A 130,576-nucleotide genomic window follows, 5' to 3' on the forward strand; every position below is an offset into this window, starting at 1 on the left:
TTGAAGATGTCGTTGAAGATGATGTACTGCTTGTTGTGGAGCTAGTTGTTGACGATGTAGTAGGTGAGGACGTGCTGCTAGTTGTTGAGCTTGTTGTTGAAGATGTCGTTGGAGATGATGTACTGCTTGTTGTTGACGATGTAGTAGGTGACGACGTGCTGCTAGTTGTTGAGCTTGTTGTTGAAGATGTCGATGGAGATGATGTACTGCTTGTTATGGAGCTAGTAGTTGACGATGTAGTAGGTGAGGACGTGCTGCTAGTTGTTGAGCTTGTTGTTGAAGATGTCGTTGGAGATGATGTACTGCTTGTTGTGGAGCTAGTTGTTGGCGAATTTGGATGGGATGACCTTATAAACAAAAATTTTCATTTTTTTCCCTGAAAGGGTTCTTTTTTGAATTTTATGGAAGACAAAAACTAACGACTCTGATGATGTCATTGTTTTTGTAGCAGTGGAATGTATTCGAATATTTGGCGAGTTTGTGGAGCTAGTTGTTGACGATGTAGTAGGTGACGACGTGCTGCTAGTTGTTGAGCTTGTTGGTGAAGATGTCGTTGGAGATGATGTACTGCTTGTTGTGGAGCTAGTTGTTGACGATGTAGTAGGTGAGGACGTGCTGCTAGTTGTTGAGCTTGTTGTTGAAGATGTCGTTGGAGATGATGTACTGCTTGTTGTGGAGCTAGTTGTTGACGATGTAGTAGGTGACGACGTGCTGCTAGTTGTTGAGCTTGTTGTTGAAGATGTCGTTGGAGATGATGTACTGCTTGTTGTTGACGATGTAGTAGGTGACGACGTGCTGCTAGTTGTTGAGCTTGTTGTTGAAGATGTCGTTGGAGATGATGTACTGCTTGTTGTGGAGCTAGTAGTTGACGATGTAGTAGGTGAGGACGTGCTGCTAGTTGTTGAGCTTGTTGTTGAAGATGTCGTTGGAGATGATGTACTGCTTGTTGTGGAGCTAGTTGTTGACGATGTAGTAGGTGAGGACGTGCTGCTAGTTGTTGAGCCTGTTGTTGAAGATGTCGTTGAAGATGATGTACTGCTTGTTGTGGAGCTAGTAGTTGACGATGTAGTAGGTGAGGACGTGCTGCTAGTTGTTGAGCTTGTTGTTGAAGATGTCGTTGGAGATGATGTACTGCTTGTTGTTGACGATGTAGTAGGTGACGACGTGCTGCTAGTTGTTGAGCTTGTTGTTGAAGATGTCGATGGAGATGATGTACTGCTTGTTGTGGAGCTAGTAGTTGACGATGTAGTAGGTGAGGACGTGCTGCTAGTTGTTGAGCTTGTTGTTGAAGATGTCGTTGGAGATGATGTACTGCTTGTTGTGGAGCTAGTTGTTGACGATGTAGTAGGTGACGACGTGCTGCTAGTTGTTGAGCTTGTTGTTGAAGATGTCGTTGGAGATGATGTACTGCTTGTTGTTGACGATGTAGTAGGTGACGACGTGCTGCTAGTTGTTGAGCTTGTTGTTGAAGATGTCGTTGAAGATGATGTACTGCTTGTTGTGGAGCTAGTTGTTGACGATGTAGTAGGTGACGACGTGCAGCTAGTTGTTGAGCTTGTTGTTGAAGATGTCGTTGGAGATGATGTACTGCTTGTTGTGGAGCTAGTAGTTGACGATGTAGTAGGAGAGGACGTGCTGCTAGTTGTTGAGCTTGTTGTTGAAGATGTCGTTGGAGATGATGTACTGCTTGTTGTGGAGCTAGTTGTTGACGATGTAGTAGGTGAGGACGTGCTGCTAGTTGTTGAGCTTGTTGTTGAAGATGTCGTTGAAGATGATGTACAGCTTGTTGTGGAGCTAGTTGTTGACGATGTAGAAGGTGAGGACGTGCTGCTAGTTGTTGAGCTTGTTGTTGAAGATGTCGTTGGAGATGATGTACTGCTTGTTGACGATGTAGTAGGTGACGACGTGCTGCTAGTTGTTGAGCTTGTTGTTGAAGATGTCGATGGAGATGATGTACTGCTTGTTGTGGAGCTAGTAGTTGACGATGTAGTAGGTGAGGAGGTGCTGCTAGTTGTTGAGCTTGTTGTTGAAGATGTCGTTGGAGATGATGTACTGCTTGTTGTGGAGCTAGTTGTTGACGATGTAGTAGGTGACGACGTGCTGCTAGTTGTTGAGCTTGTTGTTGAAGATGTCGTTGGAGATGATGTACTGCTTGTTGTTGACGATGTAGTAGGTGACGACGTGCTGCTAGTTGTTGAGCTTGTTGTTGAAGATGTCGTTGAAGATGATGTACTGCTTCTTGTGGAGCTAGTTGTTGACGATGTAGTAGGTGACGACGTGCTGCTAGTTGTTGAGCTTGTTGTTGAAGATGTCGTTGGAGATGATGTACTGCTTGTTGTGGAGCTAGTAGTTGACGATGTAGTAGGTGAGGACGTGCTGCTAGTTGTTGAGCTTGTTGTTGAAGATGTCGTTGGAGATGATGTACTGCTTGTTGTGGAGCTAGTTGTTGACGATGTAGTAGGTGAGGACGTGCTGCTAGTTGTTGAGCTTGTTGTTGAAGATGTCGTTGAAGATGATGTACTGCTTGTTGTGGAGCTAGTTGTTGACGATGTAGTAGGTGAGGACGTGCTGCTAGTTGTTGAGCTTGTTGTTGAAGATGTCGTTGGAGATGATGTACTGCTTGTTGTTGACGATGTAGTAGGTGACGACGTGCTGCTAGTTGTTGAGCTTGTTGTTGAAGATGTCGATGGAGATGATGTACTGCTTGTTGTGGAGCTAGTAGTTGACGATGTAGTAGGTGAGGACGTGCTGCTAGTTGTTGAGCTTGTTGTTGAAGATGTCGTTGGAGATGATGTACTGCTTGTTGTGGAGCTAGTTGTTGACGATGTAGTAGGTGAAGACGTGCTGCTAGTTGTTGAGCTTGATGTTGAAGATGTCGTTGGAGATGATGTACTGCTTGTTGTTGACGATGTAGTAGGTGAGGACGTGCTGCTAGTTGTTGAGCTTGTTGTTGAAGATGTCGTTGGAGATGATGTACTGCTTGTTGTGGAGCTAGTTGTTAACGATGTAGTAGGTGAGGAAGTGCTGCTAGTTGTTGAGCTTGTTGTTGAAGATGTCGTTGAAGATGATGTACTGCTTGTTGTGGAGCTAGTTGTTGACGATGTAGTAGGTGAGGAAGTGCTGCTAGTTGTTGAGCTTGTTGTTGAAGATGTCGTTGGAGATGATGTACTGCTTGTTGTTGACGATGTAGTAGGTGACGACGTGCTGCTAGTTGTTGAGCTTGTTGTTGAAGATGTCGATGGAGATGATGTACTGCTTGTTGTGGAGCTAGTTGTTGACGATGTAGTAGGTGAGGACGTGCTGCTAGTTGTTGAGCTTGTTGTTGAATATGTCGTTGGAGATGATGTACTGCTTGTTGTTGACGATGTAGTAGGTGATGACGTGCTGCTAGTTGTTGAGCTTGTTGTTGAAGATGTCGTTGGAGATGATGTACTGCTTGTTGTGGAGCTAGTTGTTGACGATGTAGTAGGTGAGGAAGTGCTGCTAGTTGTTGAGCTTGTTGTTGAAGATGTCGTTGGAGATGATGTACTGCTTGTTGTTGACGATGTAGTAGGTGACGACGTGCTGCTAGTTGTTGAGCTTGTTGTTGAAGATGTCGATGGAGATGATGTACTGCTTGTTGTGGAGCTAGTTGTTGACGATGTAGTAGGCGAGGACGTGCTGCTAGTTGTTGAGCTTGTTGTTGAATATGTCGTTGGAGATGATGTACTGCTTGTTGTTGACGATGTAGTAGGTGATGACGTGCTGCTAGTTGTTGAGCTTGTTGTTGAAGATGTCGTTGGAGATGATGTACTGCTTGTTGTGGAGCTAGTTGTTGACGATGTAGTAGGTGAAGACGTGCTGCTAGTTGTTGAGCTTGATGTTGAAGATGTCGTTGGAGATGATGTACTGCTTGTTGTTGACGATGTAGTAGGTGAGGACGTGCTGCTAGTTGTTGAGCTTGTTGTTGAAGATGTCGTTGGAGATGATGTACTGCTTGTTGTGGAGCTAGTTGTTAACGATGTAGTAGGTGAGGAAGTGCTGCTAGTTGTTGAGCTTGTTGTTGAAGATGTCGTTGAAGATGATGTACTGCTTGTTGTGGAGCTAGTTGTTGACGATGTAGTAGGTGAGGACGTGCTGCTAGTTGTTGAGCTTGTTGTTGAAGATGTCGTTGGAGATGATGTACTGCTTGTTGTTGACGATGTAGTAGGTGACGACGTGCTGCTAGTTGTTGAGCTTGTTGTTGAAGATGTCGATGGAGATGATGTACTGCTTGTTGTGGAGCTAGTTGTTGACGATGTAGTAGGTGAGGACGTGCTGCTAGTTGTTGAGCTTGTTGTTGAAGATGTCGTTGGAGATGATGTACTGCTTGTTGTTGACGATGTAGTAGGTGAGGACGTGCTGCTAGTTGTTGAGCTTGTTGTTGAAGATGTCGTTGGAGATGATGTACTGCTTGTTGTGGAGCTAGTTGTTAACGATGTAGTAGGTGAGGAAGTGCTGCTAGTTGTTGAGCTTGTTGTTGAAGATGTCGTTGAAGATGATGTACTGCTTGTTGTGGAGCTAGTTGTTGACGATGTAGTAGGTGAGGACGTGCTGCTAGTTGTTGAGCTTGTTGTTGAAGATGTCGTTGGAGATGATGTACTGCTTGTTGTTGACGATGTAGTAGGTGAGGGCGTGCTGCTAGTTGTTGAGCTTGTTGTTGAAGATGTCGTTGAAGATGATGTACTGCTTGTTGTGGAGCTAGTTGTTGACGATGTAGTAGGTGAGGACGTGCTGCTAGTTGTTGAGCTTGTTGTTGAATATGTCGTTGGAGATGATGTACTGCTTGTTGTTGACGATGTAGTAGGTGATGACGTGCTGCTAGTTGTTGAGCTTGTTGTTGAAGATGTCGTTGGAGATGATGTACTGCTTGTTGTGGAGCTAGTTGTTGACGATGTAGTAGGTGACGACGTGCTGCTAGTTGTTGAGCTTGTTGTTGAAGATGTCGTTGGAGATGATGTACTGCTTGTTGTTGACGATGTAGTAGGTGACGACGTGCTGCTAGTTGTTGAGCTTGTTGTTGAAGATGTCGTTGGAGATGATGTACTGCTTGTTGTGGAGCTAGTAGTTGACGATGTAGATGGTGAGGACGTGCTGCTAGTTGTTGAGCCTGTTGTTGAAGATGTCGTTGGAGATGATGTACTGCTTGTTGTTGACGATGTAGTAGGTGAGGACGTGCTGCTAGTTGTTGAGCTTGTTGTTGAAGATGTCGTTGGAGATGATGTACTGCTTGCTGTCGAGCTAGTTGTTGACGATGTAGTAGGTGAGGACGTGCTGCTAGTTGTTGAGATTGTTGTTGAAGATGTCGTTGAAGATGATGTACTGCTTTTTTTGGAGCTAGTTGTTGACGATGTAGTAGGTGACGACGTGCTGCTAGTTGTTGAGCTTGTTGTTGAAGATGTCGTTGGAGATGATGTACTGCTTGTTGTGGAGCTAGTAGTTGACGATGTAGTAGGTGAGGACGTGCTGCTAGTTGTTGAGCTTGTTGTTGAAGATGTCGTTGGAGATGATGTACTGCTTGTTGTTGACGATGTAGTAGGTGAGGACGTGCTGCTAGTTGTTGAGCTTGTTGTTGAAGATGTCGTTGGAGATGATGTACTGCTTGTTGTGGAGCTAGTTGTTGACGATGTAGTAGGTGAGGACGTGCTGCTAGTTGTTGAGCTTGTTGTTGAAGATGTCGTTGGAGATGATGTACTGCTTGTTGTGGAGCTAGTTGATGACGATGTAGTAGGTGACGACGTGCTGCTAGTTGTTGAGCTTGTTGTTGAAGATGTCGTTGGAGATGATGTACTGCTTGTTGTGGAGCTAGTTGTTGACGATGTAGTAGGTGAAGACGTGCTGCTAGTAGTTGAGCTTGTTGTTGAAGATGTCGTTGGAGATGATGTACTGCTTGTTGTGGAGCTAGTTGTTGATGATGTAGTAGGTGACGACGTGCTGCTAGTTGTTGAGCTTGTTGTTGAAGATGTCGTTGAAGATGATGCACTGCTTGTTGTGGAGCTAGTTATTGACGATGTTGTAGGTGAGGACGTGCTGCTAGTTGTTGAGCTTGTTGTTGAAGATGTCGTTGGAGATGATGTACTGCTTGTTGTTGACGATGTAGTAGGTGACGACGTGCTGCTAGTTGTTGAGCTTGTTGTTGAAGATGTCGATGGAGATGATGTACTGCTTGTTGTGGAGCTAGTAGTTGACGATGTAGTAGGTGAGGACGTGCTGCTAGTTTTTGAGCTTGTTGTTGAAGATGTCGTTGGAGATGATGTACTGCTTGTTGTGGAGCTAGTTGTTGATGATGTAGTAGGTGAAGACGTGCTGCTAGTTGTTGAGCTTGATGTTGAAGATGTCGTTGGAGATGATGTACTGCTTGTTGTTGACGATGTAGTAGGTGACAACGTGCTGCTAGTTGTTGAGCTTGTTGTTGAAGTTGTCGATGGAGATGATGTACTGCTTGTTGTGGAGCTAGTAGTTGACGATGTAGTAGGTGAGGACGTGCTGCTAGTTGTTGAGCTTGTTGTTGAAGATGTCGTTGAAGATGAAGTACTGCTTGTTGTGGAGCTAGTTGTTGACGATGTAGTAGGTGAGGACGTGCTGCTAGTTGTTGAGCTTGTTGTTGAAGATGTCGTTGGAGATGATGTACTGCTTGTTGTAGAGCTAGTAGTTGACGATGTAGTAGGTGAGGACGTGCTGCTAGTTGTTGAGCTTGTTGTTGAAGATGTCGTTGGAGATGATGTACTGCTTGTTGTTGACGATGTAGTAGGTGAGGACGTGCTGCTAGTTGTTGAGCTTGTTGTTGAAGATGTCGATGGAGATGATGTACTGCTTGTTGTGGAGCTAGTTGTTGACGATGTAGTAGGTGACGACGTGCTGCTAGTTGTTGAGCTTGTTGTTGAAGATGTCGTTGGAGATGATGTACTGCTTGTTGTGGAGCTAGTTGTTGACGATGTAGTAGGTGACGACGTGCTGCTAGTTGTTGAGCTTGTTGTTGAAGATGTCGTTGGAGATGATGTACTGCTTGTTGTGGAGCTAGTTGTTGACGATGTAGTAGGTGACGACGTGCTGCTAGTTGTTGAGCTTGTTGTTGAAGATGTCGTTGGAGATGATGTACTGCTTGTTGTGGAGCTAGTTGTTGACGATGTAATAGGTGACGACGTGCTGCTAGTTGTTGAGCTTGTCGTTGAAGATGTCGTTGGAGATGATGTACTGCTTGTTGTGGAGCTAGTTGTTGACGATGTAGTAGGTGACGACGTGCTGCTAGTTGTTGAGCTTGTTGTTGAAGATGTCGTTTGAGATGATGTACTGCTTGTTGTGGAGCTAGTTGTTGGCGAATTTGGAAGGGATGACCTTATAAACAAAAGTTTTCATTTTTTTTCCCTGAAAGGGTTCTTTTTTGAGTTTTATGAAAGACAAAAACTAACGACTCTGATGATGTCATTGTTTTTGTAGCAGTGGAATGTATTCGAATATTTGGCGAGTTTGTGGAGCTAGTTGTTGACGATGTAGTAGGTGACGACGTGCTGCTAGTTGTTGAGCTTGTTGGTGAAGAAGTCGTTGGAGATGATGTACTGCTTGTTGTGGAGCTAGTTGTTGACGATGTAGTAGGTGAGGACGTGCTGCTAGTTGTGGAGCTTGTTGTTGAAGATGTCGTTGAAGATGATGTACTGCTTGTTGTGGAGCTAGTTGTTGACGATGTAGTAGGTGACGACGTGCTGCTAGTTGTTGAGCTTGTTGTTGAAGATGTCGTTGGAGATGATGTACTGCTTGTTGTGGAGCTAGTAGTTGACGATGTAGTAGGTGAGGACGTGCTGCTAGTTCTTGAGCTTGTTGTTGAAGATGTCGTTGAAGATGAAGTACTGCTTGTTGTGGAGCTAGTTGTTGACGATGTAGTAGATGAGGACGTGCTGCTAGTTGTTGAGCTTGTTGTTGAAGATGTCTTTGGAGATGATGTACTGCTTGTTGTAGAGCTAGTAGTTGACGATGTAGTAGGTGAGGACGTGCTGCTAGTTGTTGAGCTTGTTGTTGAAGATGTCGTTGAAGATGATGTACTGCTTGTTGTTGACGATGTAGTAGGTGAGGACGTGCTGCTAGTTGTTGAGCTTGTTGTTGAAGATGTCGATGGAGATGATGTACTGCTTGTTGTGGAGCTAGTTGTTGACGATGTAGTAGGTGACGACGTGCTGCTAGTTGTTGAGCTTGTTGTTGAAGATGTCGTTGGAGATGATGTACTGCTTGTTGTGGAGCTAGTTGTTGACGATGTAGTAGGTGACGACGTGCTGCTAGTTGTTGAGCTTGTTGTTGAAGATGTCGTTGGAGATGATGTACTGCTTGTTGTGGAGCTAGTTGTTGACGATGTAGTAGGTGACGACGTGCTGCTAGTTGTTGAGCTTGTTGTTGAAGATGTCGTTGGAGATGATGTACTGCTTGTTGTGGAGCTAGTTGTTGACGATGTAGTAGGTGACGACGTGCTGCTAGTTGTTGAGCTTGTCGTTGAAGATGTCGTTGGAGATGATGTACTGCTTGTCGTGGAGCTAGTTGTTGACGATGTAGTAGGTGACGACGTGCTGCTAGTTGTTGAGCTTGTTGTTGAAGATGTCGTTTGAGATGATGTACTGCTTGTTGTGGAGCTAGTTGTTGGCGAATTTGGAAGGGATGACCTTATAAACAAAAATTTTCATTTTTTTTCCCTGAAAGGGTTCTTTTTTGAGTTTTATGAAAGACAAAAACTAACGACTCTGATGATGTCATTGTTTTTGTAGCAGTGGAATGTATTCGAATATTTGGCGAGTTTGTGGAGCTAGTTGTTGACGATGTAGTAGGTGACGACGTGCTGCTAGTTGTTGAGCTTGTTGGTGAAGAAGTCGTTGGAGATGATGTACTGCTTGTTGTGGAGCTAGTTGTTGACGATGTAGTAGGTGAGGACGTGCTGCTAGTTGTGGAGCTTGTTGTTGAAGATGTCGTTGGAGATGATGTACTGCTTGTTGTGGAGCTAGTAGTTGACGATGTAGTAGGTGAGGACGTGCTGCTAGTTGTTGAGCTTGTTGTTGAAGATGTCGTTGGAGATGATGTACTGCTTGTTGTTGACGATGTAGTAGGTGACGACGTGCTGCTGATTGTTGAGCTTGTTGTTGAAGATGTCGATGGAGATGATGTACTGCTTGTTGTGGAGCTAGTAGTTGACGATGTAGTAGGTGAGGACGTGCTGCTAGTTGTTGAGCTTGTTGTTGAAGATGTCGTTGAAGATGAAGTACTGCTTGTTGTGGAGCTAGTTGTTGACGATGTAGTAGGTGAGGACGTGCTGCTAGTTGTTGAGCTTGTTGTTGAAGATGTCGTTGGAGATGATGTACTGCTTGTTGTAGAGCTAGTAGTTGACGATGTAGTAGGTGAGGACGTGCTGCTAGTTGTTGAGCTTGTTGTTGAAGATGTCGTTGGAGATGATGTACTGCTTGTTGTTGACGATGTAGTAGGTGAGGACGTGCTGCTAGTTGTTGAGCTTGTTGTTGAAGATGTCGATGGAGATGATGTACTGCTTGTTGTGGAGCTAGTTGTTGACGATGTAGTAGGTGACGACGTGCTGCTAGTTGTTGAGCTTGTTGTTGAAGATGTCGTTGGAGATGATGTACTGCTTGTTGTGGAGCTAGTTGTTGACGATGTAGTAGGTGACGACGTGCTGCTAGTTGTTGAGCTTGTTGTTGAAGATGTCGTTGGAGATGATGTACTGCTTGTTGTGGAGCTAGTTGTTGACGATGTAGTAGGTGACGACGTGCTGCTAGTTGTTGAGCTTGTTGTTGAAGATGTCGTTGGAGATGATGTACTGCTTGTTGTGGAGCTAGTTGTTGACGATGTAGTAGGTGACGACGTGCTGCTAGTTGTTGAGCTTGTCGTTGAAGATGTCGTTGGAGATGATGTACTGCTTGTTGTGGAGCTAGTTGTTGACGATGTAGTAGGTGACGACGTGCTGCTAGTTGTTGAGCTTGTTGTTGAAGATGTCGTTTGAGATGATGTACTGCTTGTTGTGGAGCTAGTTGTTGGCGAATTTGGAAGGGATGACCTTATAAACAAAAATTTTCATTTTTTTTCCCTGAAAGGGTTCTTTTTTGAGTTTTATGAAAGACAAAAACTAACGACTCTGATGATGTCATTGTTTTTGTAGCAGTGGAATGTATTCGAATATTTGGCGAGTTTGTGGAGCTAGTTGTTGACGATGTATAAGGTGACGACGTGCTGCTAGTTGTTGAGCTTGTTGGTGAAGATGTCGTTGGAGATGATGTACTGCTTGTTGTGGAGCTAGTTGTTGACGATGTAGTAGGTGAGGACGTGCTGCTAGTTGTGGAGCTTGTTGTGGAAGATGTCGTTGGAGATGATGTACTGCTTGTTGTGGAGCTAGTAGTTGACGATGTAGTAGGTGAGGACGTGCTGCTTGTTGTTGAGCTTGTTGTTGAAGATGTCGTTGGCGATGATGTACTGCTTGTTGTTGACGATGTAGTAGGTGACGACGTGCTGCTAGTTGTTGAGCGTGTTGTTGAAGATGTCGTTGGAGATGATGTACTGCTTGTTGTGGAGCTAGTTGTTGACGATGTAGTAGGTGACGACGTGCTGCTAGTTGTTGAGCTTGTTGTTGAAGATGTCGTTGGAGATGATGTACTGCTTGTTGTGGAGCTAGTAGTTGACGATGTAGTAGGTGAGGACGTGCTGCTAGTTGTTGAGCTTGTTGTTGAAGATGTCGTTGGAGATGATGTACTGCTTGTTGTTGACGATGTAGTAGGTGAGGACGTGCTGCTAGTTGTTGAGCTTGTTGTTGAAGATGTCGTTGGAGATGATGTAATGCTTGTTGTGGAGCTAGTTGTTGACGATGTAGTAGGTGAGGACGTGCTGCTAGTTGTTGAGCTTGTTGTTGAAGATGTCGTTGGAGATGATGTACTGCTTCTTGTGGAGCTAGTTGTTGGCGATGTAGTAGGTGAAGACGTGCTGCTAGTTGTTGAGCTTGTTGTTGAAGATGTCGTTGGAGATGATGTACTGCTTGTTGTTGACGATGTAGTAGGTGACGACGTGCTGCTAGTTGTTGAGCTTGTTGTTGAAGATGTCGTTGGAGATGATGTACTGCTTGTTGTGGAGCTAGTTGTTGACGATGTAGTAGGTGACGACGTGCTGCTAGTTGTTGAGCTTGTTGTTGAAGATGTCGTTGGAGATGATGTACTGCTTGTTGTGGAGCTAGTTGTTGACGATGTAGTAGGTGACGACGTGCTGCTAGTTGTTGAGCTTGTTGTTGAAGATGTCGTTGGAGATGATGTACTGCTTGTTGTGGAGCTAGTTGTTGGCGATTTTAAAAGGGATGACCTTATAAACAAAATTTTTCATTTTTCTTCCCTGAAAGGGTTTTTTTTGAATTTTATGGAAGACAAATACTAACGACTCTGATGATGTCATTGTTTTTGTAGCAGTGGAATGTATTCGAATATTTGGCGAGTTTGTGGAGCTAGTTGTTGACGATGTAGTAGGTGACGACGTGCTGCTAGTTGTTGAGCTTGTTGTTGAAGATGTCGTTGGAGATGATGTACTGCTTGTTGTGGAGCTAGTTGTTGACGATGTAGTAGGTGACGACGTGCTGCTAGTTGTTGAGCTTGTCGTTGAAGATGTCGTTGGAGATGATGTACTGCTTGTTGTGGAGCTAGTTGTTGACGATGTAGTAGGTGACGACGTGCTGCTAGTTGTTGAGCTTGTTGTTGAAGATGTCGTTTGAGATGATGTACTGCTTGTTGTGGAGCTAGTTGTTGGCGAATTTGGAAGGGATGACCTTATAAACAAAAATTTTCATTTTTTTTCCCTGAAAGGGTTCTTTTTTGAGTTTTATGAAAGACAAAAACTAACGACTCTGATGATGTCATTGTTTTTGTAGCAGTGGAATGTATTCGAATATTTGGCGAGTTTGTGGAGCTAGTTGTTGACGATGTAGTAGGTGACGACGTGCTGCTAGTTGTTGAGCTTGTTGGTGAAGATGTCGTTGGAGATGATGTACTGCTTGTTGTGGAGCTAGTTGTTGACGATGTAGTAGGTGAGGACGTGCTGCTAGTTGTGGAGCTTGTTGTGGAAGATGTCGTTGGAGATGATGTACTGCTTGTTGTGGAGCTAGTAGTTGACGATGTAGTAGGTGAGGACGTGCTGCTTGTTGTTGAGCTTGTTGTTGAAGATGTCGTTGGAGATGATGTACTGCTTGTTGTTGACGATGTAGTAGGTGACGACGTGCTGCTAGTTGTTGAGCGTGTTGTTGAAGATGTCGTTGGAGATGATGTACTGCTTGTTGTGGAGCTAGTTGTTGACGATGTAGTAGGTGACGACGTGCTGCTAGTTGTTGAGCTTGTTGTTGAAGATGTCGTTGGAGATGATGTACTGCTTGTTGTCGAGCTAGTAGTTGACGATGTAGTAGGTGAGGACGTGCTGCTAGTTGTTGAGCTTGTTGTTGAAGATGTCGTTGGAGATGATGTACTGCTTGTTGTTGACGATGTAGTAGGTGAGGACGTGCTGCTAGTTGTTGAGCTTGTTGTTGAAGATGTCGTTGGAGATGATGTAATGCTTGTTGTGGAGCTAGTTGTTGACGATGTAGTAGGTGACGACGTGCTGCTAGTTGTTGAGCTTGTTGTTGAAGATGTCGTTTGAGATGATGTACTGCTTGTTGTGGAGCTAGTTGTTGGCGAATTTGGAAGGGATGACCTTATAAACAAAAATTTTCATTTTTTTTCCCTGAAAGGGTTCTTTTTTGAGTTTTATGAAAGACAAAAACTAACGACTCTGATGATGTCATTGTTTTTGTAGCAGTGGAATGTATTCGAATATTTGGCGAGTTTGTGGAGCTAGTTGTTGACGATGTAGTAGGTGACGACGTGCTGCTAGTTGTTGAGCTTGTTGGTGAAGATGTCGTTGGAGATGATGTACTGCTTGTTGTGGAGCTAGTTGTTGACGATGTAGTAGGTGAGGACGTGCTGCTAGTTGTGGAGCTTGTTGTGGAAGATGTCGTTGGAGATGATGTACTGCTTGTTGTGGAGCTAGTAGTTGACGATGTAGTAGGTGAGGACGTGCTGCTTGTTGTTGAGCTTGTTGTTGAAGATGTCGTTGGAGATGATGTACTGCTTGTTGTTGACGATGTAGTAGGTGACGACGTGCTGCTAGTTGTTGAGCGTGTTGTTGAAGATGTCGTTGGAGATGATGTACTGCTTGTTGTGGAGCTAGTTGTTGACGATGTAGTAGGTGACGACGTGCTGCTAGTTGTTGAGCTTGTTGTTGAAGATGTCGTTGGAGATGATGTACTGCTTGTTGTCGAGCTAGTAGTTGACGATGTAGTAGGTGAGGACGTGCTGCTAGTTGTTGAGCTTGTTGTTGAAGATGTCGTTGGAGATGATGTACTGCTTGTTGTTGACGATGTAGTAGGTGAGGACGTGCTGCTAGTTGTTGAGCTTGTTGTTGAAGATGTCGTTGGAGATGATGTAATGCTTGTTGTGGAGCTAGTTGTTGACGATGTAGTAGGTGAGGACGTGCTGCTAGTTGTTGAGCTTGTTGTTGAAGATGTCGTTGGAGATGATGTACTGCTTCTTGTGGAGCTAGTTGTTGGCGATGTAGTAGGTGAAGACGTGCTGCTAGTTGTTGAGCTTGTTGTTGAAGATGTCGTTGGAGATGATGTACTGCTTGTTGTTGACGATGTAGTAGGTGACGACGTGCTGCTAGTTGTTGAGCTTGTTGTTGAAGATGTCGTTGGAGATGATGTACTGCTTGTTGTGGAGCTAGTTGTTGACGATGTAGTAGGTGACGACGTGCTGCTAGTTGTTGAGCTTGTTGTTGAAGATGTCGTTGGAGATGATGTACTGCTTGTTGTGGAGCTAGTTGTTGACGATGTAGTAGGTGACGACGTGCTGCTAGTTGTTGAGCTTGTTGTTGAAGATGTCGTTGGAGATGATGTACTGCTTGTTGTGGAGCTAGTTGTTGGCGATTTTAAAAGGGATGACCTTATAAACAAAATTTTTCATTTTTCTTCCCTGAAAGGTTTTTTTTTTGAATTTTATGGAAGACAAATACTAACGACTCTGATGATGTCATTGTTTTTGTAGCAGTGGAATGTATTCGAATATTTGGCGAGTTTGTGGAGCTAGTTGTTGACGATGTAGTAGGTGACGACGTGCTGCTAGTTGTTGAGCTTGTTGTTGGAGATGTCGTTGGAGATGATGTACTGCTTGTTGTGGAGCTAGTTGTTGACGATGTAGTAGGTGACGACATGCTGCTAGTTGTTGAGCTTGTTGTTGAAGATGTCGTTGGAGATGATTTACTGCTTGTTGTGGAGCTAGTTGTTGACGATGTAGTAGGTGAAGACGTGCTGTTAGTTGTTGAGCTTGTTGTTGAAGATGTCGTTGGAGATGATGTACTGCTTGCTGTGGAGCTAGTTGTTAATGATGTAGTAGGTGACGACGTGCTGCTAGTTGTTGAGCTTTTTGTTGAAGATGTCGTTGGAGATGATGTACTGCTTGTTGTGGAGGCAGTAATTGACGATGTAGTAGGTGAGGACGTGCTGCTAGATGTTGAGCTTGTTGTTGAAGATGTCGTTGGAGATGATGTGCTGCTTGTTGTTGACGATGTAATAGGTGACGACGTGCTGCTAGTTGTTGAGCTTGTTGTTGAAGATGTCGATGGAGATGATGTACTGCTTGTTGTGGAGCTAGTAGTTGACGATGTAGTAGGTGAGGACGTGCTGCTAGTTGTTGAGCTTGTTGTTGAAGATATCGTTGAAGATGATGTACTGCTTGTTGTGGAGCTAATTGTTGACGATGTAGTAGGTGAGGACGTGCTGCTAGTTGTTGAGCTTGTTGTTGAAGATGTCGTTGGAGATGATGTACTGCTTGTTGTGGAGCTAGTTGTTGACGATGTAGTAGGTGACGACGTGCTGCTAGTTGTTGAGCTTGTTGTTGAAGATGTCGTTGGAGATGATGTACTGCTTGTTTTGGAGCTAGTTGTAGGCGATTTGGGAAGGGATGACCTTATAAAAAAATTTCATTTTTCCCTGAAAGGGTTGTTTTTTGAATTTTATGGAAGACAAAAACTAACGACTCTGATGATGTCATTGTTTTTGTAGCAGTGGAATGTATTCGAATATTTGGCGAGTTTGTGGAGCTAGATGTTGACGATGTAGTAGGTGGCGACGTGCTGCTAGTTGTTGAGCTTGTTGTTGAAGATGTCGTTGGAGATGATGTACTGCTTGTTGTGGAGCTAGTTGTTGACGATGTAGTAGGTGAGGACGTGCTGCTAGTTGTTGAGCTTGTTGTTGAAGATTTCGTTGGAGATGATGTACTGCTTGTTGTGGAGCTAGTTGTTGACGATGTAGTAGGTGACGACGTGCTGCTAGTTGTTGAGCTTGTTGTTGAAGATGTCGTTGGAGATGATGTACTGCTTGTTGTGGAGCTAGTTGTTGACGATGTAGTAGGTGACGACGTGCTGCTAGTTGTTGAGCTTGTTGTTGAAGATTTCGTTGGAGATGATGTACTGCTTGTTGTGGAGCTAGTAGTTGACGATGTAGTAGGTGAGGACGTGCTGCTAGTTGTTGAGCTTGTTGTTGAAGATGTCGTTGAAGATGATGTACTGCTTGTTGTTGACGATGTAGTAGGTGACGACGTGCTGCTAGTTGTTGAGCTTGTTGTTGAAGATGTCGATGGAGATGATGTACTGCTTGTTGTGGAGCTAGTAGTTGACGATGTAGTAGGTGAGGACGTGCTGCTAGTTGTTGAGCTTGTTGTTGAAGATATCGTTGAAGATGATGTACTGCTTGTTGTGGAGCTAATTGTTGACGATGTAGTAGGCGAGGACGTGCTGCTAGTTGTTGAGCTTGTTGTTGAAGATGTCGTTGGAGATGATGTACTGCTTGTTGTGGAGCTAGTTGTTGACGATGTAGTAGGTGACGACGTGCTGCTAGTTGTTGAGCTTGTTGTTGAAGATGTCGTTGGAGATGATGTACTGCTTGTTGTGGAGCTAGTTGTTGACGATGTAGTAGGTGACGACGTGCTGCTAATTGTTGAGCTTGTTGTTGAAGATTTCGTTGGAGATGATGTACTGCTTGTTGTGGAGCTAGTAGTTGACGATGTAGTAGGTGAGGACGTGCTGCTAGTTGTTGAGCTTGTTGTTGAAGATGTCGTTGAAGATGATGTACTGCTTGTTGTTGACGATGTAGTAGGTGACGACGTGCTGCTAGTTGTTGAGCTTGTTGTTGAAGATGTCGATGGAGATGATGTACTGCTTGTTGTGGAGCTAGTAGTTGACGATGTAGTAGGTGACGACGTGCTGCTAGTTGTTGAGCTTGTTGTTGAAGATGTCGTTGGAGATGATGTACTGCTTGTTGTGGAGTTAGTTGTTGATGATGTAGTAGGTGACGACGTGCTGCTAGTTGTTGAGCTTGTTGTTGAAGATGTCGTTGGAGATGATGTACTGCTTGACAACATCACCATGATTAGAATGTAATTATGCAGTAAAAACTGACCTTGATAATGCACAATTAAAAAATTTACATTATTTTGCACTATGTCTAGATTGCCAAAATGATCATTACGAAGAAGACTTGTTAGGAAACTCTACATTCAAACCGATACCATATCCATCTTGGATCAAGAACAATACACAAGAAAAACCACTTAAACAAAAAGTGTACAGCACAGACCTATTTCCATTAGAAGAAAAGAAAACATAACTGATAAAATAAATTTATCAGGACCTCCAGATTTACACTCAATATACACAATAAATCAAGTTTTTAATCTACGTGACCCTCTAGATAATACACCTCTTTCAAAAAAAGAAATTGAAAATATTTTTCTACCAGCCACAGAAAAAATGACACTGGAACTACTACAGAAATATCAAAACTTTGACTCAGTCATCAGACAACTTAAGTACTGGCTTAAATTCAAAACAAAACCCGTAAATGCAGATATCTTAGATACTTCAGAAAATTTGATAACACATCCATAAATGAGAACACCCATATTAGAACACCAAAGATCTGAATCAAAAGTATCCTAAATTTTATCCAAATTTTTCAATTTCCAATTGCACCAATTTGGATTAAAGTATTATCTAACGATTCCATAACATGTCAATTAAATAAACCGTATCCACATCATAAACAAATAGCACAAAAACAAGACTTTAGAGGACAAAACTTATTTTTCAACCACAGAATTTCCTTTGATACAAAAGGACCGATATAACCCTCCTCAGAAGGAAACTCATATATAATGGCTATTGTTGATGCATTTACACACTATGTAGCACTCAACGCTGTACCTCCTTGTAATGCCCATTATGCATATAGAACACTCTGCAAACACTGGATAGCAAAATTTTGTTTAACCAGAAAGCCTTGTCACAGATAATGGCACTGAATTCATAAACAATGAAATCATCACATTATGCCATCTTTATAACATTAAACATAAAGCCCGAGCGTCTCACGCGCCCCGAACGTCTTACCCCTTGGACTAATGACTAGGTCAAAAGGTATGAACCGTTCACTTCAAGATTACATCAGATGTATCATAAATGGAAACGATACAAAATATACCAAATGGTCAACAGACGTGAAATTATTCCCCTTAGCTTATAACTCCCAGATAACAACAACTCTAGGATTATCTCCTTAATAAATGTTATTCAAACAAAACCACGGAAACCAATAATGTTCACAGCAAATTGCTCAAAAAACGCACAAGGTCATTGCCAACCTACTAAAAAATCATCTTGTTAAAACTTACCGTGACACACGCACGATGAAGATCATTTTCATCACACGCAAACCTTAATTTTAGCATTCGGCACACATACGGAACGTATTCTAAATAAAGATAAAAAACACCATGAAATAAAGATAAAAAACTATTACAAAGACAAAATTTTCAATCCCAATTTAATTCACGATTCTCAACATTTACAAACTTAAAACTCAAAACATATGTCTTAATGCAGAGTTGTGTAACATAAAAAAGAATATCTAAAAAATTGCAACAAATCCGAAAAGGACCATCTTAGATTTTTGACAAACCCACTGATATAACATACAATCTTTTTGATTCAAATAAAAAACAGTAGTTCAACACCGAAACATTCTTTTACCTTATTCCCCAGAAGTACACGCTCTTCGCGAACTAACACAGTTTTACTCCTTTACTGGACTAAAGGGTGTCCGCGACAACTCAGATGATAATCATCAACAAAATCAAGATAGAAATTGTTCAACTCAATTAATAGAATCAAAAAAATAAAGAAACTAAAAATACCCAACCAAAATCTCAAGAAATCAGAAATAAACAAATACCTCAAAAACTAAGTAAAAATCAAAAATTAAGAAGAAAAATTTTACAACAAGAAACAAACGAAAAATCTCAACAACAACAAACATCACGACTCCAAATTCAACCACGGCATAATTACAAATTTTTCGTCCCACAATCTAAAATATAAAAGAAAGTTGAACTTCAGAAACACCTTTCCAATTATTTAATCATTTTAAACGTTTTACATATAGCAAAGTTTTCTTCTTTTTTTCATCTTTCATGCTAACACTCTAAAATAACTAGTTCAATTTCAGCCAATCAGAATCTATTTATACCTCAAGCCATTCTGACAAAAGTTCATTAGCCGACACATAGCTCACTTCAAACGCATATGAAACTATAACTTACAGACCTCCAGGTCAAAATTAAGCAAAACGCTTATATATGACAAGTGTAAAAAATCTAAATGTAACAACCCTCTTCTATCAACCAGTAAAAAAATTAAAAATATTGTCTCAACTTACACTCCACATTTCCCCCAAGGAAAAGTTTTTAAAAAGACTAATGAAAAATTACCACATGATCCTTTAGCCTAAAGAAGATATAACTCCTGAATACCTCCCTAGATTTCGGACCTAGTAACACAGCAATTATGGCAAATAAGCTTCCTTCAAACAATTTGAAACGATTTCTAAGACGGACTAAATCTACGTTTAATATATCGCGCGTTAATTGTCCAAAATGGCAATCTTTAAACCTCCATAACTTTCCGAAAAATGATCACAGGCAAAATTTTGTTTCAAATACTATTTGAATCATGAAAAAAAAAAATCCGTCAAAAAAGGCTAGGTAAAAAGTCGAAATTTGTCTGAAGAAAAAACCCACCCCGAGCACAAATACCCTGTTATTTTCGTTACGAAAGTCGCAACAAAAACTCAATTCATAAAAACGAAATATTTTGGTGATAGCGGTCAGCTGCTAAAAACAAGTCTCCTTAACAGTTACCCCCTTTCAAGAAAGTAGAATAAGTTAGTTGAATTATCCAGCAAAACTCGAAATATAAATAACGGGTGGCAATTATTTAAGCAGATACCAGAGGGTTTAGTAGATTTAAAAATAACCATTCCAACGATAACGAGTTTCATCCATTTAATCTCATTATTTGTTCGTTTGCGCAAACTATACTACGAAATAAATGATTAGGGACTGCGGATCAAGTTAACATACCCCCCCTACCCCCCCCCCCCCCCCCCCCCCCCCCCCCCCCCCCCCCCCCCAGATAGACCAAGTTAAGATCTTCGACTTCATCATTTAATTCACATTAAATTTGCTAAGCGCTGCTTGTAAAATGCTTGATTCTGATTGGCTGAAAAATCCTAATTTAGAACCAAATTAACATCCTCCCCCAGTCTTCCACCTTTGCTTCCAATGCGTGAGAAAAATAAAATCGTGCGCGAAATTTTTATGGCTCGAAGTAATTAGTAATGTACTGTAATTAGCTAGATCTTTTGAGCAAGAAAAGCTTAACAATAACTAAAAACAAAGTAATTTTGAGAAAACTATATGGTCCAAAAAATAAATTTGTTACCGGATGGCCGAAAAAAGAATTCGTTCCCGGATAGCCGAAAAATAAATTCGTTCCAGGATAGCCGAAAGTTTGGATCTATCTAACAATGGTGGCGTGTCACCAAGCCGAATACCCGGATAGCCGAAAAATAAATTCGTTCCCAGATAGCCGAAAAATAAATTCGTTCCCGCATAGCCGAATTTTTTATCCCCCGGATGGCCGTTGAGGATCAACCGTACAATTCTCCCCCAAAATCGATTCCCCCTACTTACGCCGCAATGAGTCCCATTCTTCTTCTGGATCTCTTTAACTATATCCCCCCTTTTGAAAAAAGAGGGGAGATTTGTTACTAGGTATAAAATTATCATATGCTTAACCGTCGATTTATTTCTTTTTAGGGGGATATTTGCTGCTAGGTACCCGAGGGAGGACACACTACCTCACTCCCCTCCTCCACCTCCTCACATACCTACAAGAGGTAATTTTGGAGGGGGTGGGGGATTGGGGGAGACTAAATGAAGGTGAGGCGGGGTAGTATGAGATCAGTTGCCTATGTAAAAAATTTGTTAAAAACAGCATTTCACTTTTTCATTACTGTAACCATTCGCTTTTTCTGCCGTTTGCTTTCACTATGAGGCGAAAGATTGGTATTCTTAATTGAATCATACCCCACATAGTAAAACATTCTGACCAAAAAGAAAAAACATTCCAAAACTCAACAAAACTCGTAAACAATTTTAGGATATCTTTAACAATACCCATATTAGAGAACCCCTACTCCTACAAAGAACACAAAAAACTAATTCTAGTAAAATTATTGTTCCGACTTCCGATACGATAGTAACGGAATATTTGTGCTCGGGTGGGTTTTTTTTCTTCAGACAAATTTCGACTTTTTAACTAGCCAATTTTGACGAATTTCTCTTAGATCATTCGAAAAGGTATTGTTGCCCTGAGTTTAAATTTGAAAAGATATTTCACCTGTGACTATTTTTGGTAAAGTTATGGGGGTTTAAAGATTGCCATTTTGGCCAATTTGGCCAAAAGTCATACGCGCGATATATTAGAAAGAAATCGTTTCAAATTGGTTGAAAGAAGCTTATTTGTCATAATTGATTTGTTACAAGGAGCGAAATATATCTTTTTGTACTTTATATGGCGTGTGGGGGGATGTTTTTTGTAAAAAAAAAGTTCAAATTTTAGAAGAAAAAAAATTTCATTTTAATTTATTACTTTAATTTTTTTGTTAATACTGCTCCATAAACCTCAAAAGGCAGTCGGAACATTAAGGGCTTCGCCCTGATACGAGCAGTCTTGTTCGAATTGTGCTCTTTTTAACGAAGTTGCCCCTCCCTTTTGCATCTTGATAAAAGTTAACAAGATCTAAAGTTCCTTGGAAAAATTTGACTCTTGAATGTAAAATATTTTCAGAATCCGAAGCCTAGTACTTTTGAATATTTAGATATACTGAGGCTAGAAAAAAAACTATTAGGACTTACATTCAACATTGAGCTAACAAAATTGTATGAACCTATTCCACAACGATAAAATGTTTGACTGTATAGAATTTAAAAAATACTCTAAGAGCGGCAAAACTGAGCGCGACGCATCTGATGCAGTCAAACTAAGCTCAGCTTAAGACTATAATTGAAACACAAGCTAATCAGCGCTTCTCAAACATCAGCGAGAAAACGGCAAAAATGCAGCTCTATGAAGTGAGATAAGAAAAAAAGAGGCGAAACTAAGCTTTAAGAATTGAAACATTTGCTACAACCAAAAAAACTCAGAAACCCATGTCCTCGCATCTGCAAGACAGGCCCTTGACAATATACTAGCATATGCTAACAAATCCTAAACTCGATTCAACAAAAGTGACACCAAATACAAACAGACACAAATTTGAATGTATTAATTTGGAATGTAAAAACTAAAGGCATCAACAAAAATTTTGAACGGAATGAAATGGAAAGCATAAATCTAATTTATGTCTGAACTTTGCATGCTTAAATTGAGTTTTAGAAATTGAGTTTTTTTATTGCACTGTTGTTTGAAACAAACAGCTTTTTTACATTCGTTTGATGAGTTAAATTTGCATCAACTTAATATTAACCTAGTTTCAAAGCACATGTTATCAAAAAGCGGTGAGCTTGTCACAGAAAATGGTACCAATATTTGCGTCTTAAATTGGAGGAAACAACAATCGTACTATTTTGCTCACAAACGAAATCAGGGGTATTTTTCTATATATCAAAACAAATGACCCATATCAAACAAAAACTGTTAAAACGTACTCAAACTTTGTAGGCATGGGTGTTAAATTGCGACTACAGCCCTTGTCAACTTGAAGTGATTTGCACGAAAGCAAAACGAAAACAAACTGATCACTATGTTTTTAAACAAAATCTGAAAACAACTATTTTGTAAAAGCTTTATGTTCATTCCATATTACAGCAGCAGATAGATAAGCTTTTAGCCGCAAAACTAGAAACTCTCGCAATTTGATGACCAAACTACTCAATACATTTTTTTAGCTGTGGACAGTTCTAACGAAAACGTTTGTGTATAACTCAAAGAATTACTAACGATTCAGTAGGGCTTCCAGTCTTTGATATGGTCTTACATCGTTTTTCAGGAGTGGTCATGCTAGTTGTTGAGCTTGTTGTTGAAGATGTCGTTGGATATGATGTACTGCTTGTTGTGGAGCTAGTTGTTGACGATGTAGTAGGTGACGACGTGCTGCTAGTTGTTGAGCTTGTTGTTGAAGATGTCGTTGGAGATGATGCACTGCTTGTCGTGGAGCTAGTTGTTGACGATGTAGTAGGTGAAGACGTACTGCTAGTTGTTGAGCTTGTTGATGAAGATGTCGTTGGAGATGATGTACTGCTTGTTGTGGAGCTAGTTGTTGACGATGGAGTAGGGGACGACGTGCTGCTAGTTGTGGAGCTAATTGTTGACGATGTAGTTGGTGACGACGTGCTGCTAGTTATTGAGCTTGTTGTTGAGGTTGCCGTTGGAGATGATGTACTGCTTGTTGTGGAGCTAGTTGCCGAAGAAGTTGTAGGTGACGATATGCTGCTAAATGTTGAGGTTGTCGTTGAATTTTCTAGTGATTTTGTCGACGATGAAGGTTTTCTTCGTCTTGTCTGCCCTTTGACTGTCTCAGCTGAAACGTTTTAATTCAATCGAGCCGCAAGCTTCTTTCACCAAAAGATAAATCAAAGAAAAAAGAAGAAGTATGCCCCAAACAAGACCCCCTGCAGAGTATCTAAAGTTATTTGTTTCGGGAGCTCTTCGTAAACCATTGATTGTTTCAAAAAAGTACGTTTAATATACAATGAAACACTTTAGACTAAAAAATTATATGTTTGAGATGTTTTCAGGGTGCATATAGTTTTTGGGCCCATTTCGAAACAACCCTGTCATCCGGCATGGATTGACAAACGTAGATATATAGTATTTAACTAACTATAATGAGTAAACCTTTTTGTTTGGTCGGTTGATCTTGTAAAGACGTTAAACCAGAGAACACCGTGAGCAAAAGATCAGACGTCAATAAATGGTTTAATCAATCAGTAGTTTTTATCTCGCTTATGTATGACACCTCGTTTATCAATCCGTTTAGATTCAGTAACAGACAGAATCATACACCGCGGTATGACCTGGCGCAGTCAGCAGTATATTCGAAAAACCCGATAATTATTAATTCATTTTGGGAGAAAGCGTCAGCTGAAACACCATTAAAGTGGTCTATATGGGCAGCAATACATGAAATAGCGGTGTTCGCGAAAGATATGAAGTCGAAATAACTGATGAAACGGAGGCACAGAAGAAAAATCTCAATGTAAGGAACCAAAAAAAAGCGAGTCGCTTGGGACTATCGCGTCCAAAAAACCAGAGAAAAGGGAGTCCTGTGTAACTCGTTTCCTTGGGACGAGGTTGATGCAAAACAGTGCCACGTTCAACAAAAGAGGCCAAGCCTCGACTTGCACAGCGTTTCTACAAAAGAGCTCATGAAAATCTTAGAGGGTATCATAGCGTTCGAACGATACATTTTTATGTGTAGAAAACTAAAAAAATGAAAGCCTAGAACAATTCCACGAGGAACTGGTCGAATTGGCGGAGCTTGTGTTTGAGACTTCGTTTATCAATCTGTTTGGATTCAGTAACAGACACGATCATACACCGCGGTATGCCAAACCCCATTTATAGAATGTATCTTCAAATATGCTTTAAAATGAACAAAAACAATCCGATACATTATGGGCACATTGTTTTTTCTTCTTGATTGCTCATTTATATTTAATTACCATCTATATCATCTTACATTTATCTATATTTAATTTGCTATAGCGTGTAATTTTTATGCCAAATTACACTATAGCAGTGTATATACACTATATACACTACTTTTTCAACACCATAGTGTAATAAAGTAAAACCAAACGAGGAGACCTAATGTGAAGAGCAACAGTTAATACTAACTTGCACTTGAACTCGAAGTAGGTCTGAAGGTTGTTTCGATTTTTTCGGATGTATAATTGCAATGCTCGTACAGGTCACTTCGGTTACCCACAAAGGGAGGTTCGTCTGACCCGTCCCCGCAATCATCATGGCCGTCGCAGATCTGCCCTACCTCGATACACACTCCGAATTTGCTGATCATGACGTTGTTCTCAAGGTCACCACACACAACACTGCCCTCGTCGCAGAACGTGCAATTGGCCTCATCTGAGTGGTCGTCATCGCCGCAGTCCATTTCACCGTCGCAAACCTGTGTATCGTAATTAATGAAATGATATAATTCTTGAGGATATCCACAAAGAGCACATGTTTAAGCTTAAGCAAGTAGCAAAGAGAGTTAAGTATATAATGGTTTAAGTGAATAATTTCAAATAGGGAGAAAATTTAAAAAGCGAAATGAAATTTTTTAAAAATGTTACATTTTGTTTCAAGGTTTGATGTTCTTTTTAGATTGAACCTGGTAAAAAACTTCAAAACGAGAGTTAATTAAAACTAAATTAAAGTAAAAGTGAAAGAAAGGACATCCGGTTACTGTGCAAGCAACACAGAATGTTCGGACCATAGTCTATAAAAACGTTTTCATTTTATGAGAGTCAGTTTTTTCTGCGTTCGGGGAGATCGTATCAAGATTTCTGATCGGTTGTAATGATCCAGCCGTGTTCGGGTGTATCATGAAGTTTGACTTTCGTGTGAAGTGCCTAGTGACTTGGATCTGTACGTATACTCAACATCGAGATGGCCATTGGTCTGTTTTAATGGGTTTTCTTTGCTGCGATATCAAGTCGTACTTTAAATCCTTTGAGTGTAGTGACTGTAGGCAGCAAATCGGGTGTATTTGACACTCCGTAGTTGGAGTGTGATTGGGTTGTCAACAGTGCTGCTCGTCTTTGAGCTGTATGAAATCTATATACTGCATTGTATTATATACATATACAGATCTTTGTTAATTTTGTTTATAGGAATGATCTTGTGTTAATAGATATCGCAAAAGCGTTTTTTGTTTTAGTTCGGTTACTTTTAAAAATTGCTCACCCTGGAGCCACTTTTATCAAAAATTGACGGAGTGCTGTAGTGCATGGTGTAGGCATGTACTTCGAGCGGTGTCGTTCTGGTGGGTTAGGCCTGAAGTGGGGTATAATTTCATGCTCTCTTTTTTGTAGGGTCCATTTTATGTTCAACCTTTTGTGCCTATTTTTTTACTGGTTTTTTCCTTTTTTAGTTTGGTTGTGTACTTTTCTCAAAAATCAAATCGTTTGGTTTGGGTTTGACTTTCGACTTTTTTGTAATTTATTTGTTTGTGGTTAGACTTGAAAGTAGTCTTCAAAAGAATAAATTATCCAGTTTCAAGCTGGTTTTAATCCCGTTTGGGTACCGTGGGTTTTATTTTCTTAGTCATGCTGTTGGGCTGTGGTTTGTGATGTTTAGTAAGCTGCGTTGGTTAATTTGGATTTTTATATAATTCCTTTCCAACCGGGTTAAAGGAAAGTTTGAAACGTAGTACAATATGTTAGAGTTGTTATCAGTGAAAGTTAAAATTTGAATTTATTAGTTTAAGCAATTTTCGTGGGCAAGCTGTGCAATTGTGGATAGAATTGTGGGCAAGTAAATGATTTTAAAATTATAAAGAAGCGTCTTTGAAATGGTTAGTACTGCTTTGACTTTTATTTGCAGCTTTTAGAAAATTACTACTATTAAAATATTAATTTTACGGCTTTTGGGGAGTTGAAATTATGAATTTATTCGCTTTGTAGGAATATTTACTGCGTATGTGAAAACACAACAATTTATATATCAATTTACTGCTGTTTGGGGGTTAATTTTTCAGCTTTATTTTTTGCAATTTGTTAATATAAAATTATGATTCCAGAAAAAAGTTTTCAGTTATTTATTTCGATTTTTTTTTTGCAGATGATTATGCTGTGAAGTCTAGAGAAAAAGGTAAAACATTTATTTGGAATGGTTATTGTTTGTTCGAATTCGTTGGTATAATTTATTGAATTCGTATTACCTTATTCATCTGGGAAAAATCCATGAGGAAAAACGTCGTGAATGATTTCTGATGATCTTAGTAGTTTAGCTATCAAGCGGATGATGTATTTAGTTTGGAGAAGTGGCCAAAGCAATTCAAGTGCTTTTATGATTTTGTGCTTTTCGGTGTTAGCTGAGAATTCATATGGTGTATTTTGGATGAGTTTGTAGTTATAAAGTTTGTGGTTATATCTGGTGTTATAGATCAATTCTAGGAGTGGGATTTCGACGGTCTGTAGAAATTCTTGTGAAACTATTAGAGGGCGGTATTCGTCTACGTTGAAGTTTTTGGTCAAGGGGCAGAATATATACATCTGGGTGATCAGATCATAATTTCGGAGGATGCCTTGGGCGGTTAGTATCTTTATTACCTTAAGTGAAGTTAACAAAGAATGGTGATGTATATTTGGAGTTAATGTATTGATATCTATGGAGAAGTTGTCGTGCTGGTGTGATATGAGTGTAATAATGTTGATTGATTTTATAATAAGTGTAAGTGTGCGTCTGTTTAGTGCGTAACATAACGTCGTGTGTACAGTGCAAATCACGTTCTTTGGGTGTGAGGAAAAGAAAGGTTAGTGAAAAATTGTTAAATTTGTTAAATTAGGAGTCATAAGCTTGGATGTTACGGAGTGCTGCTGAAATGACGTGGTCGTACTTTTTATCTAGGCTTTTGAGGGTGAAAACGTATGATGTTTTAATGAAAAATTTTTCTGTTAGTTGTGGGATAGCAAATTTATCATCATCTAAGAAGATGTCTTCGTTAGGTCTGATGATGCGATGATCGTAGTGATCGAGGAAAAAATCGTTAGCTTTAGATGCGGTGAATCTTGTAAGTGCCTATTGATATCCGATTTGAGTAAATTGTTTCAGAGTGAGAGCTGTTGTTAGATGGTAGAGTTAAGTGCTGCATTGTTCATTATCATATGGGGTGTTATTTAGTGGTAGTGACAGTGGGTTAGTTAAGTGATAAAATGATGTCCACGAAAGTGTTGGGTGTAATACGTGTTCATTTACATAATTAGGGTGCTCATCGTTAGGGTCTGAACGAAAGTAGGTTTATTGAGGGAAGAAGGGCAAACATACTTGAAGAAATTCGTTAGTGTTAGTGTGAAGTGGATGATTAACGAATGATTGGGCTGATTTTGGGTGAGATGGAAATGGGGTATTAGGAAATTTCCCTTTGAAAGTTCTATTGGCTCGGTTAGAAGTTGAGGGAGTTGAGTTTGACGAGGAAGTTGGGTTTGGCGAAGGAGTTGGGATTGATGGATTTGTTGATGTTATAGATAGTGAGAGTTGGTGAATTGTTAATGTTTGAGGGTGCTGGAATTGTTGCTGGAGTGTGATAAAGTTGTCAAGTTAGTTAGGTATTTGTGTATTTACAGAGCTGTTGTTGTCGGAAGGTTCGCTGGTCAAGGGGGAGTATGTGGGTGTTACATTAGTTATAGAAGAGTGAGTGGAAGGAGGTTCAATTTTTATTCGGGAGTGAAGAGGTTGAAAAGGGGGTTGATAAAATGTAGATGGGCTGGGTTCGGAGTTGGGAATTTTGTCAGGGGTTTCGAGATCTGAACTTTTAAATTGGGAAATGGTGTTATATACAGTGGTGTTTGAATAAGTATCTGAATCCATGCTGGATGAAGTGTTGGCATGTGGTGATTCAGGTGGGGGGGGGGAAGCAAAAAGTGGGATGACGGAAATGTTGCTTTGAAGGTTGGCTGGGTAAGAAATTATTGAGCGATGGAGTGATCAAACTTGGCGGCTCATCGTGTGCTAAAAAGATGGTCGTTCTGAGAAGAAAAATTTGTGGTGTGTGGTTGTTCTATGATTTGTTCATATGTGTCTTCTATATTAGGCGTTGTGGGTAATTAGATCTTAATCGGGCTTTGTGGGAAATAGATTTTGAAGAGATGTGTTCTGTCAGTGCTATATTTCTGAAATTTCGTGGTACTAAGGATAATGGATGCTTATGATTTAGGGTTTGTAATTGTGGTGCAGTAGGCATTGTATTCGTGTTGTTTTGTGAATTGTCATATGTGTTCGGTGTTGTTGATAGTTTGGTTTTGTATTCTTTTATTTGATCGTCTAAAAGTATTTTATTGATAGAGAGTCCGCTGTAGTCTTGTGTGTAGATATCCGAAAAGCCTGATGTCTGATCTATGGATAGACGTTGTATTGTGTCCATTTTTGTGAGGAGTTCATGAAATTGTTGTGTATGGATGTGGTGTTGAATTTCGGTTTTAGAGTATATGCCGATCGTTTGTAAATCGATGTTAGGGTTTCCGGCGTTAGCTCTAATACTTTCTGGTGAAATTTTTTTTAATAGTTGCATAAGTGTAGGATATGGTGTGAGCAGATAATATTTATCTTCGTCATGATTTAACGGTACAACATTGTGGCTGTTTTCTGATCCACATGGGACGGCTGTGTTCCAAAATAAGTTATTGGCGAGAGTGTCGACAAAGAGTACTTTATTTTTAGAGAAGATTGTGATTCTGGTATAGGATCTTTCATCTTCAAAAACATATAAGGGTGATACCTAATTGGTACAAGTGTAATTCCATAGTATGTTTCCTTCGTATTTTCCTATGAAATTTGATCTGTTTCTTGATAATAAACATCCTGCAGAAGGATTTTTTAGTACTACAAGTGCAAGTGATTGCAGAATTTGTGTTCTTTCAAGTTCGCATGAATGATGTACTGTTTCATGTTCTGATAAAAAAATTTCTTGAAAAATTCTACTTATTGTGTAGTCTAGTTTCATGTCTAGGTGAATATCATAGTAGATTGAGCCAAAATATGTGTTGTTCATAAGTGATAGTTCTTGTAAACGTGTACTGTCTTTGTCTTGTGGTTTCATTTTTCCACCAGTTTGTCCTGTGTTTTTTAGAAGATGTATTGGGATATACGAAATTTCGTCGTTAGTTGAGTGATGTGTTGCATGTTGTATGGTAATTAATCTACCTGTATTAATGTCGAAACCTTGTTCGTATTCGACAAGATTTTCTGAATATTGTGTTTTGTAAAGTGGTTTGTTGTATTTACATCCTCTTTCTGTTTCTGGGTAAATTTGAAAACGTGTCATTTTAGTTTCTATTTTGTGAAAATTTCGATTTTGATAATTATTTCGTCTGGTTTTGTTCGGGTTAACTTCTTCATATGGGATGGACTTATTAAAATCTTAAAAACTTATCATTTTAGCGTGTTTTTTTTGCCACTTGAAATGTGGTACATGTGTCTTCGGGGAACCAAAAAAAAGTTGCTTCTGTTCCTGTAGTAGGATCGCAATACCCTTGGTCATTTTTGCAAAGTAGTCAAATTTCTAGATAAATTATAGTGTCATCTTTAAATCTCGTGTTAATTGTACTTTTTCAAGTTGTATTTTCCATTCAAAAAACATTATTTCTTGGTATCCTTTTTTTGTGTCGGCTTTACAATTTGAAGGAATGTTCATTCCAATGGGTGGTATCCAATTTTTTTTTATGGAGATCGTAAGTTAATCTTCCATGTGCGCCGTGGAATTGAAACTTGTCGTCTAGTTTTATATGGCCTTGGTATCTTTCAAGTTCAACTTGATGTGCAGAGTCTAGAAAAATTTGAAAATTTACCAATTTTCAGTTTGTGCCTTTATTTGATGTAGTTTTTAATCGGCTAAGTTGGTTTTTACAATCGTCAGGGCAGAGGTGTAGAAATCTTTCGATTTTACTTTGGTAGAAAGATTCATGATCTAGTCTATTCTTAATTCAGTTTGAGACTTGAGAACAATGTACTTTCTTTTCGGAAAATGTAGCTGTGAATTTATATCCTGTTTATGCTGTAGCTCGGGCTTTTGAGTAAAGTGTAACTTTTATGTTCGTTGTTTTTATGGCTTATGATTCGGTTTTGCATTGAGTGACTTGATTTACTGCATATATGTGTTTTTTGTTCATTTTCTTCACAGTCATAGTATGTGACTAGTAAATCTTGGGGTCCTGTTCGGGTGAAAGGATTGTTATGATCGGGTTCTGCAAAACTAAAAGAGAGAAGGATTTGGAAAAATAGTATACTTAGAAGACACATGTGAATGAAAGTCCTGAATATGGATTATAGAAGGTTATACATCCAAGTGTTTTTTTTTGTATATCTATCGTATTTACAGATAATTTTTGTGGTTATAAATTGAGGGTGTAAATTGAGCTGTTATATTCGGGGGAGCTACGGGTAAGGGATGGTGAATTATATTATTTTCAAGTTTGAACTGTAATTAGAAATTGAGTGTTAAGTTAACTTGTGTAAGTATTTGTTTGTTATGTTCTTGTATATCTTTGTGGATATTGTGTCGATATTGTGATCAAATTAGTGCCCAGTTGTGTAATCTACTAAGATGGTGATGTTGACCAAATAATGGAGGGGTGTTTACAAATGCATTCCAATCTAATCGTAGGGGTATGTTACTGGTTGAATTCTCTCGATATCTAACGTCGAGATTTGTAGTAAAATTTGGAGGAAATGGTGATGTTGCAAGTTGACCTAATGATGGGGTTGAGGGAAGTGGAAGTGTTTCCGGTAGAGAAAAAGATGTGTCAGATGAGACGTCTATGTGATCATTCACTAAGTTTGGTTCCCCTTGAGTGAAGGCTTGTGTCAACCAATATGGGAGATTTTGTGTGGTATCTGGGGGATTAAAAGGATTTTCACGAATTTAATCGGATGTAGGGTTTGAACCTAAGTAATCCGATGGTATGTTTGAGATTTTTTGTTGTGATGCGTTTGGGGGAATAATTTGGATTGTGCTATTGGAAAGGTCTAGAGGATTACTCATTGGTGACTGAGGTATGTTGAATTGAACTATGGGGTTTTGCAAATTTCTATTTCGTCTTGGATGTATAATTTGTCTGTTTATTTCGAGCGTATTTTGATGTTGACTTGGATTTCTTGCTCTGTTAAGATCTTGTTGGAGAGGAGGGTATATAGTATATACTGGTTCGTTTTGTGGTTCGCTTAGAGCTGCTTGGCGAATCACTGGTTCTAGTGGTTCTGACAATTGTGCGTGTCTTTCTTTAAATGTATATGGGTTTCATGAAAAGAGATGTGTGTTGATGATTGGGATTATTTGTTTGACTATTTGTTGGTGTTGTTGGAGGTTCTTGGGATGTCGTTGGTGGGGACTGGTGTGGGGGTTGATGATTAGCAAATTTGAGAAAATTTTATAATCCTTATAATTTTCTTCGATGAAAAGTACTAAAAGTATTGTTGCTAATGCAAAACTTATTGTTGCCTTTTTTATACATTTGCATATTGTCATATTGAGGGAGGTTAAAATGGGAGAAATAGTATAAAAAGAAGAAAAACATCTTTGTTGCTGAATAGATTTCTTAACACTTAGATAATTTTTGAAATATCGTACCTGAGGAGTAGGTCAAAGATTTTTGCAAATAGGCTCGAGCTAGGGAATAAAAAATTATGAAAAAATTGCAAATAATAATTAGGAGAAGGATGAGGATATCTAAGGTAACGGCTGTGAGGATTATACAAAGTTTGAAAAAAATTGAATTTATTGAAAAAAAGTTTGAAAGAAATTTTTGAATATGGTTGACAGTTTGAGAAAGAAGCAATGAAGAAATGGTCCGATCCGTCGAATTGTTTTTCATTTTTTGAGGCTAATTTCGAGTTTGGTTGGATAAATTGTTGCTTTTTTGACAAGTGGGTTAGGTTTCAGCATCTTTTGGTGAATGGAAGTTTGGAGGGCTAATAAAGAGCTTCCTAATTTAGTTTTTTTTTATTGGATGATTCGTGGTTTCTGAGAGTTATTTGTATTTTAGGCTAAATGATCATGTCTACTTTGTTTCTTAGGTTAATTTAATATTTTTGCCTGAGCGAGTTTTGAGGTCTCATTAGGGACAATATTGTTAATCTTTGTTCTACTTGATAGGGGAGCTTTGTAATATTGAGATTTTGTTTATTTCAAATGTCAAATTTGAGCAGTTTGCTTTTTTTTTGACCTGGAGGTCTTGAAATTATAGTTAGAGATACGCTTGAACTATTTATGTGTCGGCTAAAAAATTCGTGTCAAAAATGAGGTGATCATTCGGAAAGGTTTTGATTGGTTGAAATTGAACTAGTTTGATCAAGTGTTTTTCAGCATGATTTTTGAGAAAAAAGCATGGGTCTTTCAAAAGATTTGTTGAGAGGTGAAAATGTTAAATATTCTTGAAGTGGTTTTTGAAATTCAACTTTTTAAAAAAATTTTTAGATTTGGAATGAATGTTTTATAATCTTTTCGTGGCTAGTTACGGAATCGCGATGATTGTCTATGTTAAGATTTTTCTTTTTGATGTTGTGGTAGAAATTTTTCTTCTAATTTTCGGTTTTTTCTTTCGTTTACTTTAATTTTCGGTTCTCTCATTTTGTTATCTAAGTTTTTAGATGTTTGTAAGGTAAGTTCTTTTTTAGTGTTTTGTTCTAATGGTTTTTGAATATTTTTTGTTCTAGTGTTTTGATTTTGATTGTAATTAGAGTTATTGTGAACAACTTTAAGTCCTGTAAAGGAGTATAATTAAGTGAGCTCGCGTTGAGCGTACTCTTTCGGATAGTACTCTTTTGGTTACAATATCAATTATTTTAGTGGTTTTATCAATTATTTGATATGGTCCTTTTCGGAGTGGTTGTAAATTTTTAGAAATTCTTTTTTGTGTTGTAAAATTTGGAATTAAACTTATGTTCCGATTTTTAATTTTGTAGCTGGTGTGAATCGAGAATTTAGTTGGGATTTTTATTTTCTCTTTGTAATACTTTTTTCGCTACTTTTTGATAAATTTCGTTGTGCTTTTTATCTCGGTTTAAAATCTGTTCGGTGTGTAAACCAGAAGCTAGTTTTAAGATTTGTGGATGATGAAAGTGATCTTCATCGTGGGTCTGTAATGTTAGATTATATCATATTGCTTCTTTTGTGGGATGGCAACAACCTTGTGGGTTTTTTGAAAAATTTGCTGTGAACATTATTGGTTTTCGTAGTTTTTGACTGAAAACCATCTCATAGGGTGATATTTTTAAAGTTGTTGTGATTTGTGAATTATAAGCCAAGGGGAAGAATTTAACATCTGTTGACCATTCAGTATATCGTGTATCATTTCCGTTAATGATACATCTGAAGTATTCTGTTATTGAACGGTTCATGCCTTCGACTAGTCCATTAGTCCAAGGCGCATGAGATGTACGTTGTGTTTAATATTATATAAGTGGCATAGTGTGAGTATTTCGTTGTTAATGAAGTCAGTGCCATTTTCTGTAACAAGGATTTCGGTTAATCCGAATTTTAATATATCCAGTGTTCATAAAGCGTTGTATATGCATATTAAGCATTACAATGGGGTACTGGGTTAAGTACTACGTAGTGTGTAAATGTGTCGACTGTGACCATTATATATGACTTTCTTTCTGAGGATGGTGATATTGTTCCTTTTGTATCGATTGAATTTCTGTGGTTGAAATATAGACTTTGTCCTTTAAAACCTTGCTTTTCTGCAAGTTGTTTTTGACTTTGGTATGGTTTATTTAATTGGCATGTAATGAAATCATTGCATAATACTTTAATCCAAATTGGTGCAGTTGGGAAATGAAAGTTTTGATTTAAATTTGAGTATTTTTTTTCTGATCCTTAGTGTTCTTTAGTGTGTAATGAAAGTGAAGTATGAAAAGCGAGAATCATCATGCTTAAAAGTAGGCAACGTACTTTGAGATCAAATGTTTGGTATTCTAGAACAGCTGTGATCTCGTTTATAGAGGTTTTTTTAAATTTTCTGAAACAGCTAAGAAATGTTTTGTTTCCTAGAATTGTGATATCGGCTTTAATTGGTTTGGTTTTATACTTGTGTCAAGATTTTAAATGTCTAATAACTGGGTCAAGGTTTTGATGTTTCTTTAGTAACTCTAGTGTTAGTTTTTCTGTGTTTGGTAGAAAAATGTTTTCAATCTCTGTTTTGGTCGAGGTATTGTATCTAGAGGATCATTGAGGTTAAAGACTTGGTTTATTGTGTATTTTGAGTCACAGTTTGGTGGGCCTGATAAACTTATTTTATCAGTAAAGTTTTCTTTTTCTATTAAAAGGAATAGGTCTTTTTTATAAAATTTTTGACTGGCTGGTTTTTTTATGTATTTTTTCTAATCCATGATGATTATGGTATTGGTTTAAATGTAGATTTTCCTAGTAGGTCTACATCGTAATGATTGTTTTGACAATCTAAGTATAGTAGAAACTGTTGTAAGTTGTTTGATTGTGATTTGTCTATATCAGTTTTTACTACATATTTGCATTCTAATCGTGTTGAAGTTTCATCTTTTGCAATGAAGAATTTAATGTTCTGCGGTATTTCAACTGTTTTTTTTCTTGTTAGCAATTTGGGTGATGTGTTTCTGCTAAGAGTATCTGGCAGTGCAAGGTTTTGTTCCTGCTGTCCAAACTATAAGTAAGTTGGGGAATTTCATTAAACGTAATTGAAATCTATAAACTCTATGGTTTGGATTCGATTTCTGTGTGAACAAGAATACAAAGGGTTTATGATCTGTGAATAAGGCTGTTTGATCCAAGTATTAAAAATTCATATTCTGTAAGTGTATATATTATGACTCTGCATTCTCTCACAAGAGTAGAGAGTCTAAATTCAGCTTGTGTGAATAGTCTAGAATTTGCTGAAAGGAGAATCATTTTATTTGTTCCATTGTGGGATTGTAAAAATGCTGCACCGATGCCAAAATTTGAGGCGTTGCACATTGCATAAAATGGCTGATCGGGATCTGGAATTGTATTTAAAATTTGTTCTGAGAGAAGAATTTTGATTTCTTCAAATCGTGTTTGGTGTTCTGTTGTCCATTCAAAATTATTCTGTTGTCTAAGAATATTGTAGAATGGTCTTAAGTATAACTGCATTTTATACACGTATTTAAGTTAAGCACTCCAACAAATTCTTGTATTTTGTTTTCATTGGATGGAACTTGGATTGCGTCAATGCCAGATTTTAATGGAGTCACAGTGTTTCTTTCTATAATGTGTTCAAGAAATTTTACACAGGTTAGGAAAAAGGCGATTTACCCGGGGCTGCTTTCATAATTTTGTTTAGTAATATCTGATGATATTTTTCTAATTCAATGAACTTTTCGTCCTTGGTTTGTGATTGCATAAAAACATCGTCCAAATATGTTATTGCATTTTTGATAAGTATGAGTGGTCGAACAATTTTACTCAATAATGCTGAGAATGCGGCTGGTCCTATGGAGATTCCATAGAACATTCTATTGAATGCGTATTGCTGAGTATTGTTTTACCTAGTAGTTGTAAAAAAATTTTACTCCATAAGCTACTTCTTTTGTGGGAGAAGTTGTTGAATTAGTTTCACAATAACCTATGAGTCCTAGAGGTAGGATTATTTTTTTGGAGAATTGTTATATACGTGTATCGAAATTATGCCTAGTTTGAATTTTTCATGTATTTGATAGATGAAATTGTTACTCTGAAGAATTTATGAATTCAATGTCAGACATATAGAGATTTTGTTTGTTTTGTTCTCTAACGTATTGGTCAAATTGTTTGATTGAGAATTTGGATACACCACCTGCTAGTGGTTTCAGGCGTTTCCGCTCTTGGTTGTAGGGCTGTGTTTTTCATTCTTGTGTATTTATCTTTTATATGGATTCTGCTGTTTAAAATATTTGTAGTTGGGATATATTTAGTAATAAATGGGATTTCAATGACATAATGTTTTATATCTGTGATAGTGAAGGTTTGTTTAAATGGTTTGCTCAAGAAATTATTCTTTTCCATTGCTCGAGTGGGAACAAGGAAGAGTTGGATTTTTCTATAGTTGGTTAAGGTTGATCCGTGTGCTGTTGCTAGTCCCCTTGTTGTTTTAAAAGGTAATAATTTCATGTGTAAACTTTTTATTTCATTCCAAGTGGGAATGTTGATGATGTTTGATTCCTCTCCGGAATCTATTAGATATCAATTTCAAGGTCTGGTGATTGAAAATCTTTGCCTTTTGGGCTTTCTAAGAGGAGTGGACATGTCAGAATTTTTTTTTCACAGGTAATTGCGTTTTCTTTGGTACTTTTTGATAAATGTGATTTGTGCTTAAACATTCTGTAGGTTTTTCTTCTGTAACTTCCTCTACTATTTCCTCAATTGTTTTATTATTGTTTAGAGGTCGTTCAAAGTAATTTAGGAGGGATTAATCTTGATTTTGAAAGCAATGTGAGTCTATCGGTTGTTCTTTTATAATTGGTTCGTAGTCATTTTTAACTAGAATCATGTTAATTGAAATTGCGTTATCTGTTTTGCTTTCACTGTCTGTGGATTGGCAATTTTATGTGATTAAATTGCAATTCTGTGCTTTCTGTATTATCAATACCAGGGGAGTCTGGTTGAATTTCTTCATTTGTTTGTGAATGACTTATTTGCCTTTAATGTTCAGATGTATTACTTCTATAGTGTTGTTATGAGTTTTGATAACGTGTATTATTCCTATGTGGTGATTGGGAATATTTTCTCAGTTTATTTTGATAATTTGAATTTCTATTTTAAGAAGTGTTGCACGAACTATTGTGATAATTATAATAATTTTATCTTCGATAGTTTGATTTGTTATTTGAATTATCTCGTGATCTGTTATTTTGGTATTGATGATTTCTATCATTTGAGTAGTTTCTGTTTCTATCGTTAGAGCAATTTCTATATCTATTATTTGAGGAAATTTTAGATCGATTATTTGGATAGTGTCTATTCTGAAAATTTTAATGGGAACTGGTATCAAACGAATCGTTGGTTCTGTTGGAATTCGATTTTGAGTAGTCATTTCGATATTGATTATTTCGACTGCTTGACCGATTGTATCGGTTTTGTGAGAAATTTTGTGATTTTTTTTAATTTGGAGATCGCACTATTTTTTGAATGATGGTTTACTTTTAAAATTTTGGTTTTTCTCAAAGATTTCAAGATTTGAGATGTTTAAGATTTCAGTGATTTTCTCAGATAACTCTGTGTCGGAGTCATGAATATTTTTTATTTGTGAAGTAGTGGTTTGGATGTTGTTTACTTATTGTGAAATATGGGTAAGTTCCAGTTCGATCTTGTGTAGATCGTGGTTGATCATTGAAAAATACTGAATTTGAAGTTGGTTGTGGTGTGTTTTGTTTTTGTGAGTATGAAAAGGTCTGAGTATTCATATAAGAAGATTTTGTTGTTTTTGATCTATTTACATAGTTATAATTATGTACAGCGAAATTATTTCCATGATATGAAGAATAGGTCATTTTTGTCCAATTTTTGTCTGGCTGGTTTTTGTTATGTATTTTTTTTAATCCATGATGAATATGGTATTGGTTTAAATGTAGATTTTCCTAGTAAGTCTACATCGTAGTGATTGTTTTGACAATCTAAGTATAGTGGAAACTGTTGTAAAATGTTTGATTGTGATTTGTTTATGTCAGTCTTTACTACATATTTGCATTCTAATCGTGGTGAAGTTTCATCTTTTGCGAGGAAGAATTTAATGTTCTGTGGTATTTCAACTGTTCGTTTTCTTGTTAGCAATTTGGGTGATGTGTTTCTGCTAAGAGTATCTGGCAGTGCAAGGTTTTGTTCCTGCTGAGCAAACAATAAGTAAGTTGGGGAATGTCATTAAACTTAATTGAAAACTATAAACTCTATGGTTTGGATTCGATTTCTGTGTGAACAAGAATATAAAGGGTTTATGATCTGTGAATAAGGCTGTTGAATGTTTTGATCCAAGTATTAAAAATTCATATTCTGTAAGTGTATATATTATGACTCTGCATTCTCTCACAAGAGTAGAGAGTCTAAATTCAGCTTGTCTGAATAGTCTAGAATTTGCTGAAATGAGAATCATTTTTTTTGTTCTATTATGGGATTGTAAAAATGCTGCACCGATGCCAAAATTTGAGGCGTTGCGAATTGCATAAATTGGTTGATCGGGATCTGGAATTGTATTTGAAATTTGTTCTGTGAGAAGAGTTTTGATTTCTTCAAATCGTGTTTGGTGTTCTGTTGTCCATTCAAAATTATTCTGTTGTCTAAGAATATTGTAGAATGGTCTTAAGTATAACTGTATTTTATACACGTATTTAATAAAGAAGTTAGGCACTCCAAAAAATTCTTGTATTTTATTTTCATTGGATGGAAGTTGAAGTTTTTGAATAGCGTCAATGCGAGATTTTAATGGAGTCATAGTGTTTCTTTCTATAATGGGTCCAAGAAATTTTACACAGGTTAGGAAAAAGGCGATTTATCCGGGGCTGCTTTCATAATTTTGTTTAGTAATATCTAATGATATTTTTCTAAAACAATGAACTTTTCGTCCTTGGTTTGTGATTGCATAAAAACATCGTCCAAATATGTTATTGCATTTTTGATAAGTATGAGTGGTCGAACAATTTTACTCAATAATGCTGAGAATGCGGCTGGTCCTATGGAGATTCCATAGAACATTCTATTGAATGCGTATTGCTGATTTTCAATAACTAATTGTGTTAATCGTCGTGATTGTTCATCTAGTGGCATTTGATTATATGCGCTATTCATGTCTGCTGTTGTGAAGTATTTACCGTTTATTTCTGTGCGAAATACTTGAATGGTTCAATAGGCCAATTACATTTAGTTTCATCGATGAGTGAATTGAAGTATCTTGCATCTAGAACTATTTTCATGGATTCTTCTTTCGCTAAGATGATAACGTGGTTGATAAATGTGTTGCCTTTTGGCAGTTCTTCTTTATTTACAGGAAACGATTTCTTATTGTTTTAATATGTCGAGTAATCTATTAACTTTGTCTTGCAAGTGGTTTGGAACTTAACTTGCTCGTTGCTTTTTGAAAACTGCGTCAAGCTTTAAAGGTAAATGTACTGGTGAGTTTACTTTTCCAACATCAAGTTTAGATGTTGCGTAATCTTTTGGGTATTTCAATAGTAAATCGGGTAATTGTTCAAATTCTTTTTGTGTTATCTGAGTGTTGAAAATTGAACATTGTAAGGGATATTTGGTGTTCTGCTGTGTATTTTGATATTTGAAATGTTGGTTTGAAGTAAAATGTTTCTGTGAAATAATCTGTGTTGCGTTTTTCATTGCTTATTATTTTATTTATCGATAATTCTTCGTCAACAAATGTTGATTGGCATAAACCTAGTAGTTGTAAAAAAATTTTACTCCATAAGCTACTTCTTTTGTGGGAGAAGTTGTTGAATTAGTTTCACAATAACCTATGAGTCCTAGAGGTAGGATTATTTTTTTGGAGAATTGTTATATACGTGTATCGAAATTATGCCTAGTTTGAATTTTTCATGTATTTGATAGATGAAATTGTTACTCTGAAGAATTTATGAATTCAATGTCAGACATATAGAGATATTGTTTGGTTTGTTATCTAACGTATTGGTGAAATTGTTGGATTGAGAATTTGTATATATCACCTGCTAGTGGTTTCAGGCGTTTCCGTTCTTGGTTGTATATGAAGTAGAATTTGGAGAAAAACGGTGGTTGTTTGTTTATTCTTTGGAAAAATGTTAGAGCTGTGTTTTTCATTCTTGTGTATTTATCTTTTATTTGGATTCTGCTGTTTAAAATATTTGTAGTTGGGATATATTTAGTAATAAATGGGATTTCAATGTTATTATGTTTTATATCTGTGATATGGAAGGTTTGTTCAAATGGTTTGCTCAAGAAATTATTCTTTTCCATTGCTCAAACAAGGAAGAGTTGGATTTTTCTATAGTTGGTTAAGGTTGAACCCTGTGCTGTTGCTAGTTCGCTTGTTGTTTTAAAAGGTAATAAATTTGATCTTTTTTCATATATTTCTGATTTGATTTATTTGGTTCTCTGTGTTTTTGTGCTCTATTTTGAATATCTTGTTGTTTTTGTCTGCATTTGGCAATGCTGTGTCCGTATCTTCCGCAATAGTTGCACTATTTTTTGAATGATGGTTTACTTTTAAAATTTTGGTTTTTCTCAAAGATTTCAAGATTTGAGATGTTTAAGATTTCAGTGATTTTCTCAGATAACTCTGTGTCGGAGTCATGAATATTATTTATTTGTGAAGTAGTGGTTTGGATGTTGTTTACATATTGTGAAACATGGGTAATTTTTAGTTCGATCTTGTGTAGATTGTGGTTGATGATTGAAACATATTGAATTTGAAGTTGGTTGTTGTGTATTTTGTTTTTGTGAGTATGAAAAGGTCTGAGTATTCATATTAGAAGATTTTGGTGTTCTTGATCTATTTACATAGTTATAATTATATACAGCGAAATTATTTCTATGATATGTTTTTTGTTTATATGATGATGTTGTTACTGGTCGAAATGTTTGGTTATCCATTTGTGAGTATTTTTGAGCAACAGAGGGTTTTACTGTGGATTGTATGATTGTTTGTTGTAATGTTGGGTTTTTGTTTTGGAGTTGTAAAATTGGGTTGAATAGGTGAAATGCTTTGTTGTGCTGTTGTTGTTTTTGTTTCAACTATTTCTTTTCTTACTAAATGTGATGGAGTTTGACTATCTTTTTGTGTAAGTTTTCTTGTTCCGTTTAAGTTGTCTTGCTTCTTGAAAGTAGAGTTTAAACTATTGTTTCCTGCTCTATCAGAAAAGAATGAATTATAAATCAAAGGTGTTGCGTCAATTGTAAGTGTGGATACTTCGACATAACCTTTGTGAATAGAGATTGTGCCAATTGCTTGACTTGATATATCTGTTGGTATATTAATAAATGATTCATGAGACCATTCATGGTCCCAAACAATCTGTTTGTTCTGCTAATATAATTTCATCATCTGTGTTTTGTGGTCTAAATTTTTCTTGCTTGTGCTATAAGATCAATATTATGAAAAAAACAATCGATTATCAACCCTGCTAGGAGTTTTTGTATATTGTGTTTAACATGTTGTGTTATGTCATTATTAGTTAGATTTTCACGGATTGTATTTAAAAAATATATATTTATTTCTTGGCATACGGTTGTATGTCGAAATGTTCGAGTAGGTGAATCGCCTTGAGGTTCCTTCAATTCTAGTACAGATAAATAGCTATAGATAAGTAAAAATAAATCGTTTGTAATAATTATTTAATATGCTCTTTGTGAGTTTTGGTGTTGTATATTTTTTATGCATTCTATAAAAACTTTTGAAAATTCAAAATCTACGTCATCAGTTTGAATATTATATTTGTCGTGAAATGCGTTTGCTGAACTGATGTAGATTCCATATTGTGATGTGAGACTACATATGCTTTTGAGATAGTGGTCAAGATTTTGTCTTCTTTTTTTCATCGGGAAATTCTTTTATGCATGGACTATCTCCTTTTTCAAATGAATTTACGATTAAAATCTGGTAAAATTGTACCTGTCCTTAAACTTCAGATTTTCTTCATTTCGAATCATTTTTTTTGTTTTATAGCTGTTGACGTGTAATTTTCATTGTGTCTTATTGGTTGATTCCAATTGTATAGACGTATTGGTTTGCTTTTGTAGGAATTTTCTATTCTGCTTTTTCCTTTTCTTGATGCTGGTGACATGTGTTTTGAGTCAGAAAGTTATATCTGATTGTCATTTTGAAGATTTTTATTTATTGATTATTCATTTTGTTCTTATATATCCTTTTGCTTGTCTGTGTGGTGCGATTACGAGGTGGTATCTTTCGTCATTAATTATACAGTTGTGTAATACAATTGTTTGTTTATTTCCTAAACCGTCTGTTGACATAAGGTTCAGGATAATGGATGCAAATTATGATTAGTGATTTCTAGTTTCTTAAACTGTTAATTCTTGAGATTTTTTGTGGTTAGCTTAACTTGGGGCATAAATTTTTGGGTTGGAGAAAAAGTATTTATCGATTCGTGAGAATGATTTTTACTTTCTCGTAATTAATTCTAAGTAAAGAGAGACTTACCTAATCTTATTTTGAGGTGGTGATTCGTGATGAAGGGTTGAAGAATAGTAAATCGATCCACAAGGTACAGGTATAATAAGAACGCAAGTAGTTCGTTAGGTACTATTTTAGGACTTACTAAATTCAAGTGTTTTAGCCTGGGTCGTCTAAGATGAAGGGATTCAAGTGAAGGACGAGTAAGCGAAGTTATTCACTGTTTATCCTAATTAGAATGGTTAGTTCTTTGAAAAATTTTATTTAATTGTCCTGGGTCGTCAGTAAGGGTTGGGTAGTGAATCGAAGTTTGAGGTCGTTAGACACTAATTAAATGTGGGAGGGGAGAACAAAATTGTTCTATTTGATCCACGGATGAGCCTTGATGATCAGAAATTTAGATTAAATTAAATTTAATTTAAAGATCCAAGGGAAGCTTTGATGATCTGGTATTTTAATGAAATTATTTCAAGTGAAAACAAGGATAGGCCTTGATAAATTTCAGATGAAAATTTAAAGTAAGAAAAGGTTAAGGTTATAGTTTTTATGATATTAGTTTTTGAAATTTGCTGTTTTGTTTTAGGTGATGAAGCTAGGATGAAGGGATGATTTATACATCCTAACAATTATGCTTTATAATAACTAATTTATGTATTTTAATATTCAATAAATTTTTTTATCCAAGATGTTTCAAATTACTGCAGATTTTGGAGGGGAACGATTAGTGTTATTCTTATCTGTCGTTTTTGTATAATTAGTAGGTTTAGCGCAATGAAAGTTTTTGAAGACTTTTCTTCAAGATTTTTATGTCAGTAAATCAAAATTTATATTTACTGCTGGAAGTATTCTACATATAAAAGTTGATCTGGCTTTTGTCGTACGATCATAAAATCGATTGATAGGTTTCTTCCTAATCGTGTGTCGTGCCTTGTCCGAGGGTTTCTTGCAACACCAGGTATTTATCGTATCGTTCGGAAAATTGGCAGTGATCTATTGAGTCGTAGAGACATTTCTACTAAATTTTCGTCATAAAATTTTTTTGTAATGTTATAATTATCTATTTCTAATCTAATGTCTTGGTTAATGTTTCTAATCCAAGCTGGTTAACGTCTTGTTCGACACTTTTGGTCGCACCAAATGAGTTAAGACCATTCGGTAATACTCATAGAAAACTTTCAGATAAGACACACCGTCTGCTCGTCGCGCTATCTTATTTTCGGCCGGATAGATTCGTGCAACTTCTTAGTCTAATACCAATCTTAATCTTAATCTTATATCTCCTAGTCTCAATAGATCTAGTGTATACTGGTGTATGCGAGTCGGTCTCTCTGGAGAAGGCAACTATTTTCTTTTAAATTGATCTGGTGCTGAGTTTAATTCAATTTGATCTGGTGCTGAAACTACAATTAATTTCAGCACTTACAAATAAGTGGGTTGTTAGTTGATGGAGTATGATTGGTTAGTATTCAATATTTTATAGAGATAAAATATCATAGTAACAACCAATAATATAATTCAGTTTAGATCTGGTTCCATAAGCATAAATAAGCTTTTTAAGCCTGCTTGCTTCATCGAGGGGTGGATCTACGATTTTCTCGAGGGGGGCAGATTTTCAAAAAATTTCAAACATTTTGTAGACCATTTTTTAGATCAACCGAGTTGATTTTCTTAGCTATTCAAAATCACTGTGACGACTCCATTTTGACAAAATGTTCTGCGCCGCAAGCAAATTTTTCAAAAATAGGCAAAAATAGGCTAAAAAGGCTAAAAAGACAGAAAAATCGCTCGCTCCCCCCTCAAAAGTAGTATATATTGGCGCCAAAAGCGCCTCTAGAAAGATTTTACGGTCAGTCACCAAATATGGATATCTCAAAATAGTACCTTTTGATCGGCAGGGGGTCGAATCCCTGAGACAAAAGGCGTCCCAATCCCACCTAAACTCGCCCCTGGGCCTCATCTTATTAGCTTGAAATTAGACACCAAAATCAAGATTTCAAACTGGTTTTCCAGACAGAGATTTTTTTCATTTTTTTAATGTCCTTCGAACCTCGACTGAGAGGACTTTAATATTATATATCACTCGACCCATTCAGATTACTACTGGTGGTACCTGATTTTGCCTGAAAAATAAAAAAAAGAAAAAACTAAAACACACCCAAATACAAAGTTCGTTCACATGGTCGGAACAAATTTTAACTCTCATCAACCTAGCCAACAGACAATCATTCCATAGCATAGTGTTTGAAATAACTTTGAGTACAAAAAATTTAGAAGAATAGTCTCGGAAACCGTTTTGTGGTTTCTCAAACCTCACTCAAGAAACTTTTAGCAAGATTCCAATGAAAACGAGAAGCAAACATATCTGGAATAACGTGTATGGCAAAATTAGGTATCTCCAAAATGCAAACGGATAAAGTGGGATTGAAAATTTTTTCTTTTGTTGTGTGACCGAATAGAATAGAAAATAAGTAACTCACGAATGATTTGGGGATGCAAATCTCGGTGTTGACTTGGCACTGGTATTGCCACTCGTAGCATTGGCTGGTGCAGTTGGCCTCATCTGAGCAGTAGCCCTCTGTGCCAGACACAGTGACGACACAGTCGCACTCCCCGTCACACAGGTCAGAGGGCGACAGACAGTGCTTCGTGCCCCCGAAGTCATTGTTGCACTCGAGCTCAGGTCTAGCACAGGTCGCTGCCAAAAATAGATAATATTTACCATAATAAATTGTCTCCGAGTGAGGTCATTACACAAACAAAACTAGGAATAAGGAACTCTTACATAAAACATCACATGAGAGAGAGCCATAAGACTAACAGCCTGTTGCAAAGCGTCTCAGATGAACTACAAATGAACATACAAAACGATCTAATTAAAAATTATAAGGGCAGTGATAAGATGATAAGTCTCTGTCTCTCTACCGAATGATCGGTGGGCAAAATTCTTCGTAATGGTGAGACAAAATTACCTATCCCAGAAAGATACAGTAAACACTGCATGTAAATTATAATCAGGGGTGCAACAGCGATTCTCCGTTAAAATGCGAATAGCTCGTATGTTGTTTTTTTCTCTCGTGGATAATCCTTCAGCAGAAATATAAATATGACTTTTATATTTTTAACACGTTTTTCCAGCCGACGTAATCTACAAGTAGAGGAACAGCAATGGAACATGTGCAATAACTTACTGCAGTTCATTTCGTCTTCTCCGTAGGGACAGTCGGGGAAGTTGTCGCAAGTGTAGATAATAGACATGCAGATGTCAGTGGCGTTGTCCCCCTCTCCCCTGCAGGGGATCTCTAGGTCAGGGTCACACCCACAGCCGGGGTTGGAGAATTCTTTCACGCAGATCATCTCGCCGAAAGTCGAACACTCGCTGTTAAGAAGAAAAATATATGTTTCTATTCACAAATTCCTATAAAATGTTTAACCAAGCAGAGTAAAAAAATTACTTCTAGGTTTTATTTAAAATAACAAAATCATTTTTGTGCAATCGGGTAAATTTATTAAATTATTTATATATCATCTCTTTTCATAGATTTTGTAAAACATGTCTAAAGCTGTGAAGCCTACAGGAACTTCTGTTCAATTTTGCATGTCTTATTTCAATTTTTTGGACTGCTAAATAAAAAAATCGAAAAAAAGCATTCAGAAGAAAGCAAACTACTTCAAACTACAAAAATTTCAACCCACCGTTGACCCATATCAACTCGAGTTGACCACCATAAAAGAAATATACAAACCCCACATGCATTTATGGTTTGTAGAGTGTGAGAAGCTCTAAGTGAGACAAATTAATAGTAAAGAGCCAATACTTCTTACCATCTAGTGCAGTCGCTTTCGTAGTAAATGTACCCTTGGCTGACATAAGTGACCTCAGTTGAACCCTCCATAGAAAGAGCACAGGGACAGTTGCCGGGCAACACACACTTCTTGGTGGTAGCTGACACCCAAAAACAAACATTTAAAAAAGCTGAATGCAAACCGAAACAGGGAAACTGGTCGAATTCAGCGAAGACAAGAAATTTTTTTCGGAGACACCTAGCATGGTAGAAAGGCGTCCACTTTCATATCGTCAGATCATGTAATCGATCTCCTGTCATGGCAATGGTAGTTTGTGAGGCTGAGCTCTCAATTTACCACGTGGAAGTTCTAGTGGCAAAGAAAACGGCCCTGAGTCGCAGAAACAAGAGCTTCGCGCAACAAAATTATTCAGTCTGGAATGCTGGGAAATAAGAGAAACGGACTATGCTTCTACAGGCTGGATAGCCTTTCATATATCCTCTGCGAATCGCAGACACCACAACTCTATGTAATGCACAAAAAATATGAGTATTTAGGTACGGTACGACTGATGTTTTTCTCTATTTTGATTTTGAACAATTGCCACATTCATTTCTGGTCAACAAACCCTAATGGATTTCTAAGCCCGCCCTGTTTGTCTACTTAGGTTGGTCGGAAATTCATAACAAACGACAAATCTAACCAGGCGACATAATCAGGCATCAGGTCGTAACCAGCGACAATATGTAACAAAGCATAGGCGAGTAGCGAATACTTGTTCCGCTGCACTTACATTCAGCACGAATGGTATTGTACGACTGATTAACTATTTGTCACCTGTTACGAATTGTCTGCTGTTAAAAATTTTGCCCGTTAGACTACATGGTTTTAATTTAAAGAGGGAGGGCGCTCCAAAAAATCGCATTTTTGCGTCGACAATCGAAAAATTGCTCTAAAACGTTCTTCTGGCCGGTTAGCTTCTTAAAAACCTAGCTGGCGCGCCAATTTTGTTTACGAAGCGGCGTTTTCATATCGAGCTTAAGGATTTTGTGATCTTTTTGGAAATCCAAAAAAAGTTTGATCATAATGTGCGAATATTTTATGGAAATCCCCTCAAGAAATCCTAAATTCGCTTCTCTAGACATTAAATGCTGCATCAAAAAAACAGCAGTGTATGAATCTCATAAAAAAAGACCGTTGTATTTAAAAAAAACACGTGTTCAATAAATTTTGGTGCCATATTTGAGGCCTCGAGTAGGCCTCGAGTTAGTAAAGCTTCTGCTATCTCTGAGAGTTGCCCCTGCGACCTAGAGCTTTAAAATTTCACGCACTAATAACTGAGCCACGGAAGCTCAATTTCCAAATGAGTGAACACTTTTAATTAACTTTTTATTTGCAAGTTAGTTTAGAAAAAAAGAAGGTTAGTAAAATTTTCCAAATAAGTGAACACTGGGAATGCTTTTATTTGCAAGTTAGGTTAAAATAAAAAGTTTCGTAATTACATACTAAGCTGATCGCATTAGTAAAACTAGTGCACTACTTTAAATACTGCGTGTCTCGATTTATTCACAAAGTTTCTCGATGCAATATGTGACTGCTGCGGTACCGCGACAAATCGCAAGAAAAGACAACTCGTAACAAAAGACGACCGGCTTTGCGGCGATAACCCGCTCTAAATTTCGTATAAAGTCCTACCCTCTGTTGGCAAGCTCGCAACACGTTGGCGCGACTGCGGCAGTGAGTATATTACGAGTTGTCTTTCAATGCGAGTTGTCTTTCAATGCGAGTTGTCTTTTAATGCGAGTTGTCTTTTAATGCAAGTTGTCTTTTAATGCGAATTGTCTTTAGTTATTTCTTCACGATTGTGTCGTTTTCTTGCAACTATTTAGGGTATAAGATTGAAAATATGACACATGTGCATTGAGACTTATTGAAATAAAGTAGCCGGATTAAAATTTGTGAATTGATTTGTGAAAGATGAATACAGGGAGTATATCATAACTAGTTATGGAGTTGCTCTTGCTATGGAAACATCTTCGCAGTTAAAGCAAGGAATTTGAACTTGCGGGCTCAAACTGGTTCCTTGAAAAGCTGATGAACTGGAATCACAATTTAAGCCCACGCAAAAATGAAGTAGTAAATTGGTTCAGCGTCAAAAAACGGTCGGTTTTGTTATTTCGATGCAGATATTAAAAGGTTTTCGGCGCTTATACTAGAAAACTGGATGGATAAATATTATAAATTCAAATTCCGTTTGTTGTTTGCGAGGATTCTTCCACAACAAGAACGCCTCTGAAATTAGTTATAATATATACACTGGCTCTATAACGCCTTCAAAAAATCCATTTTCGAACCGGCTAGCCTCTGTGAAGTAGTTGTATTTAACATGCATCCAAATCTTAATTGGTTGCAGAGAAAATGACGGAAACGTGAAAAAAAAATCGTTCATTTCATCGCTTGAAAACTTTAAGTTTTAACTTTTCTGTTCCATGACTGTACAAAGAATTACTCCCGTCGGAACCGTCGGACCAGTTGCAACTTACGTTCGTATATGTATCCCTGCATGCAGAAACAACCCTCGTAGCATTGGTCATCTAAAGTGCAGTTGTGGATCTCCTCGCTGCCATAGTTCTGACAGGTGAGAGTGCACGCCGGTCCACACACCCTATAAGACGGACAGGTCGTCTCCAGGGGAAGGGCCACTTCCATCGGATCCATAGCGAGTAGGTTGATCGGCTCCCCACTGCACGGGTCACAACCACCAGCTGCAAAAGAAAAACAGTCGCACTTTGTAATATTAATTCAACAGAAAAACCCGACCTTATTTTATTTCATCGACGAAGAACAGCTGGACAAGAATGCGTGGAGACTGGAATTCGGTCAAAAAGTAGACACGTACTGAGCTAATCAGAATCGAGAGAAGAAAACAAACATACTAATTATTTTTTTTCTAGGTTTTGATTGCTTTAAAAATTGATTTTTTTGGATTAAAATGATGGGTCAAGACAATTGGACAACAAATTTGTGCTTTTCAGGGCCAAAAGTATCTTTTCAGGGTCAAACTTACGGCAAAAGTATCGATCTCTCCACTGTGGACAAATGCCGTGGGCCATACAGCAGTCACGTGCGTAGCGTGCAACTGATGTGCAGAGACACTGACAGTCACCCCCGAATGCACATCCCATGCTCTCCGTGCGACAGTCCATGACGTAACTTGTAGGGTCAATCTTGTCATGACACTTTCCAAATATGGAAGTGTCTGTGATGCGTGCACATTGTTCCATAGCCCAAGCCTCTCTGTACCCGTATGTTTTATTCACCTAATAAAAAAAGAAAAAGAAACGGCACTTTATTCGACATTCGATTGTAAATTTTTTTTTTTCACAAAAAATGGACATTTTTAAAGTTACTGAAGTTATCCATATATTCATACTGTAAGTTCGAAGTATTTGGTCGTTTCTCTCGGAAGGACATTGTCTTAACTGAACGTAACTAGCTATTCACAGAAATTGCTATTCAAATTAATATATAGTGATTCGCACATTCATTTATTGCAGATTTTAAAAAAAAAATTCATGTACTTTGCTAAGCAAAGCTGAGTTTCTGGTCTTCGTTACCGTTTTTGAGAATGTCTATTTTAGTTTTTTAGGAAAAATATCAGACGCACCTCGGCGGCATAGTCCAGACAGTCGGTTTCGCCACAATCCATGGCGACCCAACTGTCTCCGAAGGCACAGGCTGTTCCCATGGTGATGTTGGCGGGAGAGAGGAAGTCGTTGTCGGGCAGCCCGTCAAATGTACCACACAAACCCAGTGTCTCAAATCTGTGCATCTCTCCGATTCGTATGTAGATTGACATCTCTGAAGTAAGAGAATTGAAAAAAAAATCATTTTTTTTACAATCTAATTGGATCATCGACAAACTTTTGAACTGTGCGTATTTTGAGTCGCAATGATTGCATCATAAGTCCCCGACCTCGGCCCGGGTATGCATCGCGGAGTAAGCGTTTCTTGCCCGGCAGGACAAAACTCACCAACCATTTTTCCAGTTTTTCATATAGGTATAAACGTCGTCTGTTTTGACGTCTATTAATCTGTCTGTCCTTTTCAATATTTTTTTTTCACTCTGTCTTAAGAAACCATTTTAAATCGAATTCAGATATTTATAAATGAGCAGAAAGAACACCCTTAATCTCTCACATCGTAATATAGACTCTCCTTTTCTATTTTTAATTAGTTACATTAGTTGAGGTGAACTTCCCTTGCCGCAATATGGCAAAACTAAGTTTGCAATCGATTATCGCAAGTAGAATCTAACAGTTCAACGACACATTATATTTTTATGAGCCAAATACAGGATTTTCTTGATTAACAGTACGATTACAATTGATTGCAGTTAATACTGCTTTTAATCGATTCGATAGTCACCAAAATTTTGTTCAAGTGCATATTTTGGTACAGGTTATATACAGACTATATTCAGATTTTGTACAGATAATACGCACCATACAATAAATACAATATTCGGTAAATCAATACACTATACACTATCCGGTAATTTTTTAAGATACAATTTCAAATTGCACAAGATGTTTTGTTACGTGTCTTGTTTTTATTAAAAAGAGATCAGAATTGATACAAACTGCTTAAATAATCAAACTAAGACAAAAATCTTGATATCAAATTGGTAAAATAATGCCTCAAGATTATGACTGAAAACAATTTGAAGGCCTTACAAATATTTCATGTCAAATTGTACTTGAAAAATTGTCAAAAGTTTCAGACGTCTTAGAAAGCTGCCCAATAGCACTTCGAGCTAGTATTGACTAGTTCTTGAAAAGTATAGGGTAGGAATAACCAAATTTCTGTTCTTGAGACACAAACTTTTCAGATCCGTTCGACATCATTATATTGACCCTGACCCGTATTGGCAAAAATTAGAGGACAATCGAAGAATCATCGAACCAAATATTAGCAGATGATATAACAAGTATAGCCGGTTACTGTGCAAGTAGCACAAAATTTTCCGACAATAGTCTTAGTCCTACAATTTTACAAAAAACACACCTCACCACACAACGAACACAAACACATCCACAAACAATATCAAGCAATACAACTACTTTGAGCAGAAAAAAAATGTCAATTTTGGTCTTATTTTGACAACTTTAGATTTCAATTCAAAATCTTATAGTGCATATTATCTGTTTAATAAGTGTATATAATCTGTATAAAATCTGTTTATAATATATACCAAAATGTGCACTCAAAAATGGATTTTTGTGTCTATCCAATTGATTAGGTTGAGACAAGTTTTAAAAAATGCATTCCGCATACGGCTCAAATTTTAACACTTACTGTTTTTTTGTTCCGACTTTCGATACGAAAGTAACAGAATATTTGTGCTCGGGGTGGGTTTTTTTTTCTTCAGACAAACTTCGACTTTTTAACTAGCCATTTTTGACGGAATTTTTTAATATCATTCAAAAGGTATTGTTGTTGTGAGCTTAAATTTGAAAAGATATTTCACTTGTGATCATTTTTCGTAAAGTAATTAGGGTTTAAAGATTGCCATTTTGGCCAATTTGGGACAATTAGCGAGCGATATAATTCGCGCTATTAACGCGTAAGCGGAGATTTAATCCGTCCTATAAATCGTTCCTTAGGACGGATTAAATCCTAAGCTTATTTGCCATAAGTGATTTGTTACAAGGAACGAAATCTCTCTTTTTGTACTTTATATGGCGTGTGGAGGGATGATTTTCATTAAAAATTTCAAATTTTGGAAAAAAAAATTTTCATTTTATTTTATTTCATTTAATTTTTTTATGTTATTACTGCTGCTCCATAAACCCTAAAAGGCAGTCGGAACATCCAGGGCTTCGCCTTGATACGAGCAGACTTGTTGTTTAAAAAATCTATCTAGTTAGTGCATTAAGAAAACTAGAAAAGCTGAACTGTAAATTTTACTTGCCGTAACCGATTGCAATCATAGTTTTCCCAATGCGGGGAACATCTCAATTGTACGTCAAAAACAACCAATGACAAAATACTGATATATAATCAATTGAGTAATACAGGGCCAGAACAAAATGTTGGAACTTTTTTTAGGGCCTATCAACTATTTCGTGTCAAATTATTTAAGAAAACTTATCAAGAGTAGATCATTTTTAGCCCTTTCTAACGATTCGTCTAAAAACACGTCGTATAAAGTTGATCAATAGCGCATTGGGCTTGTATTGCCTTGTTCTTGAAAGTCATGGGCCTAGTGGAAATTAAATGTACTGAAGTTTTTTGATAATTCAAGGCTGCAATGCTTCATTTTGTTTCTCAAATGTTTAGATTTTATTGTTTTATCAATGCTTCAATTTATTGCCCTAAAATGTTTGAAACTAAATTCATCGGGAAATTTTTTAAACTCTAGTCAAAAAATGAACTTTTTAAACTCTAGTCAAAAATAATTTTTTGCTAAATCCTGGTCGCAGTGTTTCATTTTGTTGCGCGTAATCTTTGTTTCATCAAGTTTTATAATTTTTGTAAATTGATTTTAATGCGCTGGCAAACCCCGAGCTTCAAAAAAAAAATTTCAAAATTCTTTTCAAACTTTGCTTTTTGTGTTCTAGGTTTTAGAAATGTCTTAGCAATCTTTTACAGACGTTCAAGGTTCTTGACACAATTTGGCCAATTTCTCAAAAATTTTTCTTCAAGGCTTTTCGAATAATTTTCAAGATTTAACAAAAAAAAATGCTGGGTCTGGATTTTATTGCATATTTTTATGCCCAAAAGCTTGTTTATATTAATGTTTAGATTTTTGTTTGCATAGTTATCATCAAAATTTGGTTTTTAAGGCCCAAGCACGTTTCTGAGAGTAGAAAAATCGATTTTTCAGACAATTTAATTGATTTTCTTGGGTCTCTAGAAAAAACATTGCAAATGGTCATAATCGATTTTATACAGATTCAATACAGATTTTATTCCTTAAAAAATCCATTTTCTAGAAAAAATAATTGATTTTTCTGAATTCTATAAAATCCTTATATTATCCATTTTGATGTCCAATTGGGTTACATACAATCAGTTTTTCTACTTGAAGAAAATCTTTATAAAAAAAATATAGTCGATTGTAATCTTAGTTTTTCCAATGCGGGTAACAAATTATCTCAAGTTGCAAAGAAAGCTCGCCCTCAAAATTTGCTTTAAGGTACCACAGCATATCTTAAATCGGTTCAACTCGGATCTCGTTAACAATCGCTTATGGTACTAAAAACGATTATCCACAAATAAGGTTAAATATTTCAACTGTTTAATATACGAACATTGAGAAGTTATGAGCAAAATAGCTTCTCACCTCCGTCCCAGGAGATGCTGACATGAGTATGGGCATTTTGAATGAGCGCCACAAAGAAGTATCCCACACTGCGCAGCGTCAGTCCTTCACTGACAGTGTAAATAGACTGCAGAGTCTCCATTGGCACCACCACTCCGTCTATCCTAACGTTTTCGCCCTGATATAGAAAGAAAAGTTCATTTTACCGGCTGCTAAAGTGGGGAGAGACCTTAAATTTGGGCTTGTTTTCGGATATTTTCTATACGTAAAAATCAGGTAACACAATTAAAAGTCAGGAAAAGTTGACTAAAAGATCGACGTGAAGCGCATTCCGTGATTCGATCGATTTTACAAATTTTCAAAAAGTTTTCTCAGTGTCGAGAAAATCTGGTTTAAGAATTTCGTTTTTTTTTGTCCAATTTAGAGCCAGAAAAATAATGAGGAGCTGTTTAATGCAGAACAGTTAATAATTGTTGATTATTAATTGTTGACGCAGAACAACTACTAACTATTAACATGATAAACTTAGTTTTAGCTGTGGAAAACTGATTTTTGAAAAGCCATTTAGCGCTTCATTGGCAGAAAAGTTTTATAATAAGATCTTTTGTTTTGTTTTTAATTACTTATGCTCAAACAACTTGTCAAATAAAGCCTTTTAAGCAGTTTTGAAAAAATCATTTAAGCAGTTTTCTAAAGAAAAATTCAGAAAAAACTTCAGAAAAACTGTGGAAGGAACGTTTTGTGCTACTTGCACCAGCAACCGGCTACTCTTGACTATTTATTATATTGTATTCGTTATGTATGAAAATTCACTACGCATAGAACAAAAACGATACTAGTAGGCACGATATATCGGGGATCATTCAATTTTATGCTTGTCCAGACTGTGACCAGAAATTGGAGTTTCTCGACTTTCGCGACAAAAAGCTTTGATGACCCAAAAAAGATTTCCGTGTTTAATGTCCAGAACTTTGTCAACAAAAATCAGGTGCAGATTTTGGCATAGAAGTTTTTCGACAAAGGTCGACATGGCGCGACTATTGCGATCGGCAAAACTTTTCCCGACTGACATTCAGTCGACATTTCTATTCAGTTACTGATTTTATTCTGTTATTTTTTGCAGTCTGCACTTTTTGTTTTTCGGCCAGCTAAATAAAATGCTACCGATATATACTAATTTTGAGGGAAAGCGCGCGCTTTCAGTTTTCGGAACACAAATCCTGATTACGATTATAACAATGTTCTGTCAAAAGCAATTTACTTGAATGTTCGCATAAGTTTAGGGATTCGGTAATGGCTGTAGAAAAAAAAACTAACTTTTTAACAAATTTTATAGCAAAGCGCATGCCAATCAGGTGCTTGACAATTCTCATACCACGGAGGGGAAGCGGAGCTTCGCACCACTTGCGATACACCACAATCATCAAAAAATGAAGCGAAAAAAGCGAAAAGTTTTGGAAAAAAATAGGTGAACCAAAACTAGACAATCGATGAACGACACTTAGCGCCCAGCTAAAGCTGGAGTTAAATGTTTGTTATTTTTTGATTTTGTTAGGCTGATGAGGGACAAAACCTTAGATCTTTCTCTACTTTTTAAGTTAGAAGAGTGAAAATTTTTGAGATTTTGGAATTTCCGCAAAGTCGTAACATTTCTCTTACAAAAATCTAAAGAGTAGCCATTTTTGCAAAAAACATTTTCGCAACCGCTTCATTCGATTGGATTTTTTTTATCTCAGATCTCATAGGGTAGTTTTAAAAAAATTTTCAAAAAGTTTCTAGAAAATTGTCAAAGATCTACAAGTTGACTCTCCTAGGTCTGTAACGTTTTTCTGCTAAGAGCAGGTCGTGGCTGGCAAAGTAAAGTAGAACCCCAAAATCGGGTTTCTAGATTGAACACTAAACCTAAGAATTGGCTCGGTAATTTTTTTGAAGTCAAAAATTTCCGAAAAACGGTCAAAATCATAAAATCTATGATATCAGATTTGGCTGGATAGTTATCGAGAAAAGTCCCAAAAACGGTCAACAAATCAGAAAGTTGACATTTCCGAGAATCATAACTTTTGATGAAAAAGTTTGGGTATAGCCATGTATGCAAAAAAATAGCCATTGTTAGCAGGGGCGGATATAAGACTTTTTCGAGACGCCGGCTTATTTTTTATCTTAAGTTTTGTCGAATTTTTGAGGTAATTGGTTTTCAGAGTTCTTCGAAAACATTAGTAAGGCCCCATTTTGCCGAAGTTTGATAGAGCTAGTCAAAAATGACACCTTGAGGCACTTTTTGGAAATTATGTCAAAAAATTTTGGCCGTCGCCCAGCCCACGCACACACACCGAGGGCATTCATCTATTCTCGTCGAGGGTATGACATTTTTCGAAATAAATCAGGAAACTCGACAAAAATTGATTTTCAAAACTCTATAGGCAGGTATGTGGTCTAATTCTTGAAACGTTTTTTTTTTAATTTTGTTTTTCAATGCAATCAAGTTATACATTTTGCTGATAATTACAAAAGGTATACTGGATTATTGTGCTGTTTACATCTCTTTTACAGCTTTGTAATCGAAAAATTCTAAAATAAATTGTAGGTCCAAATTTCAGTTTTCCGAGTTTGAAGCTAAATTTTAGCGGTTTGAGTGGTTTTCAACCCTAGTTTCAAATAATTACGCTTAAATCTTTCTCTACTTTTTAAGTTAGAAGAGTGAAAATTTTTGAGATTTTGGAATTTCCGCAAAGTCGTAACATTTCTCTTACAAAAATCTAAAGAGTAGCCATTTTTGCAAAAAAAACATTTTCGCAACCACTTCATTCGATTGGATTTTTTTTATCTCAGATCTCATAGGGTAGTTTTAAAAAATTTTTCAAAAAGTTTCTAGAAAATTGTCAAAGATCTATAAGTTGACTCTCCTAGGTCTGTAACGTTTTTCTGCTAAGAGCAGGTCGTGGCTGGCAAAGTAAAGTAGAACCCCAAAATCGGGTTTCTAGATTGAACACTAAACCTAAGAATTGGCTCGGTAATTTTTTTGAAGTCAAAAATTTCCGAAAAACGGTCAAAATCATAAAATCTATGATATCAGATTTGGCTGGATAGTTATCGAGAAAAGTCCCAAAAACGGTCAACAAATCAGAAAGTTGACATTTCCGAGAATCATAACTTTTGATGAAAAAGTTTGGGTATAGCCATGTATGCAAAAAAATAGCCATTGTTAGCAGGGGCGGATATAAGACTTTTTCGAGACGCCGGCTTATTTTTTATCTTAAGTTTTGTCGAATTTTTGAGGTAATTGGTTTTCAGAGTTCTTCGAAAACATTAGTAAGGCCCCATTTTGCCGAAGTTTGATAGAGCTAGTCAAAAATGACACCTTGAGGCACTTTTTGGAAATTATGTCAAAAAATTTTGGCCGTCGCCCAGCCCACGCACACACACCGAGGGCATTCATCTATTCTCGTCGAGGGTATGACATTTTTCGAAATAAATCAGGAAACTCGACAAAAATTGATTTTCAAAACTCTATAGGCAGGTATGTGGTCTAATTCTTGAAACGTTTTTTTTTTAATTTTGTTTTTCAATGCAATCAAGTTATACATTTTGCTGATAATTACAAAAGGTATACTGGATTATTGTGCTGTTTACATCTCTTTTACAGCTTTGTAATCGAAAAATTCTAAAATAAATTGTAGGTCCAAATTTCAGTTTTCCGAGTTTGAAGCTAAATTTTAGCGGTTTGAGTGGTTTTCAACCCTAGTTTCAAATAATTACGCTTAAATCTTTCTCTACTTTTTAAGTTAGAAGAGTGAAAATTTTTGAGATTTTGGAATTTCCGCAAAGTCGTAACATTTCTCTTACAAAAATCTAAAGAGTAGCCATTTTTGCAAAAAAAACATTTTCGCAACCACTTCATTCGATTGGATTTTTTTTATCTCAGATCTCATAGGGTAGTTTTAAAAAATTTTTCAAAAAGTTTCTAGAAAATTGTCAAAGATCTATAAGTTGACTCTCCTAGGTCTGTAACGTTTTTCTGCTAAGAGCAGGTCGTGGCTGGCAAAGTAAAGTAGAACCCCAAAATCGGGTTTCTAGATTGAACACTAAACCTAAGAATTGGCTCGGTAATTTTTTTGAAGTCAAAAATTTCCGAAAAACGGTCAAAATCATAAAATCTATGATATCAGATTTGGCTGGATAGTTATCGAGAAAAGTCCCAAAAACGGTCAACAAATCAGAAAGTTGACATTTCCGAGAATCATAACTTTTGATGAAAAAGTTTGGGTATAGCCATGTATGCAAAAAAATAGCCATTGTTAGCAGGGGCGGATATAAGACTTTTTCGAGACGCCGGCTTATTTTTTATCTTAAGTTTTGTCGAATTTTTGAGGTAATTGGTTTTCAGAGTTCTTCGAAAACATTAGTAAGGCCCCATTTTGCCGAAGTTTGATAGAGCTAGTCAAAAATGACACCTTGAGGCACTTTTTGGAAATTATGTCAAAAAATTTTGGCCGTCGCCCAGCCCACGCACACACACCGAGGGCATTCATCTATTCTCGTCGAGGGTATGACATTTTTCGAAATAAATCAGGAAACTCGACAAAAATTGATTTTCAAAACTCTATAGGCAGGTATGTGGTCTAATTCTTGAAACGTTTTTTTTTTAATTTTGTTTTTCAATGCAATCAAGTTATACATTTTGCTGATAATTACAAAAGGTATACTGGATTATTGTGCTGTTTACATCTCTTTTACAGCTTTGTAATCGAAAAATTCTAAAATAAATTGTAGGTCCAAATTTCAGTTTTCCGAGTTTGAAGCTAAATTTTAGCGGTTTGAGTGGTTTTCAACCCTAGTTTCAAATAATTACGCTTAAATCTTTCTCTACTTTTTAAGTTAGAAGAGTGAAAATTTTTGAGATTTTGGAATTTCCGCAAAGTCGTAACATTTCTCTTACAAAAATCTAAAGAGTAGCCATTTTTGCAAAAAAAACATTTTCGCAACCACTTCATTCGATTGGATTTTTTTTATCTCAGATCTCATAGGGTAGTTTTAAAAAATTTTTCAAAAAGTTTCTAGAAAATTGTCAAAGATCTATAAGTTGACTCTCCTAGGTCTGTAACGTTTTTCTGCTAAGAGCAGGTCGTGGCTGGCAAAGTAAAGTAGAACCCCAAAATCGGGTTTCTAGATTGAACACTAAACCTAAGAATTGGCTCGGTAATTTTTTTGAAGTCAAAAATTTCCGAAAAACGGTCAAAATCATAAAATCTATGATATCAGATTTGGCTGGATAGTTATCGAGAAAAGTCCCAAAAACGGTCAACAAATCAGAAAGTTGACATTTCCGAGAATCATAACTTTTGATGAAAAAGTTTGGGTATAGCCATGTATGCAAAAAAATAGCCATTGTTAGCAGGGGCGGATATAAGACTTTTTCGAGACGCCGGCTTATTTTTTATCTTAAGTTTTGTCGAATTTTTGAGGTAATTGGTTTTCAGAGTTCTTCGAAAACATTAGTAAGGCCCCATTTTGCCGAAGTTTGATAGAGCTAGTCAAAAATGACACCTTGAGGCACTTTTTGGAAATTATGTCAAAAAATTTTGGCCGTCGCCCAGCCCACGCACACACACCGAGGGCATTCATCTATTCTCGTCGAGGGTATGACATTTTTCGAAATAAATCAGGAAACTCGACAAAAATTGATTTTCAAAACTCTATAGGCAGGTATGTGGTCTAATTCTTGAAACGTTTTTTTTTTAATTTTGTTTTTCAATGCAATCAAGTTATACATTTTGCTGATAATTACAAAAGGTATACTGGATTATTGTGCTGTTTACATCTCTTTTACAGCTTTGTAATCGAAAAATTCTAAAATAAATTGTAGGTCCAAATTTCAGTTTTCCGAGTTTGAAGCTAAATTTTAGCGGTTTGAGTGGTTTTCAACCCTAGTTTCAAATAATTACGCTTAAATCTTTCTCTACTTTTTAAGTTAGAAGAGTGAAAATTTTTGAGATTTTGGAATTTCCGCAAAGTCGTAACATTTCTCTTACAAAAATCTAAAGAGTAGCCATTTTTGCAAAAAAAACATTTTCGCAACCACTTCATTCGATTGGATTTTTTTTATCTCAGATCTCATAGGGTAGTTTTAAAAAATTTTTCAAAAAGTTTCTAGAAAATTGTCAAAGATCTATAAGTTGACTCTCCTAGGTCTGTAACGTTTTTCTGCTAAGAGCAGGTCGTGGCTGGCAAAGTAAAGTAGAACCCCAAAATCGGGTTTCTAGATTGAACACTAAACCTAAGAATTGGCTCGGTAATTTTTTTGAAGTCAAAAATTTCCGAAAAACGTTCAAAATCATAAAATCTATGATATCAGATTTGGCTGGATAGTTATCGAGAAAAGTCCCAAAAACGGTCATTAAATCAGAAAGTTGACATTTCCGAGAATCATAACTTTTGATGAAAAAGTTTGGGTATAGCCATATATGCAAAAAAAATACCAAACTTGTATATAGCCATGTATGGAGAAGTCTGGGTATAGCCATGTATGCAAAAAAAATTACCAAACTTGTATATTCGATTAAATCGAAAATAAAAATATGGCGGAGGATTTGTCGAAAAAATTTAAACATTAATTTTCAAGAGCGGTAAAATAAATCTCAAATTTGACGCTTCCGGGTCCACAATTTTTCGTGCAAACAGAATTTGAGCGTATTCAAGTTGTGGGGATTGAACCCAAATTCTCAAATAAGGGAGGTTAATTTTAATTAAAATTTTTAAAATCTAGAAAAAAAAACGCTCAAAAAACCAATCGTTGCGAGGACGATATCTTTTTGAGTGGCCGGTAATGCTGGGGATCTCAACCACTACAAGTTATCTCCCTTAAACCCACAACGTTATGAAGGGATTTTTTCAAATGAATTTTTTTGTTGAAATCAAAATCTCAGATTTGGTAGGTTAGGTTTTGAGAAAACGAGAAAAAAATCAAAAAATCGGTCGAATATTCCCCCCACAGACTTTTTTGAAAGATGTTGACAAAAGGCTCAATCAAAAACAAATCAAGTGAGTATGCAGGTACGGTCGGCATTTTTTTAAAATGAATACTTCTTTTTGAAAGTCGGTGAAATGGTTTTCGGGAAAAAAAAAACTAAATTTTTTGCAAAAAGGGATAAAATTTTCCACAGCGTCTCAAAAAGTTTTAAAAACAACCTAATCCCACACTATTTCCTAGCATTGTTGTTAACAAACACAAACTTTAGGCAAACATGGCAAGCAAGTCATTTGAAATTCAAAATAGCAACTTACGAAGCGCAAAGAAGACCGAACATTTTTGAGCAGGCCCGAGTTGAGCCGAAAAAAAAACTGTTTAAAAAATTCTAAAGTTTCAAGTCCCCACTGTAACTACCCAGTAATAATTAGTACGCACCCGATAGCTATCATTGAGTTTTTGTGAATTTGAGCAAGTCAACATCATGTGATTCAATTTATTTTATTAAGCAAGTTGTTAACCCGAAAAAAAATCTACATTCTAATTTGATATCGGTTCCTAATCGCCAGCGTATTAAAAGGCTGACTTGTTAGCAGGGGTGGATATAAGACTTTTTTGAGACGCCGGCTTATTTTTTTATCTTAAGTTTTGTCAAATTTTTGAGGTAATTGGTTTTCAGAGTTCTTCGAAAACATTAGTAAGGCCCCATTTTGCCGAAGTTTGATAGAGCTAGTCAAAAATGACACTTTGAGGCACTTTTTGGAAATTATGTCAAAAAATTTTGGCCGTCGCCCAGCCCACGCACACACACCGAGGGCATTCATCTATTCTCGTCGAGGGTATGACATTTTTCGAAATAAATCAGGAAACTCGACAAAAATTGATTTTCAAAACTCTATAGGCAGGTATGTGGTCTAATTCTTGAAACGTTTTTTTTTAATTTTGTTTTTCAATGCAATCAAGTTATACATTTTGCTGATAATTACAAAAGGTATACTGGATTATTGTGCTGTTTACATCTCTTTTACAGCTTTGTAATCAAAAAATTCTAAAATAAATTGTAGGTCCAAATTTCAGTTTTCCGAGTTTGAAGCTAAATTTTAGCGGTTTGAGTGGTTTTCAACCCTAGTTTCAAATAATTACGCTTAAAATTTTTCAGCAAAGTTTGACTGTTTGAGCGGTATCATCAGATGATAACGCTCAAAACTTTGTTTCCGAATGAGCGGTTTCTGAGCTGTTTTGTGAGAAAAAGCTCAGAAACCGCTCAAAACTTGCTTATGAACCGCGCATTCTGCAGCAAAAGTCTGAATGCCATCGGCTAAAAAAGACTAGCTTAAAATTGGGCAAAACTTTTTGTTGAATCGGGTTCAACTCTATTGTAAATTGCAACTTTGTTCACGTTTTGAAATACGTTGAAAACTTGTTTAAGTTTATGACAATCTGCTTGTAAATCATGTTTGATGTTAGAAGCAGTGACCTTAATGAATTCGATGGTTGTGAAGGGACTTGTGACGTCTTCGCGGTAGAGGATGTAGACTGACTTGGCACACACCGAGTTGCTAGTTCCACACATCACATCTTGCTCCTTAAACTCAGCAAGTGATCGCTCCCCTGTCATTTATTTTCAGCATTTGATATTTATCAAACCATTCAACACACCCTCTCAGATAAAGGTTCCAATCCTGTTTATTTTTCAAGCTACACTTACCTTTTGAGTTTTAAGCATAACTTAGCTTTTGAATTTTAGGCACAACTTGTTCGGAAGCCGCCAAACTTCTAAATTATTTTAGATAAAGAATGATTCACAAGGAAATGGACCAACAAACGAGCTGTTCAGTTCTCTACGCAGAACCGCTGTTGTAGCTCTGCTTAAAAATTGGACTGAGAATTTTTGTCCCACCAGCAAACAACAAGCAACTATCATGGTCGACTTCAAATCACCGACCTTCCGACAGGAGATGTTAGTCACTTCCTCATCAAAGTATTGTGAAATAATGTTAAAAAAATTGAATAATAGTGTTAACCTTGACTTCCAGTCTGCCATCAGTTGTCTTCAGCAACATGTATCCACACCTCCCACCAAAATGGTACTGGTAGTCATCAAATGTTTTGTATACATGCGCGCCCACCGCATAGCAAGTCGATGGACAATCGTTGCTCTCACAGTCCCAGTTTTTGCCCATACATGTACATGTCGTGCAATCACGGGTGATAGTGTCCCCTGTTTCGTAATCATGGCCTTCGAAGGAGCAGGAGCACTCGTCAGGAGACACACAGATACTACTCAAGGCGTACTTCAGAACCATTCCTGGGGGACACACACATGCACCGGGGACTATGTCGTGGGGGCATGAGGTCGCATTGTAGTCGTCGGGGGAGTCGCAATTGGGTAGGCAGGGAGAGACGTCGGCTTTGAACTCAAGGTTCCCGGGACAGTCGGCGGTGCAGGGGGGTTCATCGATCGTGCACTCGAACAAGCCGCCGTTACAAATGCTAAATTGAAAATAGAAACATCAATTAAAAAAACTAAATAAGTTATATTTTTTCCATATATTATCGCATAAAAAACATTATCCTGAAAAAAAAACTGCGATGTTTTATAACAGAATCGTTATTTATTGATTACCAGTGCATGCATCCAGCCTCGTAAGTTCCCCCATTAGGCGTCACTACATCCATGTGGTAGCAATTACAAGTGCCCTCTTCTATACAGCTATTACTCGCGTCATCCCACACCATGCCATCGGGACAAGCACATCCCGCCACTTTGCGATGTGAGTCGCAGTTGTAGCCGAGAAGCGACATCTCCGACATTAGCCGACAACTGTGTCCACACATGTTCGCCCGTTCGGTGTACTTCATTAGAGTGTTTGGACAGCCCTCATGTGTGCATCCAGTTACTTCTCTCCAGGTGTCCAGAAGAGTCGTGTCCAGCCATGAGTAGTAGCCGCACCTACAACAATTTTGTACGCGACTAGTTTTTTTCATAACAGAACCAGTCCACATAAAATACTCGGGCATTTACTATAGAATTTTAGTATCAAAGCGCTGTTTGCAACTAATGCGGCACAAAAACTATAAATTCTTCAAAATTTTCGTTTAAAATATGAAAGTATTGGTATATATGACGGAAAAAGACCATTATTAGCAACCGTCTGTTTGTAAATTAGTTTAAAATTTGCGGAGATTTTTTCAAAAGCGGCAATGACCGTCTCTCTGAATGCAATGAGAAGGAAACTGTCTACCGTTGAGCATATGTTGCGATGGCGGAGCATCGAACTGAAAGGAAGATGTCGTTGTCGACCTGTCCATTGGCTGTCATCATGGGGTAGGAGCAGTAGTCGTACTTGCATTGGCGCCAGTAATCAATCGGGTCCAAGTGGTTGTGACAGTCGGCGAATGGACCTGTCGGCGATATGAGCACCGCGCAGTGATCATTAGCCGGTTCTTCTCTAAAAAGGACAAGTTTCCAATTATAGAGCAAATCTAATTCAAGCACAGATGATTGGAAGGAAAAATTTTCACATCATAACTTAACTAGCAGAAACTTAAAGTTTGCTTGAAATAAATTTAACACATTTGTTTTAAAAAAAATCGTTTCAAAGAAAAAAAAAATAAGTTATTTTCAACATAACTTCATCGTGGAAGAAGCAACAACAATGCCAAGATACTGCTTTTAAAATGAAGTTTGATTCATGTTTGAGAATGTTTTACATTGCTCTCTGAATTGAGTTTTGGAATAATCACGGTGGTTATGAAAACAATAAATTTTCAGATCTGGGATTTTCTCCAGAGAGGTGGATTTTCAAAAAGGGGGAGGTTTTTTAGGTAGATCACACTGACTTTCTGAGCTCTCACCAGAGTTGGAACCGGGCCTGAATTTGAGGCCAGGACCCGGCCCGGCAGGGGCGGATTTAGGGGGGTTTGGGTGGACAAACCCTTTCCTTAGGGATTCTACCCCCTACCAACCCGAAGGGTCCCCATTTGTATTATTTTCAGATATTAATATTTGGTGAACGACCCTAAAAATTTTCCAGAGGCGCGCCTTCGGCACCAATATATACTAATTTTGAGTGGGGAGCGCGCGTCGAAAAAACGCAATTTTTTGGTCAAAATTTTCCAAAATGTGCCTTCCTAAAAACGTCTTTTTTGGCCTACTTTTTCAAATCAGAGTCTTTTTTGTGCTTTGGGAGAGCTCGAAAAAAATCAATTTGGTCGACCTAAAAAAATTTTTTGGTCGACAAAATTTTTTGACCCCCCCCCCCCTCGATAAAATCCTAGATCCGCCTCTGCCCGGCCCGGTTAAATTAGGCCCGTTCTCGGCTCGGTTAGGAAATAAAAATTTCAGGCCCGTACCCGGCCTGGGCCCATTTTTAATGAAAACACGAATTTCCTAACACAAAGTAAATTGAAATTTAAATGTGAATTTTTTTGTTTAAAAACTCAAAAATTAATAAGCCCATTGGCCGCAGCCTATCCTAGCAGTTCGATTTGGCTGAATTTTAATTAATTAATTGTAGTTCCTGCGAATCGCAGAGGAGCTATCAGTAGGCCTTAACAGTCCTGTCGAGGATAGTCCGTTTGTATTATTTCCCCACATTCCAGACTGTGTTATTTTGTTGAGCGCAGCTCTTTTATACGACTCAAGGCCGTTTTTGTGCGTCTAGAACTTTCACGTGGCCCCACTTTTGCAGCCAAATTTGGTCAGGTTGTGGTAGACCTGAAGCTATAGGTCAAGTGAGAGCTCGTCCTCACACACTATCATTGCCATGGCATGGGATCGATTACACGATCTGACGATTCTAAAGTGAACGCCTTACCACTATGCTATGAAAGGAGGGCACGCTTGGCTGTCAGGATTTGCCCGGCCCTGCTGAAGTCACGCTCCCTCAGGGCGTTTGTAGCTTGAACGGTGAAAGGTGTGAACTCTTTTGAAAGTCAAGCCCGGGCCCGACTCGGTTGCTGGTCCTAAAAATGAGGCCCGGGCCCGGTTCCAACTCTGGATCTCGCAAACCCTTATAAAGACCCTTTTAAAACCACATTTTCTGCAACTTCTGCGAAAAGTATTTGATTATGACTCACAGAGTGGTTGAAACGTGATCACAGGGTGAATTGATGCTTATAAATTCCGAGGTTGAGTTGGGGTTGAAACAGTCGGTGTCGTCCTCAGCCCAGTCGGAGGCAAAAGTGGCTGCCAGTGCATGTACCATCCGGTTACGAAGTCGCAAATCGTCTCTCGGGTTGTGGTTGTAAGTACCACACAAACCCTCAACCTGTAAAATACCAATGCCTAAAATTCCTCATATTCAATAATCTCGTACTACTTCAGTTCGTAAACTCAAAAATCAACAAAACTCCAGTATTGCCTGTTTGCCCATCTATACCACAGACATCTACTCTCTCTGATAAAAGAAACAAACAGAAAAATTGACGCACTTGAGAAATGAAAATATCTATGCTAATTTTTTCAGAAGAAAAAAACAGAGTTCGAGAGCACGGAATGACTTATTCTCTTACTCATTTATTTTTGAAAAATAAGGTCTTTGGCAAGTTCTAACTAGGCACCGAAACAACTTTTTGTTTAAGAAACGGGAAAAGTTTTTCTGTGAATGTCAACAACAATAATTCAAAAAGTTTTCTTGGTACTATAAACTACCCGCCGCAATTGTTGTTACCCAGAAATGCTGGATTAACCAAAAAAATCTAACATGTGCCTACAAATACCAAGCTCAGAAATGATCAAAAATAAACCAATAATCTTTCAATGTTTTTTTTTCAGAGCAGAAAGATTCCATCTTGCAGCAAGTACAAATACTCGAGTAACGGATCTCTTGAATGCATAAAAATCGAATTCATATTAAGACACTTGCTCATGATAGTGTAAGAAGTTATATGCAATAAAAAGTGAAAACAAAAAATTCAAACGTTCTCTCTTTTGATAAAATACAGGCCAAATTTTTTAGCAATTAACGAATGAAAATTTTGAAAATTTAAAAAAAAATCAGATTTATAACACACTTCCACCTTATGATAAGTACAAATTGATTTGTTTTGTGTGTAGTTACTTATTAGTTAGACCGATAATTAGTTTTTTTTTCAAGTTTGAATGATATCTGATCCGGAAAAGTTCGCTGCTTATACTATGCGTTAATCAAGAACTGGTAAAATGTTTGCATTAATGATCCCAAATCAATCAAATTGGAAATTTTCGAACCCTATCACGTTGTAAAAAAAATCGAAAGTAAAATATGTTTTTAATTTGCAGTCAACATCTTTCAGTCAATACTTTTATGCACTTAACTCTTCATAGTTTTCTCATGATAGATTAAGCTGAAAAAATAATATTGAATTCAAATTGAGTTACTTAGGTTGGAAAAGGTGTGCTCTTAAAAAAGGCGCGCTCCGAAGCTGAGCTTCGCACCATATGCAATGCAACGAATCGAAACTATCTAATAGAAATTGGCATGAAAATTTTTAAATAAAAATAGTCAACAAACAATAGGAAAAGAGTAGCTGGATTAACCAAAAAAATCTAACATGTGCCTACAAATACCAAGCTCAGAAATGATCAAAAATAAACCAATAATCTTTCAATGTTTTTTTTTCAGAGCAGAAAGATTCCATCTTGCAGCAAGTACAAATACTCGAGTAACGGATCTCTTGAATGCATAAAAATCGAATTCATATTAAGACACTTGCTCATGATAGTGTAAGAAGTTATATGCAATAAAAAGTGAAAACAAAAAATTCAAACGTTCTCTCTTTTGATAAAATACAGGCCAAATTTTTTAGCAATTAACGAATGAAAATTTTGAAAATTTAAAAAAAAATCAGATTTATAACACACTTCCACCTTATGATAAGTACAAATTGATTTGTTTTGTGTGTAGTTACTTATTAGTTAGACCGATAATTAGTTTTTTTTCAAGTTTGAATGATATCTGATCCGGAAAAGTTCGCTGCTTATACTATGCGTTAATCAAGAACTGGTAAAATGTTTGCATTAATGATCCCAAATCAATCAAATTGGAAATTTTCGAACCCTATCACGTTGTAAAAAAAATCGAAAGTAAAATATGTTTTTAATTTGCAGTCAACATCTTTCAGTCAATACTTTTATGCACTTAACTCTTCATAGTTTTCTCATGATAGATTAAGCTGAAAAAATAATATTGAATTCAAATTGAGTTACTTAGGTTGGAAAAGGTGTGCTCTTAAAAAAGGCGCGCTCCGAAGCTGAGCTTCGCACCATATGCAATGCAACGAATCGAAACTATCTAATAGAAATTGGCATGAAAATTTTTAAATAAAAATAGTCAACAAACAATAGGAAAAGAGTAGCTGGATTAACCAAAAAAATCTAACATGTGCCTACAAATACCAAGCTCAGAAATGATCAAAAATAAACCAATAATCTTTCAATGTTTTTTTTTCAGAGCAGAAAGATTCCATCTTGCAGCAAGTACAAATACTCGAGTAACGGATCTCTTGAATGCATAAAAATCGAATTCATATTAAGACACTTGCTCATGATAGTGTAAGAAGTTATATGCAATAAAAAGTGAAAACAAAAAATTCAAACGTTCTCTCTTTTGATAAAATACAGGCCAAATTTTTTAGCAATTAACGAATGAAAATTTTGAAAATTTAAAAAAAAATCAGATTTATAACACACTTCCACCTTATGATAAGTACAAATTGATTTGTTTTGTGTGTAGTTACTTATTAGTTAGACCGATAATTAGTTTTTTTTTCAAGTTCGAATGATATCTGATCCGGGAAAGTTCGCTGCTTATACTATGTGTTAATCAAGAACTGCTAAAATGTTTGCATTAATGATCCCAAACAGATCAAATTGGAAAATTTCGAACCCTATCACGTTGTAAAAAAAATCGAAAGTAAAATATGTTTTTAATTTGCAGTCAACATCTTTCAGTCAATACTTTTATGCACTTAACTCTTAATAGTTTTCTCATGATAGATTAAGCTGAAAAAATAATATTGAATTCAAATTGAGTTACTTAGGTTGGAAAAGGTGTGCTCTTAAAAAAGGCGCGCTCCTAAGCTGAGCTTCGCACCATATGCAATGCAATGAATCGAAACTATCTAATAGAAATTGGCATGAAAATTTTTAAATAAAACGAGTCAACAAACAATGGAAAAGAGTAAATGAACTCATGGAAACAGAAGAAAACTTGTTTTTTTTGAACAATTTTAACCTTTGAACTTCAACGAAAAAGTAGATGTCCCTAAGTTTTTGTTAGCTTAAGAAAGCTTATGTTGTCACTTTTTGATAAAGTTACCTCATTTGGAAAAATTGTGGCGTAGCCGCTTACGCTGGACAAATTTCATTAACTGATTTCTCGATTGATTCTTTAAACTCACATTTGTGAGGGTAATTTTCGAGCACAATCGAAATTTCACGAAACGATCAGAACTTCAAAAAGATGTCGTTGCTTTAGGCCAGTATTTCTCGTGAAAAGAAGGGTGTAGCTGTTTATAAGTGAATTATCTCCACGATCAGTTATTTTTTTAAACTAAACTCAAGAGTAAGAAGTACAGATGTGAGAAGTTATGAAAGATGACATATGACAAGAATGGCCTTTCAAATTATTATCTTCGCTAGCTATTTTTTCGATTCAAACCTTAATCTAAGATTTGGCAGATTAGTATCAGCGGAAAAAATAACAAGAAAATCATTCCCTCGTTGGAATTTTTGAAAGCCGTAGAAGGTCAAGGAAGGTGAAAAAAAGACTAGGGAAGTATGCAGGCACACAGAGTAGTAGCCAGTCTTTCCATTGGTTTCCAATTTGTTGAAAATTGGTTCAGTTTTACGAAAATCGAAGAAACTTTCCAAAACGTCTCAAAAAATACTTACTATCGAACAGGAATACTTGCCCTCAAAACTACACAAAATAAGTTGCATTTTTTTTAAATCAATAATTTCCTTTAAACATAGACTTGGTAAAATTACAAATTACAGCACTTTTAAAAATAAAATAGCCCAAAGGAAAATAAGGAGAAAACCACGAATCCGGAAGCATTTTCAACTAGTTTCTTTTCGAGAAATTGATCAAAAAAATAATAGGTATCTGAAGTAAACTCCCACTATTTACTATCTAAAAGATGGTAGTTTTATTTAAGCTTTCAGAAAACTGAGTATGCCAGCCTTTGATCTTCAAATTTACTATTGTTACTAATTTCACCACTCTATGAGATAAATTTTTTTACCCGGTTGCAACTCCCTTGCTAATCGCAGGGGTAATCATACATGAATTCTTTGAAAAAAGACCAAGGTTGAAATTTTTGGTGCTAACTGCACATCACATGGGATCATCGGATATTTCAGCAATTAATTCCCGTATGAGATTGTTCTGTATGAGTTTTCCTAAAATTGTCAAATCAAAAACAGTCAGTGCAATCACTAACATTTTAGATGGTCAGATTTAGAGCCCAATTAAAGCAAAGTTAATAAAAAAAAATTAAGGAAAAGATGCTTCTCGATTGGGATTGTAAATTTGCTAAATCTTAATCCAAATTGCTAAAACATTTTAAAAACACTAGGATCCCTATTGAACAAAATGTTTACTAAAACATTTTGTTTTTCTTTTGAAAAAAGTATTATTCATGCAGAAGGTGTTTTTTTTTACTAAGCCAATTTTCAACTGTCAAGAAAAGCTTAACTGACAAAATTGTTTATAATATCTGAAAGACATTACTGTCTGGAGCACAAATCTAAAATTACATTTTACCTGTGTTCGTTTTTCACAAAATTATACCAGTTTGAATTTGAGACTACTTTGCCAACTACAATTTGAGTAGGGTTAGGAATATGTTTTGTTCTATTAAAGCATAAGCGGCTAGTTAAATCCATCCAAATTGAACATTGGCACACAGTTTGGATGCACCACGCGCAGAGAAGTAGAATACTCAATGTGGTACTCTTAAATAGTTTGTGGGGTTAAATTTAAGAAATAAAAACTTTGAACTTGATTTTTTTGAATTTTTTTTCCAACTCAATTTTTTTGAACAAAAAAGCTTGTTTTCGACAATCAAGGACAGTCGAAACATTGAAATCTTTCCCTGGTATAGAGGCAGTCTTGTGTTAATCAAGTTATTTTTCTTTCTGTTTCGGTCAACTCGCTTTTATACTTGTCCTTATCAGATTACGTCACTTTACTACTTGATTTTACTTGCGTGGTCGAAACAATTTTCGAAAAAATCAACTGTATTTTTTGTCACAAACCCTAAGACAATTTTAAAACATAAAATTGTTCAAAGCTTTGCATTAATTACAGCAGTACTATTCAAGGCTACGGCAGCCAAACAGGTAGTATCTATAGTCTCAGGGTAGTGCTCTTGTTCCAACAATCAAAGAAAGTGACGAAAAGTTTGTACTCTGGGTGTTTTTTCTCCATACAAATTTCGTTTTTTTTAAATAGCTTTTTCTTACCGATTTTTTTCTATCATTCGAAAGTACTACCGTACTGAACTCAATTTTGGGGAAAAACATTTCACCAGTGATCATTTTTTGCAAAGTTAAGGGGGTGTAAAAATTGCCAATATGAGAAAATTAACGCGCGATATATTTCGTGCTATTAACGAGTGAGCCGAAATTTAGTTCGTGTTAGAAATTATTCCAAAAGCATGCTATTTGATATATTTAATAATTTGCTATATGCAAATTCTATCACTATGTACTTTACATAACGTGTGGTGGCATTATTTAAAAAAAAACATGAAAAAACTAGAAATATCAAAAAACTTTTTTTTTGAAAGTTTCATCAACTATTTTATGTTATATAACTCCATAGAAATCAAGACGTAGTCGGAAAATTCAGGACTTTGCCCTGATACGAGCTGAGAAATCACTATTTAGTTTTATCACAGAAATCATTATTTAATTTTTTCATTCTTTCCACTGAAAGAAGTCCAATGTGCTTTTCAGAAAACATAAAAGTTTTGGAAGGGAAAAATATATAATCGGGCAGCATATGATTGCCATAATATTGTGTTTTTATAGTTAAAACTGTGTAATCAATGTGTATAAAATGCTTTTTTCTCTTTGACTCAGTATTTACTTTTGTATGAAATAATTTAGAAAAGTAACGGATTTCTGCGGAAACTATTTGTTATCCAAGAAAAAACTTTGTTGCCTTAAAAGTTTATGAGATTAAATTTAGCTGCTGCCGGCCTTCACAACTATTTAAATGATTGGCATGGATAATACTCCATATAACACTTTTCATACGATTAAAGTAAAAATCAGTTAACTTCGGACAACTAAGTGGATTTTGATTGCTTTTAAGCCCTATCATTCGCACATTCAGATACTTTTAACCGTTTACCCCCTCCCCCCTTTGCAAAAAAGGAAATTAGGTAAAGAGATCCATACATTCTGTCTCAAGAATGGTCCTCGATTGGGTTTGATTGTTTACCAGGTCTTGGTAGAACTGTGAAATGTAGATGCCGATTATTGATCGTTTGTCGTAGAACACTCGCACCCCGGCCGCATACACAGCATTGTAGCTTGTGGTCAGTCGAAGCACTTGGATCCCGTCCACACTGTAACATACGCATAAGCTCACAATACATTGCCAAACATAATTTATTGCAAAACATTGTTCCTCGTTAAAACCACAATTTATGGCCATAATTTATGGTCATAATTTTTTCATAATAAGTCACAAATTTTTGCAGAACATTTTTTCATAATAAGTCACAAATTTTTGCAGAACATTTTTTCATAATAAGTCACAAATTTTTGCAGAACATTTTTTCATAATAAGTCACAATTTATTGCAAAGCATTTTTTCACAGTAGAACTCTTTTTTGTATAACATTTTTTCTGGATGTTCTTGGCCACAAACCTAGTTTTCACATACTAAATTTCCATAGACGGCCTTTGGAACAAAATTATCACTAAAATGGTAAACGAGTCTCATATGAAGCGTGTTACTCATTTTAACACTTCACTTTCTAGTTGTCTTTCGTTTCAGGGAACTTTTGATATTGATCAATGTTCTGCGAAATGTTTTTCCGTTGGTTTTTGTCATTGCATAACCTATTACTTACTATTAATGACATGAGAAGTCTTATCTCAAAACTTGGGCAATGTAACACAATATTCAAATGTAATATTTTTCGAGGCAACTGAATATTAAGAAAAGGAACGCACGTTCGAATAGTTTCCGATGGACTCATTGTCTCTCCGTTCACGATCAAATCATCCCCGTCCATTTCGATCTTGTGGCTTTTGCCTTGGAACACGCCCGCCACATACATTACTATCGCCTTCACACATCCGTAGGGCACAGTCTCATCCGCACACCTGGTCTTCAGAATCATCTTCAAATCCTTATCTTCCGCTTCGTATGTCTGACAAAGAAATAAACAGATAAACAAACATCGAGAACAATGCGAAAAAAAACAAAACGAGCGAGGAAAAACTCCTGAAAATTTATTTAAATAGACAGATAGGTGAATAAGTGTCCGAATAGATTTCCGATTTTGAGATGTAATTAAGAAAAAAATGTTATAACACAAACTATTCCCATCGCTCTAGTGCTAATGTTCCCAAATTTGAATTCTCAACTCTTCAAGTTTTTGTCACCATATTATTACATGGAATCCAAATACTAAAATGGTGAAACAAAACTTGAAGAGCTCATTTAGACATACCTGTACAAGTACGTAGTCGCATGTTCCTGGGTACTGGATCGTGAGTCCGTCGAATGTCTTCAGGTGTCCGTGACCTCTAACCTCGCAGAGGGAGTCGCAAATGTAGTTGGTGCAATCCCAGAAGCCACCCTTGCATGTACTAAAGATTTTAAAAAAAGATTTTTCTTTGCTAATAGCTGCTGCTAAGTGTGAAGTAAGGAGCAGATTTAAGAATAAATCTAAGAGGTCAGATCTCCTGGTCATTCAAAAAGCCGCTTTTAGTGCTACTTTTTGACATCCATTTTTGATTGAGCAACCCTCAAGTTTTATAAAGGCGCGAACACATACTAATTTTGAGAGAAAACAATTTTATGATCGAAACCTTCCAAAAATTCTACCAAAATGAATAGCAAGGTCGATTTTTTTTTCTTCAAGTCACTTTTGTTTACCAAAAAAAGAGCGATAAAAATTTATACCATATCAGTATCTTAATTTGCTCAATATCAAAATCAATAAAAATCGAATAACCATAAATATTTTGTAGATATAGTTGTAAATGTTTGATCATATACATTGAAAGGCAGCCAAAACAGTCAGGGCACCCTTTTACAAGCAGTCATCAGACTTAATCTTTTTGCTGTGAAAGTCACTCAGCAAAGAATTCTGAAAGAAAAATGTTCATATTCAACGGATGAAATGAGTTTTTCTTGTTTCAGTAGCCTGTAGTTTTCTCAGCAATTTTTTTTTGAAAAAATTGCTGAGTTTTTGACATAGATTCAATTACTTTAGTGAATCATTGTTTAATTTTTGTTCTTTGAAAAGGTAAGGATATTGCTTGCCTCTCAGACTATTCTCACTGAAACTATACAAAGTTTTTTTTTTAAAAAAATTGTGCACTTAATTTTGAATGATAAAATTGTAAGCCTGGCTAATTTCAACTTGAAACATCTTAGAAAACTTCATAAAAATATACAAAAACTCCTTGTGAAACTTTTTTGAGGTGGCATCCAATCCCATTAGTTTTTCAATGAATAATTTCAAGACTATAATTCAAACGCTTTTTGCCTTTAGCGTAGATATTTGAACAAATTTCGATTTAATAACCAAATAATGCCATTAAAGCAAGAATTGAATAGCTTTGATCCGGTAAATTACTTAAACATTTTAAAATATTCATGTTATCAGAAATATTGTGGCAAATCAAATTTCAAGCTCGTTCCACCCATTTATCATATCTAATTTTAGAAAAAAAACGATGAAAAAGTGAGAATACCCTAGTCGATAGCCAATGACCAAAGAACAAAAGAAAAAAGTCTGAGAAAGAAAAACAAAACAGAAACTTTCCTTGTCCTCGCATTTAATTTAATTTTTTGATATTTTTTTCGTTGTTTTTTCTTAACAAGCCTTACTTTATTGGGTTTGCTTCATTGATACAATTTAATTGGACTGATTGAACTTAAATTCAAAATAAGCAAAAAACCAAGAAAACGAAAAAAAAATGAAATAAAAAACAGCAAAATGAAATAAAAAGATCTCAGCCAGCGGGCTGGATGTATGCATGAGACGCAAACATATGCTTACTTCATACATGATTTGCTAGTTGGATCTTCATGACCATTTTGAGTAAATGTTTGCTTGAGTATTTAATTAAGAAAAAGTATCATACACTTTCTAGCTAGTTTTGATATTTTCGCAAATTCGCATAGTCTTGATGTCTGATTTTATTTGTAAGATTTTTAAAAAATTATTTCTTATTTTCATTTCTATCAAGCCCGCAAGTTTTGAGAAATTGGTAGCCTCGTTTCAAAAAATCTGGAAAAAATACAAATAATTTTGAAAACCGCTAGTGCTGTCACAGCTAGCGGGCTGTATGTCTGTATGGGTCGCTAATAGATGCATCCTTTGTGCATGGCTTGCTATTTTAGTATTTTCACGAATCATATGACTCCTGGTTCCAGCTAGCAGTTTGATCTGCGATCTTGAAAATTTATTTTTGTCATGAATTATAATTATCATGCAAGATCTTGCAAGACAAGAATCTTGCAAGATCTTGACAAGATATACATACCTCTTGTCAAGATTCTTGGAAGATCTTGCAAGATAACCATTTGCTATCAACTAGGGTAACAATTAATCAGCGCCCAGAAAATTTTGTTTGTTGGTAGTCATCAAAAGTTATGTCACATTTCATTCAAAGACCAGGCACATCGAACCAAAAATTTTATTAGTTGACATCAGTTTGAAAAAAAATATTTAGTTTCCAAAAAATGTCAGTGTAAAAAAATGACGTAATTAATTACAAAAAATTTGACGAAAACTTTTTGATTTGCGTCCCGGGTGGAGCTCACATTGAAAATTCGCAATAAAAAAAGAAAAAAAACTGCGATCGCCATCGATGAATTATCGATGTTCATTGCCACAATAGCAAATTTTTTATCGATAATTTATTGCTAATTTAGCTAACTTTCAGCGTTGAAACAACAAAAAAAGTTTATCAAAATGAGCAAAAACAGTGATCTACCGGGGTTCGATCTCACAACCATCAGTTGTGTAGACATGTATGCTACCTTTGCGCTGGATAAAATCAAGTTGAAGGGCTTATCAACTAAAACTCTTATTTGAAAGCTACTAGATTGAGTTAAAATTTCTGAGATTTTAGCAATAATTTTCTACGGAATCGTTACTGAAATCGCTCTGATTAATCTCAGGTTTAGCTATGCAAAATATTTGGAATTCTAAATGAATCAGTGCTGGAAAATAGCGGTCACTGGTGTTCTACGGAAAAAGCGATAATTAACGGTGGGACTTCAATCCGGGGTGTTTTGTATTTTCAGTCATATTTTAGCAATCAGAATAAAAATTTTCAACACAAAACACAACCTATTGAAGGTATCGACTCCCTGGGCTCAGCAGTAAAACTTTGTTAAAAAAAATTTTTTGTGTTTGAAAATTGTCAATTTGGGAAGGCTCTTGACTACATCTGAGCCCTATAAAAATTTAAATTTTATGATGCGAAAACTTAACGGGAATTATTCATTCGTGGCAAATTATCCCTATAAATTTGTTCCAAATTAAATTGATGGAAGCTAATCGGTGTTATTAGTTTTGTGTTACTCAAATTTCCACACTTGAGAATTTAAATTGCCCAAAAATTAAAGTTTTTAAGATTATTTTGACCAGAAAGACTAATATCAAGGGGCAGTCTGAGCCGGAAACATTAATTTTAAGGGCAGTCAAAACATTCAGAGTATTGCACTGATATACGAGCAGTTTAATTTGATGTTAATAAGTCTGTTTTATATCAAATACTTTTTTTGGTTATAATTTTGTAGTTTCAGAAATTAGATACAAAACAGGGAGCATGAGATTAGCAATTGATTGATAATTTTAGAGATTTTTTGAAATGTAAAGTACGATATATTTATTTTTGGTCCAATTTTTGAAAAAAAAACGACGGTAAAATTGTGTTCGGGGTGTTTTTTTTTCTCCCGACAAAATTCGACTTCTTAACTGGACATTTTTGGCGGAAAATTTTTAATATCAGCTGAGTTATTTAGGACTTAACCCGTCTTTAATATCGTTCCAATTTGAATTGGGGCATCCTATTTGGTCTATTCAAAGCTTTGCTATAAGTGAGCTATATCAAAAAAACTCCATGTAAAATGAGGTACCATAAATAATCATCAGAATGGGTCGAATGATATATCAGGTTAAAGCCTTTTCAGTACTTGAACTATTGAAAATATTTGAACTATTTTTATAAGTTTTCAAAAAATACATCCATTGTTAAGAAAATTGGTTTGAATTTTTGTTGAGATTTAGTCTAATTTCGAGCGACTAGCTCGACCTAGTAACATTCGTTACATCGAAATTTGCTTTTTTTGTATGAAAAAATTCAATTTCACTATAGAGAAAACTAGTTTGAATGGTTCCTTTGGCAATTATTTAGCAAAAAATTGTGATATAAAGAAAATTTCAAAAATTATTGTGCGAAATTCACATGTTTTTTTTTCTTCATTTTTTTTTCGTTTCTTTAACCGTTTTATTAAAACAAATGTTGTCAACCATACTAATTCACTAATTTTGTACGCGATTGTACAGTTCTCGAATCACATCACTCACTAAAAACGACACTAATTTCAATAGTTAATCCCATTGTTTCCGAATCTCAGCAACTTGTTAGTTTTTATAGCCAAGCAATGCATGAAAATCGCTGCAGTGTCTTTACAGGAACGCACATTTTCTATGTACTTCCTCTTGTGGTAATTCTCACGAGAGCTACTCATATCTGAAAGGGCGTGATTTTTTTTGTACAAAAAAACTTGTGAAGGTTTCTAAGAGCGAACTCACCAGTCGTTGCAGTCCACTTGAATTGTGTCGTTAGTCTTGTAGGTCTCCTTGTCATAAGAACACGTGCACTCCTCCCTCTCTACACACAACTGGTCCTCGTTCAGGAAGGTCCCCTCAGGACAGAAACAGCCTGGGTTGCACTCTGTAGTACACATGTCTGTCTGCTGGTGGGTGTGGATGGTACGACACGTGGCCACACACGAAGAGCCACAGTCGCTGTAGACCATGTTGCCAGGACACTGTTTCTTACCTACAAAACAGCCCTTTTTTTTAAAAAAAAAACTGCCAATTTTCAGCATATCCACTGCTTGAAAATTTTGGCTGCAATAGTAGATTAGTAGTACCCGTGAAAATTCTAATTGAAAAAAAAAACGGTATTGAATCGCGAAAAAGTTTTTCTCAGCAAAAACTAAGTCTGCAGTGAGGAGAAGTTAGAGAAACGAACTATTCTTGTTAAGGTTGTAGATCTACAATCTTAACAAGAATAGTTCGTTTCTCTAACTTCTCCTCACTGCAGCTTTAGTTTTTGCTGAGAAAAACTTTTTCGCGATTCAATACCGTTTTTTTTTTCAATTAGAATTTTCACGGGGTACTACTAATCTACTATTGCAGCCGCAATTGTCAAGACAGTGGATATGTTGAAAATTGGCAGTTTTCGATAGATCCTCTGCGCAAGTAGTAGACACCACAATAAGTGTGGTGCTGCATTTCTGAAACCCGCGAAAATTCATTTTTAAAAAAATTCGTTTTAGAACCGATCACGCAGCGAAATTCTCGCAGGCGAAGTTTAAATTCGATCTTCAACGTTCCAGTTGAATTAATGATGAACAATCGCAGATTGTAGCGATTATTATACATTTTTTAGGAAAGCTCTATCTGAAGTTTCGAAAGGCAGGTAATATCCTTTAAAAAAGCAAAATAATTTGGTTTTAAAGCGACCACGAAAAAAAAAGAGTAATCGCTTCACATGTCAACATCGACTTATCAAATCAATCAGTTTTATAAACTTATTAAAAATCAGTTCACTTAATTTACCCACCCTAAATTTAATTTTTTAAATTCAACGTGTTTTGTTTTGATTTAAATGACGTTTAACATATTGTGAGGATAACTTTTATGGATTATGGAAAAAAAAATTTCTAATTAATTTGGAAAACCTTGAACTCATAACTCAAAAACAAGACAGTTCAAATCTCCTCTGAAAATAATTCATTACCGCAGAATTCGTCCGATCTCCACGTTCCGATGGGGTAACCCATATCGCCACAGGCCAGGGCGAATGTCTGGAAGGTGTTGCAGACTGCTTGTTCCGGGTCCCTATCCTGCACGTGGGCCAGACAGAACTCGTACAGACAGTTAGCTATTGTCTGATCAGCACAGTACGAACTCTACAAGACACAAAAAATATAATAGAAATTTTGAATAATTGCTTCGAATTTTTTGTATTCATGTCCAATTTCCAATACAGAGCATAAATAAGACCTTGATAAAACTTGCAAATACCAACAAGGATAGCCATTACTAGCCAGATAGAACAAGAATGTTCTGACCATAGTCTTTAGAAAAGTGCAGCTAGTTTTACTTGCTTAAAATTAAGTTTTTGAGGTTTTAAATTAGACATAATTTAGCTGTTGTAAACCTGCCCCGCATCCAGTTTCAAGCGTTAATATTGATTATAATATGATTTTAGTACCAGTCATTCAAAACTTGGGAAAAATGATTCTAAACAATTAATTATCGATTCTAATCGCTCTTTTTGAAATCAAATAAAATCAATTATAATCCATTATAACCGATTATAACCGATTGTTTTCATCCAGTTTTCTAACACAATTTTTTGTAGAAAAATCCATTATAATCGATTATAATTCTTTTATAGTACCTTTTGTTCGCCCATTTTGTCTTCGACCTTGCTCATGAATTGCTTATATTTTATGCTTTTTGTAGACGTTGGCTTAACAGTTTTCGAATCAATTCAAATTTATAACATTTTTTTTTTTCATTTCTTCTTGATTATAAATGTTTCATGGTTATAACGTTTCAAATTTATTACGTTTTTTTCTTCATTTCTTCTTGATTATAAAATTTTCATGGTTTTTTCTTGATTATAAATATCAACACACTACTTTACTTTCATGATTTAAATAGAAGAGTTATATTTCACCTACCGCGGGATTCTTTCAACTAATATAAAGGGATCTCTATGAAGTTTTGTTTCGTGGTAAAATTTTGAGTTCAGATTAACCAAAGAGTGACAAGACATCTTTTTTTAGAGAATTTTGAAAGAAAAAAGTTTTATAGTCTATTATTAAAGATTATAATAGATTATAAGAGATTATAAGATATGATAAGAGATGATAAGAGATTATAAGAAGTTTGGCAATTACAATTAGTTATAATTTTGATGAAAGTACAATCATAATAAAAATATTATCGATTATTTTTGATGCTCGCTTGCTTTAATCGCTCGAATTAAGAGGAAACATCAAAATTTTTATACCAATTTTTCTGAAAACAAGAAGAAATATTGTGAATTGAATCGCTTTTATATGATATATCACACAATCCAGTCTATTGATTATTTAGGCTACCTGATTTTGCGTGGAAAACAAAAAAAAATAACACTAAAACACACCTGAATACAAAGCTCTTCCCCATTTTCAATGGTTGGAATAACAAGGATATCCCATTGTTTTGTAAGTAGCCCAGAATGTTTTGAACAAATCTTTAAAAAATTACAGAACAAAAAATTATTTCAAGCTAGTGTAGTTTCTTCTGTGCAGTGTGATAAAAAATCTGACGTGAAACTATAATTTAGGCATATTCGACAATCACATAATTATAGACAATTTGAAAAAAAAACTATTTGCAGAAAAATGACTACAAAAACAAAAAAAAATCCAAAGCAATTTTAAAAAAAAATTTTTGCCGAAAATTTTTGAATTATCTTGAAATTTTTTGAAGTTTTTCTTGCAGTAGTTCAATTCATGACTAAAAGGGCTTCAATTTGGTATATCACTCAAACCATTCCAATTACTATGTGGTACCTGATTTTGCGTGAAAAACATAAGGAAACATTCAAATGGTATGAAAAAAAATGTTATCAGAAAGTATTGCAAAAAACTGTTGAAAATAGAGCTGCATAAAAATTTGATTAGAATCGACCGCGCGGATGTGGATATACCGACTTATCAAATTTTAGTTATAAAAAATTATAAGAGAGATAATGAATTGTTTTCGAGTCATTCTGTAGCTTTTCTACAGACGTTGAAGTTAGACGGGTTGACAATTTTAAGGAAAACATCAAAGATTACGAAGGCTTAAGAAATTGGTAACAAATTTTTGAATTATGTGCACCCATATTTGTGCAAAAAGCGACAAAATGTGCGAACGTTCAGCTTTTGCAGAAGATTTAGCTGAGACCAAATCGAATCCAGTTAATTATTTCATTTTCCAAAAATTTCATTTTGAGTTGAAAAATATCATTTTGTGCACTACCAGCCGCGTTTTTTCAAAAAAAGTTTTTCTTCTACAAGCGTTTGCTAGAAGTGTTATTGGTGATATATTACAATAGGTGGTAATTTTATTTATAGTCCATGTATTAAAGTTGAAAACTATAATGCATAACATAGTCATTTCATTTTCAATCATTTGTACATGCTGCTAAGATAGTTTTTGTAATTACAGTACTCTGCGAGATGAAATGTTATTCAAAACTCAAATTTAGCACTTCTTTCGCCAAAAAATTGGCTTTTGAAATAAATTATAAATACTGCGAAGTATAACAAAAAGCCATTCGGCTATTTAACTTTAAATTACCACCTTTTGTACTATATCACCGTGTTATTTTGAATGAACTAAAAATATCTGATTTAGATGAAAAAAACAAGGGTGAGCCGTAATATAAAATAAAGTTATGTAGTTCGTAGAAGAATTAAATTTGGAATTCAGTCTAACAGTTTCAAGTTTTGCGAATGTAAAATATGAAAAAATTGAAAAATTTAGAAGAATTTATCTCGACACTATTTTTGTATAAAAATTTTTTGATTTTTTAAAGAATCGGACTTACGGCTTAATTGGTTTTTCTGGTAATAACACGTTTGCTTTCTATGAGTTTGTCATAACTGGGCGCAAAACAATATCAAACCTACACCATAAGGATCAGAACAACAACAAAAACTGTTTTCAAGTTATGAGGAACACAATAATTTTGCATCATTTTTGTTTAATATTTGAAGAGCACCAGATTGAGCAGACACTTGAGGGTATCTAGCCTATCGAAAGAATTCATCGCTAATCAAATGAATAAGTTAAGAACATTTCTAACCGAGTTGGCGCAGTCGTTGAATGGACATCCGGTGATCTGGACACAGATCTCAAGTGCATCACTCCTCACTTGGTCGCTCACTTCCAGACAGGGGTGGTCATCTGGCTGCATCGGCTCACAAGAGGGCTACAAAAACACTATTCAGTTCACTTGGACTGCTTTTAATTATCATGCTATTTTTTGCATGCTTGTGAAAATAAAAAGTCAAAGATTAATAGAAAAACTTAACTATCATATTCAAAACTTTTCCAAATTTCGAAGTTCGGAAACGAATTTTAAAGTATATTTCTTCCAACTGATATTACAGATACAGAAGAAAACGCCCGCAGCTTTTCACGTTGGTCAACAATAGTGATACAGATTGACGACAAGCAGTATCATAACCAGAGGCCGGATGAGGGTGGTGTCGGAGCACCCCCTCGTCTCCTCTAAGAGAAGATGTATTCCCTGATAAAAAAGGTACCCTATTTGATATCCTTTTACGTCATTCGTTTGAACCAACCAAAATTTTTGAATTAGTATTGGTGGCAATACATGGTAATTTTAAGCGGAAACGCTCTTCACAAATTGAATTATTGCAATTTTTGATCAAAACATTCCAAAAAACCCAAACAGGGGTTTTTGGGCTGCTTTCTCATTACTCTGACTGCGGCTTAATTGAAAAAAAAACGGCTCAACTGAGAAAAAAAAAATCAAAAACATTTCAACAATTTTTCTTTGATTTTTGTGCTAAAGTTCCCATCTTCTTGATTATTTCGAATAATCTCTTAAATTTTGTTGTCAGTAAAGGAGATTTGAAATAGTATGAATAAAACTATTAAGAGCTTAAATCAAGTAGAATTGTTTAGAATCAAATATTGAGTTCCGTCTATCCCCCTGATGACAAAATTTCAAAAATTAGCAGCAAAATGTACACGAAAAAATACAGCCGAGAAAGCGGTTGTAGACTTTCAGCCGAAATTGTAAAAGTTTAAAGAATTGAAAAAAAAAACATAAGAGGGCTGAAGTGGAGACTGTGTAAAATATACCTATATTATGTTATTACGTAACTAATTAACTCATTTCAAGGTCATCGCTGCAGTTAGCGTAACACTCACGTATCGCCAGTGGAAACGGTGTTTGTATGAGTTCAAGTTGGCTCTCATAAGTTTCGATAATAACCTACGTAGCCGGAAGCGGAATGGCGCAGTCACAAACGGAGTCGAGCTACTGCGGCTTAGACCTATTCTGGCACAGTCCTTCTCAGGAACTCTGGAAAGACTGGGCACAAAAGTTTCAACTGGTCGTAATACCGAAAAAAGAGATAGACATAGAAGATCCATTGGCAGAAAATGTGTAACTAGAAAACGCATACCCAGCGCTAGAGGAGCCAATAGGAACGGAAGATGAACCGGCGCGAAATGAGAAAGAAGGTCGTAAAACTACACCAATGCGAGCGTGGAGAGACGAGGAGAACCGTCGGACAGAAAAGGAGAAGGGTTTTTTGAAAGGAACATCCGTGGTGAAGCGGACAAAAAGTTGAGATCAAAATTGTTCTTGTCCCATGGAACAGTTTTTTGGGACACTAAAAGATCTGACGCAGGGGTGCCACTTTGGCAAAAAAGAAAAATCAATTGAACGAGATGTGTTCAAATTTAATATGATGAACGACGATATTCAAAAACAGTTATTGAAACGCTCACATCTGCAGGTTTTCTTTTTCTGTAGTAGTGAGCCAGAGAGGTGAGTTGCTATACGAACGAGTTAGCCGAGAGCTACTAAAAACGCCTAGGAATATCTTCAACCAAAGACGGCAGAACTCTACAAACTGCACACAAACCAGCTCTGTTAAAAAATATCTAGTAAAAGATTTTAAAAAGCCAACGAGGGGATAAATGTCATAACTGCGGAAACTGGCTGAAATCGAACCCCCAAGAGACCAGTCCAGCGAGAAATACTGTTTGTGATAACTGTAGTGGCCGAGAACACTTTGCAAAACACTATAAGACAGCAGGAATAAGTCAAGTCAAGGGATTACATCAACTTCCCCAATTCGAGACTAATTTGATACGCATATTCGGGGAAGGTCACAAAAAAGAAGAACTCGAAGTGTTCGCGATCCGGACGGTGTAGAAAAGTGCAAAAAAAAGAAAACCGGAGGTTAATAGATATCAGAATGGGCAAAAACAAAAAAAATACAGATTTGCAGATAGGTTGCACAAGCGTAGTTTCATTCATTGAACAGCGGAAACTGCATTGAGCCTAAAAATCGGACAGAACTGTATATTACCGAGGGCAGTTGAATTGATACATTCGAGAACTCCTGCTGCTTTTGGGTTTTGGGTGAGGCAAAAAAGGCGTCATAGAAAAAAAACGAAAAGATTTGAAACGAGAGTGTCCAAGATGTTCAATACTCACCAGAGCAACGTTAGTACTAAAAAATATTTTGAGAGAATTCCAGATTTTATTCCAAACACAAGGTGCACTAAAAAACTACGAAGCCAGGGCGCAATTCGACAAGCCGTAACGTCCGCTATAAGTTAAGAGTGAGCAGGTTCCGATCCAATTTTTACGAAAGGTTGAACTGAATCTCAAAAGTTTACTGAGAGGCGGGCATATAGAGAAGTTGTGAAAATGTACAGAAGCTTGCTTCATTTTACCAACGGTTGTGAACGCAAAACGCGATGGGTCGGTAAATCTAGCACTCAACTAAAAGCTCCTTAATAAACAGATATACTGGAATCGTTATCAGATACCGAACAGGAACGAAGTAGTCGCGCTAGCAATTGGTGGTAATACCACCGATCCAAAATTTTTCTCAAATAAAGACTTGAAATATGCCTACTCAGAAAAGCCATTAGGTGATGCTACAAACCCACATAGTAATTTTAGTATTGTGGGGGTAATATCACACAGACATATCACTTTAAGACAGAGTCTTACGGCTAAGGTGATATGCCTAATGATTTCCAGCGGTTGACGGATTTCATGATAGGATATCTGTCAGGGGCGCAAATTTTTTTGGATGATAATTTCATCGCGACACGGGGTTCGGATGAAAAACCGTGGCAGGAGGTAGAAAACGTGTTAGGCTTACTTGACAAAAACAATGCCACCAAAAAGTGGAGGAAGTTCAACTTCTCCGTGAAACAAATCGAATGGTTGGGGTTTCAGCTCTTTAACGAAAGACAAACCCATCATAAAAATGAAACAACGGGAAAATATTACAGATGTTAGATCACTGATTGGATCAATTCACCAATTCATTAGGTTGATCTCCAAATTAGCTGCTCTCAAAGAACCATTTAAGGACGTAATCAAATAACATTCACGATTCGATTGGAGGGATATACATAATCAGGCGCTCGCAAACACGAGGCCTAAATGAAATACAGCATAATTGAAATGGATTTGTGAGCTGTCCTGTGGGCAGTTATTCATTATCAAAATTATTTGTTTGTTCTTAAGTATTTGACTGAACTTTCGAAAATCTTAACCGGGATATCGATTCGACATAATTTTACCTCAAACTGCTCGAACCCAAAAAATCATTGAGGCCAAACAAGCTGGTTTACCGGCGTTAGCTTATTGCGCACAACTTCGACGCTTTAGAAAGAAGTTATTGATGCCTTTAGCATATTTAGAGGTCAAGATGAGTTCAGGTACAAAAGGAAGGAGTTTGACCTCAGAATCAATTGAAACAATTTGGCCACATCCGGAAAAATTTGCTGATCTTACAATTTTGCCTTTCAAAAGAAAAAAAACATCTGCATCAGGACAGAAGCTGTAGCTTTCATACCTATAAACAGTGACATTCCAACTGAATTCTTAATTACTGAGAAACACAAAAGTAAGCAATATTAAAATTAATGAAAAAAAGCTTCGCTTAACCGATAGCTCCGTATCGGCCCAGCTGTTTCCGAAGTCGCCCTCGTAGGGGGTGGCTATTCCAAAGGGGTTGTGGAAGTCGTCGGTGTGGTCGTTGTTGAAGTTCCCACACAACCCATTCACACGTCCGAACAAATCAGGGCGCTCGAAGATGTCGACTGTGATGAAGAAAATGTCCTCCTGAAGTCAAAATTTGAATTTAATCATTTTTTAAAACGTCAAACTTCTGACGTAGCTCAAAGTGAATAAATGAACACCCGTAAAATTGAACCATAGGAGCACCCGTGAAAATGAACCATGATAAAGTATTTGAAAACAGAATGTTTCTTGTAAAGTTACAATTTTTTTTATTTTGAAGCGAGTGAATTGGATATTGATCTCAAAAATGTTTAAGTATAAATTAATATTAGCTGAGGTTTGATAAAACTCTAGAACAAAAAATTTCAAACTTAATCTTACTAAGTCTTAAACAAATTCTTCCAAAACTTTAAAATGAATCAGAAATTGATGAATTGATTCAGAAGTTGAAAATTAAGTAAAAATGAGAAGTATCAATATGATTCCAAAAACCTAGCAAACGAATAGAAGATTTTAGAGAAGTATAGGACGTCACTTACCAAGCTCCACTTGACGCTGATGGCGAACCGTTTCAAGGTCAAGTACATGAAAGACCCCCTTTTGGTGATGGTGTCAGATGAGCCCATGAGGAATTCTGTTCTGAAGTAGTCGGACGAGAAGTCGTATCGGATAATCCCTGTTGGTTCCACGATCTCAAAGATGTATCCCTGTGCTCGGATCGTAGTGTGGCTGCCAGGCAACTGAATGACCAGCATCTGAAACAAATAATTATATGATTTAAACCAAGCCTACGATGCTTTTTTTGGCTGTTTTCCAGCCCCGTCCTTTTCTTCAGAAAGTCAGTGTGAACAACTTTTCAGCGTAAACAATCAACAGTTTTTGAATACTAGTTTTTTGTAAGTTTACAAGGGGGTGGGAAACTGAAAAACACAATGCAGCAGGCTTTCTTACTGCTCTTCAAGTTCCAAATAGACCCACATTTTAATATTTGTCTGGGCTGAGAACAGCAGGTTTATCCTTGACAGTAAACTTCACGGGCCATAGTTAACCGAGAAGTAGCTATACGCAAAAATGACGTCTGCCAAGTCACTTATCAGTATTAAAAAATAGCCGCAACAGAGTCTTGAACCACCAACCTGTGGATTATTAGAACTAATAATTCACCACGTCAAAATCAACCGCTCCTATGAGACCGCATTTTTTTAAAGCAAGTCAGACTTATTCGTTCACTAATAATTTCGAATAAAAATTTCGTAAAATAATTTTCGACCAATCAACTTTGCTTAAGCTGTCCAAAACCGACTATGTAAACTTTGCCGTCGAGACTAAGAGATTACGTTTTTCTCTGACTTGTATTGGGACCAACCAGTAAGGGGAAGACCAATTTCCAATATCCTTTTTGAAAGTATTTTTGATAGGTGTAAGATTTCCTGTATCGAACTTTGCCGCGCCCCTTTTGCCTTTGTCCTGGCTGTTTTATCCGACTTTAGTTTCAACTCGCAAGATGTTTGGTGGTAATTAAATTCACGATACCGAATATTTATCCAAATACAAAGCCTATAGCATGGCTGCAATATAGTGTATCCATTATCGAGATTGATGAGTCTGCGAGTAATCTAACTATTTGCTTCTCACAATTAAAATCGACGGACCTGCCGGTTTAAGCTCTCAATTTTTTCTGTCTCTTAGGGGATCTCCGGTGCCCTCCAGTTTATTATCTTTGTTTAAATTTAGTTTTAGTGAAGTCACGTCATTCCTTATTAGTCATGGCACCCGCTTAAATCGCTCGTCGCATATGTTTTGTGAATGCGTCGCTCCCCCTTTCAACTTTGCCAAGTTTTCATCAACCTCTTCCCGCTAATTAGATAACCGGTATGCGGTAGCTGTCGCAATTCGGCCACGCAAACAAAAGATCTTAATCATCATATTCTAACCTCCGTGAACACTAACCCCCGAGTTCACCTCAACCTTCAAACCACGCTGCGTTGACTCAAGGTCTTCAAGGTCTTCAAATTGATTATCCTGTTAACGCCCCGACCTCCCGATGGTAGGTAGAGACCCTTTTCATGGGCAGCTAATTCAATCCAAGCATTTAAAATTTCTATTTATATTCTTTTCCAATCCCGATCTTCTAGCTATCAGGCGAACATAGTTTGTCTATTAGGGGACAATAGTAGCCAAAAATTCGCCCCCGGAAAGCTCAGTGAAATTCCCGCCAATCATATTCTTCAAGGGACTGACATTCCATGCCGCACTCCTATTACTGCTTGTTTCCTCTGGGACTTACTTTCTTTAGCCTAGTTGATTTTGCATTATTAGATCACTGGCCTCGTTAAGCTTCCTCCAAGTTATTAGTAAGATGACCGGCTCCTACTTTTGGCGTTTGAGCTAGCGAATGCACCTCTTTCCGGCATTTATCCCGGGATGTTCTATGCATTTTGGGGTCATAATGCCCAGATGTGAACCTAAAAGTCACCCAGGGGTCACCCGAGGTCATTTTCCAGTTTCAGGGTCAAATCCCGCGGGGGTCTTACCTACCAAGTTTCATCCATATCCAATTAATACTTCGCGACTTATCCCATTCTAAAGGGCCATTCTCGCTTTTTCTTTAATGCCGCTATAAAGTCAGTATGCCCTCACGCAAAATTTTGCTTGAATTGCCTATTTCCGGTCTAGGAGATGTTTTTCCAGACGCTAATATCTTCCGATTCTAAAATGATTCAAATTATAGCTCATGATTAATCTTGCCACAAACTATCATTCATCTAACTTCCAACTTGCTACGTTCACTGGGGCCGAAAAATGACTTGCAGAAGTTATGGATGGGTTTGTTTACCTAGGGCATAAACAGGAAATAGGGGTCCAGGGGGTCTGGGGTTCTCAGCTTAGGCTTCCCTCAACTAAATCTATAACATACCAAACTTTGGTCCTATTCCAACTGCTAATTGCCGAGTTTTGATAGGGCTATTTACACTTCCGGAACCGTTATCACCTGGGCCAGAGTGGTGCGAGGGGTTCGGAGTTTTGCATCGGGTAAAATCATCTTTAGTACTGCCACTCTGAGTTTGCATGCATACTGCATGCGAACCCCAATGTAATACTTTCCACGACCAGTTCTTTGTTGGCCGATTGTTTAAAAAGATCACTCATCAATCCTGCAGAGTGAGAATATCAGTTAGTTTTGGACAGTTTTCAGGAATTTTCCTGGATGAAAAATGTTGACCATCCGGTTCTGCGACCTCATTTTAAAACAAAACACACCCTATCTTGGCACAGCTGCTGTGAGTCGAGCATGCAAGCGTAGGAATTGTCCAAGGATATCTTGAACTGGTTGTTGACTCTGTCTTCTGACATGATGTAGGCACAGTCCCCTTTGAAGTTGTAGTGTACCCCGTCAAAGGTCCTATAGTGGACGTTGGTGAACGAGATACAAGTGGCTATGGTACGCTCGTGGTTTGGTTCTACAAACTCCGTACCTGGAAAATCACACATATTATCGGCAAACTTATAAGAAGAAACAGAAAAAATGTTTGATTAAATTACAAGGAACAACTAGATATAATAACGAGAGTGCCCTCCTTGCAGAGAAAATAGCACAAAAAAAGAATGCCATATATTTTTTTGAATCAAAAATTTTAGATTTTTGTAAACTTGTATAAAATGGAATTTCCTCTTTATAATATTTTTTAAGCTTCAATTGGATTTTCAGCTTTTAGCAACTTGGCTACGAGAATTTTTAGGTAAATATCAAAACTGGTATAATTTCAAAAAAATCTTAGTCACGCAGGGAGTGTCTCTTTCTTCTTGATTGACGTTTTCTAGCTTAAATTGTTATGATTGCTGACTGGCCGTTTCTCTCGATGACTTTTTGAAATAGGCGTCAGCAATCATTGCTGAAAGAACTTTGGTCTGAACAGTTAATTTCAACTCATTTTGATTGGAAAGTTTTTTTCAACTGCTGTCAAATATTCTGTTATTCAACAAACTTGATTCCTTTCTAGCAACGTGGGTTCTAGATTGTTTCAAGACCTTGTTCGAAGCCAATTTCCACTGGAGGGGAAAAATATTTTCATTGGAGTGGAAAACAGAGTGTGGAAAACTACTTGAAGGTGATTTCGAAAAACTAAGTGTATTTTAAGCAGCAATGCAGAATAGTCAATTAGAAAGGGTTTTCAAACTATTTGATTTTCTACTTACCCATGAGTGAAGATAGAATTTGATTGAACTCTGCGGGGCTTTCGACGGGAGTACGGAGAGGAGGGTGCATTGTCAGTGTGCAGTTGGTCGAGGAGGGGGTTGTGTGCGGACGTACAGGAGGTCCCAATGTAGGTGATGACGCTGGCGGAAGTGGTGCCCATATACTGAAAGTTTGATCAAAAATTAGAAGCACGATTCGAACATGCTTGAAAAAATTCAATTGTTCATGATAGCATAGGGTCAACTATTGATGATATGATCAAACTTTTAAGTATTAATTGAGTACTAACTTTGTTTAAGTATTAATTACATTTCAAAAATTGCTTCAAGTAAAAAACTTCGCTCAGTTTAAATCACTCACCCGTTAAAACATAGTATGAATATAAGTGTGCATAGGGGGGAAGGAGAGACCCGAAGGCGCTCGGCGACAGAGCCGACACGCATCTCAAACCAAAAAGCTCAACAAAATCCTTGATTTGATGCTTTTTGAATAATTTGGTTCAAAATTTGTTCTCAGGAAAACTTGATTTCAAAATTTTTTTTTAATCAACGGGTCCAAATTCTAGTCTGCCGATCAGAAGGAACAAAAAACCGAGAATAAACACCAATTTTATAAACAAAAGTTTTCATTTCTTTTAAATCGAGCAAACAATAGCTCTATGGGAAGCCTATGATTTATGCTAGGCGAACAGGTTTTCAAGTTGAAAGGCTCGCTGGGATATTAACATCTTGTGCTATTTTCTCTCGAGATGGGAAAAAATTGAATGGTAAGTCTAAAGCTTACAATGGATTCACGCATTGGCGCCAACCTGATGACAAAACAAAAGAAACGATGATATGCAATTTTTGTGAAGATGCATGTTGCCACGTAGACAATTTTTTTGAAAGAGTCTCCAAACTTCAACAAGATCATTGAAGAAAAATATTTAAGCAGCCAGGAGCTTAACCCAGAGTTTAACTTTTTGGATTTACATAAACTGCGACTTACTCACAAGCGCTCACCTTGAAACTTGCAGCCTACGAACAATTTTGCACCCACTACTAGAAACGGAAATCATCAAATAAGCCTCTCGGTCCAGGTTTGCGATTTATATCTCGACCGCTGCGGGTCGAATACATGTTAGGGTTCGGCCAAAAGTCCTTTGTCGAGAGAGCCCTACAGTCGAACTCAAAGTCGCAACAAAAAGTCGAGTCGGTCGAAACAAAGTCAAACATAAATTCGAAACATATATTCGAACGCAAAGCAGAAACATGAAGTCTAACACTAAGTCGAGACATATAAGTGAAACACGAAATCGAAATAAAAATCGGGGTGATCGTAGCTTAGAGTCGTACACAAAGTCGAAAACACAGTTTAATTCAAAGTCGAAACATCAAGTCGAATCAGTAGACACATACGAAGTCGAACACAAAAATCTTACCACGAGTTTGATTTTTTTTGCAGTTCTTTTGCTGAAAAGCGAATTGCAAATAGACCAGCATCTATATATGTTTAATGCACTTAGATAGACCAGAATATTTGCTGATCAAAGTGATGACAGGCATGAGAAGGCCTACGCCTGGTCCCAACGTCAATTATACGTCGGCATTTTTTTGAGGCAATGAAAAAATTGCAACCAAAAAAGATCCTAGAAAACAGCTAGCACTTCCTTTGAAACTGATTTTTTTTAAAAATTTATTGTTGAAATGTTGGTCGATTTTTTGCTCAGAGATCTAAAACATTAAAACAAAAACTTAACACAAACATTGGTAGTATTTCCATTCACAGACCGTTTTGTAATTCTAAAAAGTCTAAAAAATGCTGTGACCTCAATGGTCTTTAGCATCCCATGTTTCTGACCTTTTCAACCCTAACTTGTTGTACGACCATGAAGTGCGAAACAAACTAATTTTCAAGTTTCTTTTCCATTTAACATTATGTCTCTCAAAAGTTCGCTGTGATTTAGGTGAATAAGTGAAATACCACTTTGAACTTATTTTAGCCCTTACTTTTAGTCAGTTGTGTTAAGAAAAGATGAAAGAAGTGTTAAAAAAAGGACACTCCGTTCCTTAAGAAATTTAGCAAATTATGAGCAGACATGGTTTTTTCCACAACAAAAATTTTTAAAAAAGAAAACTTTTTGGATACCTTAAGCGTTTGCTAGTAGAAAAGTTCAAAAATAGTAGGAACTTATTTTCGCACACGCTGGTTAAAAAAATAGAATAGCAACATTTGAAATAGACCTGCCAAAATATTTGAAAAAAATAGTTGGTTTCAAAAACAGGTTTGACGACTCCGGGATTCAGAGTTTTTAAGGCAGAGCTCGAGTCCATACTCTAACAAACAAAATTGAAACAAAACTAATGAGGAAAATTTTGCCCCTTCTTGTGAAGAAAAAGCAAAGAAACTTGTCGAGCTCCTTCGCCTCCACAAATAGATGTAGATTTGTAGATAATAACGTATCAAAAAACAAACTAAAACAAATGGGTTTTGTTTTGCATAAAACTTCATACCGAACCTAGTTGTACCTGAAAATAAATAAGTTTATAAATAAAGTAAATAATTTTTCACTTTATTTGATCAACTTCAAGAACAAACTAGCAGAACTTGCGAGGTAGCCAACATTAAATCCTAACAAATACTCAGCACCGAAGCAAATGTGCAATATATACTCCCGGGATGACCAAAAATACTAGTCATACAATTTCAATATATGTGGAAAAAGGCTAGTCATACACTTTCCATGCAATTCCATACGTACAGAAAATTGCACGAAAGGTCTATGATTAGTATTTTTTTTCATATATGGAAATTGTATGACTAGCATTTTTTCATATATGGAAAGAGTATGACTAGCATTTTTTCATATATGGAAATTGTATGACTAGTATTTTTGGTCATCCCGGGAGAGCTAATTTTTAGAGGGGAGCGTGCGCCGAAAAACGCGAATTCTTGGTAACAATCTTCCAAAAATGCGTAAAAATGCTATTTTTGACCTGTTTTTTCAAAGTTTTGCCTGGTAGAACAGCGTCTGTTCAGTACTTTGGGAGGGCTCGGAAAATCAATTTGGTCGACCTAAAAAAAGTCGACAAAACTTTCCAAAACTTTTAAACCCCCCCCCCTGTGATAAGGGATATCATTTGCTAGCGATCTTTTAACCTTTATATTGCTCATTTACTTATTGTTAATTAGCCGAACACCTGCCAAAAGCGCAACGATTTTTTGCATATCTGCAGTTGGAGTCACTAAACGTTCTAACCGCAACCAACATTGTCATCAAAACTAATCTTAATTCAGCTTTTTTAAACCTTCGTAATTACTTAGCGTAGTCTTTCCAATCCCACGTCTTTTAATCTAGTCTAAGATAAAAGTCTACTAATCAGTAGTAGAGATCCTCAACATATCAAGTCTTAAACTAGTCTTAGTTTAAGGTAACCAAGTCTAACGTAGTTATCTAGCTTAATTCAAATTTTTAACATGGCGCAGTCAAACGAGTTGAACCTACGAGACCTAGTATTTTTTCTTGAACAACGCATCAAACGAGAGTCAACATGATTGGGAAAAATCTTCAAAAAAGTTTCAACTGACAATTTTCGCTAAACATGGTGGATTGTAATTGAACCTCCGACAAGACCAGAACTAATATACCTCGTCCAAGAAATAGTGGAACCTTCCGATGGTTAATCCTGTCGGCCCAAAATAGAAGAACGATATAAACAAGCACTACAAGTCTACAACAAAGAGGTGAGAAGGATGAAAGCAGAAGACAACGCTTTAATGGACTTCAGATCGGTGATATCGACAGGAAATTGAAGTCACAATTGTACTTAGCACTCGGAAAAAAAGGACAAAAATGCTTTTCAAAAAAAACCGGGAAAATAAAACTTGACATAAGTTTTGCAGAATTGTGGGATCTACTAAAAACAACGTTCACTGTAACTACAAAGCTGACCTACGAGAGATACTAATTTTTTGGCCGAAGACAGAAAGATCACGAGTCACTAGAAAAATTCCACGAAACCCTCTCAGAACTGGCTAAAAATGGTAAACTGGGCGAACTTGAGGCAAAGTTAGTCAGAGACATTTTCATCACAAATATGCGAAATGACGAAATCAAAAAAAAACTATGCATTAAATTCTTGACCCCAGAAAACGTGTTAGCATATGTACTAGTTCATGAGAAAGTTACAAAGATACACCAACAAAACTTAAAATTTCCTGTATATAGACCTGTACAAAAACCACAATATGTAAAGGTAAAAAACGAACCAACTGTAAATATTGTAGAGTGTAATAAATGTAGAGAATGTGATCAACAGTCCAAAAAGGGCCACCTTACTTCATGCCCTACAAGAGATAGGAATTTCAACACGTGTGGTCGCAAAGGCCATTTCGCCAAACATTGTAGAAGTGCAGCCAGAACACAAACTAACATAGTCGATCAAAATCCAAAACTACCCGAACAAAAAACGTATAGGGCCAACCCGCAGGATAATCCCGAGTTTGAAGTTGCTCTTGTAGACTTCTTGGTCTTAGCGGGCGGTAGACAGTGACAATCAAGTAAACGCGGTGAAAGATACAATTGGAGGGGGAGTGAGAACTGTATTCAATCATGAAGGTCTGGAACTGAAAAAGACACTAATGGTATCAATGGGAAATTTTAACCCTTAATTTACCGAAATACAGATCGATTCAGCAAGCCCAGTTTCATGTTTATGAAGAAAGACCTACTTCATGAATTGAAACTAAGAGACAGATTTTTAAAAAAGAAGCAGTCGACGAGTTCACACAAAAAGATATCAGGGTTTCGGGAGTACGATAAATATCATTGGAAAAGTTATAGTGAGGATTCAATCAAAAGGATGGGACGCCAAGGTTCAACAATTGTTTATCACTGAAAGGGCAGACAGATATCTTCTGAGAAATGATATACTACTGAATTTAGGAATTGAGGTTCTGCAGAAGCAGCCACTGCCCACAGTTTTAGATGTACGGAAGACCCCGAGCAAACCACCCCTCGGGATAGATGTCAACCAGATAAAATTTGAAACGGATAGACAACCTTGTCAACATGTCGACACACCAATTCAACGCGAGTTCAAATTGTATATATCAGGTCGATTCCGTGACCTCTTTAAAAGAACCGGTAGATCAAAAATTTTTATCGTGAACACCCCCCTTTAATGAACCTATAAAAACCGATACAGGTAAAAGGGAAATTCTACTCCGCAAAGGGAAACCATGCATCTATCAATTAATTAGAGACGGGCATATGTCGAAAAACTGTCCAGATGCTGGGAAGATTACTTTATCTCCCCTATCATCATTACAGCAAAAAGAGACGGGTCAATCAAACTGGCCTTAAACTCAAAACTGCTCGATAAACAGATATTTTGTAACAGATAACAAATGCCTAGTCTGTTTAAATTAATCGATAATGTCGCGGTAACAATTAGTGGGTATGAGGAAAACAAAGTTTGGTTCTCATCTATTGACCTAAAATATGCATACAGCCAGATACCATTATCTAAAAAAAAACAAGTAACCACTGCAATTTTAGTATCGTGGGAGGAGACTTCACAGGCTCATATCACTTCAAAACTGGAATTTACGGACTAGGCGATATGCCTAATGAAATTCAACGTATCATGGACCGTCTGACGGAAAATTTACTTAATAAACACTGTTATTTATACGACATTTTAATTGCTACCATAGGCAGCGCTGAAGAGCATAGCAAATTAGTTATTAACGATTTATTAACGTTGTACGACGAAAATTGAGCCATAAAATAGGAGAAATGTAAAATTCTAACGCATAACATCTAACGCTAGGATTCGAAATCGACGCGAAGGGGACAACTCCATTAGTACACATATCAGACGCAATCAGAAATCTAAAAGCACCAAATTGTATCAAAGACATATGATTATACAATTAACCAATTATGGGATCAATTAACCAATTCAATAAATTCATCCCGAATTTACCATCACTATCCGCGCCATTTAGAGAACTAATGCAAAAGAACAAGCAGTTTAACTGGTCCGAGGTACACGTTGAGGCGTTCGAAAAAATCAAGAACGAAATCTGCAATACAGTGACAACTCACCACTTTGATGTAAATCTTAATACAAGAGTAAAATGAGTAGCATCACATTTAGGATTGGGCGCATCCGCCGAGCAAGACCACGGGGGAATTTGAAAGACTGTAGCGTTCGCGAGTAGATTGCTTAACATAGCTGAACTAAAATACAGCACTTGAATTGTTGGGCTTAGTTTGAGCGTTAGACCAATTTAAAACCTACTTGTTGGATAAACATTTCTCTAACTTAACCGATCATAAAGCCCTAATAGGGGCTCTAAAAGACGATAAATACACAAAGACGGCTCAATCCCGCCTCACCTGTTGGGCGTATAAATCGCTACCATTTGACTTTACTGTTGAGCATCTCCCGGGTAAGGAAATCAGATTCGTGGACTATCTTTCTAGACACCCATCGGGTGAAACCGTACCAGTCTCGTACCATGACGAAAAATTCGTTTTACTTCCGTCTCAACCAAATAAGCATTCTTTTAGGCTTCGAACAGCTGAGGCCTAGATATTCTCGTCCTCAATTAAGGAATAAACTTTCGCAACGAATTTTCTCTCATGATGTCATATACTCGCGAACAGAAGACTGCATTCCATCTTGTAAAACTATCGACTTTTTTATTATATACAAAACTTTAAAAGATATGTCTGATCAACTAGAAGTAACTGAACAACCTGAAAATTCAACTGTAAATAATATCCAAACCTTAAAACCCAGTACTAATAACCCGTCGGGTACAAAACTCGGAGCAAAACCACACCAAAAAAAAGTTCTAAGCCGGTTAAACCCAAATTATTTCGGTTCTCATGGCCTGTTATTATTAAACTTATGGCATTATTATCAAAGCAAGACCTGGTATTAAAGAAAATCATAAAAGCAATCGAAGAAGACAGAAAACATGACATAGCACAACTGGGAAACTTTTACAAACCTTACATCAACAACCTGCAAGTTAACGGAGTGTGCCTTTACTTTGACGATAGACTGGTTATACCAGCATGATTGAGGACGCTGATGCTACACAGATTAATGAAGCTCACCCAGGCTAGTTTGCAATGAAAAATCTGGTGGCTGAAAATCTGCAGAGAAATTCAAGTACATAGAGAAAATTGTATCGAGTGTGTGAAAGCAGGTGAAAGTTTGAAGCCACTGACAAAACATGATAACCTTGGAAAACTTCAAGAAATTGAATTAGACTTTGCCGGCCCACTGCCCTTAAGTTGGGGAACAAAAAATACATACTCATATGCGTTGATCGATTTTCAAAATTCCCATCGGCACAAATAACATCAAGCACAACCGCCAAATCGGTAAAAAGCTTACTTAGAAAATACATATCTTTGCACGTACTACCCAGAACTATTAGAACGGACCAGGGGTCGAGATTTATCTTTAAGAAGTTCAAGAATTTTGTCAAGAACAGTAAATCAACGTCATATTCAGTCCAGTGGGTGACCATAGAGCTACGGGGTTGGTCGAGCGACTAATTAGAACAATTGAAGAACCACTCATGGTTATGGCGCAAGAGCAAGAAAATCCAAAATCTTACTTAGAAACTGCATTACTAAAAATCAAAAAATGCCTAAGAACCGAAACACAAAAATCACTAAACTGCTCCCCTTTCGAAGCACATTTCGGTAGATGCGCAAACACGATTTGGCACAATTCATTAAGACTTCTATCGTCAAGAAACCTGGATTCGAACAACACATTGTTATGTATAGATAAAGGACAAAAACTAATATGCCGGGACAGACCACATGATTGGGATGCCCCTGATGACATTAAAGACGGACACCTAGACGAAGAATCATCCTCATCAGACGACATATCTAATGCAACTAGATATGTACCCACAATCTCCGGTTCCCCTGTCAACGTCCTCTCTCGCGCAGAGAAAAGAAAAGCCCTAGGCATGGCAAATCCCGTCATGCGTAGCCCGTCTGGTAAGACCCTTATCTATAGAAAAGTACAAGATAGAACGAAGGACGAATCTTATTATAAAGAACTTAAAGAAGAAATAGTAAGGGAATCGGATCATACAATTACGCTTAAAAACGGGAATATATTTCGTAAATCTGATTTAGCCGTGAAACGACCCTCTAGGCCAAAGAAAATTAGCCCTCGCAAGAAGAACCAACTCATCAAATTTTATGCCACAAAAGGACCTAGGAAAGTTATGAAATCGTCAAGAAGCTCCAAGGAGCTCCAAGTCAACACAAAAGAAGAGAAACCTACAGGCGAAATTTGAAGAACTGGATATCGCTAGGCAAAATGCGGTGATGAACAGCTCGAGAGAAACACTGCTACGAGAGGATGAGGAGAAAAGAAAATGTTTAAGGTGCCCTATTGGAGGAGAAAGCAATCAAGAAGTAAGCCTGCTGGGCCAACCCATCCGTCCACAAACAAAACACACACCCGACATATAATCGACGAACGCACCATTTGATACGATATCTGATGACAATGCCAGCGACCTTATTTTACCTAAAGATCTAAAAAAAAACTTGTTAAGAGCAATTTAGAAAATCGACAAGACCAGCCAGCGCAAGAACCAACCAACATCAAACAGGAAATTCCCCGAAAAGACGAATCAAACATAGAGAAGGAGCAAAATGTTTGTCATACGCCGATTGATCTAGATTCAGGGGGTAATAACTAAGACCAGCGCAGGACCCCACCACTCATCCAATTAGACAGCCACGATGAATCTGATAAAAACCGATCAGAACTAACTACTGAAAGCAAAAACCAGAGTCAACCAACCCAACAATTCTCAGTCCACAGAGCCGCATACGAGTATAGCGAAGATGAACACCGAGAACCAGACTAAGAACCTTATCCCCACCCAGAGCTCGTCCAAACCTAAAATAACTGGTATGGCGACACGGAAAGCCTCTTCGGCTATGAAATCGACGCCTCCATAAAAATCGTCAGATCTTCACAATCGTCACAACACCAGACCGATTCAGACCAGACAAGCGCCGTCATTACTCGGAGAGAGTGAGTTTTCACTAGCCTTGTCAAAACCTCGGACGATAGACCAGGAGAACACACGTCAACCTACGTAACAACCCCACCATCCACTACATCTTTAGAAGCTATTACATTAGGATCGGAAAGCTACCAGATAGTGGTCATTGACCCAACTTCTTCCTCAACTCCTTCTCCACGCCAACCGACTGTAGTTAGCCTAGAGAAGGAGGATTTCAACCAAAAGACAAAATACAGCCATATCTATTGCTCTCACCAATCCGTTCTCATATGAATATCAAATTTAAATCGGAAGTGCGGAAGACCGAATTCAACCCATCGGGCCTACCCTCCGAACCTGCTGATGTTATTGAGACGCCTATTGTGAATAACTCTGACTGGCTCAATACAACTTCCACCATGGCAGCAATGTAGCTACTGGATTGCCCTATGACTCTTGATGAACTCAGGAAATGGACAGAAATCAGAGCCTCAAACCGTGACGCCGCATAAATTTTGCTTAACCACGAACTTTCTTTCCGGTCATAATCTCAAACGTTTTTTCTTAAGTCATCTTCTTTGCATGTCCTCTATTACAACGCTAATTTTAGATCCTTACCTTAAAGTACATTCCTAAAACTAGCTCATTCGAGAAGGTGGTGCTTTACCTGGATTAAGCTTTATTTCAACGTTAGTACTACTCTAGTTAATATTAAATTTATTTTGGGTTCGGTTATTCGATTGATATTATCCTGAACCAGTTGTGTGCTAGATACTCCTCCCATTGGGCGACATCCTCGGGTATTTTGTTCCGTTATTTCACCTCCTTGCCTTAACATAATATTTGTGTATGAAAAGTATATGTAAACTTCAATTAGTTTTTCGCGGGGATTGTCAAAAGGGATATCATTTGTTAGGGATAACTTTTATGTTGCTCATTTACTTATTGTTAATTAGCGGAACACCTGACAAAAGTGCAACGAATTTTGGCATATCTAAAGTTGGAGTCACTAAACGTTCTAACGGCAACCAATCTTGTCATCAAAATTAATCTTTATTAAGCTTTTTTAAACCTTCGTATTTACTTAGCCTAGTCCTATTAACCCCACGTCTTTTAATCTAGTCTTAGATAAAAGTCTACTATTCGGTAGTAGAGATCCTCAACATATGAAGTCTTAATCTAGTCTTAGTTTAAGTTAACCAAGTCTAACCTAGTTATCTAGCTTAATCCAAAACTTTAACACCTCCCCCTCGAGAAAAACCTAAATACGCCCCTGGCAAGGATCATTCGATCATTCAAAACAAAAACTGAGCCAACTATCTTAGATGACGTATGAAACAACGAACAATAAATACTGAACTCAAATCAAGCATTCATAACGCTTGCTGCTAAAATGCTCGCCCAAAGCGTACATCTCAGAAAATTTGGAGCAAAGAATATTTGGCGTAAATAGAAAGCTCAGTACATAATATTCATGTGAGAAAAACTTCCGAAAGGTCATTCATAAGCAATGAAATTGAAAATCTGTCTAAGCTGAAGCAAAAACTGCTTAAGAGATCTCAATTGCGCATCATAAATGACCTTTGAATAAAAATCAGCAACGAAGCCCAGAAAGGTGAGCCAAATTGATGCTACTAAATCGCGGACAAGAATTTTTGAATTTGGCACACAGAGGCAAGGCTGAGCTTCGCATCAATTGCGATATCCAAAGCCACCGACCAACTCGTAAAAAAACTGACAAAACGACAAAAAAAAACAACACCCGAAATTTTCAATTATTTACTTCAAACTGAAACTCAATTTGACAAAAATTCGTGGCAGAACGCAACAGCCATTATTGCACTAGCTTGAAACATTTCACACTGCGCTACACCATTTGCGCTACATTATAGTCAATGAAAAAAAAACCAAAAAAAAGTTCTGAAAAATTAAATTGAAAATATTACTTAAAAGTATAACTTGAAAAAATTAAAATAAAATACAGCTGCAAAAACTTCGGATGAAATTCAAAAGCAGCCTAAAAAACAAAAGTTAAGCATTCACCGAGTGGCAACAAAGGCGGAAACCTTTAGGTCGAAACCTGTTAAGCCGAAAACAAAACAGTTGTCTTAAAAACATCATGAAGTTTTAAAAGTTTTTGATCATACGAACAAATTTTCACAATAAAGCAATATATCTTGACTAACCCGAAATAGCAAACTGATTAAACATTCAAAAAAATTTTTAAAAAAATGAAAAGTAAATACGTAAAATCAGACTTGGTAAATTTACAAATTATTGAATTTTCATTTATAGGAGAAAACATCTGTTTAAATTGAAACCAAACCCATGCTTGAAAAAGTAAACCAACAAAATTCTACCAGATAAAAAAGTGCAAATACAAAAAAAAACAGAAAAAAAACCGACAGACTTTAGAATAAAAACAACGAAACCGAAAAAAAACTGAGAACTTTTTTCGAAATTAATTATAACTTGAAAGAGTCTTTACCTATATACTATTTAAATGATGGTAGTTTCATTTGAATTTCGAGAACTTGAGCATGTCGGAAGTGACATTTTTTGAAAAAAATATCCTACTTTGATATCGTTCTAAAATGAAGTTTCTGTGAACAAAATTGTTCATGGGATAAAGTCTGGTTCCCATTTGCAATACCCTTGCTTATCGCAAGGGTAATAAAAAAGAAGAACTTTCGCTCAACAGAAATAACAATTTTTTACATAGAGGCGAAATTGCATTTCGCATATACAAGCAAAAAGAAAGATGACCGATAACGTTACTGGGGAAAAAACTGAAGGAGTCTACATCATTGCTAAGTGACGCAAGCCACTTATGACGCATTATCAGTACCAGTCAATTTGAAAAAAAAACAAAAATTTACAAACTAACGTACCTCAATTTAAAAAGCGGACGCATTATAACTAGTATACGAAAAAGTTCATTTAAAGCGTCCGACCCTGCCTATGTTTGAACCCTCTTATTTTGCTGCTGGTCTCCTTCCCTATATCTACGCTACAGATCAATGATACCTTGACGCTAAAGTGCTATTTGTTATATAATAATCTGTGTTAATATCCTTGGCGTTTGCTGTACTTAAAAGCTGGTTATTGATTTAAATGAACACTTTCAAAATGAGCACTAATATTTGCGATCTAGATTGAAAAAAAAAGAAAATCCGTACTATCACACAACACAAATTTTGCTTGTGTAATAAACAAAAATCAGATTATCCAAAAAATTACTCAGAAAAATTATTTATTGTTCAAACCATTTTTTTCAACAAAAAAATTAGACAAAAGCATTAGTCAAGAAGAAAAAACAAAAACTAAAAGCAAAGTCTTAGAGTTTAAACAAAAAATACCAGACAGTAGAAAATGTTTAAATGTTTTAACAAGATGAGTCCAAAAACTATACCCGGTGACATGCCATGCGGACTCCCTTGTTAAACTCATTAACACCAGCAAAAAATTTGACGAACTCATCTGGCTCTTTCCCATATATAATCCTCTAGTTTACTAGCGAATCTTTAAAAACTATAGTCTCAACAGAGTAGCAGTGTTTATTATGGTAGATGTGAAAAATTTTTGACGGAGCTATAATGGGAAAAACCAACCCTCAAAAAACTACTTATTTCGAAAATTACAAAACCGTTCAAGGTATGCACGAAGCAGAAACTGTGTAGAAGATCTTTTATACGCGCATTTTTGTACGTCTTCTTCTGGAAATAGTCAGCAACGAGGTCAAAAAATCATTCCAACGCCATATACTCACAAAGCTTTTGGTTCTTTGCATTTCTCGACAAATCAGACTAAAAACAGTAACTTCATTACATATTGCTGTTTGTAAACTATTCACTTTTGTAAACGGAATTCATTTTACCCATAGAGGAAAAAGCCACTCATTAAAAATTTTTAAGGATTGAGAAGTCTGTCTAATATGTCAACGTAGCCAAGTCAAGATCGCATAAGCGCATTAAAATAGAAAGAAAGAAAGAAAAAAAGAACCAAGAAGCAAAATAGAAAAACAAAATAGATTTCAATCACAAAAGGCAGGACCTACAGTTGAGAGGATAGACAAAAAATATAAGTAATGCCTACTGTTTGTCTACCCTTGGTCAAAACACAAACTAAATATCAGTTATTATCCGTATAATTATGTAAAAATCAATTCAAAGTTAAGTGAGAAACATCAAGATAATTCCTATGACACAATATTGCAGGTTTAAAAACCTATTTCATAAATACTCTACAACGACAAAGTTTTCAAGAATTGATCAAGAAGAAAAGACAAACTAAAAAAAGATATCTGAATCATTAAGTTGAAAAAGTTGCTAAAAATTAAAATTTGAAAAAGTTGGAAAAATTACAGCCACACAAACTTCATAGTTCTATCGGATGAAGATCATAAACAGCCTTAAAAACAAGTGGAAATCATTCACCGAGAGGCAACAAATTGAGCGTAGAAACCTGTTGAGCCGAAAACAAAACTATTGTCAAAAAAATTTTCATGAAATTTAGAAAATTTTCGAATATGCAAACAAAGTTTGCCCTTAAAACTATGCAAAATGAATTCACTAAGCCGGAATAAACAACTGTTTCAATATTTCAAAAGAAACAACGAAATGAAAAAAAAATTACATAAAAATCAGACAAATTTCTGAAATTTAGGTTATAATAAAAAACTGTTTAAAGTGGAACAAAACCCAGATTCTAAAAAGTAGACTAATAAAAAAACTTATCAGATTAAATAAAATAAATGAGCGTTTAAAAAAAACGAAAAGTTAACAGACAGAAACTAGGACAAAAACCACGAAACCAAAAAAAAACATTTTTTTTTTCAAATTAATTACAACCTTTAACCCACTAAATTTTAAATAATGGTAGTTTTGTTTGAGCTTTAGAGATGCTCAAACTTTAGAAATGTGAGCCTGTTAGATGTGATACTTACCCATTCGTACTATGATGACCACTCTGTAAACAAAAATTTTTACGGGAGAAAAAGTCTAGTTTCCGATTACAATAAACTTGCTTATTGCATGGGTAAAAAAGAAACCTCATGCTCGGCATTAACAAAAAAATTAAAAACAAAAATCAAATTATGCAAAAGGAATACAAAGAAAAACTATCTATTAATTAAACTAGTTTTTCTTTTTTCAACACAAAATTCAAATAAAAAAACAGAAGGCAAACACAAAAAGCAAAAATTAACAGCAAAGTCTCGGAGTTTTTTTCAAACACTAGATATTGTTTTAGAATAACTTAAGAAGATAAGTCCAGAAAATTTTCCCGGTGACATATCATGCAGATCCCCACTTAAACTCATTAACGCACTAAAAAGTCTGACAAACTCATCCGACACTTTCCCAAATATAGCCCTATAGTTTAATAGCGAATCATTAAAAAACTATAGTCCCAGCACAGTAGCAGTGTTTATTATGGTAGATGTGAAAAACTTTTAGCGGAGCTACGATGGGAGAAACAATTGTAGCCATAGATGGTAAAAACCATTCATTCAAAGCCTTGAAGATTGGAAAATTTGTCTAAAGTGTCCACGTAGTCAAGTCGAGATCGCATATGCGCATTGAAATTGACCTCTGCAAAATACAAGTCAGGAGTCGACGAAAAGCCAACGAAAGCCTTCAAGACGCAAAATTGAGTTGAGGATTTTTCACACGGATTCTTCGAAGTTTCTAAGCTACTAATTTCAATATTAGCACAAGTAGTTCAAAAACAATAGCAAAAAACTAACTTCAAGCAAAGTTTAAATGTTCATTCCCAAAATAAACATCACTTCAACAGCCCCACCAAAATTATATTGCTTTATTTTGGCGGTCTATGAAACGAAAAAAAAATTTGCATCATTTTTTACCACAAAATATTTTAAAGCGAGAAGAGTTAGTGAAAATCTTTTCATCGCCCCAACAAATTTTGCCTCAACTTCCATTGTATTCTGAAACAGTGCGCTATATCACCAAAAAATTAAGTCTGTAAGGTTTCTACTATGATACCACTGTATTTAGACAAAATACCATACCCAAACTCCCATAAAATTGATACCAAACCAAAAATCCCATGCCATTAAAAAGATCCCATGCATTACAAACAAAAGAAATGATCAAAGTGTAATCAGATGCAAACCTTGAGTAATGATACTTCAATTAAGTTCACGCTATCAATGAACAACGCAAATGTAAGATAACCAAATTCAAATTGGAATCATTTGATGGATCATCATACTGACAGCATGTATTTGATTTAGTGTTAATCAGGTCTTGAATTAGAATCGCTCAGTTAAAAATGCATACACTTTGCAATCTTTATCTCACTTTTTAACTCACTGAATTGACAAAAGTGAGTTCTTTAATTTGGGAAGACTCACAAAAAGCCAAACATTTATTATTCTTGACATGAAAATCACAAGAAGCGCGACACACTGTCAAAAAAATACCTTGGCTGCAGCAAATAGAGATCAAGTGAGTGTCCTAAAATTTTAATCACATGTAGGAGCGATACAATCTAAAACAGCAGCAAGCATACTCATGAACTCAACGTAGGACGCTCAGAAGCTCGAAAATTATTCCAGCGAATGGAGGAGACAGTCAGGAATTAACTAAGCTCGGTAATTAGATAATCGCAGCTAGTTTAAAATTGGTGCAGGGCGACAAGGCAAAACAACTGTACTTGCTGTTTCAGTCGGTGATAATGCGAACTCTAAACAAAAGCAAGCAAGTGACATCCCTGCCCACCATTGCCACAGATGACAGTCTTTTCGAAATACCGGACCGTTTTAAATTATTTGGCTTTTCGATAGCGGAAAATTAGATTTGAGACGTTGTGGTTGAGGACTTGTGGACCCTTTGAGTATTTCACCCAGCGGAAAAAAAGTTAATCAAATCGTTACGAAAAATTAATACAATATTTTTATTTTAAAGCGGCATTTGAATTGCAGTGAAAATGATTTCTAAGTTTAAAAATGTTGGGAAAACTTGTTTTTATTTTCGTACCAAATTGCTTTGTCTCCAAAATCTGGCCATTTTTGGCAAAATGGGTTTCGAGTAATTGGAAAACCCTCTTAGCTTAATTTGTAGTTTAGTCTATTTTGAAGGTTGAGTTTCATTTTGGAGGCCAAACTATTGTCACTTAAAGTAAAAATTGTACAGCGAAAATTTTGAAGTGTCTTTGATTTTAAACGACTGATCTGATTGAATAACTGCCTTAAGTTTTTTAAATTTTGTGTTACTTCATTATCGTATCTTAAATTGTGGATAATTTCGGAGCGAGGTATCTCTTTGACTGGTATCTTATCGGCTGTGATCTTCTCGTTAGGAATCTAATGATAAGGGAACTTTTGCCATGTAACCTTTACTACAATCGATCTCCTTACAGTGTGGTACCATACCTGGAAAAGCATTTAAATAACAGACAACTTTGCTGCGAGTTTGATTTAAAGAGGCGAAGCTGTAACTTCGCAAGCACAAACGTCCAAACGGCGAAAGTTCAGTAGCTTCAACATGCTCAAAAATTCAAATTTTGCTTAAAAGAAATTGGAATGTAAAAATTAAAAGTAAAACATTCGCTTTTCATGTAAAAAAAATGGAATGTATTAAATCAAATTGTATATAAGTTATGCATTTCGAAAATCGTGCAATGTACTTTGAGTTGAAAAATTTTTGATTATTTTTTAATTTTTTTTTTACTTTTTTACTGCTGTATGAAACAAATCGTTTTTTTTTTCGATTCAAATGATCAATTAAAAAGCATTAACTGTTGCGCAGTTAAGTCGCACTTAAACGTCAAAAACTCATGGTATTTTACTGCTAATGCATTCGATTGACTCAAAAAAGCCTCCAAAAGTAGCTTTTTTAATTGCGACTTAGTTTGTGAAAAAAGTTGCATCGTAATATCACACTACGCTACACGCATGTGTAAATATACATTTAAAGTCAGACAATAATCTGATTTTAGGTTTTTTTTTGGCTTTCAAAAAAAAACAATTATTTGAAAAACATTTTTAGGTCAAGCAAATTGATTTCTTGAGCTTTCTGTAAAAACTACAAGACTTCGCCAAAACTTTGTGTGACGCCGATGAACTTCCAAAAAACACAGGCCATATACCTGAAAATATCGTTCGCCTATCCCATCTGCTCTCCTAATTCCCGCTACTGATCGCACCTGAACGATAATTTTTCTGTTACCTCAAAGAATTTCGCTTGTAATCGGGTTAAAAAAGTACCAACTTGATATCACAAAACAAACTATGTACTATGAGTTTGACACCATACCTGACAAGGATTTCCAATGATACCGCACAGGGTCGAATCTAGGATTTTCTCGAGAGGGGTGCATAGTGATTTTCGTACTTAATCGTCTATCCAACTAAATTGATTTTCCAAGCTATCTCTTTTTTCGGCGCGGGTTCCTTCTCACGACTCAAGTACCATACCTGTGATAATCTGATTATGACATCACAACCGAACTCTAAAGTTTGTTACACAAAAAACACAGGCCACCTGACGGTTAAAAAAGTATTGAACGCAAGAAAACAGAAAAACTCTTGACCTTTTTAGATTTTTCAAGGAAAAATGCCTGCTCTTTGAGTTTCAAAAGCAATTTATGATTGATGTTTTTGTTATAAAATTTACCCAATTTGAGACATCTGGATCAATAGGCAAACTTTCAATTCCGCTGAGAAATCTGATAACTATTTCCCACTTTCGAAACTAGTCAAGTGGACAAAATGAAGCGCTAATTCAGGTTTTTACTCTCTAAAATGCCTGTTCTCAATTTCTTTTTCTGGCAAAAATTACTTCAATTTTCAGCGAAACTTTTACAAAATTATCAGAGCTACCAGCTATGAATCTATCAATATTTGGTTTCAAAGACTTGCCAATGTAATTTGGGTCTAAAAATGCCAGTTTGGCTCGTCTGCAAACTTTAGCATCGTAGTAAACTCTTTCAGGAATAAGAGAAGTAAAAAAAGCTCATGCGACGTGAAACATTCTCAGCGTTAAAATTGAAATAAACAGTGTGAACAATTTTACCAGAATCTGCTGTTACTTAATTTTTCACACGGATTAAAAACTTAGTGCAGATGAAGAAATCTGGAGTTTTCAGACTCTGATTACTTTGGTAAAATTTTCAAACCAAATAATGATAGAATAATATATTGGTTTATGTAAAAAACTCGCTGAAAATCGAAGTAAACGTTGCCAAAAAAGGACAATAAAGACAATAAAACAGTTATTTTAGAGAGTAAAAGCCTGAATTTGCTTTTAAATTTGTTTACTAGTGTAGGAGATCATCACGTTTTCAGCGATTCTTACACGTTTGCTGTTCGATAGTGGAGTTTAAGTTCCTTTTATAAAAGGAAATGAAGTGAAAGAAATCAAAAGCCAAACCACGAAAAATCACAACTGAGGGTGACAAAACTCCTAAAAAACATAAACAAAATTCAAGGCCTATATAAGAGTACTCGCTATGTTCACAACTCTTAAACGCAAAACTATAATTGATATCCAACGAGTTTGTTATCGAATCTGAAAACGCCGCGACGGCTAAAATAAAACCGAGATAGCAAGAAATCAAAATTTTGGTCTGCATTCATGCCCCATCATCTACTCGACAACTTGATCGACTAATAAAATAACAGTAATGAACGATTTCTGATAGTGTCTGATTATACAAAATTTAATTTGATTGAAATTTCAAAATTATTTACACATCTGAATTTACAAAACATTTGCTGGTTTTGTTGATATAAGAATTGAGAATCTTATGAAGTTATTTAAAAAATTTGCAGATCACCAATTTAGGCAAATTTTTTCAACGTTCCAACAAACTCGACAAGGTACCTTAATTCAAAAAACCAAATATCGCTGTGATCACAAAAATTCAAGTTTTCCAACAAAAAAATTTGAGCCACAAAAAATGACAATTTTTTTACAAGACTGAGAAAACAATTGCTAAACTGGTGATGTTCTTATAAAAAATAATGGTGCCATCATGTACAAATAGAAGATTTGGAGATTTGGTGTTCTACAAGATAACTACTAGCAGACTTTATTTGACAAGTAGTTCTTAGACTGTGAGAATCCACTGAACATATTGGAACACCAGCGACTCCGTCTGAGCTTGAGTAGTCGGATGGCGAGATAGAGGGAGAGGGTGAAGGTGGTGAGGAGGAAGAGAAAGGCTAGAAGTGCCTGGTGGGAAGACAGCTCAGGGTCGCTTCTGTCCACCGGGTACATGCCTCGATCCACTAAAAACATTTTTTAAAGTTAAGCAGCCAGAGACATCAATCTGTAGGTTTTACAATCGAACTGAACTAATCTATGGCTTATTTAAAAGATATGCCCGACTAGGGTCCTTTGGGTATATGCCTCGGTCCCCTAAACACATCATTTTTTATTTTCACAGCCAGGGGCTTAACCTGTAGTAGGTTTTTTCGCTCGATCCAAACTACGCTATCTATGGCTTGCTTCGAATATTTCCATTATAAATTAAAATGCACTTGAGATTGCAAACCCACAAATATATAATTGCCAGGCAAGCACCACTGCCATGAAGATAGAGTTACAGACAACAGTTTTATTCGAAGAAAGTGACGGACAATTTTCGACTTTTAACAAGCCAGTTGTGATCGGATTTTTTTAAGTTATGCCCTGAGCTCAAAACTAGAGATGCCATGAGCTTAAAATTTAAATCATAGCCAACAGTTGTAAAAGAGTCAATGAACGCAAGCAAACAGAAAAAATACTGACTTGAGTTTTGAAAAAGTTTGAATTTCGAACTTCAAAAAATATAGATGCACTTTAAGTTCTTTGAATTTCAATAATAATTTAGGTTTGACTCTTTTTTGATAAAATTTAGACAGTTTGAGAAAACTGGATCAATATGTAAATTCTTGTTCCGCTGGGAAATTTGAAAACTAAAATCCACTTTCGAAATAAGAAGCCGAGACGTTTTATTTGTGAATTTACACTTTTGCTGTTCAAAAGTGGAGTTTTTCTTCCTTTTAACGAAAGAAATGAACTGAACTTTAAAAAAATTAAGCCGCGAAAAATCAAACTAGATTGTGAACGAATTTAAAGATTTTTTCTTAAAACAAAAGAAACAAATCATCACGACTTACATAACAAGCTTTCACGATTATCATTGTCTCCTAAATATTTAATTTGTGAACATCTTCCGTCTGTAACTAAATGGCCCTCGGGTACCTAGTAAAGAAAATCGTCCCTATAAAGCCTCGTATCAGGGCGATGCCCTAAAGGTTCCGACTGCCCTTTAAAGTCTATGGAGTAGTGTTCGCTTTAGAAAAAAATTGATAAAACTTTCAAAAAAAAAAATTTTCCGATTTTTTTGCAAAAATCATCCCCCCTCACGCTATATAAAGTACACAGCAAAACATTTAACATATAGCTAAGTAATAAAGAGATCAAATAGATAGTATCCCTCAATTCAATTTGGAACAATTTCTAATACGGATTAAATATCCGCTTACGCGTTAACAGCACAAACTACATCGCGCGTTAATCATTCCAAATTGGCATTCTTTAAACCCCAATAGCTTTATGAAAAATGTACACAGGTGAAATATTGTTTTAAATTTGAAGAAAAATAATTTTCGGCTGAAAGAAAAAAAATCCCGCCAAAAATGGCTAGTTAAAAAGTCGAAAATTGTCAGCAGAAAAAAAAACACCTACATTACAAATATTCCGTCACTTTCTACGAAAGTTGGCACAATAAATCAACGGTTGCGTATATGAGAGTTTTTACCTAGTAAAGAAACTCTCCCATCCGTTTTGCAAAAAAAGGGATATAGTTAAATAGATCCATCAATGTCAGACGAGCATGTTGGTCTTATCAAAACTGTTATCAGATGCTGAATATATACGCTACCAGATATAGGCACGGATATTAAAATTTCATGAAAATAAGGATTATAAAAAAATGGAAGTTTTGTCAACTTTTTGGTAAATCGCTCAAGCTTTCCCAAAACACTATCAATGATAATATTTTGAATAAATTTTCTGCGCCGCAGGCAAACTTTTCAACATGTTTCAGTCTCCTAATTCAAATCTAATTGGTAGACCGTCTTTCTTCTTCATTTTTAACACCGTCTTTCTTCTTCATTAAAAGATTATGATTGAAGCGAAATGAATGTGTTAAGCCAATTTATCTCATACACGGTAGCTTATTTGTATCCAATTTTGGAAGTCAGAATATTCCAACTGCAAAATTCGAGACAAAACCTTGAAAAAATTGATAAAATTTAACATCTATTTAACGGCGTTGCTCATATTTGTGCGCTGCCCCCCTTCTTAAGTGGCTCTTTGAAGGGATTTTCATTTGACCTGAATTATTTGTACACACCTTTCAGTGTTTCGTAGAGTCCTGGTCGGATGATTTGGATGGGCTGCTTACTTCTCACTTTGACCATTTTCGAACCCTTCGGTGGAGAGTCGTTGTCAGAATACAGGGACCTGCGTCTTCTTCGCCTACTTCCGCAGGCAGTTGGATCTAAACGAAACACATCCGTTGACCTTATAAAACAGATCATACTCATGGTATACTTATAGTGTTAATATTGGTTCAAAATACAAAATTTAGAATGCAATTTCAGTGGGTAATAAATAATTCGGTCAGTTCGTCGGAGCCAAAAGTTGATGATTTTGGGCACCGTTTGACATTTTTTTCAACACTGTTGTACTTCGGCATTGTTGTACTGCCTCAATAATTCTAACTATTTTATGATTTGTTTTACCGGTGATGTCACAGAAGCTCTCGCCTTCAGGACATGCTCTGACGTCACAGTGCAAGTAGACAGAGGCGGTTAAGACTTGATCTGAGCTCTCATCGAACCAAGCGAAGGCGTTGAAGTGGAATGCGTCTGCTAGGTGTATTGGAGGAGTGTCCCTCTCAAACGAGTCATCTGCCGCACAGCTATATAGCAATAATAAATTGTTTTCAAGCTTAAACCCAGAAAAATACAGAAAATTGTACAATTTATAACCCAAGTCTCAAGCCTGAGAGAACGTCATTTGACCACTAAAAAGGTAATGACACTTCCGATCACAGTGCTAAGCAGATATACACGAGCTGACTTTTGAGGGGATGAGAAATCTTAACAGGATGCATTTGTAAATTAGGGGTTGTTTAATTTTACAGAAGCGGATTTAGGGGGCTCGATAAATAATTGAAAAACACTTTTTGAAACTTCAGGAAGGTTTTTTTTGGTAATAACCTCAACAAAAAGTGTCCACAAATATCATTGTCAAAAATTCTGTCAAAAAAGACGCAAATGCTATCTTTGGACGCTGTTGGTCGACGTTGTGATCAAAAAAGTATTCTCAAGTTTCAAAAAGTCATTATCAATCATCCATGCGAAGGTCTTTTAGGCATTTAAAGAAACTCGCAAAATAAATTTGGTCAAACCAAACAAAATTCGACGAGGATTTCAAAAACTTTTCAGGGAATTTTTATCACTTCGGAAACAGTATTCAAGTTTGATGGTAATATGCAAAAATGTGTCGGATAAGGGCCAACCGTTTTTTTTAACAAATAAAGATCGGACTATGGCAGTGTATTGCAACTTACGTGTCAGCTTCGATGGTGTAAAATTCTGCGTCATCTGGGTTGGACGTCTTAGTGGCCTTGCAATCTGTGGCTACTACTTGGAAGTTCTGCAGGTTGAAATCTCCCGTCACCATCACGTACATCGGCTCGCCCAAGATCATGGGGGGAGATTGTCTGCATTTCAACAACATTGTTATAATAATACATGGTGATATTATATGGCTTCCTTACAAAAATTATAGGATCATTTGGTATCTTTCAAATGCAACTGTATTGAACTGATGCGCAAATGAGTGATTTATTGGGATCTCCTTAGCTACCCCCTTGCAAAAGGGGGAGATCGTTACCAGGTAAAAAACTTACATATGCTTAACCGTTTAGTTCTTTATAGGATTGGCAATTCGTTACGGGGGGTGGTAGTTGAAGACATCCGAGTTTTGGTATAAACAAGCTTTTAGGGATTAAATCCACCAAAACTCAACGTTTTGAACTCGAATCGATCATGGATTTACTATCTAATCGGTGAGATATATTTCTATCTAAAGATTTTAATAACGACGGTGCTGGTAAATTACTGCACAAAGTTTCTACGAATCTACCTCTGATATTTCTTACATCGGAATTTTTTCTGATATTTCTTAAATATTTCATAGTCCAATTGTAGATTCAATTTAACATTTGTCCTAAACAATTATACAGCTAATAATTCATAGATCACAACTTACGATGTGTAAAAATCCTGAAAGGTGTTGTCGAAATACACATTCATAGAAAATTGGAACTGGTTGGTTCCGGCCGCCGCCTGATCCGCCTCTTGAATGGTCTTCACTTGTCCAGTCTCTATGCCTTCGCCATTGTAGTAACAAAAGGCTGACACGTGCCAGTCGTTGAACCTCGTGATAGTCAGTTGGTTCTGTGACGTCAGAGCTTTGGCCGCTGGATCGTCCCGACTGCGACTGACTCTTTGTTCGTAAAGCACGTTTACCGTAACTAAATAAAACTTTTTTTTTCGATTAAAACCATAGACTGACTACAACGCGCACTGTTTAGTTCTTTTAGGAGAACCACTGTCTTTACATATGCAAATACCTACATGCTGTGAAGTTTCGCCTCACGAAAGGGGCTCAGAAATGTTGCCTCACCCTCAAACAAGGAGCATGATTGATCTTAGTGGGCCTCGAGCCACCGACCTTTCGACCGAGAGCCACTTTACAATCGCTACCCTCAATTATTTAATAGTGTTCTTTGCATAACCTGATGCTGCTGTGGCATGCAAATTTTTTTTTGTCTTTGTAAAATACGCTATGATGCGTGGTTTGAGGGATAGAAATGTTCTCAATGTCAAAAAATGTAGTTTAACAAGTATTGGTTCAAAAAAAGTAATCGGCGAACGTTTTACACCTTAAGAGTAAACAAGACAGATCGTATATCCGGGCAAAGCGCTGAGTTTTTTTAGATTACTAACGGAGTATGCTTGCACTAGATTAAAATCCGAATGGATTTGCTGCTCGAATAAGACTTTGATAGTTTCAATACGCGAATTTTTTATGCGTGGCAAATTGTATGCACTCATAAACATTCCAAATTGAATTGAGACAAAGCTAATTGGTCTTATGAATTGAACATACGACTCAACTTAAAGTTTGATACTATCAGCCTAAAATTCGTTATCTGTCAATATTTCAAAAACCAAAAATTTTTCAAGGCCAATTAATGGGCAGTCGGAACAATCAGGTCTTTACCCTGATACGAGCTGTCTTGTGATAATCTCGTATCGTATTAGTAATGCCAAAATGCTGGCTCCAATTCAATTGGTCTAATTTAATTCGCCGAAAACCCGTGATATATGAACGTAACATATCGCGCGTTAAATATTACGAGCTGTCCAAATTAGCCATTTCCGAGTCCCTGTAAAACTAATCACAGGGATAAAATCTTTTTAAAATTGAGCTCAAGTAAACGATGGTATAAAAAATCATCAAAAACGTTTAGTTAAGAAAAAGTTAATGCGCCCTGAAGGTTTTGAAAGCCTTTTAATGTTTCTGAAGATAATCTCGATTTTCAAAATTTGCAAATTTGCAATTTTCTGAAATTTGCAAAAAAAAATTGGAAAAATGTTTGAAATCATCTAACTACACGTTAATTAAATCAGAAAGTGACATAAATATCACACATTAAAGTATTAAAATGAACAGATCGCATACCTTTTTTCAATTTGAAACAATTTGTGAACCCCGAATTAAATAACCGTTTACGAGTTAAAAATTGCAAGATTATATAACCCTCATTTTTCAATTTTTATTACAAACAATCGCAAGTAAATCACCTTTTTAAATTTAAGCTCAAAACATCAATGACTTTCTGATCATAAGAAAATCTGTCAAAACGACAGGTTAAAAAATTGAAATTGTTCTTGAGAAAAAAGCCACCGCAATCAGAAGTACTCAAAAACCACAAAGCAGAAATTTTTTTCAAGACTCAGAACAAAAAGCGTTGAATAGAAAAAAAACAAATCAACCTAATTTTTCCAGATTGTAAGAACAAGATTGCAAATGATCTTACCATTCAAGAAGGAACTGGAAAAACGAATTGAAAAAAAATATCAAAAAATGACGGTTTATAGCATTCGAAAATTTATTGTAACCGAAAAATAACAATGAAAATTTTATGTTAACAAAATTTTAGGTAAAAAATATCCAGCAGAAAAAAATTTTTGAAAAAAAAATCAAATTTAAATTTGATAGTAAAAACTATAGGTCCTGGAAGCTCTTTTGTTTTCAAGAACAATTTAGGATTAACACTTTTTGATGAAACTTAACCAATTTGAGAAAACTGGATCTTTTTTGTTCCTCTGGGAAATCTGAAATAGAATCCACTTTCAAAATTGAAAATCGATCACGTTTTTCGTGACCTGTACACTTCTGCCGTTCGACAGTTGAATATATCTTCTTTTTAACAACGGAAAGAAGCTGAACTTACACAGAAATCAAAATAAAACTCAAATTTGAGCGCGGATAATATTTATGATTTCACAAATCTTTTTGCAGAAAATTGGATGTACCACATACATAGTGCTATACATGCAAAGTAATGTACACAGTTTGCAAATTAAACCCACAGAGCTTAAGTCGACAACCGTACAGCCGAAAAGTCATCAGCAAAAAAAAATATTGAAACTCAATTAGACACACAATGGTTAGATATCTAGATTTTAATCTCCAGTAGGTAATCGCATAGTGCTATACACGCAAAGTTATGTACACAGTTCGCAAATTAAACCGACAGATCTTAAGTCGACAACCGTACAGCCGAAAAGTCAAAAAGTCATCAGCAAAAAAATTAATATTGAAATTCGATAATTAGACACACAATGGTTAGATATCTAGATTTTAATTTCCAGTAGGTAATCGCATAGTGCTATACCGACAGAGCTTAAGTTGACAATCGTACAGCGGAAAAGTCATCAGCAAAAAAATAAATATTGAAATTCTATAATTAGACACACAATGGTTAGACATCTAGATTTTAATTTCCAGTAGATAATCGCATAGTGCTATACCGACAGAGCTTAAGTCGACAACCCCACAGCCGAAAAGTCATCAGCAAAAAAAATAAATATTGAAATTCTATAATTAGACACACAATGGGCAGATATCTAGATTTTAATTTCCAGTAGGTAGTACCCAGTAGTTCATTTTGAATTTTCAGGAAATTTGGCATGTCAGTAGCACAAAGGATTCAAGTGATCTTTTTAAGCAAGTTGTTAACCTGAACAAAGTCTATATTCAGATTTCATAACTCTTGCTAATCGCAAGCGTTAAGATTCAACTTTGTCAAATATCATGAGCGGAGAAATTGCAAAAAAAACCATAGCTTAGTGAAATTGAATATTGGGCTGGTGACCGATTAACTAAAAAGTAATAATTCAGAGGAAAGGTACCAACCGTTGTCTGCCACACCGATGTCAACCACTTCTCTAGAAGAGCCACACTGCAGTGGATCTGAGTCCAGATTGAACTGTCTGTAGAAGTAGCTGTCCCTGATGAACTGAGGGTACACTGTCCAGTCAAAAGTACAAGTTCTGTCTCGGGCCAACAAATCGGGAAAGTCTAAAACAGAAACCTCACTACAATACTCCACTCATTATACACTCTTCAACATCTGTTCAGAGGCCAAACCTAATTTTTGGGCTTCATACGCAACATTGAAAGAACATGTGTAGTTATATCACGAAATTTATGCTTCTGTTATACGGAGGAAAGACAGCAGTGATTTTCTATTAAAAAAATTTGATTATATTTTAACTTTAAATTTAACTCCAAATGAAATTTAGATAAAATTTCGAATTTAATTTAATGTCAATTGATTTAAATGCAAAACTCTGAATGCGAACAATTTTAATGAGAGACACTAAATGAACTCATGCGAAACAACTATTTAAAGTTACCCATTAACACCCTTTTTTATCATTTTACTTTTCGCTGATTCCATTCATTTTTCAAGTGTCGAAAGCATAACATTTTCGAAATGGTTTATTCTCGTCACAGGCAAAATTTTTGCTAAACATGTAATTGTATTCGCTACAATATATCATCATTCCAGGCAAAACGTTCTCAAAACCGATTGCCCTTGAAAAAAATCAAAGTTGTTTGCAAGGAGCTAACCTACTGACGCATACTGTGCACTCAAGCTATAAATGAAGTCTCCACTGCCATCTGATCCTACAGTTAGACCATACAAGTAGTAATCTGGGAGGCCAGTGGGTGCAGATGGCTGAGTGAATGCCGTCTGAGAGCAGGCAGAGTCGTCCACAGGACCCATACAGCCGCCACTGATATCCATATTGTTACTATTCCTGCAACAAGAATATCAAATTGCGCTTCATCGAGAGCAAGAGACATCCAAGTCAACCGCTGCAAAACCCGGTATTTAAACAAAGTACAGTTTAATAAAAAACATCTCATGCAGCCGAAGCAAAAAAAATGTTTTTCAACTGTAAGTTTTAAAGAGTAAATTTCTGAAACGTGGATAAAGCAAGAAGATGATGTGAACTTATGGAATCTTAAACCTCATACACATGTAATGTGTAGATATGACGGACAATCGATGCTTAAAAAAAAAAAGTGGTGGTGTTTTTTCAGATTTACCAATCAAGTTGGCCCTAAAATTGAGAGACGATTTAAACTTGTTCAATAGCGAAAAATATGGATCAGTGTGGGTTGATTGCCAATCTAGTTTTAATGTTGGCAGTAAGAAAAATGTTAATTAACTTATTTTATAACCCGAACAGAACGAATTTTATTGCGTTTCTGGAACAACTTACTGAACATTAATAATGCACTTTTTGTATCTAACTGAATAACTTCGATGGGTGATTAACGCATTAATTAATTAAACACGGAGAAAGAAAATCTGAAATCAATCATCATTCCATATGGATTTCAAAAGTTTATTGTCCATATGATGCAACACGAGCCAGTTCTTCGACAAAAACCCATATTAATTGTCTGATTGATGAATTTGAGACAAATGGAAATGATTTTTGCTTTGATACGCCTTACACAACAGATCATTTTGCTACACTGATTTTGACAAACAATAAATGTGGAAAAAACAAACCGCAAGCAGTTTTTACTTTCAATTAAAAAATAGCAAAAATTGGATTTTGCCAGACTCTATCCGCTCTTCCTTGGTTTCAATTAAATCAATGTACAGACGCACAAAACATGATTTCAATGCTGTTAAATCTAGATTTTTTTGCTTTTCAGCAACTAAAGATTATATCAATGTACAGACGCACAAAACATGTTTTCAGTGCTGTTAAAATTAGATTCTTATGGTCTTCAGCAACTGAAAACGAAACAAGAATCACTTCTGGCTCATCGAAATGAAAATTGGCGAAAATATTGACTTTGTCGCGACCAAATAGCCGAAGTAGTTAAGGATAAACAAAACAAACAATCGGACTTATTCTTTCCTTTTCTCATCACAATCTAGCAAAAATTGAGAACTTTTAACCAAATTCGAGGTTCCAGTTCCTTCAATTCCAGAATTACTGCTCTGCGTGATTCAATCAAGAAAACAAATATTAAAATTGCCAATCAATATATTTGTGTTTTTTCAAAATTAGGGAAATTATTTGGAGCTGCTAAACTTCAGTTTTATGATCAAGGTACTTCTAACTTACCAATTTTTGATTTTCAGCACAGAACAGTGTAACAACGTTATCATATACTGCGAGAACTAAATTTGGGACTTTATTGATCCCGCTTGGGCAACAAACAATGTACAATCAATAATTGTTGCTAATACCTGCATAGATGAGAATATTTTTCTCACGGAATTGAAAAAAGAAAAACTACACAATTGATCTTAGCAATTAATAACACATTAAAAGAACCTATGCAATTTGAAAAAAACTTTGAGACAATTCTTCATGCTCAACTTAAGAAACACTCGGAAAAACATCAAATTACGCCTCCTTTTCATTTTGGATTTCGCAAAAAACTTTCCACACAAAATTCGCGTATTTACGTTGCCGAAAAAATATTCGAAAAGTATTTGATTCCAAAAAAAATTGTTCATGCAGCTTTTTTGAACCTTTCAAAAGCTTTTGACTATATTTCTTATGCCTTAATTGAAAATTTTTGTAACAAAAAAGCCTGTTGAAAGAGTAAATGTCAATGGAATTTATTCGGACTGGATAGATGTCAAAAAAAGGGTGACGCAACGAACAGTACTGGGTCCGTTGTTGTTCAATTTGGATGTCAATGATAATCAAAATCGTATCAGCGATGGATGTACTCTGGACAGTATGCTGACGATTGCATTATGCATGCGTCATCTATGTCATCAAGTAATGCTCTGAGCCAATTAGAAAAATCCTTACACAAAATTACCTTCTTTTTTTGCTGAAAATGAGTAAAATCAAAATGAATCGAAATTGGATTTTATAAATTTTTGGCAAAAAAGTGATAAGCAGAAAGTGGAATCAGTTTGTTTCGATATAAACGAACATTAGGAAGAGAAAAAGTCTGAATGCAAACAATTACGTTTGATTCTAGATTCTCATCTGTTATTTCAAACTAAAAAAAACTGTTGAACTGGGCCCCAAAACTGTTGAACTGGGCCCCAAAACGCACGCTTTTCTGGTCCAAAATAAAGTCAGCCACCATACTGCGTACATACAAGTCTTTTATCGGAATTTAAAACAGAATTAAATTGAAAAAATTAACTTATCGACTTCAATATCCTCCTTAGAAGAGGAAAGTTTTGCCAATGCATTAAAACTGCCAATAGCCAATACAGAATTAAAAATCGCACCAAGCACAAAATTCTTGATAACCATTATTCAACTGCTTCTCTACAAAAATTGTTCATTCGCCTCACATCAAAAAAATTTAACTCAATGCTAACAACATTTTGAAAACTCGACAACACTACTACAACATTTAAGAAAAAATTGAAACAGTTATACACTAAACAAATGCAATCTAATACAGCATGTACGCAAACAATTACATGGTGTGAGTTCCATTTTCATTAAAACGTTGGTATATATCACCAGTAATATTTACCGAAGTTGTTAAAGTTTAAGTGTTTTATCCTTATATACAAATGTGTTTTATTTATGTTGTTATGTCTTAGTTTGATGTTTTTAATCCTGCAGTAAATTCATCGCTTTTCACTTATTTGTTCACTTCTCTTTTCTAAATACTATTCAAGCAACTAATCTGAAAACTTGAATTTATCTTTATTACTTTTTACTGTATTGATGCATAGATTTTTATACAGTAAGTGAAGTGTTATTTCTTCTTTTTCTTCTAGTCACATGATTTAATAAACAGAAGGACACTGCTGGAAAAATTGAAAAAACTCTTGAAGAATCCCTACGAGCTTCAATTCATTCTATAGAGTGTAAATTTTTTTATAGCATAGTCATTCACTGCATCAAGAGAGCTAGGACCGGCTATTCAGCCTAGCAAGTAGCTACCCGCTGGGATCACTATCGCAATTAGGTAACGACAAAAAAATACAGTAAAATTTTTTTTCCCAGAAATACACGAAGATTTCGTTTCATAGACTGCAAATATCGATCAAACCTGGATCGCCTTTTCACAGGATATGAAAACTTGGGCAACTTTTGAAAAGAAATAGAAAAATAAAACCACCAGTTTTTATCAGGAAGCTAAAAAGTATGTATCTATTCTTCGTACGGAGCTCAACAGCTCCATTGTTGGTTCTTTTTTGGTAAATGGCTCTAGTTTAAATTCTTGCTAGCAGATTTAAAATTAGGGAGCCATAATCTTCAGAAAAAAATTTGCTGCACTGGAACTTAACAAGTTTAAGATATCCTAATGAATGAAAGACCAGAGGTCGATTTGAAAAATTCTCATCGTGAAAACATGTTGTTAGTCTATAATATCACTTTTTTCTCTCACTGTTGCTGCTGTTTTAAACAAAAAGAAAAACATCGATGCTACTGTTGTTTATATAATGCTGTTGGTCAATTTGGTCAGATTTAATTAAGAGGCTCATTAAAATTGGTGCCAAAGAGATACACTTCGAGTTTGTCAATAAAAAAAGCGAATTCTATAATTAAAACCAATAACCGATTTGTAAGAGAGTCTTCAAATCACTTGAACTGCACTCCACTTTCCGAGCAATTATGCGAAGTAGTCTGCAGTTGGCTTATTATTCTGAATCTATTCCATCCAAAATCTCATAAAACTGATTTTCTCAAAACTCATTAAAAGGAAACTGCTTTTGTTTATCGTTCAAAATGGCGAAAAATTTAAAAGGAAAAAGCGGCCAACAATGATAACAGTACTAAACTGAACAAGACTGCTCGTATATCAGACCAAAGGCCTGAAAGTTCCGCCTGCCCCTTAACTGGATTCGAGACAAATAATTTATTCTCGACTGCCAAGATATCATATATTAACTTCTAAAACTTGATTCGTTTACGGAATTGATATGACAATTCAATTTGGAAAGATCTTGAGTGCGGGATAATTGGTAATACATAAACAATTTGTATATTAAAAGTATTCAGTAATAAACAAGGAGCTCTCAACCAAACTTAAGGTAGTGCGAGCGAACCCGATTGTATTCATAAGATTCCAGGATAGATCACCACGCAATCAAATTTCTTTCGTGAAATTGGTCAGAACAAAAAACTCCAAGCATAGAGATTCCTCACTTTCTTCGAAAAGCTAAAGCTGGAAGTACGTGTTTGGTATTTTTTGCGTTTGAAACACTGATACGTGATGAAATGCGTATTTTCAAAAATTGGACTGTGCCCAAAACCTGACTTGTTTCTCTACTAAAATAAGTAAGAGTGAAAATTTTGGAATTTTCCCAAGATATAACAATGTTCTGACAAAAAGTCGCAGATTCTGTTGGAAATATTGTAGCAACCAGTTCTTTCGATACGACCCTTTATCTAAGATTAGATAGAGTAGTTTTTTAAAAGAAATCAGAAAGGTTCCAAAAACGGTCAAAAAATCAAAACTTTGACTTTTCCGAGGGCCATAACTTTTAATGTTAAAGAAATGGGCGAAGTCGCGTATGCGAGGAGCTTACTACAGCCCATTCTTCGGATTGAACACAATTTCGCAGATTTGGGAGGGTAGTTTTCGACAAGTCAAAAAATTCGAAAACGGTCAAAAAAACAAATATTTGGTTATTCTTAGGACCATAATTTTTTGTGTGAAAAAAATTGGGCTTAGAGGCTTATGCAGGAGAGCTTTCCGCAAACGGTTCTATCAATTAAAGACAAAATCTCCGATTTGGGAGGCTAGTTTGAGAAAACGAAAAAAATATACGGATAAAATACTCCCCCACAGACATTTTCGAAGGCTGTAGACAGTGGGTTAAAGTAAAAAGAGACTAGGTGATTATGCAGGCATTCAAAGGAGTCGGCGGTCTCTCCATTGAAAACCCCTTTTATGCAAATAGGTAGAATAGTATTTGAGAAAACTGAAAATTTTGCAAAGAACAACGAAAAAAGTTTCCTCAGCGTCTAAGAAAATAATTGAAAACCCAATCCCACACATTTTTTATAAAACTTGTTTTTATCTAACAGAAATTGTAGGCAAACATGCCAAGCAAAACATTTGAAATTAGAATAAGCAAAGAAATATAAGTTACGAAGCGGAAAAGAAGCCGACAATATTTAAGCAGACATCAGTTGAACCGAAAAATTTGTCTTTGTACAAAAAAAACTTTGAAAGTCGTGTGTTTAAACTTTAACGCGTGGTGTGGCTCTTTAGCCGACATAACTTGAGCAGACAAATAAAAATCCAAAAATTCAATTTTTTCCCGAAATATTATTTTCCATGTTATACATTGCGAAAAAAAAATCATGTCCTGCTGGGACTAGAACTCCAGACCTTAGGGTACAAAAGAAACCGCTTTACCTCCAGGCCAAGTGGAAAGGAATCTGGAAAATGTTAAGGTTCAAAAACAAAAACAAATTCAATTCGTTGTAACCAAAGTTGTTTACGGGGAAAAAGTTTCGTTCCCAATCACAAGACACTTGCTCGTACAAGTGTAAAAATGAAAAGTTTTTGTTGCTTTTTAAATTTTCTATCCAGACGCACTTCAACCTGCAAAGGAAAAAAACTCGCATCTACTAAATTAATTGAATAACTTAGCTCGTCTTAAATCAATTTGTAATGATTGCCAATACGCCGTATGCTAAACGTTAACAAAGGCGACAATTAAAGCTTTTTTTTACCAGATGTTGAATAAAAAAGAAGTCCATTTTTTTTGAAAAAATAAGCTAAAATTTTTATGAAAAATATATCCAGATAAATATCTACAAAAGCTTCAAACCTTCGTCTCGGATGAGGCTCATAAACAGCCTTAGAAAGCATTGAGAATCATGACTGAGCGGCAAAAAATTCAAAAAACTTGAGCCGACACTCCTTAAGCCGAAAACGAAACTGTAGTCAAAAAAGTTTCAAGCTTTTAAAATTTTGAAATCAAAAATTATACAACAATCCATCCGTGCTGAAACAGGCAAAAACCTTTTAAAAAATTCGCCCATAAAACTACGCAACATTAGTTGACTAAGCCGACATGACATTTGACGAACCCGTTGAAAAAAATTATTCAAAATCAAAGTTGGTAAATTCACAATTACAAATAAGAAATTGCTTCAAAAGTGTACGAGATAGCATGTACTGTTTTTGAAAAAAAAAAGAAAAACAGTCTTCAAAAATTAAGACAAAAACCAGAAGTCCAAAAAATCAGATTTTTACAATAAATTTTTTTGACAAAATCAATTACAGCCTCAAAAGAACTCAGATTTTTATTTCCGCAGCAGAAATTGAGCAGCAGCAACAAAAACTGAGTAGCAGAATTTGCGAATCAAAAGTTGTTCGAGGGAAAAAACTAATTCCCGATTACAAGTCACTTGCTCTCGCAAAAGAAAAAATAGAGAAGAAAATAGAAATTTCACGCTCCTAATTATCAAAAATTGGCAACTTTCAAACTCTCAAAACCTGACAAAAAAGCTTGCAAAAGAAATCCTTTCAATTTTGAGCTCAGGGAATTAATATCAACACAGAGGCAAAGCTGCGCTTCGCAAAAATTTGCGAAAACACAACCAAAAAGCAGCTCTACCAAATGATATAAGAAAAAGTAGAAATGAGCCTCGAATTTTTAAAAACTCGAAGCTTAGCAAAAACTCGAATTACCAAAATCTGCGACCTAGCAAATTTGAGTCTCACGCACTAACCATTCAGCCACGGATGCTTAAAATCCCCAGGAACTAACCACCAATAACGCACATACATAGGCTAACAAATTGCCAGATCGATGCCGCAAAAGTAGCACCAAATACAAAAAGATAAAATTTTTCATGCAATAAATTGCAAATCAAAAAGCCGCATTATGTATAATTTATGCATTTCAAAAAAAATGCGAGATACATTGAATTAGAAAATTTCTGAAACCGAGATTTTATTTTTGTTATGTTGTTTGAAACAATAAGTTTTTTCGGTTCACTTGATGAATTAAAATTGCATCAACTGTGTAAACTTATAACTATTCGAACGTCAAAGCACATGTTATCAAAAGCTGTAAAGGTGCCCCACCATTATTGATGTGCCGCACCATAAAGGTGCCGCACCAATATTTGCGACTTAGGTTGGAAAAAAAGGTTCGCACTAATACACTCGCTTGGCAAGTGTAACCAGATGGTTAAAAAAAATAGCTTGAATTAAAAAACCACCAAGCAAAAATATTCTGTCACTTTCTTCGAAAGTCAAAACATTAAGACACATTTATTTCAAAATTTTACGATTTTCAAGAATTGAACTGAGAACTAAGATTTGAAGAACTTCTGTTGAAAATAATATGAGAATTTCAGCAGTTAACTCAAAAAATTACATATTTTTAATTCAAATGAATGGAAGCCAAACTCATGTCCGAAATACCGAACGACTAAAAATTTCGAAAAGAAATAAACTTCCATTAAAATGTCAAAAACTGACTGATTTTCATGCTCTTGAATGCTGAGAGAATTACTTAATACAAAACTTCTCCCTAATACAACTTTCGGGCACTCGGCCATTCGGTGACCCGGTATTCACACAAATGACTCCACTAAAAATATTTAACACAGATGCGAAGCAGCAACTTCGCAAACAAAACCAAGAAAAAAAACGGCAAAAAGTAGTGCTAAAAGGGTCAAAAAAATTGAAAATAAAGGGAAGAAAAACAAAACTAATTAAAATTCTGCTAGATGCCGGAATCGAACTCCCAACCTTAAGAGTCCTACTATCTGCGCAATCATAGGCTCTTCGCAAACCTTCAACATTACCCACCAATAAACATGATACAAAGATATAACGCTATGCAGCAAAAGTAAACCAGATATAATGTTATAGCTGCAAAAACGGTACCAAATATATAAGACCTTTCATTTGCGACTTGGGTTGGAAAAAAAGTGGATACCCCATTATGACAATATGCTCAGCTTGTGTAAAACCACTATTGAGTCCACTTGAAATTTGAATTCGAAAAACGAGCTTCAAAAGCAGGCTCAGCAACTTTTGCTAATCTCGCAGAACCTAGTTAAGAGCGCAGAAAAATTTTAAAAGGCAACAGAGAGCAAAATTCAATGTATGCAGCAAATATTAGCCACAAAGGGTAGTTTTAGAGCTCGTCTGCCAAAAAATAGTAGTCATAGAATTTTTCTTAAAATCAGCCCCTGGGCGGTGAGAGTGACTCTCGTTGATGCAGCAGAATCTTGGTTAAACTCTTTGAAGCAGCAGAATTTCGGTTGTAAACCTGTCTGGGAAGTCATTTTTTGAGGCAAAAACAAACAATTGAATCGAAACAAGAAGAATGAATTAACTTAGCTTACAGACATTTTAAATTACTTGATTGTAGTTGAAGTCAAATAAACCGAAAAAAAAACACTTAATGTTTCTTGGATTTGCGAGATTTACCGGTGTACAAAAATAAAAGTCTGGGTATACGCAATATTTTTTTGAAAGCTTTATCCGGCCAGAGCTTGGAAAATAAAGGTGCAAAAAAAACTGGACAAGACAATCCGCCGTACATTAAACCAAGATCTTCACCTGAACTCAATTCCAGCTAGACAAGTCCCTCCATCTGCAATTATAACAGACACTGGCACATTGTCATATCCAGATGTAATTCCAGACCAGTCAACCTCCACTTTATTACCACTCTGACTATTATCATAACCGCTCTGAGATCCAGCAATCCACTCGTTAATGATAACACCATCTCTGTCGGCGTAGCCCAAAGAGAGTCCTCGGATGCAGGACCCTGAGTTGTCCCAGTAGACTTGCACCTTTGCGGGGTATCCTGAGAAATCCGGGTTGATGGGACTGTTAGCGTAAGTAAAGTGGTTCTCCTTTAGCCACTGTGATTGTACTTCGCTTACTGATTGTGTAATTTGGGTTAAGTTATTGGCGTCGCCTAGGTCGACTTCGGTGTTTGTGCCGGCAGACGAAAAGCGAACGGTGACTAAACAAGCAGTACGGAATTTAAACTGTTCTGCTCATAATACCTCTGTTCAACTGTTCAAAGGCAATCACTATTTTCTGACACTCAAAGCTTAATTGGAACCAAAAATGTTTTTCCATGAGATCGAAATATGAATGATTTGAAAAGGGAAATTTATTTTGTCTTACCTTCAGGCAAAGCCTCATAGTTGACCTGGAGATCCATTTTGCCATCATTCGTGCACTGAATTTGGACTCCCGATGCTGAAAACAATTGAAGTACCCCGAACTGATGCGTTATGTCAACAAAACGATCTAAAATTATATTAGAAAAAAATTTTCCTAAAGTTTCGTAGGCCTTGATCACGAATTTCGCAACTATATTTCAATTACCATGAAATTTTTAGATAAGTAATAGACTCAAAAAATAATAACTAGTATTGATCAAAAAATGGCGCCAACCTGTTTTGAGCTGTCCGTTGTTGCTGTACGAATAAACTGTGCTCTCTGCCTGATTACTATCCGGAACATAACTTATTAGCCCAGTAAGAGCATAATCATAAGTAGTACCAGCCACCAATTGATAAGCATAAGCAGTTCCGTCTCTGCCTCTCGATTGTGATTGGTCGAAGTTGGATAAGAAAGAGTTTTGAGATGCGAAAAAGTATCCGTTCAGGCTGAGGTCAACACTTGAGAAGTCGGCTGGATTATACCACACAATACTCTTCAAGTTAGCATCTGTTCCGCCTACAGCAATCAAAAATCCAGATGCATGTAAAATCCTATTTAAACTCAAAAACACAAAAAATTTAAGGAATGGTTAAGCTTCTGTTTTTAACAACAAAGAAAGCAACTGAAAAGTTTTCGACATTTCTTGAAGTAGACTTGCCAAAATATAATAATGAAACTATAAATTTTCCTTCAAACTCGATACATGATGATTGGATTTTCAGTAACTGAAAATTAAATTCATTCTTTTTGCTTAAAGCTAGGTACTTTTTATGTAGTATATCTTTTATTGGCACTTACTAGTAAAAACTGTCGATTGGTAAGCTGCTCCATCAGAAACATCTCTCGTGTAGACCAATACAGGCTCGCGCGCTTCTGCAACAAAAAAACTATCAAAAATAAGTTTTTTTTATTTCTGCGATATCGTTTGTATTAGATTTCGTTAATATGAATTTTGCGAGTTTCATTACTAGTTACAAAACTTATACATGCTTAACGGTCGAAAAATTTCTTTAAAAGGGGTAAAAATAGCAAGGGAAACAGCAAAAGAGATCTTTTTTGTGTAATGTCACACTTACGGGCCCAGTAAAACGTCAATTGTTGTGTTGTCGATCCAGACACTACTGTCTCAATGTACCAGAGGATCTTGCTTTGACCCGAGGAGGAAGTGAAGTCGAACTCAACTGATAGGCCAGATGTTGTTCCTATTAGCTGGTAATTGTTATCATTCCAGGAGAATGCCAGACCATTTAGGGTATCAGACGTTGAACTGTAGTACACAACAACCTAAAAATGTAACTTTCAAATACTTTCAGTTCTCTTTCTTACCTCTGTTTAATATTTTAGAGTGAAAATTGACTCAAATTTAAAGTTTTGTAACATATATTAAAGTTGCTAAAATTGAAGTTTCTAAACTGTGCGGCAGACTGAACCATAGCGTTTCTCGTACTCAAATGCTACGATATTTATATCGATGAGCGTCAACCATTGATTCACCGGGGAAATTTTCATTACAGTTACTATAGCTTGACGTATTCAACAACAAACCATTTTCTACAATTAATGCTCAATTTCATTAATTAGAGAGAACGAAAAATAGTTGCCAAGATATCTACCTGAAAAATAAGCTACAGATTGACTGTGAACTGCATCTTTAAGGTCTACAAACATTTTCCATTGTCAAGATTCTTTCGAACGGTCAAGATTTGAAAAACATACAATGAGGCGAAGTTGTGCTTGCAAACACAATCAAAACTAAACAGAAACTCAAAACCTCGTACTATTGAAAAATTGTCACGAAAAAATTTGAAGCTTAGTTCAAATATTTTCGCGCACAGGCTATGTAAATCACTAAGTAATACAATTCTAGTCTAGGAACGATTTAAAAAGACCAAACAACTAGTCTCAATTGAAGTAGAAATGAATTCTGAGCTGGATTTATTCACCGCCTTGTTTTACGCGTAAATAGCAAAGTGGTAAACAGCGCAGACATTATTTAACCGAAATTGGTCAATTCTCAAATCCCAAGACAATGTTAAAAAACTGCTCGTATATCCGGGCAAAACCCTGAATGTTTCGACAGCCCTTCAACTGGCCTCGGAGAGTTTTCAAAGAAAAATTCGACACACCACTTGCGATACAATACAAACATAAAAAAAACATAAATCGAAAAAAAATTTTGATGTTGAAAAATATTAGAAACCAAAATTTTTGTATGTCTCGATAAAACAACTAGGGGCCCAGCTAAAGCTGGAGCTACGTGTTTGATATTAAATGCGTTTGCCATACTGATGCGGCAACAAAAATGTGATTTCAACACTAGGACTTTGCCCAAAACCTTAGTTGTTTCTCTAGTAAAATAAGCGAGGAGAGTAAAAAAAAACTGAATAAAATAGGAAAAATTAGGGAGTCGACGCTTCTGCAGGGACAACTATCGCAAAATTTCTAAAAAACAGTCATAAGTTATAAAAACGTTTAAACGACTTTTCAAAGCAGAAAAGATTCCGAAAACCGAGTTTCTCGATTGAATACAACCTGAGATTTGGCACAGTAGCGTAAGGTCAAGCAATTTCCAAAAATCTCAGACTTGGGAGCGTAGTTCTTGAGAAAAATCAAAAACTTAAACAAAAAAATTCGTTCAAAAATCAAAGTTTTGACTAGTGTGAAGTCTATAACTTTTGGTGTCAGAAAAATTGGATTGTAATCGCAAGTTTTTGAGAAAATTTAAAGTTTAAAATCCTGAATGAAAAATTTGACTTTTCTGAGGACAAAAACTTTTTGTATAAAAAACTTTTAAAGTGATGGCTAAAACGGGAGCTTCCCACTTTTTATTATCTCTATTGAACCATAAAATCAGATTTGACACGTTAGTTTTCGAGAAAAGTCAAAAAGATTCACGAAACAGTCAAAAATCAAAGTTTGACATAGCCGCTTATGCAGAAAAATTTTCAACAAAATTTTAGTCATTGAAGCTAAAAACTCAGATTTGATAGTGGCAGTTTTTGAGAAAACTTTAAAAAATCAAAAATATGGGTCGATTATTCCCCAACAGACTTTTTCGAAGGCTTTAGACAGAGGGGTCAAAATAAAAGAGACTCCAGAGGAGTATGCAGGCATACAGAGGAGGAGAATGGAGCGTCTTGGTATTGATACCCTGTTTTGAACTTTAATTAAAATTTCTGAGAAAAACTAAAATTTTTCCAATAAATTTGGAAATAATTCACAATAACGAAAATGAAAAAATTTCAACAAACCGATTGGTAAACCAACAACCAACTGGAAAAGTGCAGAGGGTAGTGTTAGAATGTGTGTTTCCTCGAAAAGACCGAAAATTGAGTTATTAGGTCGATAACAATTAGGCCAAAATATTTCGGACCGACGAATTTTTTCAGCGAATTAAAAAAAGGAAATACGAAGTCAAATTAAGTAAAATAACAAACTGTAGGAGTAATACAAACACTAAAAGCAACAATAAAGAAAAAATAGGCACAGCACAAAAAATTATTCCAAGATGTGACGACTAAGCCTAAAACAGACAAGCAAACATTTAATTGAACGAAAAAAACTTCGAGCGGCACTAAAAAGAAGTCAAGGCTAGTAGATTTACAAAATGAAGGAGTAAACAAAAACACAGAAAGCATTTAAAATGAAATTGCATTCAGTTAAAAACCTAAAATATCGCAATTAAGCCGACAAAACATAAGAGAACAAATCATAAGCCGACAATGTTTTTTGAAATGGGAAATTTCCCGCTTGGAAAAAAAGGCCCTGCCAGCTCAGATTGGAACTCAGGGCCTTTGCTGTCCCAGGCGTATCAGTTGCTTCCAGGCTGAATAAGCCGGAGACGTTTAAAAATTCGAATTCATTATGAACCAAGG

General features: G+C 36.2%; 3 protein-coding genes across 3 annotated transcripts in view; all 3 read right to left on the reverse strand.

Annotated features, from left to right (window-relative positions):
• Positions 1 to 3,569: 3,569 nt before the first annotated feature.
• On the reverse strand, positions 3,570 to 17,809 carry LOC134841780 (mucin-2-like; the record flags this gene model as incomplete). The annotated part of the gene is made up of 9 exons (XM_063857817.1): positions 17,784 to 17,809; positions 15,091 to 15,864; positions 12,789 to 13,679; positions 12,249 to 12,714; positions 9,026 to 9,927; positions 7,428 to 8,663; positions 5,253 to 7,227; positions 4,377 to 4,664; positions 3,570 to 3,665 (listed from the first exon to the last, which is right to left on the reverse strand). Coding segments are annotated over exons 1-9 (6,654 nt in total), but the record flags the coding sequence as incomplete, so codon positions are not given.
• A 6,537-nt stretch (positions 17,810 to 24,346) lies between these two features.
• LOC134841781 (SCO-spondin-like) lies at positions 24,347 to 89,931 on the reverse strand. The gene is made up of 23 exons (XM_063857819.1): positions 89,862 to 89,931; positions 88,926 to 89,140; positions 86,204 to 86,419; positions 85,590 to 85,766; positions 81,720 to 81,845; positions 78,609 to 78,780; positions 77,393 to 77,642; positions 73,064 to 73,202; positions 72,561 to 72,760; positions 71,821 to 71,947; positions 65,465 to 65,655; positions 63,628 to 63,834; positions 63,009 to 63,335; positions 62,407 to 62,875; positions 61,860 to 61,967; positions 53,440 to 53,596; positions 49,759 to 49,952; positions 49,252 to 49,411; positions 48,635 to 48,856; positions 46,131 to 46,251; positions 45,497 to 45,684; positions 44,786 to 45,003; positions 24,347 to 24,640 (listed from the first exon to the last, which is right to left on the reverse strand). The coding sequence occupies exons 1-23, from the start codon at positions 89,929 to 89,931 to the stop codon at positions 24,347 to 24,349; spliced, it is 4,548 nt and encodes a 1,515-aa protein (XP_063713889.1).
• Positions 89,932 to 108,816: 18,885 nt separating this feature from the next.
• LOC134841902 (uncharacterized) overlaps positions 108,817 to 130,576 on the reverse strand; it is a 40,170-nt gene continuing 18,410 nt past the window's right edge. The window contains exons 6-17 of the mRNA XM_063857973.1: positions 127,778 to 127,985; positions 127,500 to 127,574; positions 126,933 to 127,217; positions 126,660 to 126,734; positions 126,078 to 126,492; positions 117,147 to 117,337; positions 116,427 to 116,591; positions 113,208 to 113,472; positions 112,504 to 112,656; positions 111,671 to 111,849; positions 111,280 to 111,426; positions 108,817 to 109,165 (exon numbers count right to left, since the gene is read on the reverse strand). Coding sequence (XP_063714043.1) covers positions 108,957 to 109,165; positions 111,280 to 111,426; positions 111,671 to 111,849; positions 112,504 to 112,656; positions 113,208 to 113,472; positions 116,427 to 116,591; positions 117,147 to 117,337; positions 126,078 to 126,492; positions 126,660 to 126,734; positions 126,933 to 127,217; positions 127,500 to 127,574; positions 127,778 to 127,985 — 2,367 coding nt within the window. The 3' untranslated portion in view covers positions 108,817 to 108,956. The remainder of the gene's footprint in view (positions 109,166 to 111,279; positions 111,427 to 111,670; positions 111,850 to 112,503; positions 112,657 to 113,207; positions 113,473 to 116,426; positions 116,592 to 117,146; positions 117,338 to 126,077; positions 126,493 to 126,659; positions 126,735 to 126,932; positions 127,218 to 127,499; positions 127,575 to 127,777; positions 127,986 to 130,576) is intronic.

The sequence above is a fragment of the Symsagittifera roscoffensis genome, chromosome 3 (assembly GCF_963678635.1).
Source record: "Symsagittifera roscoffensis chromosome 3, txSymRosc1.1, whole genome shotgun sequence".
Classification (NCBI taxonomy): domain Eukaryota; kingdom Metazoa; phylum Xenacoelomorpha; order Acoela; family Convolutidae; genus Symsagittifera; species Symsagittifera roscoffensis.

What these genes read in the sequence shown, in the direction of transcription:
- LOC134841781 (XM_063857819.1), bottom strand. Translation starts at nt 89,931, where the DNA reads ATGCACCCTCCTCTCCGTACTCCCGTCGAAAGCCCCGCAGAGTTCAAT. An exon ending in AGCAGCTGTGCCAAGATAGG is followed by an intron (nt 86,420 to 88,925) that starts GTGTGTTTTGTT and finishes TATTTGTTTCAG; the next exon opens with ATGCTGGTCATTCAGTTGCC. An exon ending in CAACCATCGAATTCATTAAG is followed by an intron (nt 53,597 to 61,859) that starts GTCACTGCTTCT and finishes TTTCTATATCAG; the next exon opens with GGCGAAAACGTTAGGATAGA.